The following is a 144179-nucleotide window of genomic DNA, read 5'->3' as shown; positions in this document are numbered from 1 at the left end:
GACTTCATATGTGTATCAGAACAACTTGGGATGAGTTCATTTCGGAGTGTTTTTCTGCCTCTAGATTTATAAAGGCCTTTCTCCTAAGTGCTACGTTTTACTCTCAACATCTTTTAAAAAAAAAAAGGGGCTGTGAGTTTATGAGTCAGCCTGGATTTCAAATGGCAAACCCCTGATACAAAATATTTCCCCCACAATAAAAATATATTAAGTGTTCTTTTCTTTCATTATCACTGCTCACTGAAAACCACATAGCTTTGACATGTCTCAGTCTGAACCTTAGTAACAATGTATGTTTAAATATAGGCAGAGCTTTACAATATATACAAGTGGTAGGAGAGTTTTCTCACCTTGTAAGACAGAGTGGAACCCTTCAACTTTTCTGTAAATGTAGGAAATGTAGTGAAAATCATGGTTTTCACTGAGCAGTGACAACAAAGGCAGGGCAATAAACAAACCAGTCTTAATACAATATGTGGGGATGAGGATGAATATTTTAAAGTCACATAAATGAGACATATTTTCCCACAGTTATCAGTAACTTCTTAATACACTTGAGTTTATTTGCTGCCAGTTTGTTTTTTTGGCAAATTTCTCACTTACTTGATATCTTCTGCCTCTAATCTGCTTCAACATTTTTGAACATTTTGTCTCTGTGTCCATGTAAAGAAGTGCACACAGTGTGCATAGAAAGGAGACTCAGCAATCTACGTCATCCAAGTGCATTTAGCTGAAGTGAACAAAAGGACAGGACTCCCCCAAAATACTCAAGAAACACGACACCACTGACAGAAACCAACACATTAGTGGAGAGACTTGGAGAAAAAAAAAAGAAGAAGAGGAAGAGAAGCCTAAGCCACTTATAACAGAAAAAAATATAAACACAAGAAAGAAAAGCAGAAACAGACAATACAGTCAACATGAAGGCAACACTCTGTTGTGTGAAAGGCAACTGTACAGTACAGATCTTTGTGGTGTTTACCCACTGACTCAAGTTCAACCAGGGAACATTTAATGTCACTAGCTGTTTTTGTTTTTAGTATTCGTATCATCTATTCCAGACTGAACCAGGCTCGCTCCCAAACAGATGATTCAGGTCCTGACTTGCACTTTAAGAAACATTTATCTAATGCTGGATGCTCCGGTTGTCACAGTAACTAGATCCGCCTCTCTCCTACCTGTCCCTGTGTATTTGCGGTTGCTAATATGTGTGTTCGGATGCATTTACTGGCTGCCGCCGTCCCCGTTATCCTCCCCCTCCTCCTGCAGCTCTACCAGAGGAGCGTGCCGATTGGCCTGCGAGCCCTCGCTGAAGAAAACCTTCTTGATCACACCTGACTTGGGCGCACGGATCGTGTGCTGCAGAGGAGAAAATGAACAACAGATCAACTTTAATAGAGACTCAGCAGAGTGTGTGCGTAACCTGTGATTTGAACTGGTTAAAAAAGGTGAGAACGTGTGTGTAAGGCAGAGCCAGCAGGAGTCGCTCACCTCCATCTTCATGGCGATCATGACCATCAGCGGGTCTCCTGCAGTCACTTTATCGCCGGCCTTCACCAGCACCTAAACACAACACACCGGACTGTTTATTTGTTTGCACAGAGGATATTCAGTCTGTGTTCATGTCAAAAACACCCATTGCCTGTGGTTCGCAGGAAAATTCAGCAATTTTGGCAGATTATAGGGAGTGAAATTATAAAATCCTATCTATTACTACAGAGTGTGACCCACTATGCATTTTACTTTGGATATCAAATGCATCTATTACTGATAAGTATAAAATGAAAATCTGCAAAATGCTTCTGTGCAAGAAAATGCGTTCTTCTGAAGTTCCATCCAAAACATATTGGCATAAAATCATACTTGAATATGCATTTTTGGATTATTTGACATGCATGTTACATTGCTAAAACAATGTATTTTGCAGAAAATGGGAGCCTTTTATGTCATATATTGGTCTAGACATCTCTGCTATTTTAGAGGGACCTAAGCAACACCTGTCTTTGAGCTATTTGTTATTTTTACTTTTATGTAAATCCTGAGTCTCGCCTTTTTGAGTGAATGAGTCTGTGAGCCGAGATGTTCTGTTTTGATTTGTTCTTGTTTTTTTTTTTTTCTTACACTGTTGTGAATGATATTTACAAAAAAAAACCCCAAAGAGCCATTATTACTTTACATTACTGTAATTCTCTGTTAAAAGTTTTAGATCAGTCGACTTTGAATTGTCTTCGGCTCGTTCAGAACATGGCAGTCTGTCTGCTCTAAATCACTTGTGCTTCAGCCTCACTACACCAGCTGCCAGTATGTTTTAGATAAACACTAATATACTCAGAGGTGTCCTTATAAATAAAAGTAACAGACAAGGTGGAGGCCTAAGATAGCATGTTCACAGAGTCAATTACTGTCCGTATCAGCAGGAGTGTATTATAATGCCACTTCCCAAATAAAATAAATAACAAAAAGATGTTAAAATCATCATTAGGTTTGTTTGTTAAGAAGCAATGATGAAGTAAAAGTATTGTTGTTACAGTTACCTGCGGTTTAATATTGAGCATTAAATCTAATTCTTGACCTCGGAAACAAACAACAAACAACAACAACAAAAAAAAAAACTTTTTCGGTAAGTACATGTGTGTTGCTTTCTTGCCAAGAGTTAGATGAGAAGATGCATACCACTCGTGTGGCTGTACACTAAATATGAAGTAAGTAAAGTTTATTTATATAGCACCTTTCACATTAAAAGAATCACAAAGTGCTTTACATAAAAAAGAACAAAAGTTCAAGACAGAGAGATAGGACGATAAAGAGCGATAGAATAAATAAAAAGCAATAAAGGTATTCAGACAGACTGACCGAAAGCATGTCTGAATAAAAATGTTTTCAGCTGCTTCATGAAGATGTCACAGGGGTTTATGGATTGGAAGGAAAGGGGGAGAGTATTCTATAGTTTGGTTGCCACAGCTTGAAAAGCACGGTCACCTCTGGTCTTGTAGCAGGTTGGAGGGACAGCCAATCATTTTTGTTCAGTAGACCTAAGAGCCCGACTGACCTTATAAGGGAGGAAGGAGGTCAGCAATATATTGGGGTGTTTGACCATGCAGGGCTCTAAAAGTGAGCACCGGTATTATAAAATGGATATGTAATTTGATTGGGAGCCAGGGGAGGGAGGATGAAATTGGTGTGATGTGTGACTTCTTGTTATTTGTATTTAAAAGCCGGGCAGCTGCGTTTAGACTGAAGCCGGAGTGAGGAAGCAGGAGGGCAGCAGAGAGCCTAGCAACTCTAAAGCTAATTAATACAATGCAACATGTTAATTAATTAATTAATTAGCCAGAGAGCAAGGCTAGCTGTTCCCTCGTTTCCGGTCTTTATACAGACATTAGAGTGCTATCACTTTTATTGTCCAACTCACATAAAAAAAAAAGCACATGAGCCTACAACCAGCATGTTAAACTGTTTCTTTAAATTCTTCTTGTAGTTGCACTGTCCACTGAGGAAGACCATGAGATGAAAGTGGGTTTTTCTATGTAGTGAAAGAATCATAATGTCTTTTGAGAGCGCCTGATCCAGAAAATAATGGACTTGAAGAACAAAACAACAAGTTTTTCTCCTATACCTCGTCCATTATTTTTATATTTCAGGACAGGTCGAGAATTTGGAGACCTTCATTCTCCACACTGTCTGTCCAAGGCCTTTTATTTTTCCCTCCAACAAAACTATAAAAGACTAAATATCTCACTATGTCAGAACATTTTAAATTCCTGCAAAAAAAAAAAAAAAAAAAAAAAAACGTTGACGTCTATTTTTTATTTTAACTGCTTTAGAGAATTTTTTGTAAACTTGTTTTTTATGCAAGATGGTTTTCTTTGAAGATAGTGATATGTACATGTACCTTGAATTTGAGTTATATGAAAAACTTATAAAGACTTATACAAAGATATATTTATTTTATTTACAATTCATTATTAATTACGATGGCTTAGGTGCCTCCACTAGATTGGCCTAAATAAAAAATAAACTGATTCCTTTGGCATGACAAAAATTCAATTCACTGCTGCTTTTTCAGTTCGTGGGCTGATACAACCAAACTCACCTTCTCTATAGTTCCAGTCATGGGGGCCACAGCTCCACCCTGGGCCCCGGAGCCGCTCACACCAGCCAGATACTTGGGCACTGGAACAGACACCTGGGAGCTTCCCTCCTGCAGCAAAGATGTAAAGATGTCAGAGACAGAGGTGACGGTTCACTGACGGCTGAGGGAGGAGGATTTGAACAAGCTTTAATGTCCCCTCATGTCAGATGTCAAACGCTTGTCCTCGGTCATTAGGCGTGAAAGATGACAGTGCAGTGACAGGTGAAGTGTACTTCTCTTTAAATCGAATGGGGAAAGCATTCATTTCCAGCCTTCACATATTCACATCCTCATTTGGAAAAATAAACCTGTAATAAATCACCTGACAGGTGGATAAAAAACAAATACACTTTTTGTACAGATTTAAAACTGCTGAGGTTCACAAAGACAGTGGTTAACGTCGATTTATGTACGCACTTGCATAAGCCCATCCAGTTAAAGCTTACAAATTTTAGGTTTAAGAAACATTCAATCCATTTTTCAAGCTAAAGTCTTAAATATTCTGTGGTTCCAGCTATAGAAATGTGTACATTTGCTGTTTTGTGATACTAAATTGCACATGTTTGGGTTTTGGACTGCTTGTCAAGCCAAACAAGCAATTTGAGGATGTTTCCAGGATACTGAGATGTCCTTATTTACACTATTTTCTGCATTTTATGGACCAAACACATCAGTTTCAGACCTATAAGAAATACTGCTTCTTCATTCAAGTTGAAAAAAGTACAATTACCAAATTTATATTATTAACAAATCATACATTTCTATTTCTTGACATTGTAAATAAACATAAATCCCTGTGCAACCAAGATGACAGATGATGATATCTGCTTCACCGACTTAAGCAATGTGTAAAATGCTATATTCACTCAGCTTGTGTTTCTGGTGTCAGTGGCAGTGTGAGCAACATACCGTGGAAAACAGGTGGACCGTGTTGTCCAGGATCACCAGTTTGGGGCGGGACTTCACTCCGTTGACAGAACAGTGCAGGAACAAAGCACCACCCTCAACCTCTACCTCTCCAGTCACATGGTACACCTCCTCGCCAACCTGAGAGAGGAAGCACAGGGTAACCTCCTGACACTATTACCTCATCTCTCCATATACGGCTTGAACGTTATGTAATCGGTGTATAATCAATACTGTTGTGTACATTTCTCTTTTCGTATTATTCATTGTATTGTTTTAATTAGAATTTACAGACGTTTAATTTGAATGTAAAAAATAAAAAAAATGTAAATAAAATAAATGTACACAGATTTAAAAAATAATTATTTCAAAATAAAAAACTAATCTCCTCATTTTTAAAAGAAATTTGTGCTTCAGATTAAAAAAACTATCATAAAAAAAAAAAAAAAAAAAAAAAAAAAAAACTTTTGTGGCATATTAGCTTATTAATGATGCAGTCGAAAAAGAAAAGTCACCTGCATGCTGTAGCTTCCATCTTTGTTGTACTTGATGACCACATCGACTTCTACAGACACGGACAAGAAATGTTTGCAAGAAAGGTTTTGGATTCACAGACAGTAAAGTAGAAACACCAAGTCTCCAGTTGAACACCATCGTCATCATCATCATCACACTGACACCGCAGCAGCCACCGCACTTATTTTTGGCCTCGCAGTGACATTTTTAATAGAAACATTGAATAATGAATGAGTTCATTAACAAACTGTCGCAGACCAGACCAACTTCAAACTTAATTATTCAAACAGATCCACAGTTATGAGCCGGCCCCAACTGTACTAATCTGCTTATTAAAACTAACACAATATATCAGTTCTTCAACTAATTTAACACAAATTAACTGTCATCCTTGTCATTACCCATTCCTCTTCTAAAATATTCAAATCATGAAAATGTTTGAGACATGAAAATAATCCAAGAAATCCATGTCCACCTGTGTGTGCATTACAGATCTTTATTGTATATTTTCTGCCCCATACTTAACTGTATGTACGCTGGTGAGCGCATGTCTGCATGCATGCATACACTGACTATGTTTGTGCATGTGTGTACATATGTATGTTAAGATAAAAGGGGTGTGTGCATGCATACATGTTGATATGTTTATACATGGCTCTTGTTTTTTTATTGTGCATCTATTGTGCATTGTACTGAAGTTTAAGGGAAGTTATTCATTGCAGTATAACACACTGCTTCTCATGCACATGAGATTGAAAAACCTGAACTTCAACATCCTGTTAGCCACAAGTAGTCATATTTATGGTCACCTGTCTAACTTGTCACTTATATTAGTGCTGAAATGATAAGTCTGTGAATTGAGTCGTACACCAAGACTTATCAACAACAATTTTAATAATTTGTTAACAATTTCAATCATTTATTATGTAACAATGTCAAATATTTTCCTGTTCCAATGTTTGAAATGTAAGGATTTGCTGCTTGTCTTTCTTGTTGTCACTGTAAACTGAAAATCTTTGTGTTTTGGACTTAATGTGGGGCAAAAGAAGACATCTGAAGTTGTCAAATTAGGCTCTAAAAACCTACAATGGTCATTTTCACTATTTTCTGACATTTATTAACTAAAACAAAATTAATCATAAAAATGTATTTGTTGCAGCCCTTCCTGAACTGTGATCTGAATTAAAAAGTAGAAATCAAACTCAAGTTTAACCACTGAGAATTAAAAAAAAAAAAAAAAAAAAAAAAAAAAAAAAAATGCTTCTCAGCCGTTACACCACTTCTGATCCTGTTGATCAAGTTTCTGATTCTCCACATTTTTTTTTTTTTTTATCTTTCCTTCCTCCCCATCTGTTCTCTACCTACCCTCTCTTCCTGTACACTCGGGGTCAGTAAAGGCAGACAGTATCACTGGTACTTACTTTTGTCTCCCAGCTGTAGTGTCATATTTCTGTTAAACTGAATGTTGTTCCTCCAGCCACTGCTAGAGCCAAATGGGGAGAAGGGGTCTGAAAATCACACACACACCATGTACATTTAGTATAGTATGATTTTTTTTCAGTTCAAAAAGCTGTAAATCATTTTTCCTGACATGGAAGATATTATCCCCCTCACCGGTAGAGGCTTGTGTGAACTCCTGTGTGTCTTTCTTCTCCTGCAGCACCAGACCCAGGGCCGCCTGGCAGATCGTAGCCCCAGAGGGAGCTCTCGGAGTAGGGAAGAGGTCAGCGTAGTGCTGGGGGATGAAGCTTGTGGTCACATTTCCAGCCTCGAATTCTGGGTGGCCGGAAAGACTCAGCAAAAAGTCTATGTTAGTGTTCAGTCCCACGATCTGAGGACGGATGCAGACAAGAGGAAGGATGCAGAGAAAATAAAAACAGAGATATAAATATCTTTTTAAATTGCATCATTTAAATGAAATACTACACGTAGGGACTTAGAGTTTAGTATAAATACATTTATCTAACAAATTCATTTGCATGACATGAAAAGCATCGTGTGTGTGTGTGTGTGTGTGTGTGTGTGTGTGTGTGTGTGTGTGTGTGTGTGTCTTACATTATATTGTCGTAAGCAGTATCGCAGTTTCTTTAAGGCAGCTGATCGGTCCTCTCCCCACACCACAAGCTTGGCAATCATTGGATCATAATGTGCCGACACCTCATCCCCTGAAAATAAACACACACACACCATGTCAGTTGTAAAGCTCTCAGTGTTTTTCGTTATGGTAATTAACTGTATTTGTCCCTTGCTCATCCTTCACTATCTACACTCCATTGGAGTAGTCATATTCATTTTCTACTTCCCAATTGGATAAAATTAGATTATTGGATGAAGGCCAGCCAGTACTGCACAAGCACTCATTGTTGCGATTTCTTCACTGCATTTCCCAGAGATCTCTTTTAACTTCTTCTTTCTTGATATTTGTCTTTTGTGTAATCATGTTTTGTGTGATCTAGACTCCCTACCTTCCCTGACTCCAGTCTCTATGCGTGTGTGTTGGTCTGGTGGAGGGGTGGAGAGATGCAGCAGAGGCCCCGCCCCTGGAAGAAAGTCGTTGTTTGGGTCCTCGGCGTAGATACGAGCCTCGAATGAGTGCCCCCCTAAGATGATGTCATCCTGGAGGAGAGGCAGGCGCTCCCCTGCTGCCACCTGGAGGAGATTTTCACAAAGCATCATTAAGCTTCAGTCAATAAAACTTCTACCTGTTGGTGAAAAAGTTTCTTGTTACTTTTTCTCCATCCCTCCCCTCTCACCCTGAGCTGCCACTCCACCAGGTCGGTTGCAGTGATCATCTCCGAGACGGGATGTTCCACCTGCAGCCTGGTGTTCATCTCCATAAAGTAGAAGTTATGATGGGCATCCATTATAAACTCAACCGTACCTACACAGGAAGACAAGCAATATGTCATATACGCTACTGTGTGTTCTGGGTCTGACAATGTGGTCAGATGTGTGCATGTGTTTGTGTGTCTTACCTGCCCCTACATAGTTGACAGCCTTGGCTGCTTTAACTGCTGCTTCTCCAAGTTTCCTGCGAACCTCAGGACTAATACCAGGCTGAAAAAAATACGTATAGAGGAGTGTCAAAATACAGTGTAAACACTCAACAGGTGACACAAACATTTTCAAGTGATCGCAGACCTAATGTCCAGTAGATTCTCCTTATATATAGAAGATTTTCCTCATTTAACACAAGTGCAGCAGTAAATCCTGCCAATACAGGTGAACTTTTCCAGCTCTTGTCACCATGGTGGTGAAGGATAGATGCCGATGTGTCTCCTCTTCCAAGTTAAAGAGACTAGTCGTATTAACTAAAAGCTAAATTAAGAGCTTTTATTGAATGTGCATCAGTGGGTTTGGAAAACATAGATTGATAACAAGAGTTGCCACATGTCCAATAACCTACAGGCTAATACAGTTCAGGTATATACCGTACTTCCTCTCTGCCAGCAAGGAGATTATTCCAGAAAAGTGGCTCAAGATATCCTGAGCTTAAACCTCAAATCAGATTTCCATTTTCTAGATGTGGAAAACCAAAATTTATGTTTGCAAGAGACACTGATTAAAATGTAAAACTTAGATGCCATAGGTACAATAATCAACTTTTAAAAGTCCTTATCAGTCAACTTTAATTCAACGACACATTTCTGTAACCACCATCATGCCCTCACCCCTGGTGCTTCCTCTATGATCTTCTGATGTCTCCTTTGGACACTGCAGTCTCTCTCAAACAGATAGACAGCATTACCGTGCATGTCTCCGAACACCTGAACCTCCACGTGTCTGCAGAAGACAGACAGAGAGAGGAATAAAAGGACACATTTTTTTTACATAGGGGAAAATAACAACATAGTAGAACTGGCTGGTTGGCAGTGAGTGAGGGAGTGAGTGTTACCTGGGGTCCTCTACGAACTTCTCAACCAGCATGACATCATCGTTGAAGGATTTTCTGGCTTCTCGTCTCGCCGACTCCAACTGCTCTAAGAAGTCTGAGTCTGAGCGTGCAATACGCATCCCCTAAACACACACACACACAGGGTTATTTTTTGTTTCCTGAAGTTTCCCCATCAAAGTTATTTTGGCTTTTCGCCATCCTCTCACCTTTCCTCCTCCTCCACGGACTGCTTTAATCATCACAGGGTATCCAATCCGAGCAGCCTCTGCTTGCAGCCTTTCATTTGATTGGTCCTCTCCATGGTAACCACCAATAATTGGCACCCCAGCAGCTGACATGATGTGTTTGGATGTGCTGAAAACGGACACAAAGCAATGCAAGTCAATTGGCAAATTCTGTTATTCATGTTTCTATTCAACTGTTTGAAATTATGCTGCTGTAATGACAAAGTCCTCAACAGATATTATAGATATTTTTTAATGTGTGTGTGTCACCTCTTAATGCCCATATCTCGAATGGCAGAGGAAGGTGGCCCAATGAAGATGATGCCTTCTTGTTTACACGCCTCTGCAAACTCTGTGTTTTCAGATAGAAAGCCATAGCCAGGGTGGACCGCCTACACATAAAAACACACAATTAAGATTTCAGGAAGATTAGATGTAATAAGGATAAAAAGCCCCACTGTGCAACATTAAGAATAGTTAATGCGATTAAAGAAACCTGAACATTATAATCTATATCTATTATGATGGTTTAAAGAACTCTCTCTTTAGCAGGATAACTCACATGTGATCCAGACTTCTTGGCCACTTCCAAAACCTTCTCCATAGAGAGGTAACTCTGCTGGGAGGGCGGAGGGCCGATGTGGTAGGCTTCATCTGCCTACAAAACAACCAAAGCAAAAGAAGACAGTGTCCCAATGCAAGCTTAAAAACAATCAATGGGCAGATTAAGAAAACATCATATTGTCTCATTGTATTCATAAAAGCTGCTGCAGAGAGTGGGAAAGAACACCGAGACCTAAAAACTGCTTTTATGTGAGAAAAATGTATCTCGCTTCTCACCATGGCCACATGCATGGAGTGTCTGTCTGCATCACTGTACACCGCCACAGAGCGGATGCCCATCTTCTTGGCTGTACGCATCACGCGACATGCAATCTCTCCTCGATTGGCAATCAACACTTTCTCTATCCTTCCCACCCCTGAAGAGGAAACAGCGGACACACAGTTTCAACAACTGACAGCTAAGGCTCTTTAAATGAAATCATGCTATAATTAAAAAAATATTTATACATATTGTTACTTCACTATTCAAAGCAATAGTAAATTCAGCCACAAAAAGTGCAGAAAGCTTTAAAAGGCCTGCAACTATCAATGCCCTATCATCCTCAGGAATAGTTGCTCACAGGGACATAGTTTATATCTCTTGCACTGCATTTTTAGTACACTTTACTCTATAATGAAAATATTTTTAATTTGCTATTTCACAACCAGCAGAGCTATTGGTGTCATGATTGCTTATAACAACATTGCAAGGAACATGTCCTTAACTCACCTCCTGAAACGAACCTCACGCCTCTTTTGGTCCATGATAATTTTCTGACAGAGGAGAGAAGAGAGGAAAGTACAGGAAAGTGAAGTGCAGAACATTTAGTAAATGAACGCTGCTCAAGAAATAGCAAGTACAGTCACTATAAATCTAAATAACTGAGCAGAATGATAGTTGCCAGTGTAGACAGTCGCACAGTTGTATGTTCAACTGTGTGCATGTTGTACCAGCCACACTAGCCATGCTAACTGCTACCTTTATTTAACCTTGCTCAGGTCTTATCTGTCTCTCCAGTAGTTCGCAGGATGAACCACATTTTATCAACACGCTGACGTTGAGTCCAGAAATAACGTGATTTTGTCAAGGTTAGCAGTCATGGCCATTAGTGGAAAATTTACAATCTTAGCTACAAAAGTGCCTTATCTGGTTAGCTCAGCCGTAAGATAACACTGGTCCGGTTGAAAAACTTTTACAGGAAGTTAAATATCTAATAATATAAGATGTCTTTACAAGGGACAGCCTGTTTCAGACAAGAACTGAGCAGACATGTCACTAGTTGATGTACTCACTGTGTAAATATTCTCAGACCCTGCAGAGTGGGGAAACTCAGGATAACTGCAGCCATAGCTACCAGCTGCTGGGCTAGCTGCTAGCTTAGCTAACTAATTGACTGACCAGCTGAACGTGGAAAAGGCGAAGTGCTAATTTACTAAACACGCTACTCGTCGGTTTGGCTCTATTTTAACTACAGCTAACCAATCAGCTTAAGTCGGAGATCTTAATTGGGGCTTTCAAATGTTACACACGCACGAATAAACACTGCTACACGCCTTTTAATGTCTGTATTACTAATTATGACCTTTCCAAGGACTCGTAGTGGCCACAGCCAATGAGAAAAGGGGATATGGAGGTGGGGAGGGAGCTGCAATGACGATAAAGGACCAGCAGAGGGAGACGTTTCACAGGTCACACGGGTGGTGGAGCTAATTATTTATTTATTTATCATTATTTTTTTCTTCGTCCACTCTGACAGGTGTTGAATTACAGTTCGTAATGAATGATTACACCTCCTAAAATATAAGATTTGAATTGACAGGATCATTTGTATTGATTAAGGGTTCAATAACCATTAATTCTGTTTTTATTAAATAACTGTTAAAATTACAATAAATTTGAATATTACAAAAAACAGCAATGAATAAAAGTCATCATTGAAAGCAGAACGGAAAAGAAATGAAATTCAGGTTCATACTTGTTACAAAGAGATTGTGAAATTAATGAAAGAAAGGTCAAATAAATACATTTAACAATACTTTTCGCATTTATAGTTTGGATATAAGATATCAGGCCTTTATATGTTATTATAAAAGTCAAGTCCAGGTTAAGGAGAAGAAGTTTTTAAATGTTTTTGTTACAGTAACTGAGTATAAAATATGGAGTAACCCTGCATCCAGTTTCACAGCAAATTCAGAGCCTGTCGTAGCCTTGGCTGCGGCGGTCTTTGATGAACAGGAGGGTTAGCACTGTGATCAGGATGAAACCCACCACTGTGGCCCCGATGACGATGGGAACAACTCGCTTGTTAAAGTCAGCCCAGCACTCCACCTCTGAAACATAAGAGAGAAGGAGGATGATTAAAGATCCGTCCAGTGGGGTGTGTCATTAAGCCTTCAAAAACCATGTCTACTTCTCAAAAATGGAGAACTCATAGTAAATCCAGAAAAAGCCCCATCTTATCTTTTCAATCCACTACAAAGGGTCACAAATCGGGCTTTTATTTATTTCATCTGGCACAGCTTCCTGCTTCTGGCCCAAATGTATGACAGTAATAAAGGCAATAAAAAAAAAGATAGCAAGCATTGATCGCGACCATCTTTTCTTAGCTTCCTGTTTTAGATGTTGAAATTCATCAGGGCTTTTGACAGTCTGACCCTTTGAACTGTGCTGAAGCCAAACAGGACACTAAACAGAGTGGTAACTATAGTTGCCAGTGAGTTTTTGAAATGGTTCTGAAAGCAAGAATATAAGAATATAATCTGGTCCAACTGTAGACAACAAGCTCCAAACACACAGAGGTTATGAATGTGTGTGTTTTTATGCATGAAAAAAAGGTAAAGATTGTGCTCATATTGATTTATTTGTAAACGTGTTTTTACTAGTTTGACTACCGGAGAGGAAGCACAAACAAAGGACCATTATACTCAGCTGAAGTTGCAGGGAAAAGAGAATCACATTAGTTTTGAGTGGATCAGTGGTTTGTCTAAATAAGGAAACTTAAAGCTCATTCAGCATTGATTTACTTGTACCTGAGCAGTCTAAATTTTGCACTTAGCTTCCCAAGACAAAACAATTTGTTGAAGAGAAAGAGCAACGTCTAAAACATAAGTTTGGGCTGCAGAAACATATTGTCCCTGCTTTTCTATCTCATGACCTCACAGCTTTCTCTTTTAACATCTCGGTTCAGTTGGTTCAGATCCAGTTGTGGAACCCAAATAATCAGTTCAGTCACCTTCTCCATACTGTCCGTTGGGCAGAGTGAAGGCTTGCATCTGCAGATGGACCAGCTTGATCCTCAGCTCGGACGACATCAGCAGCAGACTGTCAGATTTGCACTTGAAGCTCTGACCATTGGCTGTTGTAAACAATTTGTAATGGTCCAACAAGCCAGAGTAAGTCTTATCTGGGAGGAGCAGGATAAAAAACAGAGGCACTTTTTTTTACTAGGAAACCTTCATATACATAAGGTGAAATTTTCTTAAATCAATTCCCTGTTTTAAGTTGTTTCTGTTTGATCTTGAATGTTACTTTGAGTCTCTTCAATTTATAACAAACAGGAAGTCCATGTCAGCAGTTAATATATATCAAAATATCTAATCTAATATCTATTTAAATGTATGTATTTGTTCCTTTTTTAAATTATTTTTTGTATTTTTTTGTTGAAATATTATTTCCTTTTATTTAAAAACTGAACAATTGTCTGATTGCTTGTCAAATTTCCAGTTTAAATAAAATTAAACACAGGCAGTTGCAGTCTAAGAGTTTGCAGATTATTCCTCAGAATCAGAAATAGAAACAGCCATATATCATCTGTCCTCTCTCTTACTGGCACATCTTTGGCAAACAGGCAGAGGCGACACACGAGCACTCAGCTTGGTGACATAGGAAACATTATTTTCCTGGGGACAAAAATACAGAGATTGATTCAGAAATCCCAGAATTCTAAGCAGATACACATTTTTCCAAGTAAACAAACATAATTTCATAATTTGTTGTGAACATTTTGGTCTAGATGTGAACCTGGAAGTCTCACTAAAGCTCTACACAAATGAATTATATTCCAGTGATAAACAGTCCACACTAGTTTAAGTTAAATGAACATTGCATTTTTGGTTTCCATGAAGTTAACACACACATTTTGGCTGCAAATTTTTTTTGGGACATTTTGGAAATGAACTATTTGTGTGATGTTTGTGCTTGACTTGCACTTTATTCAGTCTTGTAATAGGTTGATGCATTGTGCTACATTCTGCCCTTGTACACATGTAATTTGTCATTTTACAGATATTAATAAAAATAAAAATAAACTGAATTATCTTTTTCATTTTTTTACAGGAATATATGAAGTTTGTTGTTGGGGTTGGAGCACCCGGAGAAAAGCCACGCAGACACAGAGAGAACATGCAAACTTCACACGTTGAGGAATATGTGAATTTTTGTGTCGTACCTTTTTGAAGGTGAACTCCAGGCTGGTAGTGTTGTCCGGCAGCGTGACAGACAGAAGAGCAGATTCTTTGCCACAGTAACCGCTGGTCCTGACCCTGGAGGGGTCCAGGTTGAAATACCAGGTCTTCTGAGGGCATACAGGGGAGAAGCATTACTTCATATCACTGTACAGAGTCACAAGTCATCGTCTCTCCTCATTTCTACTTTCATTTGTGCAAAACATGTGACTAAATTAGCATTCATCACTTATATTAGAGACATATGAGAGCATAAATCTACACACCCAGCTTTATTCTGGATTCTGAAAAAAGCTGACATCAGTTTTAGATTTTCACTGTTTGAACAATGAAACCAGCTTGTAACACCTCACAAAGAGATGCTGACACAAACACACACTTTCTGCAAAAAGGGCTGAAATACTAGAAACTTTAGTGATACACACTGAGGGAAATATGTACTACTCACAAATGAACAGCCCTGACAGATGCACACCAAACACAAACACACACAGACACATACACATACACACACACACACACACACACACACACACACAGTGCTGAGCCAGTCACAGCCTTTAACCTTCTTTTCAATGACGATGTACTCTGCTCCCATGGTGGCTTTGATGCAGGGTTTCCCAGCAAGGCTCTGCAGCATGTAGGTCCCTGTGCACAAAACACACACAGACATGCACACAAAGTGCACACATACATGCATTAACACACACGCTAGTAAAGTACCAATTGTGATGTGAGTTTGACTGACATCATTTCGCTGCAGCTCGCCACGATTCCACCACTCTTCATGCCATTATTTCAACATGTTTGCGATTCTTTCTGCAATAGATTGGCTACAGAAACTGGTGCTTTGTTTATATTTCTGTAATAAATCTAGTCTTGTGTTTGTGTGTGTACCTATTTTAGGAATGGCCTCAGAGGGCTGCAGGACCGGCCGGTAGATCTGAGTCTCAGAGTCATTTCTCTGGAGGTGGACGCCTGGAGGAGGAAGAAGAGACCTGCCATTTAACAAGGTGGCGTTTCAAAAATCAGTAAATCATTACCCTTGGCAATCTGGTGATTGATCCTGGCTCTAGACAGAGTTTATCTGTGAGTCTCAACAGAGTGGATTTGGTAAAAAAAAAAAAAAAAACTGCTGCTTGCTTAATGGCACACAAGTGGAATCAGGAATATTCGCAATTAGAGCAAAACATAGAGTGGATTTAAAAATAAAAAAAAAAGGGCCACAAGATTAGTTGATACCTTGTGATGTAAATTCCTATAAAAATTTACAATTTATTAGCCCCTGCAGGATTGATGCCATGAGATAGTTTTAACAGAATCTTCAACAACAACAAAAAAAATTGAAACCAATGGAAAAAAAAAAATCACATCCAACATGTTCCTGCTTATCAACAAGACACAGACGGAAACAGATTTCTGGATGTAGTTATAGAATAAAAATAAGTCATGCCCTTGGTCTAAAGTTTACAGTAATTACACTAAAGTATCATTATTACAATAATTTAAAAATGGTATACAATTCAAAAAACAAGTTGAAAGCTTCTGCTGCTGCAAAACATAAAGGTTTGTCGGATGTTTTCCACTTTTTTGACAGTTTCTTTCTTTTTAACAACCTGCATTTACAAGATATTTGGAAGTGAACTAGTGGATGTAGTGATGTGTGAAAACTGGCTGCGATGACTGTCCTGTCATGTGTATGCTTAAACCTCAAAGTGAGGAAGACGAGTGTGGGACCACAAGAGACCACACAAGCAACGATGACAGGAAACCAGACCTGTTTAATTTGTGACAGTTTCGCAGCAGTGACAGCACTGGTGCCATGAAGGTTGAAACAGCCTCATGAAGACCATCATTTCATTTCAAACTATTAAATAAATATAAATATAAATATAAATAAACCATTAGAAATGTCCCAATCACAGGTTCACTCCTTACATTATTCATCTCAATGCATGATAATTACAGAATGGGATACTTCATATTCATATTCATTCATCTGTGGCATAAAGGTCTTGGTTTACACACAGTTTTTATAGTATCATGAAGAGGAACAGCAGATGAATTTGAAGAGCACAGCAACACAGTTGTTTGAGTTACAGAGAGAGACAAAGAATGATCTATAGAGAGAGTTTATAGTCTATTATCTGAGGATGAAATGCTATTGAATATCATGAGTCTTACCTGGAACAACAGCAGCCAGGAAGAAAAGACACCGTGCACCTGTGTGCATCATAGTTAAAAGAATAGAGAAGAGTAGAGTAACGTGATGAGATCAGAAGCGCTGCATCTGTAGTTTGGTGATTCAATGTGAAAACTGCTGAACACCTACACACCGTGAAGACTCCTGCAGAGGAAGTGAAGTACCACAGGAGGCGGGTGAGAGCTCACACCTCTGATGGTAAATTCACGTCAGTTGAACAAAATGACCTTGCCTTGCTCAGCCGATCTACACTTAGAGAGAAATCTTGAAAATGACTTTGTCAGATGAATTTAGTTTCTCTGCAATTTTATGACTTTGATCTTGTTAAATGTGTTTCACTGTCAAATATATTTTCCTTTCATTTCTTCCTTGTCTCCTCTTCAATGTTCACATAAATCCTTGAATGTCTTCTTCTTCTTCTACAAACTGTGGGCACCTACTGTATTGACCCCCTGTTTGTGGTTTTTAAACACAATTCACAACACACACACAACACATTTAAACACAAACTTATTTAGTAATATGTCCCATGTAAATTTTGAAACAGGTAATAAGAATAACAATCCTAATCATAATCATAATATATAAAATCATAATAATAAGGCCTCAGGGCCCTTATCATTTAATTTGATACTGTGCCTTTAGTCATACACATTCCCACCAATGCACATTGTGTGTATGAGATGTGTTTGTGTATAGTGTATATGTGCACACACTGTATATGACTAAGTATAAATGAGACTGTGTGTGTGTAGGCTACTCAGCGTGCTACCAATTAGCACAATATGTGTTTGCGCATGTGGAACCACAAGAGGGCAGAATTACATTTTTATAAATCTGCTCTCATCTATAATTTCACACAATCACGATTCTTTTTCTTTTTCTTTTTCTTTTTTCTTTTTCTTTTTTTTTTTTTTTTAAATCTGCTGTCTCTACCAAACAGGCCACTGTAAGAATTGACTTCCTGTATCTATCATTGCAGATGTGCACATATGTGTACAGATGATGGAGGTAAAGCGATTGCTGAGCCAATGACCTGTCAGGCACACGTAAGGTTTTGGCATGCTGTCATCAGTCTGCAGGTATGAGGTGACCTTCGCGCACTCACGGAACTTGGAGACAAGACAAAGCAAACACAGTGTCTGTGTGATACAGCTACAGTATATGGAGTGTAACATCTGAGCACATTTCACTTCATTTCAAAGAGGAGCAGCTGGGAAGTCTGAGTGGTACAGGCTAAAGGTCGACAGGGACAAAGTACCAGTTAAAACACACAAAACACACACCCAGTACACACACAGACACACAGACACACACAGTGGCCTCCTAAACACTTACAGTTAGGGAATGTTTCCCTTCTATACATTCAGTGCCAATCTACTCTACTTTATGTGGTTAATTTGTGGGTATGTGTGTGTCCAGATTGAGGTAGGAGGGTGTTTGCTCTCCCGGCGTCACTAATGAAGGAAGTTAGTTCATCTCCTCATATGCTCTCTCTCTCTCTTTCTGATAATGACTGTTGTGTTGACTCAACAGGTAGGAGGGCAAACAAAGAAGCAAACATTTGCTCTCCTTTTACCGACTGAGCGCTTTGAGCATTAATGTGTGTGTGTGTGTGTGTGTGTGTGTGTGTGTGTGTGTGTGTGTGTGTGTGTGTGTGTGTGTGTGTGTGTGTGTGTGTGTGTGTGCCTGTGCCTGTGCCTGTGTGTGTGTGTGTGTGTGTGTGTGTGTGTGTGCGTCCTCTGTGCCCTCTTGTCCTCTGTGTATGTATCTGTGTGTCATCATCTTTCTCAGGATTCCCACCTACAGTTTCAGGAGAACTTCAGTCAGTCGTCCATCCCTGTGTGGAGAGGAGTCGAGTTTTTCTCCCTCACGCTCGGCAGGATCGGCAGCAGGCCTCCACCTTCAGAAACTGTAAGTACTGCATCACTAACTCTTTACATCAAACCTCATAGGTTACAAACATGCTTAATTCTAAGCCACGACTAAAGAATTTGACATTGATCCAGCTGACACTGTCTGAGTCAGGACGTCATTTTGAAATGAAATGCACTGATATTGTAATGATAAACGAATAAACTGCAGCGGAAAGTGTTCAGCTGGTGTGATATTCGCCTTTTCAATGCTTTGTAACAGAGCAGAGCCAAACATCCATCGAGATCACACAATGAGGAGTGGAGTAGGCCTATGTGTGCTGGGCCTGCTGTGCCTCCACAGCTCTGTCTTTGGGCAGGTAAGCAGAAAGTATCAGCCTTTAAACTGAGGTGAAAGCGGGGGAACTATCAGGCTGTTTAGGGTTTACAGCAGTGCTGGAAGAGAGATTCTTTACTTTTTCAGATACTTTACTAAAGCAAAAGAACTATTACCACAATAGAAAAATACTTTCTTACAAGTAAAAAGTAAAATACCAGAATTATGTTTAAAAAATGTAGTTTAAGTATCAAAAGTAAACTATTGCATGAAGCAATACGGCAACTTTAAGTGTATAATAGATTCAATATCATTTCAGTCACATTTAAGCATTGTAGCTTGCTGAAATGGGTCTAACTACTTTCCTACTTACATATAAGAATGTTTTACTTGTTTGACATGGTGCGAGTCAGCAGCTCTCCATTACATGTATCTGAGACTGAAATACAGTGTTTCCCTCTGAAATGTGGAAAATTAATGGAATACACAACTAAATATGATATACAGCATAAAATCAAGTAAAATAGATGTATTTCAAAATAATTTGTATTATTATTGGTATTTGAGTAAATATACTTAGTTTTTCTTTTTATATATATATATATATTGGATTACAAGCATTTGAATCATTAAGTAAATCCCGTTCTGGAAAACTGGCTTTATTTTATTTTCCTCTGAAATGTAGTGCAGTAGAAGTAGAAGCAGTAGAAGAGTAAACATAAAATGGAAATAACCAGTGAGAGTACAAGTACCATAAAACTGTACTTAAGTACAGCACTTAAGTAAATGTATTAATTGTATGTTAACAGTTTAACTAAAGAGTGGTTTTCAGTTGATTTGATTTTTTTAAAGGCCTGTAGAGGTAGGGCTATCACAATTTCACCAAAAAGCAGGTTTGGAGAGAAATAAAAAAAGTCAGACCTAATTTTGCATTGCAGATTTTTTTCCTGTCTTGTTAATCATCTCACAGCCCCTCCGGCTTATCTTGGAAATCCTACAGGGCATACAAATGCAGAGTCTGGGGACTTCTGTTGTAGTTTATTGTAGTCAGTCATCTTTCTTTCTTTACCGACTAACCTCTCTCTCTCCATGGTAATGCTTCTTCTTCTTCTTGTCCAGGAGGCAGTGGACGTCCAACCAGGCGTCCTTATCTTCTGCGATGACCCATCTGTAGAGAAAGCTGTCAGCAGCGCTCTGCACAAGTTCAATGAGAAGTTGAGCACTGGACACAAGCTGGCCCTCTATCAGATACTGACAGCCAGCAAGGTACAGTGACTGTCTGCATATTTACCTCATAAGTAATCTTCAAGACTCCTTATAAGGTTAAAGAAAAACATACTGAAACTTGATATTCCTATAGTATATATAAAAGTGTAGAGAGTGCCTGTGGGCAACAACATTTTCTTCTTTAAAATACTATAGTTTTACCGGTGATTGGTGTCACTTCTACAGTGTTGCATTATTGTTGCATTATTGTATTGTATTTCACAGTTGTGGTTTGCCATGACTTCATACACAGCTTAGTATCAAAACTGTAAAAGAAAAGAAAAAGAAGGAACACACAGAAACATTACACATAAAAACAGCACTTGCTGTAACTCTCAATGCTCTTTGTGAGGAAGTCTATCACTGCTCCCCTGAATGGGAGTGTTCGACAAAGTAGTTTTAAACAGTCACTACAAACCATGCAGAAATGAAGTCTTAGTGCACAATATTTCATTCCTGACTGCATTTTAAATTAACTTTAAATTTTAAATGAATTGTTGTGAGTGTAAATCCTTCACTTTTACAATATTAGTTACTTGTCAGATAAATGTACTGAAGACATGGATTGTGTTTAAAGTAAAAAGTAAATTTCCATCCTAAATGCAATAGCTATTAAGTTGTATAAAACTGATCGTAATGTATCAATAAAAATAACAGTTGTTTTTCTGTTAGCAAAACAATTGTTTATTGAATTGAAAAATTCTTTCAGCGTTAATGATTCAGATGTGAAGAGATCTGATGGTTGTTACCTCCTTTAAAAATCCACACGGCGTGTGTCAGAGCTGAAACTGGAAGGTGATGAAACAAGAGGAACCAAAGCTGTGGGATGACGAAAACATCCTCAGACACTTTGACCTCTGATGCACACTGTGTGTGTCTCTCTCCACAGTCAGAGAACGGCTCAGACTCGGTGTATTCACTGCAGTTCACCAGCAGGAGGAGTGACTGTCCTGCCGGGAGCAACAAACCCTGGAGAGACTGTGACTATCTGTCTACTAGACGCAAGGTAGTGATGATGGGATGAAATGCGGTTGCTGATATTCATATTTTCCATTCACATCTGTGGAGTAAATGCTAAGACTGTTAATATTTATGTATAAACAAAGCTGCAGATTCCTTTAGAGCATTTACAGTAGATTATTTTTCTTAAAGTTGGTGATAGTTCTGATGCTGTGTATAACACTAATCATAATCAAAGCGTCATCTATCCGGTTGTTCCTCCAGGAGCCGATTTCATGCAATGCCACAGTCTACTTGACAGAGGCGGAAACAGACACTAAGCAGGTGGATTGTGAGCTCGGTGAGTGACTGGATGAACAGAATGATCACATGATCTCATTAGATAAAAGTTCATTGGATTGTTGTTTCTAAGACTATGACACAAGCAAAGCCAGAATTAGCTGCCAGGGCAGTTAATTCATTTTTACTTAAAGATATAGTTTAACATTTTTTTCCTTCTCTGCAGAGACATAGTTGAGCAGGCTGATACTGCTCTCATGTTTGTGGGGTAAATATAAAGCTGGAGTCAGCAGATGGTTATCTTAGATTAGCATAAAGACTGAAGACAGGGGGGGAAGAAATGACAGTCTGGCATAACCTTCTGTAAAACCACTTTTCACAATTCAGCTTTTGTACAGATTACAGAGCCAGGCTAGCTGTTTCCCTCTGTTTCCACTCTATATGTTAAGCTAAGATAACTACTGGCTGAAGCTTCATATGATGAGTAGTATGTTTCTGCACATCACAGTTTCAGGACTTCAGGACCGCAGTCATTTCCAGGACCATGTTTCCTGGACAGCACATCTCTAGGACCCTGGTTTTCTGTGACACTACCACTGCAGCAGAAACCCAATTTGTTTTAAACGTGCGTCATACAACGCACCGTAACCAAATCGCTAAGTGGCACTATTGTGAAAAACTATAGTCTTAGAAATGCGGTCTTAGGACTGCGGTCCTGAAAGTCCTGAAACTACAGCTTCTGGTACTGCAGAAACATATTAATAGAAGAGACCTGAGAATGGGTCAAATCTTTTGATCTAACGCTACAATCATGTGATATTTTCATTTTTTTTTTAAAACCTTAATTACGTGCAGCCAAGTAGGGAAAAAAAAAAACATTCACACCAACCTCTGACTTTTAATTTCAAGTCAGAGATATCAGGAATTTCTGACACCAGTTACATCTCCCTCTTAGTAACATGAAATACGTAGTTTGCCAACAAACTTGATGTTGTCAGAATGGCTGCAAATACACCATCACACGTGAAGATGTGTTTTTCCTGTTCTTCCCATTCTGTCAACATTGTCTGAATGCGGTATATAACTCTTGGCAAGACAGTGAAATGATTACTATAAATATTACCAAAATACAGAAATACAGAAAATCTGAATACAAGATGAAGCCTCTTGCTCGCCTTGTTTCATGTTTTCTGCAAAGTGAAATAATCTGGGACACTAAAGGGACAAATGATTTTACTTGCCCGGAAACTTGAACCAAATTTAAAGTGGAGATTCTTTCTAAATGCGCTCAATAAGATTATTTAAAAAAAAAAAAACTTTTTCAACTTGGGACTCATTTAAGACATTTACCATGAAACCAGTGGCTCATTACAACTTATTATGTCTCTTGTCATGTGATGCACTCCACTGGGGGAATTGACCCATTTCAAGTCAGAAACTGAAATTTTCTCGCAGCAGCAGGAATCACTGCAGTATCGATGTAGTCCACCATGACTGTTTATCACAGGAGAGCATATGGCTCATTTAGAAAACAGTGAGTCATTGAGGAAAATGTACACTGGTGGGCGCAGGGGATATACAGGGGAGGCCGATTGTGTAATATATCAATACTATCTGCAGATAGGGAGAGCACAATATTAACTCATCGCACCATAAAAGGCAGTGGCCTAGTCTAGACTTTAGTCTGTTTGCCTAACCTTCCCACTGTGTTCTCTCTCCTGTTCCCAAAATGTTTTGCAAGTTTTAAAAGACTAAGCTTGCATAATTCCTTTCTGTATTAAAATGGTATTTACCTGTTACAGTTAGCGCTGTACGATTATGGCCAAAATAATAACCACGATTATTTTTGATCAATATTGAGAACCCAATTATCTATCACATTATTCATTGATTTCAGGGAAAAAAAAAAAAGTTTTTTATTGCACTTTGACATTTAATTTATCAGAGCCTCAATTGGGGGTGAAAGGAAACCCAGTAGAGTGCAGGCCCATGCTTCAGTGAACTCAGGTGTTTGGCAAACATGTATTTTAATATTGTTCAATATTAAACTCTGCCTTTGATGCAGTTTTATATTGCCCACAGTCATGAGGTAACCATGGTCGAGCCACGGTCAGCAGCTGTCTCCTCTTTTTCACAATCTTGCTTCCTCTCCAGATGATTACGTCGTTCCAGAGAAAGCTTCCTGTCTGGGCTGCCCTGAGAAGATTGATGAGACCTCAGAGGACCTTAGAGTTCCTCTTTCTGTCTCCATCTCCAAGTATAACTCCATCTCCGACTCTACTCACCTGTTCACCCTGCACACTATTGCCCACGCCACCAGACAGGTAGAGACTGTGTGATATGAAGGGAGATGATGAACTGGGAAAAGTCTTTCTTTTCTACCTGCTGTGTTTATGTATCCCTGCAGGTGGTCGCAGGTTTCAGGTTCAAGGTGAGATTTGATATGCAGAAAACCACCTGCGCCAAGGCTGAACACAAAGACCTCAACGAACTGTGTGTCCCTGATGATCAGGATACGGTAAATATGAAAACATAACACATATGACCACTGATGTTATGTGATCTTTTCTGGGCTTATTTAACTTGAGTGTGTGTGTGTGTGTGTGTGTGTGTGTATTTTTGTGTGCAGGAGTTTACAAACTGTAACTCTACAGTGGATGTAGCTCCATGGAGACTTGAGGCCCCGGAGGCCCAGTTAGAGTGTGAACCAGGTGAACTGCCTACGGTGAGGCCCACTTTGTTATTACTCTGTAGTTAACCTGACATGCTAACATTAGGGGCTCATTTTAGAGCAGGCAAAGAGTTTATTGCATTTAGCACAGTTTTTGTTAGGTCTTTGGTTTTGGAAAGGCTTAAAAAAAAAAAAAATAAAAAATAAAAAAAAAAAAGACACCACACCCCCTCCAAACGATTTAGACAGTGAGTATGGCTCTCACTAGTGCCATGTGCACACAGCGTGATGTGCACGCATGTTGGGAAATCACTGACAGACCTGCTGGGGTCTATGACTGCACAACAGCTGTTAAGTGAAGAGATTTAGTGAGAGCTGAAATTTACTTTACAGCTGCAAAGGTTGGGGTTTTTTTTTGGGGGGGGGGGGGGGGGGGGTTGTCCACTTCAGGGCAGGAGAAATCAACAGCAAACTGACAAAACCCACAGCCCGCGCATAGGCCAACTTTTTTTTGGTCTCCCCCTTCTGGCAGTGAGAGTAAGAATCGCCGCTTTTTTTTTTTTTTTTTTTTTTTTTTTAAAGAGTGTAATCCTTCCAATCTACACGTTCATCCACATCCTGTCTTCTTTTCTTCAGACGTTCAACAGGCGCCGTCCTCCCGGCTGGTCTCCACTCAGGAACATCCTGTATGAAGCCATACCTTCAAAGCCCCCCACTAAAGCCAAAGAAGAATCATCTGAGGAGGACTTGACAGCCGTCAAGCCGTCCGGCTCCCCTGATGTGGCCTCGGAAGCTGGGAATGACAACCCCTTCCACTGCCCATCTAAGCCCTGGAAACCTTTCAACCCAGTCCCTCCTGCTGTGCTTGGAGCTCCTACGAAGGCCAGCATAGAGACGGGCGCCACACAACCGCCAGCAGAAGTCGGCTTCAGTGATACAGACCTGCTGGCATAAAATTTTCCACATTTATGTTCAAAATAATTTTCACACTCTCCCAACAGATTTCGTGTTTGTTTTGTAGACTAGTCCTCTAGTTGCATTGCAGGGACTTCTTCTGGAAGAAACCTCTTCAGGGGTGTTAAGCCGATTTAAAACTACGGAGGCAAAGAAGAGGGTTGGGTTCATAAAACAACGAGTTTAGATTGGGCCCTGTAACTCCTCAGAAAGCACTGGAAAAATAAGGACTGAAATGATGACAGAGCTCTTTAGTGTTATCGTATAAATAACAAGGAGAAAAACAGGTGTTCCTTTGAGTAAATCAAAGTAATGAGTAATGATTAAATGCCCTTGGTGTGAAGTTATAACAGATGTGAGAAAGCAGAAAAAAATCTGCAAGAAAGTGAAATAAAACTTTGTTCTTTGTGCTGGTTTTTTGTGTGAGTATTAAAAGCCTTTAAATACTAGTCTTCCTGTAAACATAGCCTGTAATCACCTGCTTCTATATGGACAAGCAGTATTCAGGTCTATTTTGGAAGATACAGAGTTCACACTGTGTTTTTTCCTGACACAGCGTCCCATGACGTCCCTTTTAATCCACCTTTTAATCTTCCAAGATATTTAAGAGATTTTGATTCACAGTGGGAACCAACAAAACCAAGAATTTGAAATCCTTATGGTTGAACACGGCTTACAAAATTTCACAAAATGCTTACAGTCAATTACACATTACATTATTCAATAAAGCAAACTGAAACAGGGGGACAGTGCAAGAGCAAACACGGCCAGGTGAATGTTTAACAAATTTATTTGTACATCTTCACAGAACACTCAGATGACCAACCAGTCAGTCAGGGTACAAACCTTTACTCTGCGACCAGGGAGCCAAAACAAAACACAATATACACTTATAAATAAAAACGCAGGTTATTGTGAGAATGAACGTGTCCTAGAAATTGTTCCTACAGGGAGCAAACTTAAGGCATTAATTTATAAACATCTGCATGGCTGCCTAGCAGACTAAATAAAAACAAACAAACAAAAAAGAGGAAGAATATTCATCTTTACCCAATCTCATGCAGGTAGGCTGTGAAAAACAATACATTGGCCCGTTGTACATTCATTCATAGTATAAGTTAAGGTTCTGACATCATGGTATGCTATGGAAATATATGAGTGACACACTGTAATGTAGTTTACAGAACTGCATACAGAACAGAACATGAAACCGCACGCTGTTAAGTCAATGTTCCTGTTTTAAGTGAGAATTTGGGACATGAGATGCAAATAAAATGATCACAAATGATCAATAATCTGAAATTATTTACCATATTTGCTCTTTGATCCGAGGTTGATTTTTTTTCTGCAAGTAGAGTTTAAAACCCTCGACATTCATTCTGTTTAAAGCCCATTCAAAGGCTTTTCAAAAAACAAAGCGAAACAAAAAAAAAAAAAGGAACGGAGTGTAACTGAGGGTTTGACAGTGTTTTGATATATCAAGGTGGTGGACACAATAATGTGAACACCTGTCCATCAGGTGAACAAACAGGAACAGTAACATGAACATCTTAAAATAAAAGACTTGTCTGACAGTCACCAAAAACAAAAGACTACACTGTAAGCATCTCAAAAGGTAGTATGTACTACATGGATATTGCATTGAATTGCGTTATATTTCCTGGGTGTTTATGTTATTATGTCCACCGTTTGTCTTAGAATCACAGGTCAGGGGCAAACTCAAGATATGATGAATGAAAGTAGGGTTTCCCTCCTCTCTGTTACGTCACAAAAATGTATCAGTATTTCTCAGCACTGGTAAAATAGCAGGTACAATGATGACGTATCATTATGTGATACTCAATCTCCTGCAGATTGTTGATCTGACGGACAAAGCCGGCTTAGTAACGAAACCGGTTCAACTGGCCCTGTGACAAGCAGATCTGTGAACATGGGCCTGTGTTTTCATTGTTGAGCTTTTTGACAGTTAAGATAAAGAACGGGTGCCATCAAAGCCTTTTCGCTTAAGGGAGGAAAAAGTAGTGCAACATTTATTGCAGAATTCCTGCACCAAGTCAGCACCAAAGTTGGACACCAGGAGAACTTTTAAAAAAAGAAAGAAAAAAAAAAAAAAAACATGCTCTGGGAAGATGTGACAACTATCACTTCGGTGCCGGGCCTCATTCATATGATTCGGAGGCTGAAAATAGAAATCCAAGATGATTGAATCTTATTAAATACTTCATCACAGTTCTCACTGCACCTGATCTTAGAAACGTGGACTCGAGTACAACTTCAGTCCTTCATTAATTCAAGAAATAGTTGCTTCTTTACTCTGAAATTTAGCACTGTGGCATCAATAACATTCACTACCAGTATCAAACAAACAGCCTTTACACAAATGTTTCAACCTTCTCTGCTTACGAACAGCCCAATACGCACACACGCACGCACACACTCTCTCACTATCAGTACTAAATAGATACTGAACCCTTGCATCTCAACTCTAAACCAGCAAAGCAGTTCTGATTCATGACATTTCAAGTAAAACATTTACATCTGATGTATGAGAAAAGTGTCCCTTCTTTTATGTTTCAGAGTTCCTGAAGCTTTTTTCTGCAAAAAGCTTCAGCAGTTTTGTTTTTTTTTTCTCTGGCACAGACCAGCCAGTGGAAAAAAAAAAAGGCTTGCAAAACATTTAGAGACACCATCACTGCAACAGTTTAGTGTCATCACACACAGACGCATGGACTTTTACACGCACGCACACGCACACACGCACACACACATAGTATGGGTTTTCATTGGGGCCTGCCAATGAAGTTCTGCAACCTGTACAGAAAGACAATTAATGCATATGGACACACACACACACATCACACGACACATTACACTACATCATCACACACACACACACACACACACAATCAATTTGCAGGATATATGGCAAAGGATATTAAAGATAACAACACTACAGGTTTGTCACACATGAAGCCTACCATAGAAAAAGAGGTTAGACTGTAACTGTACATACATACTGCTTAATGTTGCTTCAAAATGTACATCATACATACTGGTTATGCTGCTCGAGAAACATGCATACTAGACTACCTTTCGTCTTACAGTCCTTTTGAAAAGGTATTGAGAACTTGATTGTTTTTTAAGTGTATACCCCAACCACTTTACTGCATGATGCAATTCCAGCATTAGCTTTCACAGGCCTCAGTGATGCCTGATTTGGCACGTTAAGAAAATGAAGGACTAATTAAATGAGAGAGGGGCTCTCTGCTGATAAACCTACCGTCTGTTTAGTGGCACTGCATCTGACTTTAGAGAGAGAACGTGACTTGATGCAAGAACGTAAAGAGATGAGTGCACATAAGGTCCATATTAGCAGTTAAATACATTGTAGCTTAATATTAATGCTGCAATAACACGACATCACACGTGCACCACATCAGAACAGACCACAACTTTGGCTTTTCATTACAATCAACAGTTGAACTGGCAAAGTGCAGACTTTCCTCTGACTCTCGCTTACGAGATTCGAGTTTCATATTGTCGGGTTACTAAGATAATAATTTAGTTGAACACACATCCAAATACATTGCGAAGGTGCCAGGGGCTTGTGAGGCTGCTCTGAGGCACCTTCTCCGGTTAAACAGTTAAACACTACATTCTCTCTTCAGTCAAGAGGTTTTCAGTACAAAAGAAACAATGCCATTCATGGTTCTGCGATCATCTGAGAAAATTCTAAAATTACTCATTTCCAGAAACCATCCAGCTATAGTCTGCTCTGAAGACAGTGAAACAAAAATGCTTTTTCCAAGCTGTAATGCTGCCTCTGTGTGGATTGTTCTGTTATATGCCAAAAATATGTTTTAAAAATCATTTCTGATTATTTTTACATCAAGGTCTTTCCTTTTTCCTCTTTTTTTAAAACATAAACAAAATATTATGGACTCATCTTAAATTCAGGGGCGTATACACAAATGAATCCAATGAGTGATTGTGACGATCAGCTAATCCCGCCCCACCCTGCCTCGATGTGCATTTGGATATCAGTTGGCAAAAGTTTGTTTACATTTCCAGAATGTAGCTAAGGCTTCATTTATTGAGGGAGGTGTGGGTGGGGACCAACAGTCCTGCGTCTGTACGTGCTAAATTGTGCCCACTCTTGAGCGATCCAATCAAATTTGGAGGATTTGTTCAAATCCATCTCATAACTAAATTTCGTCCACAGTTGTTTAACTGCAGACGTTCTAACTACCATTTCATTGTGACTTATAAATAATGAAAAATCTACATGCTCAGATGTTTCTGTTGGGAAAAATCTATTAAAGAAAAATTCAAACTTCTAACCTTTCTAACGAAAAGGTGCAGAGCATGGCTTTAACAGTCCCTGGCAACAGAAGGCATGGCTCAAATACTGCCAGGGTTAAAGGCTCAGAGAAAGTTGTTCTGGATAATAAAATATCCACCAAAAGTTAAAATTCATTTTGTCCATGAGTCAACATTTTAAACACATTCTAATGAGGGACATGCTAAACACCTAACATAATTAGAAATACAAATAATACACAATGAAGATCAAATCTAGCTTTTCCTAAAAACTGCCATGCTTGTCATGTTAATAGTGCTGTCATGGTTAGCTTACTACAACTTGCTTAGGCAGAGTTTGTAGGGCTTAGCAGTGTGCAGTGTTGTGGAGTGTTGTGCTGTGACGCCAAGGCATTTTATCAACAGGAAGACGTGACATTCCCCTGGGCCTCTGCTCGCTGACAGACAGACAGACAGACATCCAGAGGCTTAAAATAGGTCCCATTATTCATAAAATGTGAGACTGGCACTTTTACTCTTGCCATTTTGCTTCCCAAAAACAAATTCATCTTGAAAGTTCATAGTGGGGCTGTAAACTAGCCACAATGAAACTAATCGGGCTACTGATCCGGTCAAATGAGATGTTTAACTTACAAGTGACTAGCAAAAAGAGAATCAGCAGTCTTCATTTACGAATATGAGCAAAACTCTATAATCATGAAACCAGGGGAAAGCGGTTGCGCTCGTGGTACCCAGAGGAAGCTGCAAACAGGTCAACACAAAAAAAAACTCCAAATATATTTACACAAACAATGGTGTGTTTCTGGAGGGCTGAGTTAAGTGTTTTGCCTGTGTAGAAACTGAAAGAAACTAGATACATAAATAAATTTAAAAAGTCATAATAAATCTGTATATTATTCTGGTATTTCTAAGTGCTGTTTTTTTTTTGTTTTTTTTTTTTGATGGAGAGGCATCATCACCCTGAAGTTTATGCATGAGTCTAAAGCTGCACCACCAACAAATGTTCCCAAGAGTGGAGTGCTGTTTCATTGAGGCCATGGGAGACTGCAGAGCTGTGCAAAACAACACACACTCTCTTCTGCAGTGCAGTTTTTGAGCTTTGAAATTTGAAAGCTGACAACAAATCAGCTCAGAAGGGCAATTTCACCACAAAGATGGTGGAAGACTGTGCAGTGGTAGTCATCATAGAAGCCATTACTCCAGGACTCCTGCGCTATACAATGAATTTGAGTAACACTTCTATTATGCAAGGTAATTTAGACAGTTCCTTGTGCCCGTCATCCTCTCAGCAGTGATAAAATTGGAAAAAAAAAAGAAAAAAAAGAAAAAAGTTTCCCAAGCACCTCCTGTCTGGGCTGGAGCCACAATGCAGCACTACTACAGCAGAGGAGCAGCAAGGCGAACTCCCTTTGTGGCTACATTTACAGCTTGGCAGATACATCTTCTTTGTCCAATTTGTGTTTTTCCTCCAAGAGCAGCAGAGTAAGGGATAAAATTTCCTTGGTTACCCAGTTTATTCGTGTCAGGCAAAAAAAAAAAAAAAAAATCGAGGAAGCATAGAAGCCAGGTAGGGCACATCTTCACCGGGACATGAGGAAAACTCTCTTGTAGTCCCAGAAACAAGCAGAGGGTAGTGCGAGAGCATCTTCAAGACCACACAAAAAAAGGCAGATGATGAGGCAAAGAAAATGCAAACCTTGTTTAAATAAACACAAATAGTAAAAAAAAAAAAAAAAAAAAAAAAAATCAAGCTGAGAACTTCTGTCATCAGTGAGCTGTTTGTGGTGTCTGCTGTAACAGATCTGATATTCCTTGAAGGACTAATGCTGCGTCTGGCTGACAGACAATACTCCATGGTGGGACTGGTGGGTTTTTTTTTTTTTTTTGTTTCTGTGCAGGGGATCAGTTTAGTGCATGCTGTCTAATTGTGTGGAATATCCAGTCCATCTTAGTGGTCCATCCTCCATGGTGAGCATCGTTCATCTGTTTCATAAAGTAGTCCAACGCCTCCTGCACATGGCAGAACAAAATACAAGAGACTCATCAGTAGATGAAAATAATTTGGCTTCATAAAGTCAACTTGAGACTACATACCTGTTCACTTTTCTCCAGAGCCAGAGTCTTCCTGATGTAGGCAATGTCATCAAATGACTGCAGCTCAGGCATGCCAGAGCCCAGCATCATGGAGAACAGGTTGATGAAGAGGTTTGCATGCTGCCGGATGGCCAGATAGGCTTTATAACACATCTCCTGGAACCTGGAGGGACGTGGAAAAGACAATGTGAAAAAGACATAACAAATAGTATTTTTGTATTTGCTTATTGCAAATATATTATTTGCTATTGCTTACTTATATCTTTTTATGGCTCATTTTACTTCCAAATCACAAATGACTGTCGCTGGCAAACTGCAGATACATTTCCAAGTCCTACAGAGCTCTTACAGGCTCATGTGCGGGTTGCAAGTATCAGGTCTTTATTAGTAAAATGTGTTAAAATTAAAGCAAGAATACATTTTTTCATGTTGCAAATTGCAGCTTGCATGTTGCAAATTTATAAAACATGCTCAGGCCTGCTTACAAGACAGCAAGGATGCTGGCCGATCACCATGTGTCTTTTGTAACTATTAATGCAAAACCAGTCCACAGAGTTCTGAAAGAGGTTATCGTGTTTGAGTGTCATTTGGGCAAGTTGAGTGGAAATTTGCCCAACTGAGGGAGGTGAGGCAACAGGAATGCACTGAGCTGTTAAATAAATTCAAACCTCTGTTCCAAAATAATAACCAGTGTGTGTAGTCTCCAGTTTCACAATAATAGTGAGAATAATATCATCCTTTAAACCTGTGTAAAGAAAAGCACATCTATAGCAAATCTTTGCTGTGGCAGTCAGTATGTTACAACAGGACGAGAACAGACGAGTTTTGGGTGTTGACCAGCCATTAAGACTGACTGATAGTAAAGCAGATACAAAAAAGAAGGCGTAAGAAACAATGATAAGAGAATAGGAGATGTAAGGTGCTTCAGTACCTCTCAAACTCTTTGGTCTTTGTGCACTCCTGGGATCCCTTACTGATGACAATGAGGAAGTCTTGCGTCAGTACGAAGGGCACTCGCTCTCTTTTGTAGCCAAATTTCTTCTTCTTATGATCCAGGAAATGGCCAAAATCTATATGAAACAACTGAAGGGGAGAAGAACAAAGAGATAAGAAGGGAGTGAAAGTTCAGTCACTCTCTCTTTACAAGTAAATATCTTCTAAAGTCAAATCCATGAATTGATCATCCACAGGAAAACTCAAGGCACCGACACCAATCACTGACAACAGCAAGTTATTTTACTGATGAGTAAAGTTTTATTCAGTCTTATAATATTACCCTAAACTTTTTCATTATATCAAATATGCACTGCACAATCACAAATCCCCAATAACTTGAATGAAGGAAAAAATATTATTAATTTTAATATATTAAAATGTATTTATTTCTGCTACTTTCTTCTATACTTCAAACTACACGTGCCATTGTTAAATAACACACCATTGACATTTTTCCTATAAGCAATTAAGTATTTCATTTGGAGCTGTATCTTTAGATTTAACGAAACCAGAGACGGTATCAACTGATTGAAACGGAAATGGAGAAAAGGACAAGAAAAACAAGGAAATTATTAACATTCATGAAACAACAGAAAAGTGAAAACTTCCTTAATACCCAAGAACAGATTATAGAGGTAAAAAGGCAACATTTATATAGACACATAACATGCACAGTAGGTGCAAGGCTACTGGAAATCAGAATCAGTGAAATGAGTAATGCAAATTGTGTATGTGCAGCAGGGTGAAATAGCATGCTGTATGCGTGTGCATATACAAGTTACCTGTCCATCATCTTTGACCATGATGTTGCTGTTGTGCCTGTCTCCTATCCCAAGGATAAATGTAGCTACACAGTAGCCAGCACAGGACCTCGTAAACAGATCCACAGCCAAGTCATACCTGCACATGCACAAGTAAGCAGTGACGCCCTTAGTATTGGAGTTTAAAAAGAAATTATGAACAAGTAAATGTTTAAAAGCTGATTGTATAAAACAGACAGGACATACGAGATATATAAACTGATGGCAGACTGATTTAAATTTGCTGCAACTATTAATAATCCAAGAACAGAATTCCACTTTTACATATTTTTTTTTAGGGCCTGCAGACACTTTATTCTAATGGACTGTGTTTCGTTGTGTCATACTGTGCACTAATGATGCAGAGATGCTGTTAAAATAATATCAGGAGAGAAGAACTCACATCTCGCCCTTGTTCTTGTCCTTGAGCCACTGATGCAGAGTGTTTGAGTTGAACTGCAGGGCTCCCTTCAAGCCACCTTTACACTGAATCTGCATGATGGTGTGGGAGCTGCGAACCACCTCAATGAGACCCACACAGTCTCCTAATGACAGACAGCCATAGGGAAGCATCCTGTAGACACACACGAAACAGATTTTCTTAGCCTCGTGCACTGAGGTAAGAAAGAGTGAGTGAGAGAATAAAGAAACTCAAGCAGAAAGGTACAGAAAGAAAGAGAAATATAGATTGAGATAATAATACCGTAAATCCAGTCCCTGATTCTGCCAAATATTCTCCATGATTTTAATAATCTGCAACGTCAGCATATCCTGGCGCAAGTCTACAACACACACACACACACACACACACACAGAATGACGACAGTTACAGTTAATAACATCCTAGGATAATGACAGATTAGACACATACACAACATAAGGACGAGTGAGTATGATTATAGCAGACAACCATTACCACGCAGCTCTGCAGCCTCTAATCAGAGTTATTTACAGTGTGTGTCAATATTTAGGATTGGAGCCGGGAAATATGCTGCATCGCTTTCTAGTTTTATAGCACAAATCAGGAAGAGTGAACAGTTGCTGCTGTGCAAACACAGCTAACGCTTTCAGAGCCTCTCACAATGACATAAGGAGGTAGTAGTGAGAAAACACTTTCAGTATGTTTCACTGTAAAAATTGTAGTATTACTGCTTGTCTTTAAATGTATGAATGGTCACAAACCCAAAGTACATCTCTGATGAAACGCCCAGACCTGTCATGTCAGCCAGTTCTAGTCACCTTATGGTTCTTGACATTAGCATTAAACATGGTGATGTTTTGAGAGTCAAGTAAATAAGACCACATGCTTGAGACAGAAGCTTCCCATTTCCCCCAGTATTTAGGTTTATCACTAAAGGACAGCTTTGCGATTTTAAATAGGGTGAAATATTTATGATGAATGCTGTAACATCAATTTAGGCACATATTATTTTGAGGTTGTGGTTACAGGATGATTTCTAGCAGGTCTGTTAAGAGCACAGAAAAGATTTCAGGGAAGCTCAGGGGTGAGAAGAGGTTAAAAAGGAAGTTTAACAGGTGATGTGCGCATTCGTGTGTGTGTGTCTCAGAGTGTATGAGTATGTGTGTTACCATCTCCATTTTTGAAGATTATCTCATTGTTCTGAAAGAGGAGTTCGGACATGATGTCAGGATTCTCCCAGTTCAGCCACAGCGGCCTCTTTGCTGATGACATGATCCTGCATTCATCCAACCTGTGCACAAATGAATACAAGCAATAAAACAACGTCAATCTCTTTTTCACAATCCTACTGCAGCATATATAAATACCTCATTCCCTATTGTGTCTAACCTCAGGTTTCCCAGTTGGTGTGCGGGGTTGAGAGGAGATGTGAAGTTCTGAAGGGCATCCATGTAGTCAGGTCTCTTCATCTGGTCCACAAGAAACCGCATCTGGACCTCCACAAGAGACACACACACAACCACAGCAACACACACATGTGCATTTGCACATAAATGTGTATGCACACACCCAAATACACACACAACCACAAGAAATCTTCTAAAAATGACTGCGTTTGAATAAGTAACACAACACAGATTTAAGTAACACAACACAGATGCCACATTAAATCAATTTTTTTCAGACTGTTCTTATATAATAACTGTAGAATTATAAATAATTAGATTTTAATGTGTGGTGTGAGTCTTGGAGAATGGTGCTTTGATGATAAGGTAAATTAACTAGAGAAGCCACTGACGAAACCTGGCTGCACTGATAAAAGCACAGAAACTGGTCAACACAGTAGTGATATTCATTTTAAACATCATGAGTTGTGACTCAAACATAAATGAATAACATCCTGTTCTTTTATGTGGGAATGCATATCTTGTGCTGTCAATATTTGATACTGTAAGTGACAGCAACACAGATAAGTGAGGTCTGTGTGCCCACTGACATGTTGCATCATCAAACATGCAGGAGTCTGCAGCATCAGCCATTGTGCAGGCACGAACTATGAGTGATTGAAACCTTGTGATGTTGCTATCAATACCGCTGACGGTGTCTAGATTGTAATTTTGCAAACTTTCAATGGCGATAAAGTAGAAAAATGAGGGCACTTGTTTGAATGATCCAGATAAATGCCTGCACCCCACACGTTATATACGATACCATGGTTTTGAGATGTAAAAGACAGAGACTTCATATCAAATCATATGTTCCTGTGTGTGTATGTCCATGTGCATGTGTGTGATGCCGCCTTCCTTACCTTCTGCGTCTCATCCTTCTTCTCCTGTTTAAGGATGTCAGTGAGGTTTATGAGCTTCTCCATCGCCTCTACCTGCCTGCTCAGGTGTTTGAGGTACATACCACAAGCCCTGCAGTAAGCTTCTAACAGCAGCCCAAACCTCTGGCTCACTGTCTTATTGTGCATTTCTGACCTGTGAAGAAGACACCAAGAGAAGTGGAAGCAATATGACTTTTCAGCTTTCTGGAAAGACAGAGATGGGAAGATACATAGGCATGAAGAAAAAGCAGTGGGTGGTGACTCACTTGAGATGCCAGAAGAAGAAATGTCCTATCCTTTGATTGGTCAGGGCCTTTTTGAGGAGGAAGCGTGCCAGGGGATTGTCGAGATACTGCTCATATTTTAATACCTAGAACAGGAGGAGAGAGAGGATGGGAAGATTGTGAGGAAAGAGCAAGAGGAGATACAGAGATGAGGTTCAGATTAATCATTTCACACTCTGTGATATCTCCATACCATGGTGTCTCTGTACACACAACACCACCATGCATCACAGACGAGAAAGTCTTCAACACACAGGGAGAGGCCAAACAAAAGCTGCTTTCCAAGAGATAAATACTGGCTGCCAAGGACACCCTGGAGTAAGGTACTCCACAGCCCTCTTCACTCACAGTACTCATTCTCTGTCTTCCTGTTTACCCCATGTTTTTGTCAATAAGTTCCTTGAACTGAATAGTGCCAACTCTATGGTAGACCCACCTGTACAAGCTGAATCAGGTACTGGGACAGTTTGTCATCAGTCAGGTATTTGTCAAGGCAGCGTACAGCAAAGTGTCTGACCATGGGGTCTGGATAATTACAGTCCAACAGCTCCATGGCCTGCTCAGGACGGATAGATGGCCACTCTTTTAACAGACAATACATCTGGGAAACATACAAACCAAGACATGTGAATTAATACTCAGGTATGTAAGTTACAGAATTACAGTGGACACATTTTTATCAACAAATGACAAATATGCAAAAAAACAAAAATAACTAAATTAGATTCTATGCAGCCCTGTAGCAAGTTTTTGATTTCGCAAGCCACAGCTCAGAAGCTAGTTATTTTAGAACAGTGTGTGTGCCTACGGGTATTTTTTTACTAAAGTATAAAGTACACTCGAGTTTAAAAACAAAAAATATATGAAAATGATTTCCTAAGAAATTATCAGGAGCAGTCACACATGGAGTAGATGGAATACATCTTTATTGCAACAAGTTAGAAAACCTGTTTTCTATTTCCATTTCTCAAAATCCAACTGAAAGTACTTACATACGTAACATCTGAGGTGTGTAACTCTTTCTTTAAGTCTGTTCATTTTCATTTATTGGACACAGATTAATAATGTAAGAGTGTTTGTATGAAAAGCATGTAACAAATGGCATGGCATTACCTGTGCTACTTCATCTCTGGAGTTCCATTTGACAGCGAGAAGGATCTTGGGGAGGATCTCAGGGATGTTCATGCAGTAGTGCCTGGTAGAGAAAGACAAAGGGGATAACTACTGTGTGTTGCATCCCACGGTAAGTATTAATCAGTTGTTTTTACATACGTATAACCTGCATCCTGTGTCTAAATTTGGTTAAGTTAATGCTAGATATGCATTTTTTTTTTTTACACAACATATGTTTAGAATCAAAAATTAAATAAATAAAATGTCCGAGGTGTTAAACTACAGGAATATGCAATTAACATACAGTAAAATTACACACAGCTACATGTGACTCGAAATGTGACTTGAAATGTAGTACAGTGTCATATACTATGTGAGGGTGGTTACCTGTGTCTCCAGAGGAAGTCTTTCTCCTGCTCAGTGATTTCTGACAGAGGGTCTCTGTTACTCAGCTGCCTCAGCTGCTCAGTGTCGGTCTCTGTCAGGGCGTGATCTCTGGCCACACGATTGCTCTGAAACACAGCAGAAAGAAAATACTGTGAACACTACATTATTTAATTTGAACATTAAAAGTCTATGCCAACACCTGATATCTACAAACATCTACACTGGAGTAAAACACAATAAAAATGTTATATTATTAGCCTCTCTGATCAAAAGTCATTACATTACCAACCAGTACACCTTCTGACATTATGTGCTTTCATGTCACTCCTTGTCAGATTTTTTATTAGATTTTTTGGCTATATGTTTCATCTTGAATACAACACATTATTTAACCTTTTTTTTGTAGTATATGAGTGTGCAAAATGACAGTGAAGTTGAGCCTGTAACATTTTAAAGTTTACCAATTATACATAGAGATGTAAGGATTCTAATATATTTAAAATTGCACAGTGATGAAGAGGCAGCTCATTTAAACTATTCTTTAAACAGGGAATGAAACTTTTCTATTTGTTGTTACCAGTATTCACATCTTGTAAAGACATTTGATACAATTTAGATCCATCGTTGGTTAGCTGAATGTGGTCACTTCGTAGTCATTATGAGCAACAAATTCAGTTAGACTCATTACTGTTAGGGATGCTTATCAAACTCAAGTTACAGATAAAGGAATAACGATACACCACATTACGCTATCATCATAAATAAATTAACACTGTGTGATCCACCTGTCTTGCATCACACAGTATCTGATGGACCTGTAACAACATGACCCTTTAGTGTTGTCTATGTGCAAGTCACTCATCTCTAAATCCTGGCATTTAAAATATCCCAATTGTTGTATTACAATTTTATCTATTCAACCATTTCCACAATAGTTCTGTTCAAAAGTTTAACCACAGTTCCACATATGTGCACAAGCTACAAGATACACATGGTAAAAGTCTAGCAGTTTTTTCACGTGTTTCTGAAGTGTGAAATTAACTTGTGAATGTATTTGTCTGTATGTCTGTATTTACAACCAACTGACTTAAAATGAACGACTTTAATGACACATTTCATTTGTTTCTGGCTGCATCTTCAGCAAAACTATTTTTTCATGTTTGTAGTTAGTGAGAGAGAGAGAGAGAGGGGAAGAAATCACCATCACTGTGTTTTAATGCAGCCAAATTCACAATATAGTTGTTCTCCTTTACATATTTTTCTCTCTCTGTTGTCACAATTCAGAACAAGGAAGTTATCTGATCGCAGCTCATAAATACTACGTTGACCAGCAGTCACTGCCAAGCTGCTGGGCTTCAGATAAATTCACAACTTTACTATCAGGACATCATCAGATAAAATAATCCAAAATTCAAGTGAATGACAGGAGCAGTGCTGAGAGATCAGCTTCACTGATAATTGAAATGAGCGATGGCAGAGAAGGTGTAAAAGCAACAGAATGGTTGTTGTAATCAATACAGCCCAAAACCATCTGTTACTGCATCTGAATGAGCTGCAAATGTGTATTTATACTTGTAAAACACAACACTTGTCAGAAAAACAACTCTAAACTTTATTATAAATGTGGCTGCAGAATAACAGACGGGCTGCTTCTGAATCGCTTCCAGCTGACATTAAAACCGTGACAAAGCTGTGACAGAGCTGGAGCGCAGCCCTCAAATCCTGAAGCTGAAGTTCTCCCTACTGGCTATCACTTTGATAAGCTAAACGCACAAAATCTGTAGTAAAGTTTATCTGTTCCCTGCCCAATGATCCTCCTTAACAAAACCATGTCTGATTCTTGACTGTATAAATATGTTAATGTGGATTTTAATTAAACACTTTTCTGCTCAGGATTAAGCAGAATGATATTATCATTATATCACGTATTGCTCTGGGTACTCCTCACAGATGAGGCACACATCATGAATAACTTAACACGTCGTCTGACACTGTTCACATCCTCTCACATGGCGGAGTAACTCCAACCACATGTCACATTATCACATAGAAGTCATGGCTCTCGTGCCAAACATCATCTAGTAATCTGATAAGACAGAATCACCAACACTATAATGAATAACTGAGAACATACACTGCACTGCTGTGTCAAACCAAAAGTGTTAGGACCAACTCAGTTAACAAAGTATATAACAATAATGAGTTTTTATTGTTGATTGTAGAACTGAAAATCAACCACGTTTATCAAATCATTTATTGACCTAAATTACTTCATTTAAAATATCAGAAATAAACTGATAAGAGTCATAAAAGCCAGTTATGTATAATGCAACCATTCTTTCACTACTACTACTACTGCTCCTTGGTGGGCACTATATTAAAACAAGCTAATTGTATCAGCGAGAATATGAAGGTAAAGATGTATTTAATGTTAATGGTTTTAATGCTAAAACTAATGTATTTGCCTTATTGACATGACTTCACACTCACATGTCTGTCACCAATACAATGGTGTTTAATTAATTTGGTTATCCAAAAGTGCACACTCTCCCACTCCTGTATGTTACTCCAGGTTTGTTTGCATGGCCCAGGCCTCTTATGCTAAAGAAACCTCACACCTTCGAGCTCCCTGGTGAACTTTGAGATGATTTTTATTTACTAAAACAGTTGGGTGACAACACAGGTTTCTGGGGTCCAATTAAGCAATTGAGCTGTGTAGGTTTGGACTTATATAACTCAATTTTAAAAAAGTTTTAACTGATGAACTCTGATTAGGAGCAGATAAGCAGGTTATTACCTGTCCAGAGAGATTGTAGTTGAATCCCAGCTCCCTCGAGATGGTCCAGTTTGCATGATCCTCTACTGCATTCATATCTGGGTATTTGACTGGACTACTAAAGTGGTCAAACTCCAGCTCCAAACATGGCGTTTCCTGGAAAAAAAAAAGATTAAAAGAATATTATTACAATATGTAAATCACGGTATCTCACAAAACAGTCAAACTCTCAATGAAACATGGAAACCTGTTACTTTCTTATGCCCTATTTTAGGTGGGTAAGATGCTGAATTTTAATACCTTATTGGGGTTGGATCCAGTGACTCCTATGGGGTTGAGGAGGTCTTCAAGGCCATGAGGGACAGGCCAGAGGTTCAGAGCCATCTTGTTGGCCACTAGCGTGTGAGTGTAGTCAAACAAGTTGATATTACCCCAAGCTAATGGACAGTGCTCCTAAAGATAGGGAAGTAGGGAGAGAGAGGGTAAGACCACCACATTACTAATGTCACAAGCACAGATGGTGAATAATTTTGAATCAAAGAGGCATTTAACACCAATGAATTCTGGGAATCACAGAATTAAAGTATGAAGTTTCAGTAAGGTTTCCTTAAGCTAAGGACAAATTAGCACTAATGTGCATATCAATTATAACATGATAGAATGCTCTGACACAACAGCCATTGTTTTTAAATCAATGTAAAAGGTACTTCAGCCAAGTGAAAGCACGGACAAGACATCCACAGGTTTTAGTCTGCTCAGTCCAGCCAGACTCATTCTTTGCCTTTTACCTTGTTGAGACGCAACTTTTCTCATGGGTTAGTGGACTTATTAAAGCTGACCATGCGCTGCTCATTCTGTTGAGGCTATTATTGAGAGATGCTGGTTGCTTCCCATTCCAGCATAGGTTAAGCTTTGTTTTCATTGAGGCAGATGGAAGAATGCTGTTTGATGGATGCTGTTTATTTGCCTTCAATGTGCTGGTTTATAGTTTTTTTAATATCCTATAGACATGGCTTTAATCGGGTTTTGTAAGATATTAAAGCATTGTAAGAGGTTTTATTCATTTGTAATAGTTTAAGCAGCTTTTAACAAGTACTAATTCATTTTAATGGGGTTTGAAGGTGTTTAACAAAGTTTAAATAAGATGCCAACTTAATAATTACAATGGAATGAGGATGAGTGGGTAAACATTTCAGTGAATATCAGTGTTTGTTTTACGGTGCTGTAGATTCATGACAGCACAGTCTTCATTTACATGACAGAAAATAATTCAGTTAAACGTCACCTCTCAGTGAATGTTTGACTTACAATATGAAACAAGGTACAGTATAGCAAAGATATAACGTACGGAATAATGCTTATATCATTTATGAATATAATGGCCATTGCTTGTGAATATGCACTACAGTTTCATATTATGATATAGAGGTTTTCAAAGAATGTATTTTAACTGCACTCCTCCTACCTCTTACCTACTCCTACCATGTAAGCCTTCACAAAGGCTGGAGAAATGTTTAAGATAACATCTTGATCTTCAGAGTGAGTCTTCACTAAGGGGCAGCGATGGAACAAGGTGAGGTAGACTGAGTTACACACACAGACAGCCAGTCACAATGCAACTATTTATAGTAAGTGCTGGAACAAAAGGCTGCTGTAGAGAAGTGTTTATCTTTAATTCAGGCGGGGCATGAAAGAGCATCCGCTAACCCGACCTGAACCAAGTATGGCACAGCAGGGGACACGACTCACCCCAGGTGTCTGTTACAATATCCATGTCTGGCATTCATTGATACACTCACACACTCTCACACACACCTGTCTCTCTTCCAGCTTTTCCACCAGAGAGAGATGGAAGAAAAATCCATCAGTGTGGGTGAGATCAAACACACAAGAACATTGACACAGTCCAAGAGTTTTACACTACACGGTTTCTGAACATGGAGTAAAATGTACAGACAGTCATTCTTTTCATTGCAAGTCTGATGTGTATGTATCTTGAATATGTTAATATTATGCTACCGCTTGGTACACAACACAAGTGATTTCGGTACGATATCAAAAAAGAATTATCCTTTTAAAGTTTTATATACAGAATCTGTATAGATTTGTTAACTTATTTTGATTTTGCACTATCCAAGTATTCTGTTTTTCCTGTTGTCAAATACTTTGATATGGATCTGAGGGAGAACAATTAGCCCCTTTCACAACATGCCCTCAGTGCGGATTACACAAGCGAAACATACTCTCACATGAATGGAAAAGTCCCCTCTGCTGATCGTGTTTCTGGTGATGTTTTCTGCCATCACAAAGCCCATGGCTGATTAGTAATTAAACAGAGCCAAAGACGATACCACAGCTCCTGCCCGCTGTGGACACATATACTCAGACAGGCTGACACACAGAGTGGGTTAGGTTCCTTTGGCGACACCAGCACATGCAAAACACACATACACATTCACTCGAGGCACCTATACATATAAGTCCCTACAGGATGGGGTGGCATGCCATTCTTTTGACACATGAAGGTCATCTGCTATCTGCTATCTTTAGGGTGTAACAACTGTACCACTGCCTGCCTCTCAGTTATATAGCATATACAACTATATTGTATTTGTATGATTGGGTATTAGTTTTCCTTTGGCCAACATGAGTTCAGATTTGGTTTGTCGTGCCCTACTACAGATGCTTTTGTGTGTTTTAAATGACAAAATGACATTTTAATGACTCATAAACATGTCTGTTACATTACTGTTACTGTTTCATTTTCAATAAGATCCCTCAGTAGAACTGTGGGACAAAATATTTTACTTTTTCACAATTATTCCGTAACTGACCTAGGAAGACACTTCCTGTTATTGCATGTCCAGTTCAGTTGCACTGTGGAGTCCTTCCCTTCACTGCTTTCAAGCTTACCTCCTTGGCTCCCTTCCTGCCCTTGACAGAGCAAATGGAGAGGCAGAGTCTGGCAGCACGGGGGATGTCTGGGATGTACATATCATAGGTGAGCCACTCATTCCACCTACAGAGTAAGAATGAGGGACATACACAGATAAATAACAAGCCAAAAACAATTTCATGTGTAGACCTACAGCTTAAGCTTCTATCACCAAAAAAACCTGAAATGAGATTTATTCCCATCAGACTGCTTTCGTTGTTTCCTGACAGAAAACTGTGAGTTGATTTCATCATGTACTTTTAGCAGTAAAATTTATTCACACACTGGAAAAATTTTCATTCATATGATTACCACAATTGTTTTAATAAGAAGACTGTTCTAACAGGTTTATGTCTGAGCAGCACTTCTGTTAAGTGAGGATGAAGACTTTGGTTTAACAGTAATGCAATACGGCAGTTTAGTGTTTCTAGCCAGCACTAAACTGTTAACTTACCCTCCAATACTGCTTGTAGTAAATTAGCTGTGCAGATTGTCTAAAGGAGAATATCAGTGAAAGTGAATTAAACTAGTATTAATTTCCACTGTTGTGTACCATGATCGATGTACTGCATTTTATTTAATCCCAGTTTCACCTTTCACAGTATAACTTTATTACTCTCTCACGTTCTTTGTTTAAGCACTTTGTAACTATGTTAAGTAAAGTGCTCTACAGATAAGGTTATTATTATTATTATTATTATTATTATTAATAATAAGAGGACCTTCATTTAAGGGCTGCTGTAGTAAATTAAACGTTAATAGGTTGTTTTTTTTTCCACCTGAAGAATGGTGAATTACCTGGGGTTAGAGCAGGGTACCCTCTGTGTGTTGACATTGTCACACATCTGTTCACCTCCATGGTAAATGCCTGTCCTCACATATATCTACAAGCAGAGAGGAGAAGCAAAATTGACCAAAGAGAAAATCTAAAGAAAGAAACAGTAGTAGCAACAATGACGAAAAAAAAAAAAGACAGGTTATCATGAAAATTTATTCATCTTGAGTCTAGAAGATTGCTAACCTCTAACAAGCTGTCAAGCTAAATGGTCATTACACAACAGCACACCAGCATTAGCTACCAGGACTACTTTCTCTTGGTGAAGACTTGGACAATGATTGTTTGTTTCCACAGGATGTGAAGGAGTTAGAAGGTGCAGAACTATGCAGAACTGGAAAAGCAGTCATTTTATACAGCTAAATGACAAATCTTAATTTCATTTAATGTACAGAGATTCCTTTTTATTAATCAATCTGCAATAACAACCCAATAACACACTTACATTTTTTACTAGTGAAAGGTCATTCTTATACCAATTTTAGCTTACTCCTACCAGTTGGCAGTGTTTACTAAGGTGTTATGTAAAGTATTGGAGTCAATTAACTTGTTTGATTGGTTAACACAGACACAGGTATAGTCCCTGTAAGCACTGGACATCCCCACCTTGTCTATGTCCCGTATATTGACGTTAACATAGGTGGCACAGAGGATTCGTATTCGCAGAGTTCCGTTGATGGTCCACAGCGATTTGGCTGCTGCCTCGCCATTCATATAGGACGTTGCCGTGGAGATACGTCGAGAGTATGACGGCATGACAAAGTTATCTGTAGGCAACTGGGTGTACAGGCTGTCCTTAGCCATTAGCATCAGGTTAGGCATCCTGCCCAGCATGATGCAACTACGGATATACTAGAGCGAGAGACAGAGAGAGGGAATGACATAGAGGAGGACAGTTAGAACGAAAGTCCATGCGGAGCTGATAAAGTTACACCATGCGTAAGTCTAGCCAATGATGTCAACTGGTCATTTTCCAGCAGCTGACTATAGAGGAAACTGTGACACTGTTTGCATCTTCTACTTTGATGTGGCTCAGAGGGAATTTCTCCTGGTTCAGAGCATGAGCTCACGACATTGTGAAGGGGGAAATGGTTCTAGTGTTTTAATGATAGTCAGTGGATCTGACATATCTGGGCTGGTATCCTACATTTCACTTAACATTAATGGCCATGGAGCATACACTAATTTGATGGGTTTCCTCAATATTGTAAAGAATGTCCCAACTGTGCCTGATAATATTTGTCTTTGAGCCATTTAGCTAGGACAGAACATCTGGTCTGCACTTTCCCATTCTTCACTTAAAAACAGTCAACCAACCTAAGCTTCCTGTATATAATGTTTTTCAGACAGGATCAAATACACAGATCAGTCTTTGTTTGTTTCTGATAAATTACTGGAATCATAGAGAAAATATCTAATCCCACTGGAAGCTATAATTTAGATTTTTTTAAAAACGATTTAAGGGTTTTATTTTCACAAATCTAATGCTTTGATACTTGATCATTTGCTCATGTCTCTTACCTTATACTGACTGATGGGGTACTTTTCCAGTAGGTACTCATCACAGCCACAAACTTTGAGGATGTATTTACCCTGGTATTCCTGAACACACATCTTTAGCTGCTCCGGGGACAGCAACATGCTACGTGTCTTCTTACGAATGGCCTCTGCAATCACCTTTAGGACATAGATACAAAAGGATGGTCTATTACTGGCTTGTTTAGGTGAAGTGCACAAAATTTAAAGGTGCTTCTGTTTTTTTTCCTGCTCATAGCACATAGCTTTAAAGTGCCCCTATCATTTCCTCAGCTATAGACATACAAATAAAATGGTGCATACAGTATGGCTTTCATGTTGGATTAAATGTCTTTTCAATTCATTTCATGTTCACCCCACCTGCTCTGGTACACAGTCGTGGTTGATCTTCAGTGTGTACTTTTGTTTGTCATTGTTCGGAGAAACAATCACCCAAATCACAACAATAATCTGACCTATAAAAAAGAGACAGACAGAGAAAAACTGTTGGACAATTGATCAGTAATTCAAATTTTACTCGAGCAGCAACCGAGAAACAAAAACCCACCGTTAATTATTCTGAGGAGTGATGCTATTGTATTGAGAACTGTGCTTCATTTCTAAGTATTTTTTTTACTACAATAGCATCACACAAGCAGCATTTCAATCAATCTATTGATTATCATGCTTATCATTGTGGTTCCTATCCATTGTAAAGCCTGGCTAGTAGTGATTAAGTATTGATGGGAGGCTAAAATGTTCATTTCTTTCTCCCTCTGGTCCTCCTATTGTCTTTAGGTGCTTTCTTTGTGTACAATTTTCTCAAAAATAATCATAGGCTTGATAAGACAACCAAAAGAAAAATATTCTTATTTCTCCCTTTAAAAACATCCTGTGACATTAGTTCACTGAAAATAAACAGACTAAAGCTTCCGCCTACCTTTGTCCAGTTTGCTATAGATGTGCTTGGGAAGTTCCTGTGTGGATTCTACATTGGGTGGGTAAACATACAGCGCTCTACTGTGGGGCCCGCTGGCATCTCTCAGCTCCACAGAGTCTTTACAAACATTCAGGATGTTTCTCCTGAAGTCCTGAACCTCAGGGTCCTTCACAAGGTCAAACTCGCACACAGGCATACCAATGGCAAAACCTGACAGAACAAAGCAGATTCAGTGTTGTCTTTTAGTCAGATTTTGACGAGATTGGTTAATTTACAGATGAAGTAAAATTATGTTTTACTCCTGTATCTACTGGACTTAACTTAAACATACAGAACAATAATCCAAAACAAATGTAAGTAGTACATTGATTAGTACATTGATTCTGCCTATTATGTCAAGCTCAGAATTAGTCAGGTAGGCTTTTTCATTCCCAACTTAACTTGTAGATCAAACCACCAAACATTTTACTTAGTTTGCTTCCTTTTTGCATCTTTTGTCTTTTGCATTTAATAAAAAAGAGACTATTTAGATAAACCATCCTAATGAATTATCCAGCAAATTAAAGAGTAACCATTCACTAAAAACATTACAAACATTTTGCTACTCTGAATCAAAATAGTTCTTTTTAATTAAATAGGAAAACATCTTTTGAATTTGTCACATGATCCAAACTATATGTCAGTCCACATTTTTTTGAACTAACCAAAGTAATAAAACAAAAATGAACCATGGCTACAACAGAACCAATGCAGGAATATCTCACCAATCTCTCTGTTGAGGATCTTTTCCTCTCTGTTGCCAACTGGCTCAATGACCTTGAGGAAGGGCTGGAAGAGTCGGAGATCACACAGCCTCCGCGTCTCATCGTAGAACTCCTCCCGCTCTGCTTCCTGCAGGCAGGGAAAAAAAACACAGACGCTGTGTTCAATATTTCACTTTCTGTTTTTCATGAAGTGGTGAACGGGTGTTAAGAGCTGACAGTCATCCCGCAGGTGCAGAATGGATGTTTTGGGAAAGTGGAAGTACTTTCTAAAAGCTAAGATTTGTTCAGTTTTGTAGAGCCCTTCAACCACAACAAAGTCTCCCCTCAATATTCACAGAAGAGAAACACATTGGCTGTTTTGCAAGTACAGTATCTGAGAAGTTTTAGAGCTTATTTCTTTTTATTAGCAGCTAAGGGCGCCTTTGCAGTTGCTGTTGTTGTTCCAACAGACTTTCAATAATGGATTTCCATCATGTTTACTCTTTTAGATGGACACCTCTTCATACCAGGTATTCAAATTCAGATTCAAAATTCTTACCTGTGTAACACTGACAAAGATGTAGGATGTCTCCTCCTGTAGGAGGTGATGGAGGGGATATTTCCGGGCCTCTTTGAACAGCTCATGTTTGATGGTGATGAGCGTAGCCTCACGGAGACACTCCAGTGTCAGGATCATCCCATTTGGCAGCAGACAGTCCACCAGAATCCTGCAGACACACCCACCATCATTACACAATGTTGATGATAAACTTCATTCTCTACTTTTCATTTACCATGCTTTCTTTGGACATTTTACACTGTTAATACTTTCTTTATATTCAATAAGCAATATACATATAATAAATCAATTAATCAATAATAAATAACAATAAATACACTGGTATGTGAATGTAGGAGAGTTTTTTACTTGCAATAACATGAAATTTAAAAGCTTATAATTGTGTGCATGTGTACGCAATGAATAGCTAGATCCAGTGTGTCATACCTGGGAGGCATCAGGTGGATACCCCATAGCTCCCCTGAGGACGGCCTGGGAGGCATCTTCTTCTCTGTCTCCCAGCTCAGTCACACAGTCAAGCTGCAGAGCACAACCTGAAAGACAACAACACTTAAAAGCAAGTTCTGACCCTTATAGTGTAAAACACGGGCTGAAAGGCCGGTTCATTTATCATTTATTCATCATTTCATCATTTCATCATTCATCCTATATGACATTTGCGTGAAATTTTGTCATAATTAACACATGAATTCTTGAGTTAATGTGTTTTGTGGGGTCACATTGACCTTTGCCCACAAAAATCTAACCAGTTCATCCTTGAGTCCAAGTGAATGTTTGCGCCAAATTTGAAAACTTCCCTCTAGGCGTTCTTGAGAATCGGACAGATGGACGGACAACCCGAAAGCATAATGTCTCCGGCCACGGCTGTTGCCGGTGCAACACTTGCAGCCCATGTTTTTTTTGGTACAAATTTAACTAATTTCATTAGAAAACATTACTTTAGATCCATATCACAAAGACCTGCAATGTCTGTGCTAAAAAATGCAAAATGTCTGTGTTTGTAACCACAGTGAAATCAACAGTTTTACACCTCTATGTTGTTAAACAAACACTTTATACTGGAATGAAAGTAATTACTTTGTCTTACCACTCATGTCACTCACTGAACAATCAACTGAAGGTAGAAACAGTAAGTTTCTCAGTGGCCTTTTGAAAGACAATAAATTTTAACTCATCCCTCAAATCACATCTGCTCAGGCACGGTTTGCATACTGGCGTCTGTTCGTCTATTACTTGCCCCTGATGATCCGCCTCAAATGCAAAATATCTCCATGCACCTGTGTTGGTGGACCTGTTGCTGCACCTGAATTTGCTGCAGCCATCGCCTGTGTTGTTATCGTTTCCTGTGTCCTGTCTAGAACGCTTGTAGGGTTATTATACTGTCCTCGTCAGTCCCAGAAGCATCACATAACCAGTACCTTCAGTACCTTTGGTACTATAGAGATCAACCACCGGAAGAATTTTCAAAATTTTGGTATTGACTAGGGTCCGAAGTAGTACTTCTCTTGACATCCCTACTTTGTACAAATACAGAAATACAGAACAGGTCAAATGTGATATGCCTGCCTCATGGCAATCATGTTTTATGAAATATTAATCTTTCATTGTGTGGTTAATTTGATATTTATGTTAAGTAATGCACAATTTGCAAACAAAAAATTGAAATTACACGATCAGCTAATTATTGTAAGAAATAGATGGATACCACTATTTCAAGATGATGTTAGCCAGTAACCAGTAAAACACCGTATCTGTACTTTCTCAAGAAAAATCCGCCAAGGTAAGCCCTCTCTAGCTGTAGCTGTACTTTTACTAGTTAAGATTAGCTCATTCAACCCTCTGTCATCAAGCACTGGGAAATTAGGGGTCTTTGGGGACTTCAGTGACACAACTATTTCAGACAGACTTCTCAGGTCCAACACTCACAAAGACAAAACAACACAGTGAGTCAACTGCAGATTGTAACACAGTGATGAGAAACTATGTGATTGTGTGGGCTTTAAGGAAATTACAACATCATGCCTTAACTTAAGATTTAGACAGCTTATAGCCACAAACAATTCTCTGAAAACCAGTCAAAATGAGAAGAAAAGCAAGTATTGCATAACATTCGTCAAGCCAATAACCATCTTTCATTCCTGCAATGTAGTGGATGCATTTGTGGACGCTACTCTGTCTGGATTATCTAGAATATATTAGCTGAGCATCTTAAGTACAGGATATTTTGAGCCAAAAATAGCCAGGACCAACAATCTAAAAGACACACACAATCCTTCAAAACAACACTATACTAATATGTATCTTCTTGGTGTTTTCTCACTTGGACTAGGTCTGTCAAACAGCATAATGAGTATGAAGCAAACTACTGAAATGAAGCAATGGTTCAAAACATAACATCAGAGACTTAGTCGATCTGGTCATCACGACTAGAGATCTAGATGACTAATCACACACATCCCTTGGTTTTCAAATGCTTTAAAAACCCATCACTTATTACTTAATGATACTGGGGGGAACAAATCATTAGCAAAGAGCTAAAGGCTATTGTGGCCAAGCAGATAGAAGCCATTACTGTTCCTATTAATCAGCTTGATCACTTAAATATGTTAAGGTCATTGTATCTCTTAGCTATAATGCAGCCTTTCAGACCGGAATGGAACAACATTTAAGATCTGTCAATAAAATAAACATATAATAATATATATATACATATAATAAAACACATAATATCTTGTCTCACTTTACAATATCAATATCACTTTCATATCGTCCAGCTCCAACTAACAGGAATCTAAGCACACAACAACATCGCCCACTAGGTCCTAGATCGAACCTTTTTCAGGTTTCAGGTTTTTTTTTTCAGCAATTCAAATAGAACTGTCACTACGGTCATTGACAAACAGCTGGAAATATAACCCAGCCACTTTGAGCTCCCTAGATAGCATTAGGAATGGGAAAGTCATCTTCCTGTGCTAAAGCTAGAATAAAGTCTACATAAAAATGGCCACAAAAATATGAAGTGTAGAAGTTACTGACACAGCTATACAGGTTGTTGTAGATATGACAGCTCTTAAATCTGCATGTCTTTTATAAACCTAGCAGACACTCCAACATGAAATGGCAATTCAATCTGGCTATCAGGTGAGGGGCAGTTGGGGATCCCCCAGAGGGAGCCCCAATGAGCTGAAGGAAGCTGGCGAGGAAAAGGACAATGTCTGGCCAGCTCTGCTTACCCTGCTGCCAAAACAATCCTGACCAGGATAAACATCCAGTTGCTGAATGGATGGAGGACTAAAACTAATTGCAAGGAGTGCAGAAGAAGTAAGGACAGTAAACCCTCTGAAATTCTGTTATCAATACTCAAAACTGAAAAAACTAGTTTAAGTGTAGAGTTATAACTGAGAACCAAAATGCAGGGGACTGATAATTCGTGAGAAAGAGAACAGCAAACTTCATTTCCAAAAAAATGGTAGCATTGAATATGTACAAAAACAAACTAAAACAGAAAACCTTGAGTTAGAACAAAACACCCATTGAGTAGTTCTGCGATCTGTGACCCTGATCAGGATGCAGCTAAGCACTTTAGGACAAAAGAGGAAGCTTCCTCACAACACAGGATGTGGGGAGTGGGAAAACACTGGCCTAGAGACAAGCTTGCTTTGAATACTGAAACATAACTGCACAATTAGTTGTGTCTGCAAGCAATGGCAGGCTGGCAAGATCAAACACACGCTCAGTCTCTACATCACACTTTGTGGTTAACAGAAGGTTGATCAGTTGCACCACTTTACACAACAATGTGGTTTCAAGAAAAACACTTGTGATTCTTGGTTACTTTTCAATCTAACTTTCTCCATAAATTACAGTAGCTTTAATATTTCAATATGTCAGATACAAAAAACAAATTAATATTTGATATGAATGTCTTTGCTGGACAGTCAACAGAAAACGTGTGGATTCGGATGGAGAGAGGAATTTTTAAAGCATACCTAAGAGAGAAGTCCTCTTATTTTGAAGATGGGAATCTTCCGCCCTTCATCGTTCAGTCCATCTCCACTGTCACTGAAATATGTGTTGGGAGGAGATGAAATTAAAACACAAACATGACACACAGTCTGCATCTGTGGCAGTCCGAGTGATTCAAGCTGGCTAGCAGCAGGTTAGCTAACGTTGGGTGTTTGGTGATGACAGCACAGGGATGACAGCTACACAACACTGTAGGCTCTCGATATATTGATACATTTACATATCTATGTAAGAACGAAATTACCAAGATAATCAGTTAACCAGTCAAACCATGTCGGTTCTGCCTTACCACAAACATCTCTTTCGACTAATGTCCACCAGTTTGGGAATCGTTAACGTTAGCTAGCTCTCTTGTTCATTAGCTAACGGCTAATGCTGAGCCTGTCATCCCCTTGTTGGAAATTTTATTATCAACACCCAACACAAGCAATTTGTCTACTGAAGGGCGAGCTGAAATATTACAAATCTGACATACTGACCTACTCTTTAGAGTTTGCGTCAACGCAGCGATGTGTCTGAGGATGCTGGTCCGAGAGGCTCTCCCCGGCTAATGCCAGTTAGCTAGCCTTCCCACCCCTCCAGTTCCCAGCGGCCGGTTGGTGGCTCCCGGCGCCGGGCAAAGCAGGGTGTTATCTGTCGCCTGTCAGCCTCTGTGCCAGATATCTGTGACTGTAACCGTTATTCCACACCGACAACAAATCCTCGTGTTGTGGGTTGTGAGTTTTAGAGTTACAGAAAATAAAAGCAGCCCCCGCATGTCCGGTGTGAAGGGCTCGACCTGAGGATGTTGTGAGCGGCTGAGCTGCTGGTGGACTGGGCAAGTTGTCTTGCTGCGACAATGCAGCCACGCTGTCTGTCTGGGGCCCTCCTCCCTTCCTGTATAACACACACAAACACAGTCACAGAGAGTGAAACTGTTTGTGATATATCGGTCTGACATATTAGTGGTATGACATGTCGCCTCAGAGCTTAAACCACTGATATAGTTTAGATTAAACCACAATAGGATCACATCATATCATCACAGAGCACAAATGCTTAGATAGCTAGCAATAAACGTTTCACTGTTTGTGGGCTTAACTTGTTTTTGCAAAGTGGCCCATAATTTGATCAGATAAGAAGATAAGAAAAGACTGATCTTCAGGGAGGGAAATTCACACTTTACACAGCACAAAGGTAAGGACATAGATAAAGAGCTTTAAATAAAATAAAATAAAATAAAATAAAATAAATTATGATAAAGAAGTTATATTTGATGGATAGATTCACAGTTTTTCAAGTCCAACTTAAAACAATAGTCAAGTCCCCATATGTATATTGAGATAGCTTTTGCTTGCTGAAATCATCATTTTCCTGCTGGCCTTAAAAAGATCCCTTCCTAATGGACTGTCAGTGGCAACAATAGGTACAGTGGCCCGAGGGTCAAAACACACAGCATTTCAAAAAACACAACAACATTTCAGATTATGGAAAGGGTGGGACACCACTATTTGTTTGTGATTGAACAGAAGCCAAGTCAGTTCAGAGTTTATTCAGTGGATGTGTTAAGGTGAGTTGGTGCTACTGGATCAACTAGAAGGACACTCTAAACTCTACTTGTTGTTTCACTGTTGGTCGACAGATGACCCTCTGTGCATGTCTTAAAGTATCAAGAATTACATCATATGAATATGCTTTGTTAAAATATTCCCTTATGATTTCAATCTCCTCTTCCGTCTTTTCAAACTCCATTTAAAATTTGTGCAGGGACACTACTGAGAGTGGTACACAATAGAAGTAGGAAATTACAGTGAACTGTTACCAGGGACTTTGGTTCTGTCCAGTCAAAAACAAGAAGTGTTGTCCCACCTTTTACATAATCTGAAATGGTTTGTCATTTTGTGTCAAATTTCATCGTGTTTTGTGAAACATTGTTGTGTTTTCTCCATCAGGTCCACCATACACAGGGGACAAAAAAACAGTTCTACAGTTCTGATCCTGTGCAAAAATATATAAAAAAATGTATGTGAAGCTGACAGGACATTCAACGGTCTGAGTTAATCAAATCAAGTGGGTATCAGACAAAGTTTTTTTTTTGTCTTTTTAATAAAAAAATCCCTCTTTGTGTTTCCCTGTGTGTCCTAATAACTTCAGATACATTTTGGGATGTATTTTTGCATAAAATGAAGACTGTCAATTTTGTCACCCATGACTTACATTGGAAGCACTCAAGGGGTTAAGGGTTCTCTTACAGTAATGACCATTATGAACAGGTGGAATGATTTGAAAGGAAGAAAAACCCATGTCACTTTACATATGGACTGACTGTTGTCATAATTGTTATTTATTATTTGTCAACAACTTAAACTCCTCCTGTTGGCACCCATAAGTGGAGGCTTATGCCTATAAGCAGATAGGCTAATGAATGACAATATTGGAAAACACAGCTGTGATAGTGTAAAATATGAATTTATTGGAGGAATTATAATTGTTATCAAATACTTAAAAACAAACACTTTATCACAACTACTATTCATTATTATTATTATTATTATTATGATCATATGTCTATTTAGTCTTTACCCTGTCTCCACGGGCTAAATCTAGTAGCACTTCTATTTTAGCCTATTTTCCATAACATATCAACATTGTCATTTCAACGTCAGACCGGTTGTTTTCCCAGCAGATTTGAGACTCAGAAATAGCCAGTACGGGTGATCTGAGTGTACCACAGAGGTGTAACATATTTGTACAATGTGTCATGATTGCCACCCATGCAAATCAGCAGCGGTGGCATCGGAAATGGACTGTACCAAGACGGAGAGGGACGCTGGAGGAACCTCGGCTGGGGTTTTCTCCTTCAAAACAGAATTTCCCCCCGGTGACAACATCTTTATCGACATTTGACGGGACAACACACGTGCAACGCGTTTACCAGCTGTGAATCGGTGTCTTTCTGGTGCTGGCTGTCACTGTCCGCCTCTGGAAATCACCCCTGCGGTGAAAGCCACGGTGTGTGAGCGAGTGGTACGGACTTTCATCCTGCTTGGCCGCCTGGGTTTTCTGGAGAGAAGAAGTTGGCGAAGGGATGTGACTGCGATGATGCAGCTGAAGAACGGGGATGCCGCGTACTACCACAGTGCAGAATACTGCAGAAATTACACTTCGCCGCCTGTCAGCTACGGGGACAGCAGCCATTATCTTGCCCGGTTGCCAGGTAAGGAGAGGCTTGGCCATATATGATCTCCCCTCTGACCGCCAGCAGCCTTTATGCGCTAATGTGGAGGGATGGAGAAAATCCAACCGGTGACATTTGCAGATGGTACAGAGGAAGGTGGATGCTGAAACCGGTTGCTCCGGTGCTGCTGTCATCATTATAATGTCATGTAGACGGGTGCACCAGCCACCATTCCGCTCATCGTATAGAGCATGGATGCTGCGATGCAAAAAATCTGAGGTTGACGAGACTCTAATGGTCTCTTGCACTGTAGGAGCGCTCTATATCTCATGCTCCAGGGAGACGCCGGGTTTGAGCTGATGTCTGTCTGTAATTTGAAACAGCATATAGCCTCAATGCAATGTTCACTTTCCTCACTCGAGCATGGCAGTCAATCAAGTGGTCTCTAGTTAGAGCAAGTGAAGGAATAGACACTGAATCATTCACTCCAGTCTTTGCACTGCTTGATCTGCACAGCTGATGGTGACATGTAGCAGTTATACAATAAGTGTTTCTTCATTGCACCTGCACAACCGCTGCCAAAATTGGCTTTCCTGTTGGTTTTGGGGACTTGAGGCCAGCATGTGTCATGGTCATGAAGCTCGATCATTCAGATTTATATGAGACTGATCAATGCACCTGCCTGGTAATAGTCCCGTAATAAGATTTCAGCCTCTATCATTATCAAATGGCATAGTGGATAAAAGTGATTGTAATTATGTGGAAATTAAATGTATATGCTGCTGGAAAAGAACTTAATTAATGGATCAATCAACAGGAAAAAACTGATTGATGATGAATTTTCCTTATACATAAATGATCTAAGTCATTTATAAACACAAAATATTTGTTGAGTTTAGCTTCTCAAATGTGACTATTTGTGTGCCTTTCTGTCTATAGGCTATACCATTACCAGTTGAAATACCTCTGGGGTTTTTAACATTTGCCAAAAAAACAACAACACATTTTTCAAATCATTTTTTCTCAATGAAGAATTTTAAGATGATATTATAGACTCTGGTGGCTTATGATTGGCTTTAGTCTGTATTTCTGAATCAGTTATTATAAGAAATAATCACTAGATTAAATATAACAATAATTGCAGCCCTAAATATACACATGCTTGTTTCCCAGCAAGACATTTAGCTTTTCAGAGGCTAGATGTCTTGTTCTAGTTGTTTTCTATAAGGAGGCATGGATATTTACTAATCGATATAGAAATAGCAGCTTAATCCATCGGCTACTCACTTTACGTTAATTATTAAAGTTAAGCCTATGGTCAAGGGAAGCTCCATTATTATGAACTCTTCTCCAGCGCAGGAGTTGGGTGAATGAGATTTGAACCTTCAGAGCTACTGAGATATAAAAGTGGAGGCTAGGATTTACTGTAATGGTACAGGACATAAATTGCAAAGGACAGTAAGACGCAGTCGGTCTTCGCTTCTCTCTGCGCTCGTCCACTGCCCAGTGAAGCAGATGGAATACGATGGATACTTGCAGGAGGCATGTGCTTCTCATCGCTCTATAATTGATGTGACACAACAAAGTACGGCGAGAGAAACTCTAGAGAAAAAGAACACTTGGCCTATTTAGAGATTCTCAGTGGAGGCAATGAGATTATCAGGCTCCAGGACAGAAGTTTTTGTGTGGCTTAGTTTGAAACCAAGAACTTTTGAGTCAAGGTAACAAAAATCTGACAGTGATGAACTGATGAATAACTCCTGAGGTAGTTTCAAGACAGGCATTTATTTTCCCCAACTCATTCTTTTAAGACATTGAAAACAATGTTTCACTGAAATTATGACTCAGTCGAAAGATCATTCGGTGCCTTGTACATCAGAACAATGTTACATAAGCCTCTGTAATATTTGACTTGTAGAGTTGACTGTGACAGCTCCAAAACCTCAAATGCAAAACTTTTTTTTTTTTTGACTTTGCAGCAAGGTCCACAGCTGTGAATGAGTATATGTGCTGCATCTCTGTAGACTGTAGACTTCGTGGGCCTGGATCTGGGTCTGTGAGGAGAGGAGGAAACTGACCTTGGCCTATCTACATTCAGTGCAAGCTCACATTAAAATTATTGAAAGGTAACAGCCAATCTGGGAATGCAAAACAGGCAGTTCTGGTTTTCTGACGCCTCTGTCCCTGCATGTCAAAGAAAGAACTTAGGTCAAGGTTTGAAATTCTGAGTAAAGGTTGAGCACAAATCTTAGTGTGGACCAAGAACAATCTGCACGCTGATAGCTATAGACATTAATAGTTTTGTGGCTGCTTTTGTCCTGGACAATAGGGTCACGTTTGCTCTCTTACATTGTCACCTGTAGGCCAATATTAAGTCAGTTGTGAGCCATTACTGCAAGATTTCCTCCCCTGTTGGAAAAAGCAAATGTGTGAACAAATGTGATCAAAAGCGCATTTTAATTAAAACCAATTTCCCTCCAGAACCAATCAATCATTGCTCACAATGCATATCTTGAAATACAGCTATAGACAGTCCCATCTAGAGTCTAGTGTGTGCAAATAAATGTGTTTTTTTGTGGTTCATTCACTCTTTTATCTCTACAGTGCTTTCAGAGAAGCAGGAATTAATTGAACTGAAAATGCCAGCAAGCACAAGGAGTCATTGGCAAAAAGAAGCTGTTTGATTTTTTTTTTTTTTTTTTTTAATCTCTTTAGTTCAAAAACGGATTTACTGTAAGGGTTTCAGCATGTGACCTTGTTTTAAGAGTTTACTTTAATGATGGAGTCTCAGAAATGTGGAGTTTAAAGGAAGGATTGTAGGGAAAGAGGTTTTGGAGGTCTGTCAGTTGAGCCTAATGGAGGGAGAGATTAAGAATGAAGCTCGTGATGAGCTCAACATTCACAGCAAAGGTGTGACACTTGCAAATAGATGGAAATTTACCCTTAAAGAGGCACCGCTTTTTAAAAAAAATCAGTCATTGCTTTGCATAGTTTGGTTCCTCTACACAGTAATGACTACATTATACCATGGTGCAAGTGAACACATGAGGCAGTGTCACCCAGATGTTGAACGAGAACAGGTCAGGAAAGAAAAAAATATTACGTAGGGAGGCAGTTGACAGCAACAACCTCCGGCTTATTCGAACTGATACACAGTGAATGCACGTGTAGTTAAATAGTCTATTATATCTATTGTTTGGTAGCACAGTGTGGTGTTCTCTGAACTGCTTAATGGATCATGTCAAGAAAAAAGGGTTAGCTGTCCTGTAGCGAGGACTCCAAACTGCTGTGCAAGCCGTCTCAGTCAGGGCCAAAGGTTTCTCATGAGGCTGCTGCCAGTGAGATTGATGATGTGCAGCATGTGGAGCTTGATTGGTGGATTTGGTTCTGGATGGCGCTAATAGTCACTGTTGAGCAATGAGGTCTTTCATCATGTAACATTAGAAGCACAAACTTAGAGAAAAACGTCCTTTTATTTCAAATTTATTTATCTATTTTAAATTTAAATGTGTACAGTGTGTCCATTTATTTTAATTATGCATATTTATTTTTCTTGTTTTACATTACCTCTATCTTTGGTACTACAGCTGTCATGGCTGTGGTGTCTCCGCATTGCATTTCCCACAGATCACTTGTCAGTCCAAGCGTGTCCTGAAGTGTTTGCATCTTTTTGTTTGGATTTCCTGTTGACAAAGCTTAAGTATCTGTTAGAGTTGTTTTTTTTAAGTCCACTTAGCGCTGACTCAGTCCTTCTATTTAATACAAATAAATAAGTGCTGCTCCTTTCAAAGGATGCCAGAGAAAGTTTCCTTAAAAAGCTTTCATGAGCAGGATATGTTAAAAAAGCAGATAATATCTCTAAGCAGAGAAACTTATATTCATTAAAATGGAAATAGTAAAGTTATTACTTATACTATAAGTTATTACTTATACTTATACTATATAGGCAGCACACCCCACTCTGTTGACTCTGTGACAGTCTCATCTTGCAGTTGACAGGACTATAGTAAGGTCAGTGCCTTGTCCAGCATACCTTTCTCCTGAGGTCAGCCAGGCCAGGTGACAGACAGGCAGCCAGACAAACTGGACGGACAGACTGACAGCAAGCAGCAGTCGGAAACACAAACACCCCCGGGTGTTATTTTGGGTCCATGAATCACTCCCATTGGGCGTCCGATTGGATTCCAGATGAAAGCTTCCACCGCAGTGAGTTTTGACACAGCTGTTGGCCTATTACTGACCTGACAATATATGTGGTTACACACACACACAGACACACACACAGAAACAAAATGGCGCATTAAATTGCACAAATGAAGATACAGAAAATCAGCAGAGCTCATTTCCTAATGTGACACTCTTTCTTTCTGTTTTTCTTATGCATTCACCCATGCCTTCCATGTGCGCACACAAACACACACATGCTATTTCAGCCTATTGGAGCAGTCACACTTCAGGGCTGTGATCTCTTCTGATCAGAGGGGCTTGAGGATTTTATTGTCGCTGTCTCCGTCTGTGTGCGCACACATGCATGTGTATGCGATGTCCCGCATGCATGACTGCTGGCGCTGCAGGCTCAGCCTAATCTTTCTGATGCCCACCGGAGTGTGAAGCTCCTCTGTCCGAGAATGTGTTTCCATTCGCCCATCTCTTTACATTCGGCGGCCTTGGGGCTCCAAGAAGTAAATGCCTTCTCTCTTAGTGTCACTGCACATCGGCCATTGGATTTTTGTAGGTTTAGTGGAGAGTTCCTTCTCAGTGTCCATTTGATGATCACAATATTTTCTTTCCTTTGCCAAGGAAGTGACATTTTGTTTATCAGTAGTATCCTACTTCCTAAGATAAGACAAGATATTCCTTTATTAGTCCCACACTGGGGGAAATTGCAGTGTCACAGCAGCAGAGTGGACAGTACAAGAAAGAAAAGCTGCAAAATGCCAGTAAGAAATACTTAGAAAGATGAATAATGGATAATAATATAATATATACAGTAGGTATTTACAAAAATGTCCAAAATAGCAGCATATGTTTCCTACTAGTAGGAAACAGATTTACAGATTTCACTTAACTTTAGTGTAATGATAAGATGCAGCACTACTATTCTCCTGAAGTGCATTTTGATGCAGACCCATGTCATGATGTCTAAACCAATTTTCGTGGAAATCCGTCCAGTACTTTTTGAGACATTTGACTCAGAATCACAATTACCAGCCTCAAAGTGGGTGGAGCTAGACAAAAAGCCAGGGGACCACCAAAGTCATTAGGATTGATTTTAATTTTCTGTGGACAATTTCATGACCATCCAACTAATGAATGTTGAGATATTTCAGTCTCAACCAAAGTGGTGGAGCGACCAATCCACTTGTCATTGTCTCATTCTTAGTGTTTTCGATTACTGCATGCATGTTCTAATGGCCATTAGATGGCATCATTCAATATAAAGAGTTCATTCGTGTATTATTGCAGTCATGTCCGTCTGGATCAACATTGTCTTCCTTATTGAGGTTGCAGAATTCGTAATAATGTGTCTGTGCTTTATTGCGTCTGATGTTCACAGGTCCAGAGAACATGTTGAAGCCTCCTCTGAGTCTCTTCAGCCATCCCCAGCAGCCTTTCCAACACATGGACTCTCTGCACCAGCTGGGACCCCCGCCAATGGCGCCAACACAGCCTCTTGGCCCTCCACCCATCGCCCCTGCTCAGGCAATTGGACCCCCAACTATGTCTCCCACGCAGACTCTAGGGCCCCCTCCCATAACTGCTACTCACACGTTAAGACCTCCCCACATTACCCCACCACACAGCTTAGGCCCCCCTCCAATGGCCCCAGCTCAGCCCCTGGGGCCTCCACCAATGCCACACACCTTGGGGCCCCCACCTGTAGATCACACACAAGCAATAGTGCCTCCAAACATGGACCTCACACAACCACTGGGGCCTCCACCTCTTAACCCTGCACAAGCACTGGTGCCCCCACCTGTTGTGGCGCCCGGAGCCGGCCGATTCCCCCTCCCTCCCAGCCCCCTGTCATCCCCTCCTGCTCCTGGCCCAGACCATTCACAGCTTCCCCCACGGCCCCCAGGACCCGCCCTCATCCCAGCCCCGGTGTCCGGCCTCATCCCTGGTCATCTTCCGGGCCAGGCAGCCCCAGCCAGTGAGCAGCCCCAGGATGAGGGCTCTCCGCTGGGGACGGAGGAGCAGGAGGACTCTCTGGGGCTGGAGGAACTGTGTAAACCGCTGTACTGTAAACTCTGCAACGTTACCCTCAACTCCGCCCAGCAGGCACAGGCTCACTACCAGGTCAGATGAAATACACATTCACACATACAGCACATGAAGAATATTAAAATACTGCAAATTCATAAACACACAATTCTATCTGATCATCTGTCCGTGTAGGGGAAGAACCACAGTAAAAAGTTGAGAAATTTCTACGCTGGCAGTCAACAGCCACCAGCCATTAGGATCCCAGAAGTCCTGGATGTGGCTGGCCAGACAGCCCTCAGCTCAGGATCCAACGACAGTGACGCCGGCAGGCAGGTCAGGCTCAAACGTGGCAACTCAACATCAGCCTACCTAAATATTACAGCTTTGTTTAGAGGGTGGGTGTACTGCTGCTGAAGTGGCCAATCCGCTGATAGAGGTCGTCTCCCTCTGAGGAGGTGGTAGGGAACTGCAGCTTCATTTGAACAGTGGAAACTTGCATCATCCTCTCACCACTGAACGATACTGTGTCTTCTCAGTTTGCACATGATTGAATTTAGTCTTAAAAGAGTAAAATGATAGGAAACATGACCTGCAAGTGTCTTTCAAATATGGACTTTAGTGCTTGAAGTTGTGATTTTTTTACCCGAATCAATAACTTTCTTCAGTGTATATTTTCCACTTGAAAAGAAGAAGAAATTGTGCAAGGAATTTCCTGTCTTCCTCCCACCAACACTAAACATTTCTTTCTTCTCTTTCTTAGTGTTTACTCCCCAACGCCTCTCACCACAAACACTGCATTGCTTTGTCTTGTGTCTGCAGGCGCTGTATAAGGGGGCGACCCGGGTCATCTTGGCCACAGAGAACGACTATTGTAAGCTGTGTGACGCCTCCTTCAGTTCACCGGCAGTCGCACAGGCCCACTACCAGGGCAAGAACCACGCCAAGAAACTACGGCTCGCTGAGGCCCAACAGAACTCCAATAACATGTAGGTCATTCTGCTTTGTGCAGGCTTAGCATACAGTATCATGTAAAAGTGCGTTCAATGAGAAATACAGCATTTGTCACCAGATGTAAGTTGCTCAGGAAACCGACAGGTCTTGGACAGGTCAAAGTCGAGTTTCAACTCAACTCACAGCAGCTTTTGGTTTCGCTAATTAGCCAACTTACCATGCTGATATTAATCTACGATAATAATACTTGGGATTTATTCACCTTTTGGACCAAACTGAAGTGGTTTTCACTCAACAGGGAAGGCAGCAATGACGCAGCCCCAAGAAGAAACAGGAAAGACGGCAGCGAGTACAGACTGGTGAAAAACCGGCGCAGCCCGCAGCTACCTGCCTCCATGCCAGGTAAAATATTAAGAAATATATCCAAATTTAATTCAATGTATATTTTGGAGTTATATTTAATAAACACTCAAGGTTAGGTCCATTCAATGTCAGTCTTCCAACTGGCAAAACAGGTTCTGAAGTTATTTCAAGCATTTATTAAGCAAGTTAAACAGTTATTCAGGCAGGATATTGTGTGATATTAACAGTATGGCAGAGGAAACTGTGGTAGCAGGCAGATAACAGGCTGAACTACCTCCTCCTGTTGTCCATCTTAAAATTGTGAGAGACACTGAAATGGACCCACCTGCAAACCTCTGCTCAGTTTTGAGCTGTTGATGTTGTTAATGGCCAACCGTTAACGAATGGCCAAACTGTCACTATACAAATACAAATTGGCAACAGTAGGATTTCTATTCACAACAACACATTAACTCAATAGTGACTACATTTGTGCGGTTTCACGGTGAAGCTATGTTAACTAGCTATTTTTAGCAGCTGAATGAGCCTCGTTGAGCAATAGTAACCACTATAAATATTACATATATACACAAAGTTAGGCCAGAGAACCAACTGTTCAAGGAAACTGTTCTTGTAATCAATACTTGGTCTGATATATGTCCAATAAAGCATATCACTTATAATCACTGCTGACACTGGTTGTTTCTTTTGGATTGTCTTCAAAGAAAATTTTGTCCCTGCTGACACACTTCCTCCACCAGTCCACAGTAAAACTGTGCAGCATGGTGAGCAACTGCACAACTATTTGGCGTCTGGCTGCTCAGACTTTATTTTTCCATCAGAAAGGCAATATAATCCATAATTAATACGTAATATGATTAAAATCGGAGGCAGTTCGTCCATATACTGACGTCAGAATACGTCACAAAAGACTATCACATAAGGAACATCTGTGATGAAAACAAACTTATTCACGGGTGTCATGAAAAAGTCTGCATCGGTTTGCTGGCTTGTTACTCCACCAGTAGTTACGTTACTGTCAGCTGCCTTTGAGGGCAGCTTTTCTTTGCTGTATCAACATGTGACAGTGCAGAAAATCTAAGAGGATGTTGTAAGTATTGGACTTACTCCCATAAAGCACCATCATTTGACTTCATGTTTTATTCTTTTTGGAGCACTCGCTCATCATTCTCCTCTGATGCTGCAGGAGAACTCACACAGATCTGCACCACTGTATCACTGCGAGTAACATCGCTACACACATTTTCACAAGTGGCCTAAAGGTTAGCAGATAAGTTTGTGTGTAAGCAGATACAGACCAGGTAACGTCAGACTTTCTGCTGGCGTCAAACCATCTTTTGCTGGCTGTGTTTTATTCTGGCTCTCTCTTTGCACGGCCTAAAACACTGGCACCCCAGCTCAGTATAAAACAAGATAAATCATACAACAGAGCCAGTTCTCCTCCTCTCTCTCTCTCTCTCTCTCTCTCTCTCTCTCTCATCCACTGTCTTGTCGCACACACACACACACACACACACACACACACACACACACACACACAACGTTCTGCTGATTTAATCAGTTTTCTTGATGGACAAACCCCAGAATAGCTGCACTCTCTCCTGCGGTTGCCTTCTCGCTGTCGTTTTATCTCGCTCCCTATCTCCTTCTCGTTTTTCTGCCGTGTTAACACACACACACACACACACACACACACACACACACACACACACTAAAACAACTAATACTCTTTTTCCAATGATCCACCTGGCTGTAATCTCAGATGACTTTGTGCTTATTTGTCTGTGCACTGTATCAGACACATCAGTGATACGTCAGGTTACGGTGAAATGATGCTGGTATATATTCAAAATCAGTTGTGTAAGTATAGCTTTGGGTGTGTCCCCAGCCTGAGATTTATTGCGTTCATTGTTATTTAATTTGATATTTAATAATCAATCAGTTAAGCAATAAGAGTCTGCAGTCGTGCCAGCAGCTCTGTGAGGCTGGGGCACAGCAGAATATTGATAGCTGAGTAGTAAGGGTGCATATCATGTTGGTGCATATTCTCTGAACAGGCGAGGCCCCTGTTGGACTCCTGGCCAGCCGGAGTTTTTGCTGCATGTCATTCCCCTTCTCTCTGTCTCATTTCCTGTCACACTTCACTCTCCTATCGAATAATAAGGCATAAAAATGGCCAAAAAAAAAAACTTTAATATGTAAACTTAATGGTGGTGTTAGAGCAAAAATCAGGGCATCGCTCTTTGGGGACCATGAATGTCCTGACAAAATTTAATGGCAATCCATCCGATAGCTGGCCCAAGGTGGTGGATCAGAGGACTGACCGATAATGTTGAGCCATTCTGCTAATATGGCTAAAAAAGTCAAATATTTGCTGGTTCTAGTTTCTCAAATGTCAGGACTTCCTGCTTTTGCTTAATTTATATGATTGTCAATTGAATATATTTGGGTTTGGGACTGCTGGCAAGACGAAACAAGCATTTTAAACATGTAACTTTGGTTGTTGTGGTTATGTGGATTGTTTACAATTTTATGACAGTTTACTGACTAAAGGATTAAAAAAAAAAAAAAAAAGAGATAATTGTTAATAAAAACAATGATCTGTTGCAGCCATTCATCTCGTATAATCTTTGCCAACCTACATCTGAGGATCCTTCCACCTTGTCATAGATAAAACTGGTATGAATCAGCTTGAAATGTAACTTCTACTAACTTCTCTCCTGTCCGTCGTCTCTCGTCTCTTTCTCCCTTCCAGGGCCATACTACAACCCCAGACCGAGGCAGCGCATCCCCAGGGATTTGGCCATGTGCGTGACTCCCAGCGGACAGTTCTACTGCTCCATGTGCAACTGTGGAGCCGAGCAGGAGACGGACTTCAGGCAGCATCTGGAGAGCAAGCAGCACAAAGCTAAAGTGTCGGAGTTAAGATACCGCCACGAGATGGAGAACCTCGGCTACAGCTAAGGGACACGTGATGAGGGGGGGAGTAAGAGAATAGAGTGGGACAGAATAGTTGGAGAGCCAATATAAGACCAAAGTGCAGAAGGAAATACTGCCCTGTGTTTGAAGGGCATATTTAGTGAAGGGATTAGCCCAAATGGCCTCAAGATATTGTTGCAATTCATTTGATATATGGATCAAACACTTGACCTAATCCTCAACCATATGAAGCTATAACCGGATTTGAATCTATTTGATGTTGGTATTACTCTTATTTTGAAAATCTGTCCTTAGAAACAAACTAGGCTGCAACATGTGCACAGGAAACAGGAACCATGCATTTGAGAAAACGGTGGATTTTTGACATAAAACTTTCAAGATGTTTTTTTAGGCACTGAAAAGAAATCACATCTTTGACCCCCAACCTTTTCTTAGACTGCTCCTCCCGGGCTTTGAGTGGGTTGCATTCTGACATGATACAGGTAAATACAAATGAATTGCAAGTAAACCTTGAGCTTGTTCAGGCTACAGGGAGAGGACTAGTGGTGCACAGGGATCCAACGGGACAGGAGACGAGGCACAAGAGAAGATAAGGTGATGCAGAGAGAGAGTGCAAAATGTGGAAAATAGAGAGACAAACATAGAGGCAAACACTTAAGGTCAGAACAAGTCTCATCCTCGAGAAAACAACCATCAATGAGGACTTTTAGTTTGAGACTTGTTTTTCAATTCTTGTGTGTGAATCAGCCCGACAGGTATTTTTTTTACAGGCCCTGCAGCAGGGACCACTTGGTGACCACAGGGCACAAAAGAGCAAATTCAACATCTTTATAACCACATACAGGTAATAAAATCCAAAGTACTATTTGCTAATTGAAAAAAAAACAACAAAAAAAACAAACAAACAAAGCACAACAAACATCATCTGGCAGAAACAGTGTTACACGAATCTGTTAGCCTTAGCCAATCTCTTACCGGTCCTTTTGGTGTGTATCAGGCTAAAGGCTAAGCCCCGGCTAGCCTTGTTTGTGCCTTTAGTGGGAATAAGGCTAAAGAGTAAGCTTTGGCTAGCCATTTGGCAATATAGTAGAAACCAATCTACAGTACTGATTGGGTTTTTTCTATATCCTGTGTCATCTTTCCTCTTGTAATAAATCCACACAAATCTTATGTAAATATCTTCAAATTATTATACATTATAGATGTAAATAAGGTATAATACACATGAATACTGTTGATTCTTTGGTTAATGTTAGCCTAGCATATACTGTAAATACTCATAATCTATTTAATGATTATCAGGAATCTTGTACAAAGTGTGCACTGACTGAATGTCGACCTATCAGCCCTGTATGTCTCTGTGTGGATTTAACCGTAGGCCCTCCATACCACTCTGGGTGGTGCCTTTGTTCATTGGTAAAGTAACTCTGGTACCATCCGTCTGTATTTAAAAGCTGCTAGTCTCATCATTTTCTGACTGTGCAGGAGGAGCCATGCCAGGGGAGGCTGCTTCTGTAGCTGAACCCTCTTCACGAAGCTGAATCTATGTCTTGACAAACAGCCAAACTGGCACTGCGAGGAAGAAATGCTCAAACATGTTGGAAACTCACAGTGATGCGTGCAGCCGAAAGCATTTAACTCCAAACTCCTAATTAGTTTGCAAATTGCAAATGAAAGTGCGCAGAGCTTATGGATGTTTCTGGTTGTAAGACATATCATTTAATTGTCCCGATCGAGCTCGATCCTCAGAGGGGCCGTAACCAGGTTTTACTGCAGTGTGAAACGGCCGCAAAGGAGTGACATGGATTTTGTCTGGCTTTGCAGACAGATCTGTTTTTCTTGTCTTTTTTTTTTTTACCCTGGATGACCCAGGTCCAGCTGTTTTTCAGTGTTTAGCCCGTCCTGAAAAGATCAGTTATGTAATAATTTGAATCAAATTTGATTTTCTGTCTCTGTTTATTTGAGTTTCTGTTCCAGGTCAGTGGTGCTGAGCTGAACACAGTGTAGTCACGAGGCATCTGCAGTTACACAGTACAAACTTTAAATGAGAAAAAGTGTGTGCTGTGCATTTAACTCAATTGCATTCGAAGATTAACAATGATAGGGTCGGAAAACCCACATATTTATCTTTGTCTTTTCAGTAGTTATTTATAGATTGAAGATTCTTTAATGTTTTAAATATACAGAAAAATTATTTATGCCTCAAAAAAAATCATCTTATGTAGCGGTTAAAAGTATTTTACATCTCAATTTTCAGATGCCAACATGGTTCACCTATATATCTGCAAGAATAGAGTAGATCTGTCAGTCCTGTTTCACTTTAAATTTGCAGAGCAGCAGTGCACCCACACATGCACGCACTCACACACACACACACACACACACACACACACACACACACACACACGCACATACACACACACACACACACACACACACACACACTCCCACACGATTCAATCAGTCAAAGGTCTGATCAGGTCACATAATTAGTTGTGCTATAAAGTGAAAAGAAAGCAGCGTCCAGGCTTTCTCAGTGGTCGGTTTGTTTAGCTTTGGGGAGATGCAGCTGTTTACATCGTACATTTGTCTCTAAGCACAAACACACACACCTGATCACACACACGCGGACACTCAGGAGAATAGCACTGTGAGGACAAAGTACTGTGGTGTTCAGGGATTTGAATACAAGGGAGAGGGGCAGAGAGGAGGAGAGATAAACAAAACATAGAAAATAAAATGCTTGGCTGTTTTATTAGCCCACTGTGCTGTATGGTTTACTCAAAACAGAACAAAGAGGAGCTGATGAAAGCAGAGCTGTAACTGAAGCTGTGGGTGAGACACAGCTAGTCGAGCAGATCTCCCCGTTAAGACTGAGCTGCAGTTTGTTAAAAGCACTCCTCCACCTCCTAGAAATAACAGGCTTTGTCTTACATGAAAGCGCTGGTAGCGTAACCTTTTATTATGTTGACAGGCTCCTGGATTTATAACAAGAGTCACACTCCAGTGCTGCTACTGAACACCTTCAGCAAGTGCATGAAATAATAAACTGCAAAGGAAATGGAGGAAATGAGGAGATTGTAGGAAATGAATTGGCTCCCACAGACTTGGCCTGAAGAGCATTTCAGATACTGTAGACATCAGTCAGGAAACAGACAGCAGTCAGGTGTTTGGACCGCAGTGGTTCCTTAAGCGTTTTTGGCTTATGACCCCTTAAAATGCGACAATATTAACCCCTCATCACAGGATAAGGCCTTAGTGTGGACATGAGTTATGAGCAGTTGAACCAAAGAGTGATATTTTTTTGTCAGGTTCATTTGAAAAAGGCTAGATTACCATCTGGGCAAGCTGCGAAACTGCTACTGGGCCCCTGACGCTATATACCTACATAAGACATTTATGTTTTAGTTGATGTTGTGTTCACAAGGTGCGCGTCAAAAAGTGCAGTGCTGGTTGGTTTGTGGGTCTCTGGACAAATAATAAGGCTGACACGTCTGCTGATTGGACTGTGCCTAATGGGCACTTGGAGGTGACAGGCTACATACACAATTTACAAAGAAAGGGAGATGGGGGATCAATAGGGACCCAACAAAACATTTTTGCCCTGGGGCCCTCTGACAGGTTAATTTGGTCCTGTATTCGAAGATTGCAGAGGCCCCGAATCCCATACACAAATGTAATATAATGTATATGCTACATATAAAATAAAATAAAGATATGTAAAAAATTATATATAAAATGTATAAATTCAAATAACTTCATATATATTGACATATATGTCTAGCCAATACAAATATGTATCTTTATGTATGTATGCCACTATTGTAAACATATGTTGATATTATATATAGTGGGTTACAAAAGTCTGAGATAACTTTCCCAGAACTGGAGGATAGACATTGAAATGAATAAGAAAAACATATATAAGCATATAGAATTTTTATATGTATGTTTTTTTAGATAAACCTGCATATGTAAATTAAATACATATTGTTAACATATATACTCGCAACATGTTATACCATATTAAAATTATTCATTGGTATTTTAAAAAATATGTACATATAGATATTTTACTATGGGTATTTCATATATGAAATAAACTTATATCCTCATATATGCAGAGGATGTATATATGTGATAATAATATATCCTCTTATAGGTAACATATATGGCAACATCACTCTTGATATAGATATTACATATTACATTTCTGTATGGGAAGATTTGAAATTATCCAGTAATTAAAAGGGGAAGAGGGAAGTGTCAATCTGATGGTATTTTAAACAAGATTATTTCACTTGATTAAAGAAAATCTCAAACCCAGCAGGCTTTAATTGAAAAGAAATGAAAAAGCCTGACATAACATAGTAAACGCAATTTGTAGTTAATGGAGTGAAACATGTCGAACGTTACACGAGACTCCTGTTACACGAGACTATTTTTGGATGGATGTTGTTGCAGTGAAACACCATTCCTTCATGTAAGGATCTTCACTGGTTGCACAGATGTTTAAAACCAGTTGATCAAGAATCAAGAATCAAGAAACCACTGTGGTAAATAAAGGCATCTACATGAACATACGGCCAGTAACTGTTAACAGGTTTAATATTTTGGCAATCAGCACTTTTATTTGCTCTCAAATTGAAAACTGTGGACTGCATTAATCCTCACAAAAGAACTGTTTAGTTATTGTTTGGTAATATGTTGAAGTAGACCCGGGGTACTGCTTCTGTTTGTTTTGTTCTAACTGTGTTTACTTGTAATGGTTGGTAACTATAATATAATAATTATTGGTTTCACTGTCATTAATCAATGCTGGTATCTGAACGCTGACGTGTTCCGGCACCATGAGTTATAAGTTGAACTTCAGTGCTTCGTTGTACGTGACAAAACAAGTGTTACATATTGCACCGTATAAATTGTATCTGGTTCATTTTGTGCATGTGCTGCTTAATAACTGCTGAGATGTTCCTACTATTGAGAGAAAATATAACAGTGAGGATTCTGCTCAAGACTGTTTTTATGAGGTTGGAATGACTGGTTGGTTGGAATCGTCTGTCTACGCTCTGCTGAGTCTCCAAAAGGGTATTGGGAAGAATCGCTGATTTTGCACTGAACATAAAAAGAAAGAAACTGGTGTTTATAGAAAAAATGATGCTACCATATGTCGTGTAGTTCAAGTGAACACTTTGCTACTGTTGTCATTATTTGCCATGTTTACAGGGTGAGACGTTGAAGCTGTTCTGTGTGGTTTTATCCATGTGTTGCATTGTTGGACTAATCAGACCAGGGTAGATGGGCGACACTGTGAAGTCAAGCAGAAAAAAAATTGACACTGCAATGAAATTAGACACCGCTGATCTGGTTTTGACAAAACAAAGAGATGATGGAGGTTGTAAAATCATTGCAGTGGGCCTGTAAAGTTATTAATGGGCAGAATTTCAATGTCGACATATGGCTCTAGCTTCATACTTAGCGCACAGGTATGAGAGTTATATCAACGGCAGCTACATTGGTTTCTAATGTCACTCGTTCACAACATAAAGGATGGGTTAGGCTTGCCTTACATGAAGGCCCGTGTATCCTGGTCTGCAGACTGAGTCAGTCTTGTACACTGACAGAATTCAGGACCCCTACCCCCCCAACCCCAACCGCCACCGCCACCTCCACCTCCACCTCCACCTCCACCGCCATCTACTGTCAGGGGCCCCAAACCTCCTAGCAGGGCCCCTGCGGGACAGTATATATACTCCTGTACTCTCTGTGAAAACCTCAGCACACTTTCAGTGCCTCTGAACAACGTTGCCAATATACCACTGACTGACTGAATGGATGACTGATATATACTGATTTCTGAGGCTGTGTGAGTGTGTGTGTATGTGTGTGTGTGTTTTCTGACAGATGAATAAACATGCAGATGATATAAATAACCGACCTGAGCCCATGATTATTACAGTAAATGTGTGTCTCGTGTGTGCTCTGTTCCGCGGCTCGGCTCGCACCGCTCCGGGGGATATAACCGTTCTGTTAGCTGATGCTGTTATTGGCTCACAGGGAGAAGGCGCTCTCCGTAGCCTAGTTTCCTCTGCACTGATAACCAGGATTTATTCATTAGTCCTGTTATTACTTCTGCCAAGAAAGCTGTTCTTGTTCCCCTGGTACTTTCTTTGTCTGTCAGCAGGATATCTCACAAATCTTCTGAACAGATTGCCTGAAATGTGGTGCACTGGCCTTAGGTTTAAGTTAGTATTAGTTTTTAGTAATGGTCCACAAACTTGGATTTCTGCCACTGGATTTAAAAAAAAAAAAAGTATTTGTATCTGTGGAATCAGTGCTTGAATTGATACCAATATGCTGCGATATGGAGTAGTGGCATATTAGATGTCTGTTATTACTCATTGCTGCCACATTTTAATGAATGCGTGTGGCTATTATGGGTATATATTGTATTTATTGTAAGTATCGAGTGAATTAAATTTGTTTCCTACTCAAACCAACAATGTGAGGAGGCAAAAATAAAATCATAGATTTCTCCTCTCCCCTCCAAAATACGATTTTTGTATAAAATTCATGTCCCTAAATGCTGCAGGTGCATTACTGCTTATTTAAAATACTTCACCTTTTTTGAAATTCAAAATTCAAGCACAGAATGAAAAAAAGCAACCAAACAGACTCAATTACCTACTGGTTTTCTGTACTAAATGTTTAGCCGTGCAGTACCAGGTTCACAATTGTGCATCTGTCACTGCGGTTCACAAAGGCTCAGTAAGCATTTGCTTCAAACAGACAGTTGAAGTAGATGACTGACAGCTCAATCACTCACTCAGACACCAGCATGAACACTTCCCGTGGAGCAGATTGAACAAACACATCACTGGGCCGTCACCTCTCTTCGGTTCTGATTTGTTATCCACTCCAATCAGTATTGGAACAAATCTATGGCCAGAATTAGGCCACGCAGTTGCTTAACCATTCTGAATTTACAGTACATCTATTTGTCGAGGAAGAAAGGTGACCTTCACAGACAGTTTATGTAGCTGTTCATGAGAAGCAACTTCATCATTGAGACACGTGCTGGTCGGCCTTATGATTAGTCACAGTAAGAAAAGCACCAGTGTCACTAAAAACATTATTGATGGGCAGCATTCACAACACCAGGACCCTCAAAGTGAAGCATCCTAAACGTAGTCATTTTACATTTTGACATTTGGGGTTGGAATATACCTGAGCTGTAAAGGGGGAAACAAGGTTTCAAAATCATCTCAGATATAGATTTTAAAAAACAGTCTCAAGAAGAAAAAACATGGTGGAAAAGATAAAACAAACAACTGGGGATGAGGACGTCACAGTGGGTGTTAATATCATATCATATCACACAAATCATCTCAGATTTGTATTAACATCACTCTTCATATCAGCAATGTATTCATTGCCAAAAAGATTCAAAGGAATGATTTTATCAGAAACACCTTCTACTGTGAAACTCAAAATGTCTGCTGTGGAAAAAGGTCAGTTGATCCGACACCTGCCTGACTGGGTTTAACTGATTCACTGATACACAGTACATTCAGAGAGTATTCAGACCCCTTCCTTTTTTTTTGCACCCTTTATTTAGTTGTAAATTTAACTATAAATGGATAAAATATGTCATTTTTGTCCATTAATCTAAACTCAATGATTTCATCTCATTCATTAATTAGCCATACCACTTATCCTTTCAGGGTCCCGGGGGTGCTGGAGCCAATCCCAGCTGACAGGTTGCCAATCCGTCACAGGGCTGATGTATTGAGACAAACAACACATTCACGCTCACATTCACACCTAAGAACAATTTAGAGTCACCAATTAACCAAAACCTGCATGTCTTTGGATTGGGGGAAGAAGCCAGAATACCCAGAGGAAACCCACAGAGGCGCAGGGAGAACATGCAAACTCCACACAGAAAGGCCCCGGCCGCCCGGCAGGTTCAAACCCAGAACCTTCTAGCTGTGAAGATAATTAATATAAATCAAAAAGTGAAATCTCTCATTTTCAAAAGTATCCAGATTCCAGACCTTTGATTCAGTACTTTCTAGAAACCCCAGTTACAGCTTAAGTGAAATTGAATTGAATGGATTTGATCAGTTCCTGTCTGAACTGCCATCGTCAGGTCTCCCCACAGATTTTCTTTCACTTTTTCACAATGGCTCACTGAGTGTAGATTGTTGGGCAAAAAATGTGGAGAAAAAAAAAAAAGTGAAGAGGTCTGAATACTTTCTGAAGCCACTCTATCTATGTGTGCTCGCACAAGAGATCAATTAGAGTTTTTAGAGAGGTTTTATCAGAAAACACAATCACTGCTGCTGCTCTGTTCTCTGTGGATTTCACCGCAGGAGTTTTGCTTTTGACAAATAATCATTTTACATGTGGCCACAAGTACATCATATCTGAGAATGTCAAAGCCCAGCAGCAGCTTTCTGTCCTGTGTAGTTCAGTGTGGATTTAAGAAGCTCTTTAAAAGCGACAGGAGTGATGTCTTAAAGGTTAGGACGAAGTTGACAGATTGTTCTGTGTTGACAGTGATTTCACACCCTGGTACATTTGAGCCATATAATATTAATATTTTTGACAACCCCTTCTGAGATGTATGGTCAGCCTTACTTCAGTGGTTTTATGATAGCAGTGCTTAGGTGCATCCTATATGCAAATGTGACATATGTACATATATTGAATTTCCATATATTCAATATACATTTTTATTTCATATGTACATATATGTATGTAAAAATCATACATGAAGGCTGTTAGAAATTGAAACAATTTCATATATTGACATATATATCTAGCTATACAAATATATACATTTCTGTGTGTATGCTTATATTACATACTGTATGTTACATAAACATATAGCCTGTCAGTATATGTTTATATTATATACGTTAGGTTCCAAAAGTCTGAGACCACTTTCCCAGAATGTGTAGATAGACATGTTTAAAATTAATGAGAAATGAATAAAAACATATATAAACATATATGTTGTTTTAATAAACTTGCATAAATAAAATTAAATATATAATGTTAACACAACATATGCGTTCTGTATAAAAAGGGTGACATATATGGCAACATCACTGTTGATATATGGAGATAAATGTCATATATTACATTTCTCTCTGGGATTCATGCCTTTGCATTCGTACTTTCTGTGTCACGTTTTACCAAAAAAGCTTCGACTACCATAAACACATGTCCAGTTCTCCAGTTCCAGTCCTCCAGGCCCTGCTAGAGAGGACTGTGGGTCAGTAAGGCAAACAGTTGTTTAGACATTTATGGGGAAGTGATGACCCCTGTTTGGAAACTGGATTTTTCCTGGAAAAGATACAGGAACACACACACACACACACACACACACACATGAAGAGAGACAACAAGAGAGAGGGCCAGCATTTCTTGGCTTCATATGAGAGACAGCTGTAGCTTTCCGATCATGTCTCAGACAGCCTGGGGACGTGCAGCAGTGGTCTTTGTTCCACTGTTGTGACAGAACAGTGGAGGAAGGGAGGGGGGGTGTTTCAAAAACAGGAAGTCAATCAGTGAGTAGAGGCAAAATGCCCCATAAACTACCTGCGGGGTGTCCTTTGAACACAGTTGAAACATTTGTGCGGTTCAGAAGAATAAAGTGATTATGTATCTTTAAAATGTTAAGCAGTAAAGGTGTTGTACATCGAAAACCATCCTGTAGAGCAGTTGTTTGGATGCTGTAGGATATAATCCTTTGTGAAAATAAAACTGCGTAACAGGGAGTGGAAAGAATTTAAAAAGTGACTCCCTACATACCGGAGCTATAATGATCAGTCATTGAATTGATTAGACGATCAACAGAAAAGCAAAGTGCAGCAGTTTTGATACTCAGATTTTCAGTGTCATTTTTTTTAAGTAATACTGGGAAGATTTTACCAGTTTCAGTCTTTTAGCTTTTTTTCTTTGTCTTTTATGGCATTAAATGGAACATCTTCAGGTTGTGGACACCTTAGACAAAACAAAGCAACTTACAGTATGATTGGCATTTAATTGATCTATTAATCAAAGAAATTATTTGCAGACAGAATAATAATGAAAACAATCATCAGTTGCCGACCCTAATTCTTGATATAACCATAGACTGTATATAAAAAGGATATAAACAAATGGGAACCGCTAGTTACTTCAGAGCAATGGTATTTAGCACCATCTACTGGTCATAACAGACACATAGTGTCATTTTGTGAATGACTTGACATCAGTGATAGTAGGATGTTAAATATTTAGTTTTAAAATGTAAACTTCTAAAAGTGAAACTAACATGACATTTGTATGATTTTGGCTTTTTTGGTATAAACTGTGACTAAATAACATGTTGGCCCATCCGCAGCAAAACACCATAGAGGATCTAATGTTAAGAGTGTTTATTCCCAACTGTGTTGAGATCATAATTTTTTGAAAACATGCTCCACATTATCATGTTTTTTACATGTTTCATTAAATTAGCACTTATTTGTATTGCAAACTGCCCTCCGATGCTTGTGCACTTAACATAGCATAACATATGCAAAATGTGTTGACTCAGTTCCCTCCATGGCTGGAGGTCAAAGTGGCTGAAGGACTATGTCAGCTACCACTGGTAGACAGAACAGGGACTGTCCTCAAAGTGTCTGCCTGCACCAGCCTTGGGCAGTCTGGTGAGGCAGGCCCAGCAGAAACGCTGTCTACACTGAGAGCATGTCATCATGTTACATCCTCTGTTTTTCTGCAACATAAAACGCAACAACATATGTATTAGAAACAACATTGATCTAAAACAGTCAGAAAATCAAATGGCGCGCCAAGGCCCAACTCTGTCTCTTAAAAACTGTTTGTAAACACATATTTGTCGGTGCTCATGAGTTCATGTGTATGTGTGGAAATAAATGCTGATAGATGAATTGATAAATACCTCTATTCTGCAGAAGCAGTGAGGACAGTTCTTACTGTTGACTTCCATCCAGTGCTCGCTCAGACTGTCCTCCAGGTTGACCTTCAGCACCCTCTGGCCGTACCTGCTCTGCAGGACGAGCCGCCTCTGATTGCTGCCGCTGGTATAGTCGTCCCACAGAGCCTTCATCCCCTCTGAGGCACACACAGCAACACAGAGAACTGCTTCAGATACACACCGACACACTGCACCGCACACACATCTGCATCCACGCAAACTGAATATTCAATCCAGTGATGGGACTGTAATTAAAAGTTAACCAAAAACATCAGTTTTCTATTATTTGCCTGTTATCTACAGTATTATCAACCTGCCACGTCATCTGCTTCCACTAAGACAGAAGTTCCTCTCTGCTACCTAAGAAACTCAAGAATCTTGGTCTGTTTTTTTATAGATTTATTTGATGTATAATTGCTCTAAAACTTTGTAATTCTTAATTAAATAGTTGTAGGTCACCTGGGCTTGACGAAGCCTAATAAGACAGACATCTAATTTTACAGACTTACCCCTCATCATTACAGCTTTTGTTAGGTTTAACACATTGCTGTAGCACACAAGTACCAAGAAAAGGTTCAGATATGGAATCAGTGCAGCTCATTTTAAATATCATCTCATGTCAAATAAATGTTATCTTGATACCCATAAGAAGATATGTTTGTGGTTTTAAGAACCAAAAACCATCTCAGTGCAGTTTTACATTACCTCTCTCAGGCTTCTCTCTGGAGCTCTAGTAACAACAGGTCAGTGAGAGAGAGGAGGCTCTGAGCTTCTCTTCTGATTGGCTGACTGTTTTCTGAGTGATGGAATAAAAGATTTGCAGGTTTCAGCTAAACACTGAGAGAAACCAAATCCTGTAAGGTTGGATGGTGGGTCCAGGTGGGCGGGTCGAGTTTCTGAATACAGGCTGTTTGCATTTCTCTGTGGACTGAGCGCTTTGATATTTTCACAGTATTAAAATAGAAACCTAGACAGCTGCTTTATAATCAAAGAAGACATGGAAATCTCACTTTATACAATACCTTTTATGCATTTGCCAAGACTTTGCCAAGCGCACACACACACGCACACACACACACACACACACATACCTTGTGACTGTGGCAACTCTAAATGGCCTTGCTGTAGGTCTTTTTCCATCTGTTTTTGTTTCATGGCCTTCTTTGCCTGACAGTCATCTGTTCCATGGTAGGTCTTTCTGCAGGTGACACAGAAAGCAAAGCCGCACACAGAGCACAGCGCTGCAGTGCTGGACTTCTCCAGAATGACAGGTGAACCACATGAAAGCCGAGGACAGTACGCCACATCTGCTCGTAAGAGGAGGGGAGAAGAGAAGAGACAAGAACCCGATGGAAAATTAAATTAGGTTTTTATTTATCTTGAGTCATTCGGGTGTATAAAGGCGTTGAAGGCATCCTGAGTTTTACAAGAAATATAAGGGAAACACACCGGGCATGAGGTCCAGAGTCGACTGCAGCAGGAGACGATCATAGCGGCTGAACAGTTCCTCCCCCACCAGACTTTTCACCTTCAAAACAGAAAAACAGAAAATCAGACACGGCAGAGTGAGGCAAAGAAGTCAGATAATCTACATTAAAATCCGGGAGATTTCTTTTGCCAATAATTAGTAGGTTGTTTTGTTGAGTTAGACCAAATATGTCAATCGCTATGAGCTTATTGCAGATATGTTAACAAAGGCGTATACAGTATAGCTGCAACAAATTTAGTAATTCTTGCTCAACATCCCAAATCCTCGAAACACAAGAGGACAATCAGAATGAAGCTGTAGTTGGCAGGACAGACAGACAGACAGACAGACAGACAGACAGACAGACAGACAGACAGACAGACAGAGACAGAGAGGTGAAGACTGTACCTGTGCAGGCGTGGGGCTGGCCGTGCAGTCTGCCTGAGGACAGGTGACACCCCGGACGTTCCCCTCTGTTATCTGGAGCTTACAGAACTCAGTGAGACATGTCTGGCAGAAGATGTGGCCACACTCAAGCAACTGCACACACTCCGAACCGAGCCAGCCCACAAAGCACACACTACAGTCAAACACCGTAGCGGCAAACACTTTCTGTTTCTGGGCTGCATCATAGATCAAGAGCTGGGACAGCAGAGTTTGTGATGGAGTTAGGGAGGGGGTTTGCGCTTTATTTTCAAAGGACTCTCTGGGGTGGGCTTGCAGAGGAGCAGCTCCTTCTTGTCCACTCTGATCTACTTCATCTGGAGGCAATAATGAGGCTGAAACACCGCCTTCATTTGAGAAATCTTCCTGGACAATTTGATCAGACTCAGAAAATGGAGGAGGCTTGGATTTGCCTGCCTCTGAAGACAGATCCCTCTGGCCGTCAGCCTTTAACTCTGAGGGCTGGAAGGTCTGTTCAGCCTCCTTTGCATGTGAGCCTTGTGCGATTTGGTTAGATTCACTCGGAGGCCCTGAGTTTTGACGACTCTGGCTGACATTGCTGACTCCCTGAGAGTCTGTGCTGCTCTGGTCTGATATTGAGGGATTTTGGCCATCAGCAAGAATCACATTCGGGTGCTGAACTTCCATGGATTGTGCAGGTAGATCTGAAACATTACAACTTTGGTCATCTGACTTTGGAGTGTCTTGATTATTATTTGTTTGTGAGAGTGCAGCATTTTGTGAGTCTTGGCTACAGCGCAGAGTGCTGTGTTCATCAGAGTAGAGCTCCAGCAGAGTGTGGATGTCCAGGAACTGGAGGGTATCTTCTCTGAGAAACTGCACCCAGGAGAAGAGCACCACTGCGCCTCCGGTTGCCTGGTAGAGATCAGTGAGCTGAGCGCCCAGTGCAGAGAGCTGTAGGGGGACAGCTGGTAAGCTTTATAGATTCTCTGCAATCACTCACACACACTGGGAGAGTTGTAAATGTGACCAATAATGTTGTAAGTGACCCACATTGCTTCTACTGATTACCTGTGTGTGTGTCAGCCAGCTGCAGGTGAGGGTGAAGGAGGGAGGGGAGGAGGATGGGTAGTCCTCAGGAAGTTCAAAGGTCAGGAGCAGAGGTGGCAGGAATGATATTTCATATTGCCTCACCGTTTCACCTTAGAAAGAAAAACAACAAGACAATATGAACAAAGTACATTACTACACACATAAACACTAAACTATGTTCATCAAGACTGTCAGTTGTGGACTGACCATTTTTCTCTTTCTTTCTTTCTTTCTTTCTTTCTTTTTCTTAATCATGTTATATGCATGATTTTTTGCTGACCTTCTGCTGTCTATATTTATTTAATGTTTATTTGTATAGAGACAGAAGCATTTATAGCATAAGCTAGTTTGCAATACCTGTCCCTTTAAAATGCATCACACTCAATAATACATACAAAATAACATTAAACACAAACAATTTACAATGATACAAAAATGCCATAAAAACAAGCACATATGATACTAAAACATGATGAAAGCATGTCTATTTGTTGGAAAAACTGACAACTAAGAGATTCTTTTTCTTCAATAACAGTTATATTATATTACATTTTTTTTCTTTTATTTCTGTTTCATATTTAGCTATTCATTTTCAAATGAGGGAAATTGTTGGTTATTGATGTTAAACATTTCTTTTAGTGATCAAACTACTTTTTACCTTCCATTATAATGAGATAAGATTACTTCAGTCTATGGGCTTGGGAAGCAGTAGTTTCCCATGCAAAGCAATTTAGACAGCCATGATTTGAACAGCACCAAAATATCTTACCAATCCCGGCAATGTTATGGCTCATCGACAAGCTGTTATCTTCCACACCCTTCAGTTAATATTAATTTCAATATGCTCTTTTCTGTAATTGGCTTACTAACCCTCTGTCAGAGCCACAGTGAAGTCCGCAGGAAGCTCAACTGACACTCGGATTTCTCCGGCAGGGTTCGACTCATTCCGGACGAACTCCTCCAAACCAAAGATACTATGGAGGGCGAGTAGCTCGTCTTCCTGGTCTTCCAAGTCGGTTTTCATACCTGCCGTCCCAGTCACAGTAACTTCCACTTTCTTCTCGCACTGTTTGTGAGGCTACGTGTTTGACTGTGTCCTGCTGGAGTCGAAGTTCGTCTTTTAAAGTCGTCGTACTGAGATTGCAGTTGTTTCAACCGGCGGCTTTGCCTCTTTAAAAGATGAAGTAGTGCAAAGTTAAAAGTGCTCGTTAAATCCTCCCAGGCGCCGGTCTATGGTTGCCCGTCCCACTGATGACTAATGTGTGTATGATGCAAGACACAATATACAGCAGTCACATCAATCTCTGTTGTTGATGTCAGGCCAAACATTAGTCAGCTTTTCTTTACACAAAGAACCAATATATTATTATGTTGTCGTGCAGAGCTGGATGATACATGCAAACAAAAACTAGAGGATGCAATTTCTAAAATAATTAAACTTTTACACAGGTGATACTGGGGGAAAAAAAACCTTGTGAAGGCCCAAACAACAACAGATCCCTTTCCTGGACTGAAAGGTGTGTTAAGGACAATCAGTTAGAGGGTCAATCAGTACTGGATTAAGGCAAGGCAAATTTATTTGTGTAGCACATTGTCATACAGAGGTCATTCAATGTGCTTAACAGAAATAAAAGCATAAAAATAGTAAGTAAAAAGCACAAAAGCACAAGCAGATTCCTCTGAAAATGCTTCATTTACTCTCCCAATAAGACTCTCTGCTTTTATCCATCTTGGATATAGAAAAGATACATGTCTGTAGACTTCAATGACATGGATGCAGACTGTTCAAATAGTTTTTACATTAATTATTTTTATTCAGCCTATACCACACTTACTACATATTTAACCAAACACTGTCATTCTCCTACTATAGAGAGCAGCCATCTTTGAGCACCTTTGCAGACAGGGTCATTACTGTCAACCAGGATGACAATGCAGCTCTAGGAGAGTCTAAACTTATCTGGGCTCTTCTCCAGATCAATGAGTTCCTCCTGATGGTGGCACCGCAAGATAAGGAGCCAAAGCTGCAGGGCTTATGTGGAGACTTGTATACCTCAGGCTAGAGGTGCCTCATTACCTGCAGGTTCTGGTTTTGAAAGGCCTTGAGTTCCAGCCTGAACCAATGGCTTGCACCAGCCTGGACCCATTAGCATCGGCCTACTGGAGTTTATGGAAGAGGTTTGTGATGCCTGTCCCAACCATGTAGGCCACAATTCAAAGTATGACTGCAAGAACATGGATAGTGTGGAATCTAGTGCAGCAGTGTAATATTGTGGTGGTTATTAATGTATTTTCACTCTCCATTGACTGAATAACAGGAAGCTGTGAACTACTATACAATATGAAGCAGCAGGTGAAGCTGGCTCATTTTCTATATTATAGAAAAGAAGATCAACAACAGTTATAGCATTACAAATGGTGATATAACAGCCAAACTCTGGTACTGATTCCTACTGGATTCATTTTGTAAATATGTAAATTAATGCAACCATTCAATGTTGTCAGTGTTTCTGTGACAATAACACAGGCAGACATTATTACAATACTATTACAGATTGAAAGCCTACAAAGGGAAATGATTATGGCACAAAATATCACCAATCAGCCAAATATATAAAGTTAAGACTCAGAATCAGGGAAAGACATGATGTAACAGAAGTGCATTGCAATATTAGGAGGATAAAGTTAAATTTTAGTGTTCATCAGTTGTAGCTGTAGTTTTCCTTCAGGTTGACTTGGCTCTCCAAGACCTTCTCTGCCATTTTCAGGGGCCTGGAGAGGCTTTGGGATTTCAAGTTGACACTCAAGGGCCTGGGGACTGTTTTGGATTTCAACATGACAGTCATGGGCCTGGGGCCTCTTTGGGAATTAAACGCAACTCTCTTCTGGATGCCATCAGCAGATGCTGGATTGAGAGAGACAGATAGACAAAGTATTTACATACTCTAATCATCCAAAATCTAAAACCAAATTTCCAAGATATTGTACATGATTAATATTTCTCAAAATCATGAGTCTATCCTGTAGATATTACAGATTCAAAACACTATGACAAAGTTACACAAAGTTATTTTATTAAAAGCTTATTTTGTGATATTTCTGGTCTCAGCTTCGGCGCTGCTGAGGTAGGATTTGGGGGTTGGGTTTGCTGGGTTGTAACTGTGGGAAGGAGAGGTCCTGATTCCCACCTGACATCCGGATACACTCTTCCTTGTGTCGTTCATCCCATGCTTTCAGTTTACAGGACCTGGAGCAGTAGAAGACCTTGTGGCAGCGGCTACAAGCTGTCAGCTTCACGGACACAGAGCGACCACACTGATAGCAGAATTTAAACAATGGTTTCCTAGGAGAAAACATAGAGTTGGAAACAGGCTCCTGAAAGGTTTGTGTTGCTTTATTTTCCCTCTCAACTCTCACGCTAAAATTTGATTTGAGTCAGTAGTAAGCATGACAGGGGATTGATAAAGAAAAGGGACAGGGTGCCTCATATGAATGTGTGTTTGTACCTGTGTTTTTCTGTTATGTGTGGTAGACTTTCACAGCTGAGGAGGGGCCTGTTTGAGGAGATGGCACCTGCCCCCTTGTGCACAAACCTCTCTGCACTACTGGTACCTGTTAGTACACATGCACACACACATGCACCCACTATGATTTACAACCATACTCACAAACACAAAACAACTGTCTTTTTTTTTTTTTTTTTGGCACAAATGCAATGTACTGACCATTTAGTGTGAGATGTTGTTCTCCGTCTAAATTCTCGGTCTCCCACTGGCCAGCAGTCCGTCTCAGCAGATCTCTCATCATGCTCAGCAACTGGCGCCGTGCTTTGAACGTTTCCCTCTCCCGCATGCTCAGAGCGTGGAAGGGAGTGTTGGCAATACGCAAGTCCTAGATGGTAACATACAGACGGCTATTCAGATGAAATGATGTGGCAAAGAAATAAACAAAAAACTACTTAAAGCTTTTTCTAACTATAGCCTCAAAAGTACCACAAAGTTAAAGTTACAACTAGGATTTATTGCAGGGCTTTTGTAGTGTAATGTACTAAGACTGTACAGGTGTACATTATAATAATATAGTGGTAATCCAGTGTATGGTACATTATGTGTGTATCTGTGCTCAGCCATGCAAACTTTTTCATTCCCTGCAAAGACTAAATAAAGTTTATTGAATTCAACTAGATGTATAGAGAGTTCTCACAAAAGGTGCCTTACCTGATTAAAGGAGTGGTGTGCATAGTCGACTGCAGTTCCCACAACATCACCCACCATAATTGGCATCAAGATGTCAGCACCAGCTTTGGCTAACACATCCAACTACATCACAGATACAAATATGCATGACTGAACGACTCAAAGTAGCGACTGATTTTTTCACTGTTAATTTATTAGGAGGATATACTGTATGTTGGAAATTTAGAAATGCCTTATAATGTCACTGCAATTTCTCTCTTGTCTTTAGGATGTTTAACACTCATATATGGCTATTTGTTTGTGTGTGTGTTTGTTTGGGTACCAGCTTAGCTCTGTTGCCACCTAAGTGGTAGTTGATGTTTGCGAGAGCGCAGAGAGCGCTGCCCACCCCACGGCCAAGGGGGATGTTGGGATCTGCACCACCTTTCAACAGCTCCTCCACTGCCTAAGCAGGAAAAAGAAACAGGGACCAGGCAAAAAAGAAGTTTTGTGCACGTGTGCAGTATGTGTATGTGTGACTCTGTGTGTGACTCTGTGTGTGTGTGTGTGTGTGTGTGTGTGTGTGTGTGTGTGTGTGGTCTACCAGGTCATTGCCACTTGCTATAGCCAGGGAGAGAGGTGAGTGTCCACTCCAGAGGAGGTCTGTGCTGGCTCTGTGGGAGAGCAGAAGGGCCACCACCTTACTGGCATTCTGTCAGAAAACAAACACATACGTCCATTAAATAGAACAAAATATTACTGTGAGAAAAGCTCATGATTTTTGTGATTTTCTGCCTCGCACTAAACATCCCACAGCTGTTAGCTTTTTGAAGAGGAAACTGTTTCTCCAAAAAGATTTTAAATATTAAATATCTACGTAGCCAAATTATTGCCTTTCATTTTTTCCAGACACATTAAAAGTCATGTTATTCAAAGTAAAATCACATAATACACTCTGCATGTATTTTTTCCTTGTAACATGTGTCCCTTGTCATTCTATGGGATTGGGTGAATTCAAAATAATCATGTATCATGTGTGCAACATGCTACAGATTTCAACATGAGCATGTGCATGCACAGTATGTACTGACCCGGTAGTCACTGTCTCTCTGGCAGGCCACATGCAGGGCCGTCCTGCCTCCTTCTTTGAGATGTGACCACTCATCTGTGCTCAGTGGCTTCTGAGCCTTCATGAAAATCTGTAAAAGACCAAGAGAGAAACTCTTTTCTCTTTTCAGTTTAACTATTGCCAAAACCATTACTACCAAGGACACAAATTAAGCTTCATGTGCAAGAACATACGCACCCTATCCGGTTCATAGATCTTGTCCTGGTCTTGTGCCTGTGCATCTGGGTCGTTGATAGTGTACAGCAGCAGTTCTGTGATTCTGGGGCCTGGTGAACCTGGCAGTGCTGCAGCTACATGCAGGGGATAAAGGCCTCTCCTCTACAATGATGAATTTCATGGTTTTTGGAAAAGATGGACAGAAGGTGTGCGGGAGGGAGGAGTGCAATATACATGTTCTCATTTTGTTTTGTGTGTGTTTGTTTCAAGATATGAGATATATTAATTTTAAGATATCACTCATTTGGTTTCTCCGTGGTTCAACAAACTTGTAACCCCCCACCCCCATTAATAAATTTCTCCTTTAGAGGAAGTAAAACACTAATTCCTACCTCAGGTGGAAGGGGAATGTCAGTACGAGCTCCACACAGCAGCAGTCTCCTGACAGCCTCAGTGTCAGCTGCCATAACTGCTAAAAAGATGACAGGCATGGGAACCTTGGATACGTTGGGGTCAGCTCCCCGTTCTAATAACAGCTTCATGGTTTTCAAACGAAGACGGTGTCTGGTCAGACAGGCACACAACAAATAAAAGTTATTCAGAGAGACACATATGGAAACGAGGCAAGTATCATCAGAACAAAACAAACAGTGGGGTGAAAAGAGAGAGAAAGAGAACTGACTCAATTTTCATAGCAGCCATTTTGCGTACAGTCTCCTGTGTGTCAGAGCGCTGAGGAATCCCTGTGCGACTCAGAGCTTCTGCCGAGAGCTGCATCACTTCCTCTGTGACCTGGATGTTATAGCTGCTGACAGAGCGGGCAGAATCAAAGGTCTGATTCTGGGTCAGGTCTTTGTCTTTGCCCTGCTGCAGACAGACAGATGAGTGGACATCAGTGTGTTCAAACAAGTACCAACCTATCAAACCAATTATAGGAAGGGAACTCTTTATACCTGAACTATTGTTGCTGCCTTAGCTCGGCATTCCTTCCACTGCACGCTGCCCAGTGCAATGTGTCCATCCAACACCTGAATGGAGCGCTCCACACTTCCTCTCTCCTCTTTATCCTCTTCATGAACATGCCTCACTTTCTCCTCTACACCTTCCTCGACCTCCTCACTCAATTCCACATCCTTCTTTCTCAACTCAATGACTGTTTCCTTGCCTTTTACTTCACTTTCCCTTGTTTGATCATGTTCTTCCACAGTCTTTCTCTCCTCACCGTTGCTCTCCCCCTCATAATCCCTATGGCTGCTTTCTGCTTTCTCTCGAACCTCTCCCTCTCTTTGTTTCTCCTTCCTGTCCTCTTCTCTCTCCTCCACAAGTTGGTGTTCGGTGTCCGTAGGGGTCTCAGGTTCATTTAGGCCAGGCTCAGTAATGAGCTCACTATCATTGGACGCTTTACTGCTGATATGTGAGATGTGCTGTGTTAATTCTTCTGCTGTCCTGAAAAAATACAACAGATAGGGAACATAAATTAATACATCAGTTTGTTTTAGAGACACACCTCATAACTGTTGTAAGGAGTCACACAGCTCTGAATATAACATTTTCATGACCATTATCACTTTGCTTTATCTTAATTATTAACAGTGGGAGATATCAGCTGTGCATAACAGGATATACATTATATACAGTTTCTGCTGAATGATATGTGAAAGCAGTGGTATTAGCTGTATCCTTACTGGTCACAGAGTTGGCTCTGGCTGGTCTGCATAGTGGTCTGGGGTCTGTCATGAAGCCCAAGTGTGTCTCTAGTGAAGCCCAGTTGGCTGATCTGGGGACTGCTCCCACATGCAGATGGAGACCTCAAAACCTGATGACACATTGCGGTAGAGGCTGTTTCATTTCAATCGTCTGTGCAAAACATAGTTTCATACATATGAACTCTGGGTCATGAGAAAACACTAAGAAACAAGACTAAGAGTCTACAGCCATTCTTAGGCCCAGTGGTGCTTTAGGTTAAAAGCTAACATCAGTGTTAACATCAAGCTAACATGCTCACATTGACAATGCTAACATGCCATTCTTAAGCAGGCATAATGTTTACTGTGTTCACCATCTTAGTTTAGAGTGTTAGCATGTTAGCAGCTGTTGATTAGCACTCAACACAAAGCAAAGTTGAGGCTGATGGGAATGTCATTAGTTTTGCAGGTATTTGGCCAAACCAATTTATGACGCAAGTTCAAATCTTGACCAGATGATGGCGCTAGAAATTCACTGACGTAACCACAAGTGTCTGTGCAATGTTTGGTCCCACTCTATGTAGTAGATGTTGAGATATTTGGTGAGAAAAAGATATGGAGAAAAAGTCAGATGATCACCAAAGTCTAATGGATTCATATTCTGGTCATCATGGATGTCTATACAAATGTCCATGGCAGTTTTCAACATGTCTTTAAAAAACAAAAATTTCATATTCGCTCTGATTGTGCTGTTGATTTTAGTTCTCTTTAGTAACTATTTTCCTTGTAACCTTGTTGCTATCATGGTTGTTTGATTCATTTCATGTGAAGCACTTTGTTGCTTTTTTAAAAAAAAAAGTTTTTACTTACTTATCATAAATGTCTGCACTAAATTTCTGGACAATCCTTCTAGTAATTATTGAGATATTTCAGTGTGGATCAGAGGACTAACCAACAGACCAACACCGCCATCCATCGAGCATGACTAAAAACTACATTAAGTTCAGTCTTACTTGAGATTTGGGAGACGGTTCAGCCAAAGTGGTGTGCAGAGAATGAAAAGGGTAGTAGACAACATGGCACACAGCCAGGGCAGACATGCCTTCACAGTTCAACTTGTCAATGTCAGCACCCAGATTCAACAGCAGCTGGATCACGTCATTGTGGCAGTTTACCTGACAGGTACAAGAAAAAGACAACAAACATAAAGCAGTCAGAGAGACAAACATGACACTAAAACCAAAGAACAATAAAAAAGCCTTTGAATGTTTTATTCATTTTACTTTAATTGTTGACTCTAATTGTTAATGGATAACAATCAAAGAGCAAATGAGTGAAAAAACTGAATCAACAAACAAAGAGCCAAAAAAAAAACCCAACAACTAATAATGTGTTACTGTGGCAGCAATCAGTGCAGTGTGTCCCTGTGAATCTGCTACATCAGGGTGGACCAAACCAGTCCGGAGGATCTGAGAAACAGCCTGCAGTTCCCCTAGGGAGGCGTGCTGTATCATCCGCTCTGAGCTGACTTCCAAAGGCCCTTTGGGACCAAAACGTTCCCTGTTCAGAGCGAGAACGGCAGCCACGTCCCAGCCCACATTTTCAGCATGTCGTCTGAGAGACACACACAACAGATCAGTCACTTGCAGTACTGTTTGCAGTCATACCTGTGCAGGATGCACACATCTTTTTTTTTTTAATTTTTCACAGTACAATATGTTTTGCTACCAATGCTCAAACAACATTTTTTTGATGTACTGTATGTCTGACCTGTGTTTGTGTATGTGAGCCTGCATGCGGGCCTGTAAGGGCAGAGTGGAGAGTGGGTCTCGTTCATAGCCTTGGTACGGATTAATGTCCGGCTCCCACAGCTCGCCATAAAACAGTTGATCCAACTCTCTTCTTCGGCCAGGGGGAAGTGGCAAGTGGTCGCCATCTGTTGAGTAACTCTCCATGCCGGGGGGAAGGATAAAATTCTCATCTGACTGCAGCAGCTCTCTGTCTGTATGCACCTGAAGAGGATGGGGGACTAATTTATCTGCTTTGAGTGAAGTCACAAAGCTCATATAATTAATCATTATAGCAGTATTTTACCTCAGAGTGTGTCCTGGCTTCTGTGTGTAAACTACTAGAGAGAATGGGAGGCTGGTGAGGAGAATAAAGAAGAGCAAAGAGGTCAGTTGAAGCAAATGTGTACATATTAAATTACATAATTTATCAATTTTGATTGCTTAAGCACTACATATGTATAGATGTAAAAGAAATTATATATCCACTTCTTCTTTGTAAGACATTATTTTGCTTACATTGTCCAGTAGCGGGGGGCTGACTATTATAATGGTTTGATGACAAAATGTAAGTGTGAAAAAATACTTCCAAATACAACGACATAGTGTCTCAAAGTCGTTTTGGTTCTGGACCTACGGTCAGGAGAGATGTTTTACATCTTTTTGGCTGGGTCATTGTTTTAACTTTAATGTGTAAGCAAATATGAATACAGATGCTTTAGCCAAATGGCCTGTGAATGACACAGTGGTCAGCATATACCTGAGTCGAATCTGTGGTGGCATCTGGGTCCATGTAGGCAGCATATTCTGGAAAGTTCTTCAGGCTAAAGCCCTCTTCTACAGTGGTGCAGAGCTTTAGCAGGCATTCCCTGAGCCATAGACCCACATCCTGACGGCCATCTGGATAACTAACCACACCTGGACCAAACCTCTGGTCAGCATAGTACAAGCCCTGAGAGGAGGGGAGAGGTTCATTGTTATTTATAAACTAAAAACAAAACCTACCCAAATATCTGTCATCATCCATCCATCCATCCAGTTTGCCTGAAAGGTGGTTCCATCAGGGAACAGTTGCTGTCCATATCCTTCCTTTCTGTTGAGGTAGAACTTGCCAATGAACTTGTGGCCTGTGGGCCAGCAGTACAGTCCGTCCCCATGCCTGTAGTCTTTGTAGAAAGAGCCCTCATAGAACTACACAAAGGAGCAGACAGGGAAATCAAACAGTAGTTTGCTTTATTTACGGGTAACTCCAGGAGACAGTGAAAAAATGTCATTATGTTTTATATAAATGCTTTCTGCCATTCACACAGGACATACAATACCATGATGACCTTTCTATTATTGCCTATTTTTGCAAAAATATACAGTAAATTCCTAAAACTGAACACAGCTAGCTTGCTGAAGAAAACTGGCAAAAATGGTCTGACATATTTTTAGCCTGAATCTTTATCATGTTCAGTGGAGGAAAGTATGTGAGTACATCACCTCAACTACTGTACAGTACAATGTTGAGGTACTTTACTTGCATATTTCCATTTAATGCTATTTTATACTTATACTCCACTAGATTTCAGATTTATTTATTTGTTTACATTTATTTGACAGTTTTAGTAACTAGTTACTTTGCAGATTCAGATTATTTATAGAAAATATAAACAGCAAAAAATGTTGAATGCATGACCTTTACCAGTATTTCTACACTGTTGTATTGTATTATGATCTTCCATCACTGCCAACAGGCAAATATATATTAACCTGAACTGGGCAATTCTGTACGATGAGTGCTTTTACTTTCAGCAAAGTATATGTTGATGTTTATACTACTTTTACTAATGTACAATTATGAAAGCTTGACTTTTACACGTAACACTATTTCTTCAGTGTGGTGTTGCTCCTTCGTCCAGCACTGATCATGTTATTTTCACATTAGTTACCTCTCCGTTTCTCCAGGTGTACCTTCCTTTGCCGTGTTTGAAACCGTTCACAAAGTCTCCCTCATATCTGGATCCGTCGGACCACTCCTGAACACCGAGCCCCTCTCGTCTGTCTTCACCGCTTTGAGCTCCTCTGTGGCCGGTGCTTTTCCTCCCTGCCCCTGGATCCGCACGCCCTCCTCCTCCTCTCCCCTGCGGGGCTGCCGCTACACCTTTACCGGTCGTCGACAGCATTTTAACCGGTACGTATCCTCTCTTAAAGTAACTCACCTGAATCCATTAGAGTACAACAGCAGTTAGTTTACAGTAAGCTTTAACGGAGGTTTCTAGTTAGAGGCGGGAGAAAACTTTAACTATCAGAATCAGATTTGAGTTTTGACTCTGCTGTAACGTTAAGCGACGATTGTCATGACAACAGTAGAAACCTGTGCGGGTGGAGAGTTCTCACGCATGCGCAGGCGAAAAGCAAAGTATATGAAAAGTTTTTTTAAAAAACACGTGACTTTAGTCCCAATCATACTTAGTTTTAATCATTTCAGGCACTCATTTGCAGCAGTTTACAACAGTTTATTGTAAATGTCAGTATTAGTGCAATAAGCTACTTCAAGTTATAGTTTTTTGATACATGAATGATTTACTGTAGTATGTTTTTTTTTTTTTATCAATTTGAGTGAGTTATTATCTAAGATAAATAATAAACAAATAGAGTGTTTATTATTTATTTATTTATTTAATCCTTAATGTAAACCAGGAAGTCTCATTTAGGTTGTGATATCTTTTTCAACAGAGATGTGTACAAGAATAAACATGCACACTCTTCTTCATGGACCTGACATGATTTTATACTTCAGTGTAATTTTCTGACAAATCTGTGAATAATTCAAATATGTAGACAGAACTAGAGTAGAGTAAACCTAGGGTTTTTGGGGCCCCTGGACAATTGCCCTCTTTGCCAAGTTGATGTTGAGAAACGGGATTTACAGATTAGTGCACCTTTAATGGCAAGTTGCTGTCTTGCTGACTTGTTAGAAAACTGGTAAGAAATTAGGAATTTTTCAGTAGCCTTTAACAAACAGATCCACATTTGTAAAAGTATGTTTACTCTACAGAGTAAAGGTAGAGTGAGATGATTAAATATAAACAGGAGAGGAGAGTGAAAGTAGGTCACTGTTAGACAGCAGGGTCACCTTGTTGAAGGTAAGTGTCCCTCTATAGGATCAGTGAAGCAGGACCACCCTGTCTGTGTGTGTATTCATACAGTATGTTACCTGACACTTACCCTGTAACTGACATTGCTGCGTCTGGTTTCAGCCAATGCTGTGGGAGTTAGGTAGTGGTAGATGACAGTTAGTTCAGTTAGACATTTCACCATTAATATTTCCTCCCTCAGATAATATTTGTTCCGGCGTCCAAAAAAAAAGCCCAAGAATAATCTGAAACTGTCAATATGCATTAGTTTGGCTGTAAACAGTGAATTCAATTAAATGTTGTTCTGTAGGATAACTGTATCTTTTAATAGTAGAAATAATCATTAATGTAGAGTTGATGGAAGGTCTGCAATGATCCTTATGATCACAGCTCCTATACTGTAGTTTTGATCAATCATGTGAAGGAAATTCTACTGTGCTCTCACAGCATAGTGGCAAACATGTTTAATGGTGTTGAAGACAGAATAAAAAACAATCATGGAGGAGAAATAAAATAAAATGTGTATTCAAATTGCTTTGTTAATAAAATTATTGTTTTATTACTAAAAGTGGAAACAAAAATGAATTTAATGTGATTCTGATTTAAAGCTCGCTGTAAAAGAGCCGCCCTGTTCTCTCGTTTAATCACATCTGATGAGCTGATATGCTCTCCTTCCCACAAACACGATACTCTCACATGTATCGTGTTTGTGTGTCTGAAGAATCACAGGAAATCAGGTCATGATCTATGTCCTGCCCTCTGGCTCTGCCATAAATGCAAACAAAACATAAATTAAGTTTTATTTTGCTAATTTAACTGCCATTAAATTCTGACTTTGTCAAACTATAAACACATTAACGCCTTCTATAATTGTTTTTGACAAGTCTCTGCTTCAAGCCTGGGGCACCACTACCATTAACAGGTGATAGTTTATGATTAAATTACACTTTAAGTTTACCTGACTTGTTCTTCTAACACTGTGAAACGCCTTCCTTAGCACATCGAGGCTGGGAGATGAGACACCTGAGATGAAGTGGAGATGCTGTCTATGTGGGACAGAGTTTGATGCCATACTCAACTATTTTATTTAACTTTAAGTTAAATAAAGCCCTTAATTTATTCCTCATCTTTCTTTTGTTGCTAGAGTTACATCATAAACTGGACTAAAACATCCCTCCATTTATTTTCTATAAATCCAGCCTACTGTGTAACATTTGTTGCATTCACTTACAGTACAAAGCCTCAACACTTAAAGATTCAACACCCGTCTCATGTTTACCCTTTTGAAAACACTCAGGAAATATGTACACTTTCCTGTATTGTGTACAGTCTTAACTATGTGATTAACATTCTCAATGCCATGTAACTAAAGTATCATACCTGCAGAAGTAGGGTAGATTTAATCTATTATATTACAAAATCTCATAATATCCTGGTTTCACCTATTGTCTCTTGAGCAGATACAAGAGCAGCTGGATGCTGGTGCTCCTGCTGATTGTCTATTGGACATGTTAATAAAAGGGCTTGGTTGAGGTTTTTCTGGTGATGAATATTAAGTTACAACTGTAGTGCTTTTATATGATTCTTTTAACCACTCCACCTATCCAGATACACACACATTTGTTTCATCCAACAACATATCTGAGCCCCTTGGTGTATAGTTGAATCAGGTCAAAGCAATAACAGGAATCAGGTTTTACCTCAGCCACTTTTCAGCCCATTCAAGTGCTAAACTAATTCCCTTACATTGTTTTGTTTACTTTGTTCTCACAACAGTATAGAAACAAGTCAGGCTACAGAAATTATTCTGTAACCATCTAACACAGAGTTGATATATTTAACTCCCTCCCAGTCTACAAAGACATCAACATTAACTGTAACTCTTACAAATTTTGAACCACTTCATCCATTTATTAGTCAGTTGTTCAATACAGGAAAAACGTAAATATTCTATGTTAAAAACACTCTTCAAAATTACATTAAGTGTTTTTAAACAGCAGTGACTGAAAAAGTCAAAATGGTAGAGCAGGGACTCAGTGCTTACATACAGTATATACATTAGCTTTGTGCTAATTCCCTCCATCCAGTTTGTCTCTGAGTTTCTCAGGTCTTTTAACATGAAACATCACAAGTATTTTCTTAAGGACAAAGGCAAACAAAGATGAGCAGATTTTTACTTAAAAAGCTCTTAGTAGGATGAGGTCAATTCACTTTTAATATGATCTATATTATTTAATGTCAACATAAAGCTGTGTATAAACACCATAAGCAGACCACAGTCTTGTGGCAAAAGCTTTTCAACATGGAAATCTGCTTAGAAGAGAATTTTTCCTCATACCTACCGTAAATGTGCATTAGATTTGAAAAGAGTATTAAAACGTAAAGATGAGTATAAGGTAAATTCCCTTCAGTCTTCCATTCAGGAAGTTGAGTTGAGTGCACTGTGCTGTGTGATATGAAATGTAGGGAGACGGGAAGGGGGTGGGGGTGGGGGGGGGTGGGGGGTGGAGTCAGGCATTGCTCCTCCTCTCAGGCATTGCTCCTCTCCTCTATTGTGAAAGTCTCCATGGGGCCGTTGCTTAGGGCCTTGATGTCATCCAGGAGACTCGTGGGGGTCAAAATGTGGGAAGACCCTAGAATCAAAGTATAAACAGTTAGATCCCAAATTAGAGCATAAAACCCTGACACGTTTCTGACTGGCTCCAGCAGTGGGTGTTAAAAAGCTGGACATAAAAACAGGGAGTGGCTGTTAGTTTACATTTCAGTGGGTGTTTCAGGGCAAAAGATCAAAGCCATCTTCAGTTTATTTAAATGACCACAACTCAGTGAGTCATCATCTCATTTCTATTGCCAACCAGGTTTAATAAGAATTACAGAAATATTCTTTCCATTTTGACTGAGTACAAACTTACCATGAGATATAAAATGAAGTCAAAATGCTGAAAGATGCCTAGAGAAAAAGGTGATATAACCTATAACCTTGTATTAATGCTCACCTATGATGACCTCGCAGGATTTGACTGCCTGGGTGACCTCGTAGGCTGAGCGCATCTCAGAGAAGCTGATTCCTCCTATAACAAAGATGATGAGGCGTGAGCCACCCCGGCGTTCATCCTGTGTGCTGGCTTTGTGCTTCTGGCGGGCGCTGTGGAGCAGAGCAGATTGACGGATAGAGGATTTACTGAGACAAATTTAAAAGAAAATCTGGTGGCTACATGTTCAAATTACAGAAAGAATCAGAAAAATCAACATCTCGGCAAGAAAGACAGGGAATGAGTGATGGATAAATATTCAGAACTATCTCTAGATCCCCAAAGACTGACCCAGACGCTTTCAACAATCCCACATAACACCACAATACAAAGCTGGTGCTGGATGCAGTAGCACTAATGATCACTGGAGGGCGCTGATTCATCACCCTTTCACTGTCTGCGTTTGTCTCTAAATTCAAATTCAGTGTAAAACATGTCCCTAGGATTGTTTTGTCAACCAGTTTCTTCAGATGAAAATGAAAAGAGCTACCTATTACTTTTGAGCAACCTGTGCTATAAAGAAAGGTTAAAGCAGTGTTTAAATTGGAAAATATCGTGTACTATGCAAAACTTTGAAACCAGGAAAAAGTGTTGGCTTTCACATAATCTGAAAGGTTTGATTTTAAGTTTGTAATTGGGATCAACCTTAGAAAAAAGGCTGATCAGATCACAACTCTGGTAGAATTACATCCAGAAGCTTACTGACCCAGTTTACTGTGGCCATTCACAGAAACCCACCTGACAGCCCCGGAGCCATTCCAGGCAGCGGGACACTCAGACTGGTGGGGCCACTCTTTGGTGTCCAGTTTGTTCTCCACGGCATCCTGAATAAAAAAATAAAAACACATATTTAATTTATCTGTTGTTTGTAATAGTTAAGTCCCTCATAGATTTGAGCATTGATTTTGTTGGTACATTTTATGACATATCCTACTTACATTCATATGCACATAAAGCTAGAACTTCTAATTTATATAATAATATTAAAAATATTTAGTATTAAAGTATTATATTAAAGTATTTATAAAGGCTACACTGACAGTGAGAGTTGACCTTTCATTTTAATGACATAAAACATCATCTATGAAACTACTTCAAGCAGACCCACATCATTTACACTGAACAGAGCCGATTGGCAAAGAAAAAAAACATGATTTTGGTGCCATTCTTCACTGTAGGTACAAGGTGAAGTGAGTTATACTTGAACTATAGCGAAAGCACATAACTACACCACAATTTCTGCTGTTAACTACAGGATGCGTCAGGGGGTGTCACAACACAGCTTAAGATAGAGAAACAATCTGCTGTCAAGCACTTCCCAGTCTCCAAGACTTTTAGTTCTCAAGTGATAAGGCTCAATGTTCTTGGTATTTAGAATTGTTCGCTAAATACAGATTTTCTTTAAAAGGAGCAGGTTGGTTTCAACTGATTTCAAGCAGATTTTATGCTCCCTTGCTTCCTTTCCTCTTGCTTCCTGTTGCAAGAGGAAACTGCTCACCACAGTTTACAGAAAACCAGGTGCTCAGGTGGTGAAGACGTCTATGAAATGGCTTTTCAGATATTAACTAGAAAGTGAAAATGAGAAGACACAAAACAATGTACGTTACAGATCAACCAGAGTTCCCACTGTTCCCACCATCTGGATGATTTTTAATCTAACCTAACGTGTTTTAAACATAAAAATCAGTGCATACAAATGGCATTAGCAAAAAAAAAAAAAAAAAAAAAAAAAAAAAATCATACCAAAGAGCCCTAGCAACAGTTGAGCCACAGACTTAAGATTTTGCTTGTCTCTCCTCTTGTGTGTTCATTAGGCTTCATTTGTTAACAACAGTCTGTACAGTTCTGTAGAATTACAGAACTGAGATTCAGTAAATTAGTGAGTATCTCTGCCTCTCAGTTCCCCATTCATTTCTGAGAACTCGACTCAACAGCAGAGCTCAAAATAATATAGACATATTATTCCTTCCATATCTAATGGCTTACACCTAATATAACTTACCGGATTCAAAACAAATGGCCACAAGCAAACTTAATCACAAGATAGAATGAAAAGGTAAATGAGATAATTGCATGTTCAATATGACTTTTTTCACAGTACAAACTTAAACAAGAAAGCAGGTGACTGTGACATCCTACCTCTGTTTTAAACTATAACATAATCTCACCTTATTATAAAAGCCTCCTATATGGGACCCATTTAACATACAATAAAAGCATTTGAGGATCAGTACAAAGGGAAGCTGCTGAAAGAGAAGGGTCATCCCAAGGGATCACCACACAACTGCCTTGTGTACTGTGCCTTGTAGATGCTAAGATGTTGTCTTTTATATATGGATAAAGCAGAACAACAAAACAACACAAACACACAGCATATGCAACACTGCCAATCAGATGACCTGAATCTGATAACCTCCTTTTGTGGTGCTTTCATAGTTCTGTTCATTATTTTTCTCACGAATTCCATTCAAAGGGTAGCACAGTGACCTAGATCGAGCTGCATGTATAATTTTAGACATAACTTACATTGTGTCTGACTTTTCTTTTCCTTTCCTATCATACATCCTATCTAGACACATTTTAAATCACTGAGTTATGTCACTTAATTCATTAAGGTATTCACAGTCACCAAACTTCCTGTTAACCAAAGCAAAAAAACAAAAGTGAAGATGTAAAGAGTTTTCACAGAACTGTATCTAAATTGGATAAAATAAAGGCATAAATGTGTGTGATCAAGCATGAATGATAACTGCGGATTGAATCAGTAATAGGAATATATACAAAATGAAAAATATAAATAAAAATAACAACAAATACATTATACAGTACATTAATCTTCCCTCACTGACCTCCATCACATCTTTTATGACAGGAGTCCATCTGGAAAGGCTGTACGTCTGGTCCTGGGAACGATCCCGTCTGGTAGGTTTGCGAGAGAAGAAACTCGGCTAGAGAAAAAGTACATGGAACAACAAGCAGGACTCAGTTGGGACTGATGACAGAACAAGATGAGAACATGATGACACACAGGATAAAGAATTCGTCCACAATCAAAAGCATTAAAAATCAATCAATCCTCTTCTCCACATACCGATGTGATGATAGGCACGCCCAGTTCTTTCCAGTTCAGGATAAACTCTCGTTCATCCTCGATCTTTACATGTTGGATGAGTTTGTTCAAGTTCTCGTCTGTTGTTCCTGTTTACACACAACAAACAAACGAACCAGTGTGAAAATATATAATAGTTTATTAGTGCTGTATCCTCTTAGATAACTTACTGGCTGTGAGGATCTTGGTCAACATGGGAAATTCTAGGTTTTAGGTCCATTTTACAGCTGTTTTTGACAGAAATTCTCTATTACTCTAAACTGGAAAATAACAGGAGTCACCAGACGAGATGTCTTTAGGAAAAGAAACCCCTATAATGTATAACCTGGCCGACTGACTGAGTTTCATTGCCTTGGTGTTCTGGGTCTCTCTGATAGTCTGCCCTCTGAGTGGTCCCTGGGAATGTATTTTCTACAGAGCAAGAGGCTACATGACAGACTGCTAATGCACAGACAGTGATAGGTAGAGAAAGGCGTACCGCTGAGGCTGAAGATGTAGAGCAGCACAGCTCTGATCTTGTCGTAGGTGCTGTATGGGTGGAGCAGCACAGGCAGCAGGGTCCTCATGGGATCTTTCACCTTCACCCCATCCACGTCTGCCCCCACTGCAAGGTCCTAAAGAGTAGAAAAAACATTGTTTATCTTTTGAAACTGACCAGTAAAACCATCAAACTTCTGAGTCTCTCATTTGAGGATGGTCAGAGGTCAGATTGGAAAACAATGTCTATCTCAAGGACACTTCATGAGGACAAATGCTTGCAGTCATGAGGTTTTCTACCTGTTAAATGTCGCCATCACTCACTAAACAACCACCCATCCACTGACTTGCTCAAGCAAGAATGAGTGATATAAATGTTTGGCACCTGTTCCACCAAAAACAGTAGACGGACCTGTTCAGCTTTGCAGAGTTTCTCCACGTTGTTTGAGAATTGTTGCATGCAGTCCTCGGCCAACTGCAGATGAACGGTTTTCTAGAAATGAAACGCAGAGAAAAGCGAAGTATACTGAAGCATGTTAAAAAAGTAAAATGTATTAAAAAAAAACAAGTAATCTCTATGTATCGTTACTGGAAATCAAAATATTTTTCTTCAATGATAGACAAAGATACTTATCATAGAAGCCAGAAATTATGACTATCCATTCAGTTTTGCTGCTAGAAATATGCTTAAGGTGAGCACACGTGATAACAGGCTTTTGAAGCACCACACCACAATGTAATGATCACTTAGTTCTATAATTACTAGTAGGAAGCAAATAATACCAGAGTAACATTTGCATTTAAACCTATGGCATGTCAGATTCCAAATGTTGCACCCAGAAACTCCCCATTCAACCCTGGAAGTTGACTCAAGTTGAACAGATAACTTTAAGGTAAGAGCTAATGGTTGCAAAAGTCGTAGAGATACCACTCCAAAAACAATGTAACACTATTGATACTTCATACCTCTGTCAGCTGTTTACGGAATGAAGGCATCTTCTTCATCATTTGAGCCAAATTACTCATTGTGATCTAGAAAGAAAATGAAATAAAATCTTAACTCAAGGAATTCATTTTAAGTATATACATACATACAAAGTTAAAGAGATCAAGGCAGCACAGCACCGTACCTTCCCATCTGGCTGTTTCTTGCTAGCAGATATTTCCTTTACCATCTTGGGAATTTGTCTATTATTAAAAAAAAAAAAAAAAAAGGGACAGGGGGTCATGGTTTGGGTGAGGAAGACAGGAATAGGACACATCGATCCTTCAGATTTTGCACACTTACTCCGAGACCTCAGCAATGTGCTTGTGCCTCAGCTTCACCCAAAGCATGTCGTCCTCATTCAGCAGGGCCTGCTTCTCTGAGCCATCTTTAGACTTGTACCTGGCCACAAAAATAACCAGATAATTGGTTTTAACTAGAGATGTATAAATTTGAAAAATAGCTTATCTGCCAAATGAGTATATTACATCTAAGTGTGAATATGGAGAAATAGAGTTAGAAAAGCTTATATTACTTGTAGGTGTCCTCCTGGATATCAATGAGGTCATAGGCCATGGCCTGGTAGGTCAGCTCGTGCAGGATCGGGCTGACGGGGTCAAATCCTCTTTCCACTATCAGCAGCTGGGCCTGGGTCTTACCCTGGTGATAGGAGGAAATATACAAATGAAAACATTAAATATAACAATCCATTTTTATTTAAAAGAAAAATTGTATTTATAGTTTTCACAGTTATTTTATGAAGTGAAGTTTACTATTTCAGTGCACTGATAATAAAGTTTATTGTTAAACTGTAAAATATCCTGCTATAATTACATATCTTTTTGACAAGTGTGTATATATATATATATATATATATATATATATATATGCCGATATATTGAAATCGGAATTTTTTTAATCCCTAATATCGGTATCGGCCCCAAAAATCCAACATCGGTCGGGTTCTACAACCAACAACTTCAAACTTTTCCTTTTCAAATTTCTAGTGAAGGGCAACAACACTTTAATCTGCTTAAGGTGAAGAAGGGAGTATTTTTTTACCTGATACCCTCTGATAAGCTGTCATTGGCAGAAGACACTGTATTTCGAGGTTTCCATTTACTCCCTGGTCTAAGACCTTGTTTATTCCATCAACATTCCTTGTTCAACAGGTGTCTCACCTTTTTCTTGCCACTGTCATCCAGCTCATAGTGTTCAGCCAGCTTGCTGTCCACCAGCTCTGCCAGGGTCTTGGCGTTCTCCATGTTGTTGTCCCTAGTTATGATATAAATTGCTTTCCATGAGTCATCACAGTCAAATTATGTTTATTAATTACATATGTAGGTTGCGCTGATTTATTGACTGAAATCGTACCTACTCTTCAACCAGTTGAATGGTAACAGGGGAAAAAAAACACTAAAACTACATGTCATCTCTAGGGTAACTAAACCAGCCACAGTGCACTTTAAACAATATAATTTCTCCCCCTTGTCTGTGATAGCTGACTCTTTTCCACCTCTGGCTGAGCAGGACAGGTATGAACACATTTGATTCCTTATGTGGTCAGACAATTCATCACACTAACTAGTTCTTTTCTAGTATAACCCAGCTCTAAACAGTTGAGTAACACATTATATGGTCTCAGCTCAAGCTTTTCTCGTAAAAGGTCTCTCTGTGCTCGAGGGTTGAGGTGTGTTGTAAGATGAGAAACTAAATCTTCTCTGGCTTACTTCTTGTATCTGACCCCTGGGTACTCATCCAACGTGGCACAGAGCGTGACGAGCTGGTCTGCGAGTGTCTCCAGTGTCTTCTTTTTGTCCTGACTCTTTGGACTGTAGATACTCTTGAAAGCCTTCGGATTATCACACGTGAACACCTGAAAAGGATTCAACACACCAATGTATAAAAAAACGAGTGTTTAAGTGAACATGTAAATCAAATAACAAAGAACCAAATGGATATTTTTAGTCTCTAATAATGTTCTGACTCCAGAACTAAATACTAACATAAATAAATAAAGAGCTCTAATTTCCTTTATAAGAGAATCTTCAAAATACAGAGAACAGCTAGGTACTAAGGTAATTCTAAATTTGTAACATCATTACATCACTGCAACACCCATTAAAGATTCACTGAGAATATTGCAAATCTGTTTCTCCCAGCAGCAACACGCCCTAAAGCAAACTAACACAATGGAACTTTCCCTCAGTTACCAAGTGACCACAGAATCTGCATTAAAAGAGGAAATGGAGCATTACAAAAGAACCTAAAAGAGCACACACACTGCAGCCACTCACTTGTGCCTCTTGCGGCATGAAGGACATGTTGATTTCCTTACAGACTCGTATGTACTTTGCACAGTGCAGCTTCATATTGTTGAACAGGTCGTCGGGACAGTCTGTGGGACCGAAATGTGTTTAGTTTGCATATAAACTGCCAAACAAATAAAAAAAAACATTTTGATCATGTTAGTTGAAAGGTTTTTTTGTCAGTTAACTATGGTTTATATGAGTGGTTAGTTTTTTGTTACTTACAGTCAGTGAAATAAACATATGCTGCTTTATACTTGGGTTTGTGCTTGAAATCCGCAATGAAGGCTTCCACACACTATAAAATGAAATGTAATTTTTAGAAATTACAAAAGAAAACGGTTTGACAGAAAAACTTTGAAATGAAACTGAAAAAAAAACCTCCATCAGAATGAAAAGTGCAATATGACCATCACAGGGTTATAATGGCAAACCTTAGCGGTTGGCGTCATGAAGTAGATGGCCTTCATTTCCAGGACAGGCTCCCTGCTTTTGAAGAGGTCCTCCACAACTAAAGATTTAAAACAAGATATTTGTTTTAACAGAGCAGCTACAGACATTACCAAAAGGTCTTCAGTTATTCAGTCTATCACCAGTACAACGTAAAAATAGGTGTTTCACTGTTATGGCAACATGACCTACTTGTTATTTTCTCTGACATCAGATCGGACATTTTGCAGCATGATGAGAGGAGCTTGGTGGTAAAAGGATCCAGAATCAATACCTGTGAAGAGGAAGCAGTAGCAGTCAGTCAAATCATGTATCACACTGTAATATGCTGCTGGGCTATGGAGCCGCACATTAAAAAAAGCAACACTGCCGAATTGATAGATTACAGTTCTGTTTTGAGTCACAGTAATGTGGTGGTTGTCCATTCACTCTGTATTGACGGTTGTCTTACCTTCCATATTTCAGATTTTCTGCAGTCTGTAATAATTGTGTCTTGTATTCCTGTAAGAGACAAAAAACATGACTCATGAAAAACAAAGCTATTTATACTTACTAGTCAGTTTCAGGTAACCCCTCGTGTGGCATATTTTGCTTCAAAGATTGTAGTAGCTAGATGTAATCTTGCCTAATAGCCCAACAGCTGAGTGTAATGTTCTGTTTTCCCTTAGGTAAACCTCAAGCCCAGTTCTTAACCCCAACTAGTCATCTCTGTGGCACCTTAACCATAACTTTACTAATCGCTGGATTAACCTCCATTACCCTATTATACATGGTATTTTTATTATTTCCCCTGACACCCAGAAGTTAGCTAGTTGATTGACAGAAAATTCATTGTCATTGAGTCTGATAATTCATTAATCGTTTCAAAGTTTTCTATTATATTAAATTCAATTTGTTTGTATTTGTAACTGTTGCTTCTTATTTGTGACATTTTAGAGGTGATTTTAAGATTTTACTGATCACTTCTAGAGCACTATGGCATGGCTCCTGGTTAAATTGCTGAATTGAAGCAGCTCTACGAGTAGCAGCCCAGCCTCAGACCCTCAGATAGGGTTCTTCTGGCTGTTCTGAAGTCCTGATGCAAAACTAGACGTAACCTGACTTTTGCTGTCAGGGCCCTGCCTAAGGATCTGAGGCTTGCGGAATCAGCAACATCTTTTACAAAAAAATTATTTTATTAGACTTCGCTTTCTTTTATGTCATCGTTTGTGTGTTCTTATATGTGTCCTATTTGTTACTTTCATTGTTGTTCTTATTTATTTTTATTTTGTGGCATTTTATCCACTTTTTTTGTTTTCTTCTAATTTGCTGGACCCTATTTAAAGAGTGGTGTGGTTCTGTTTTAATCTTGCTTTTCTCTGTAAAGCACCACATAAATAAACTTAATATCATCATCATTATTATTATTATATACACTAAACAATCAATTATCAATTATTAAAGAAAGTAACTGTCAGACAGGTTGCAGCCTTAAATTTCTTCTATAATTGAATAAACGACTTGACAGACAAAAAAATTGATGCAATTTGATCAAACATACCTTCACAACAAATTAATTCAATTCAATATAAACGCACGTAAATGAGGTCTTAAAGTAGATTTTGACAAACACTCATTCTACATGACAAGTGCATAGTGATAGTTTATATTCGACTTTCTTTCCTCGCCCGGTTGATAATCTATCCTTGCCTTGCCCCAGCCAGGCAATAAGGACAACGGCACGGGAAACACAAACATTATTCGGGAGGAAACAGACATTAATAGGTGTTGTGTTAACTGCAGCCTGCAGATGCGAGGCGGGGCTCCTGGCGATAGAAAGAGACCTCACTCCGACTAAAAATGGACTACAAGTGTCAAGGCCGGTAAAGTTATGATACAACAACAGCTCCGAGCGTCAACCCAAGTGTATTCTGTTGTTTACACCCCGTCGATTCTTCCCGTCAAACCACACTTGTAAACTTCCGTTGTCAAAAAAATAACAACTACAGAATGAAATGTAACGTTCCAAGATGCAAAGTCACTGTGGAAGAAACAGTTGATAAAAACAGCACGTAGTTACTTGTTAAGCCTTCAACTTATGAAAAAGAAGTCGTACGGTGTTTCACATGTACAAAAAAACACTCTCTCACTGAGTTGAACTTACTTTTCCAAACTATCCTTTTCAGGCCGTGCTGAATGTCTGCCATCTTTTTTCTTTTCTTCCGTGCTTCTTCCTGTCCCGCGTCCTCGGACTCTGACGTCAACGCGTCAACAAGTGTGCGTCAGAGCGCTGTTGTATTTTTTTTTTTTTTTTTTTTTTTTTTTTTTTTTTTTTTTTTTGCAAAAGATTTATTAACAACAACATCAATCAATCAATCAATCAATCAATTGATCAATCTATCTATCTATCTATCTATCTATCTATCTATCTATCTATCTATCTATCTATCTATCTATCTATCTATAAATTAATACGGCCATTTTCGCCAGTGATGGCCCGTGGTAAGTTAAACTTATGAGACAAGTCAAAGATTTTACTTTTTAAGTCAAACAAGTAAGAAATTATGGCATGTATACTAATATGAGGAGAAAAAAACTACAAATTTCTGAGATAATTAAGTAAATCAAAAGTGTGAAATAAGATTTTGACTTACATAAAAAATAATGTAATACTTATTCATAGTCTTGAGATATTAAGTCACTTATAGGTTTTGACTTTCTATCTCATATCCAATCTTAGAACTTTTAGTATTTATAATTTTCTTCTGGATGATTTATGTGATTTATACTTTACATTTGACTGATTCTTTTATGTAGGCTATTATATGATATATTCTTGTAAAATGTTGTTTTATGTATTTTTCCAGGCCCCTAGTGGAGTATCACACAATGTTATCCAGCTCTGTTCTGATTGGTCCAGTGAGTAGATTAACTGCAGATAACAACCACCTACTTGATGAATGACTTTTGCCTTCAGTTTTTCTTTTTGTTCTTTTATTTATTTTTTTTATTTTTAAGTTTTTTTGATGTGTGCTCCCTACAGCCTGTTTGTCTTTAGTGGTTGGTAACATCTGGAATAAAAGGGCTTCTAAAATTAAGAAAACTAATTACGAATTTAGAAAATGTGTTCATTATGTTCAATGTGAGTGTTCTGAGGCCTCTAGGTAGGGGAAATCCAGTCCCTTTGCCAAACCCCTGTATTTTTTTGGCACCTTGACTACATCCTTGAATATAGAATATCATGCCTATAGCTACAAAGGTGTTTCCTTCTCGTGCTATTCAACCTGCACCTGCCCCAAGTTATATCTCTCTGCTTCAGCAGGATTGGACATTTGCTCCCAGTGGGAGGGGCCAGATGCAGGTATTTCAAGTAACACAGATACCACATATGTTTTAGAAAAGGTAAAACAGTTAAGAGTGAAGCATTTAAAAAAAAAAATCTAACAGAGGCTGCACACTGTGAGAAACAGTGAGAGGAGTGTTTCCAGGTACAGACGTGAAGAATGGGCACAATGAAGTGGCTGGTGATTTTTGTCTTGCTGGGCATATGCTCACAGGTACAGTAACGAAATTAAATTTATTATAATAGACAGTTTATTTCAAATTCTGGTTGTGAAAAGGGAAGAGCACAATGCAATGGAAAAATAACATTCAAAGTGTTTAACTAGGCAGTAGTAACTTGGATTTTATATAATTACATAAACTATTGTTAATAATATTTTCTCATCTATATTTACAGGCTGCAACTGAATCAGGTACTGTATATTATCTTTTAATATATATTCCACGGTAGATGTTTTATCACTGTCATCTATGAGAATGAACAGGCACAAACCCTTGATTATGTCATGTCTTAGGGTGATAAGTGCTATAATGATCTCCTTTTCTTTCATCTCTGTCATCAGCTATCCAAGTATCCGTGTTCTCAGCATCATCCAAGACAATGATTCTCAGATGGACCAGGTACTCTGGAGCCAGCTCATACAAGATCTCCGTTGCCCCCAAAAGCTCACCAAGCAACCCCATCGCTTTTGCCCAGTTTGGTCCGAACACAGTGATGGGCTCTGTCAACTCTCTGTCCCCAAACATCAATTATGTCTTCACAGTCGAAGCTCTGGACAACTCCCAAGGAACACTGAGCACTGCCGATGTTGAGTCATCTACAGGTGAGGTCTAAACCTGCACCCAGTGACAGAATATTCTTCTTAGTGCTTCATTGATCATTAATTTTCCATTTCAAAACAAACTATTTTTAGTATATATTTTGGCGTTTTTGTGTGTTTCACTTTGTTTTAAAATACTTTATAAATGTATACAGTAGCTACAGTTGGGTAAGAAAGATAATAGTGGTCTTCAGTTATGATAAAAACTATTTTAATATGATACATTTTGTAGTTACATTTGGTGTAACTACATGAGAGGAAATAAAGCTATGAAATAAAATGTTCCCCATTATTTAACTCCTAAAATCAGTCAACATGGGAGATCATGTGGAGGCCATCCCTTGCGTCCCACTACCAAAAATCTTACAATAAGTGTCCCCTTGTTGGATACCATTACTAATCTGAACTGACTATTTTTAGCCCCTGAGACCATGGAGCCCATCCAGACAGTGAAACCGAAGGACAGCAGGACCTTGATGGCGGAGTTCACCTTGATGTCCGAGGCGACTCACTACATCATACGCATCCAGAACTCCAATGGCTTCTACAGAGAAGACACAGTTTCTTCCTCCCCCACTGAGATTCAGTCCCTCACACCGTACACTGAGTACACGCTCAGCATCATGGCTGTGAACAGCGGAGGCCGCAGCCAGCCGTCTCTTCCTGTGACTGCAATGACAGGTACTGGTGTTTCTCATATTATCTTTATTTGTGTGTGAGGTTATCACAGAGTAAACGGGAACAATAACACCGGAGGGTTGGATTGTGCGTAGAAATGAGTCACATATTCACTAAGAGACACAGAGCACTTTTGTCATCACTCCTCATGCCCTGCAGAAGTCACTTGATCTGCCTCATTGTCCCACAGCAGAGCCATTATATACAACACTGTGAGAGAATGTATACATGCATCATCTTCAGTAAAATGCACTCAGTGTGTAAACCCAGGTTTGTCTTACCCAAGGAATGCATCAGCATCCCCCTGGGCCTATACCTGACCCTTCTATGTCAAACACACAAAGAGCTGACCTCATCGCGAGTACATAGTTGTCACCTCTCACCTCCCCTTCTACCTCGGGGGGAAAATCTGATCCTCATGAGCTAAAAAAAACATGCAACGAGCAGTATGGATCTTTGGATTTCATCTTATAGGACAAACACCACTTAATATCTCAAACTCGTCTCCTTTGTCCCTCAGTGGTGGAATGAGTACTTAATCTCTCTCTTTCACTCTGTCTAAAAAATAAATGAAAAAAAGATAAGTCGAGATAAGACTTAAATAATGTGAAATTCATGTTACAGCAGAGCAAGAAACAGAAGAGAAGTACAAAGAAGTAGGAAACAGATAAAGAACAATTATCTCTATGGTTTGACATTTGCTATACACATACAGTATGTAATGTGTTTGCTAAGTGAATAATTGTATACTTAATATGTTAGATTCAATTTTACTATATTAAACTGTATAGTCTCTTAAAGTTGGTGTCAAAAGTGCAAAAAAATTGCAAAGTCTGTTGTAGTATCTGTGATTTTACTGAGTTTTTCTCCAGTACTTTTTGTGGCACAAACACTTTTAGCTCTGAATGCTCTACCACTATCTACTAAAGTGACATTGTGTCTGTTTGTTTGTGTCCAAGAAAGACAAATAATCTTGGATGGAACTTGTAGGGATATAAACTACAGCCCAGTGGAGTTATTTGTCATCTACACACCATTGCAACAGGACTAGCGCAGTCTTTATCCATCAGAGCATCTCACATGTAAAACATGTCAAACTTTCCTCTCTTCCACAGTGTTGCCTCCTCCTCAGCTCTCCACCTCCTCTCCCACCAACGACAGCATCGTTGTATCATGGCCCCCCATTGCTCACGCTGTCCAGTACACCCTGTCCATATACAAGTTTGGTTCAAACACCAACATGAAGCACAACACCTCCAACACCAATCTGACCATCTCTGGCCTGGATGCTGGCTCACTCTACATGATCAAGGGATTGGCCTGGGACCCTGAGGGCCGACAGGGAGAGGGCAGTTTGCACGTCAACCAGACAACACGTAAGGACGCACTTGTTGTCACAGCGTGTGTTTTCAAAGTGCCACATAGTAATTAGCAACAGCCACTAACACCTATTATTAGTCGATAATCCTGTTATAATAACGAGAGATAATATACATGAAGAGATATAAAAACAAATAATTAGGCTCATAGTTCTGCTGCCATGTAACATAAAGCTCTCACCTGTGTGATATTTTGGATTGATACGTATCAGGTGACCTATAAAAACTGTTTGGCTGTGGTTGTACCCATTGAAAGCAGCTAAACTGTGTCATCCAGTAGGTGTTTATCAGGAGGCATCCCATCACCAACTAAAAGTAAAAAGAGATACGTTCTCTGAATAGAATTAATTTATACGTTGCCCCATTTTAGCGAAGAAAGTAGCATATTAGCTTTGATGCCCAGACTGTAAGAGTTTAAAGCCTTTACTCATTACTAATGGAGTAATACCACAACGGAAAAATACTTCATTGCGAGGAAAAGTTCAAAGTTTAACTTTTTGTGTCAAATTAGAAAATGTACAACTTTGGCGCCTCCCAGTGATAATATCGAAACAGACACATCGGTGCATTAAGCATTACTTGGCTGATAGCAACACATAGATTGGATGAAGACACACACCATTAGAGGAAAGATGGAGCAATTATATATAAATTCTACACATAGAGGCTTGGGAATAAAGCAATAAAATGCAACTAAGAATGAATAAATTAAGTAATTGGTGTTTTACATGTAAATAGAGTTTAAATGTTGTTATAGTGTGTCTGTGTGTTGGGTAGGATACATCATATTTATCAACTAATTGTCTACATTTTAATCTTAATCTAAAAAAGTAACTTGTAATACAGCCATTTGATAAATTCCCTCAGAAATGCAGTGGAGAAAAACTTATTAACACTTAAAGTAAACATCAAATTGGTATTCAAATAGTACACTTTAGTAACACAGTGTCTAGATTCACAGTACTATCAGATATATATTTGTATGTACATATATTTTTGACTGTTTCAATGGTGTTTGTGTGTGTTCCTATGTGTACTTAATGTGTGTTTGCATCACTGGCTGTGTCTTGATGATTTTTTCTTTCAACAGGACCTCCAACACCGTCTTCTGTCAACGTCTCTGTGGTGATGAGTAACGATGTGGCCGGACTCTCTGTGTCCTGGGAACTCGAAGTGGAGGTCTTTGGATCCATAGAGTATTTTGTGATGAGTGACCAGAACCTCACCTGCAACTCCACGTCCAGCTCCTGCACCCTGTCTCCAGTGGCGTGTGGAGAGGTACACGTTATCCAGGTCACCGCCTCAAACCAGGCCGGACCCAGCTTCCCATCCAGCCCCAAGGTCTTCATCACCTGTTAGTAGTAGAGCTAATATTGTCTGTTTTATTTTTTTTACCTGTTATTGGTTTATTTTGACTTTCATACAACACAGATATAAGTTGGATCAAATATTGGGAGATTTAATTTATAGATTTTATAGGCTTAGGTTAGGTTTTAGAAGTTTCTTACAGCAATATGATCATATACATTGACTTGTCAGGTATTTAATTCACTGTATTAATCAGGAACATTCACATCTAGTTATTCTATCTATTAGTTACCAGACATTTTTTTTTATATCACACTCAATATTACTAAATAAAATTCCACCAAACAACCAAAGATTTTATCCATATGTCTCACGCCTGCTACTGCAATTCAAATTTAGCATTTAATTGTAAAAGTAATAGCTATACAACAAGTTGTAGGCAAAAATATGTAATGTGTAATATGCCACTGTCAGTCCCCACAGAGTTAGAGCTGCCCTGTGAAGTTACTTTTTACCACTAGTTTTGCTATGGAGCTGTGTTTTGACTTTTTTCAAACTGGTTTAATTAAGCACAAGTGCAGCTCAAGAATTTGTCAAGAATTAAATCCCTGTCACATAAGCAGACAAATGGATTTAAACTGCACAGACAGATAAGATGTGGGCTGCACACAGTGTATATTTGAGATTTACTTATGAGACAGCCATTAGTTTATTTTACCACCATATTCTCCTAAAACATAAAAGAGCGAAGAGGTCAAACGGGCTACATTGCTTCATCAGATACAATTACCTACTACTACTTTCTGGTACGTTTTTCATCAGTTTTTTTTTATCATATGCTACAAGAGTTATTATCACACTTTATCACATGATAAAGTGTGAATTTTCATGAAAATTTAAATCATTAGTTTCTGATTACTGGGGAGAAATTATTGAGAAAACATGTTCCTCAAAACATGTTGTATCTTAAAGAGACAAAAACACACTACAATACCACATCTGCGATAGTTATGGATCCAAAATGACACGGCATTAGGCAACTTTCTAAGCACTGTCTCAATGTGATTGTGACTAAACTCCCTGTGGCCCTGTGCTGTCAGTCCCCTGCCCTCCAGAGTCTCTGGATCTTGTGGAGTCGACAGAAGGAAACTGCACGCTGACGTGGGACACGGTGCCTCACGCTGACAGCTACGTGGCCTTCATCAAGAGAAGCGATGGTGGCGAAGAGACCTGTAACACCACCAGCAACAACTGCACCTACCACTGCCAGTGCGGCTACACATACCTGATGTCTGTGCTCGCGTTCAACCAGGCCGGAGCCAGTCCTCCAGGAAAGACTCTCAACTATACCACCTGTAAGTGGCAGCAGAGATTACATGTTAATCATCATTACATGTCTATGTGTGCTTACCTGTGCATCACCTGTGTCTTTTCAGTGCCCTGTTGTCCCGAGGGTGTATCCGTCTCCCTGGTGAGCGCTGACACTCTGGAGATCATGTGGACAGCTTCGCGGGGGGCAGAGCTCTACCAGACTCGGGCTGCGGACAGTTCAGAGGTCATCCTGTGTAACGACACGGCCCCGGTGTGCGCCCTCTCTGACCTCAGCTGTGACAGTGCCTACAGCGTGGTGGTGACGCCCTGCAATGAAATCAGTGGATGCAACCGTGCATGCAAAGCTCACACCAAAGACACAGGTTGAAAACTCCTGTTCATATATACATAATATATATATCCCGTTTCACTTTGCACTTTGGTTCTGTTTATCTGTCTTGTTTATTTGCACTGTGGCCAAGTTTGTATCCTAGATTTCACATAAAAATGATTTAAAAACACAATTAAAATCTTTATCCTATTAGGAACTTCACATTAACTTCAATATGGTGTAGCCTACAATACACATACTTGACAATATTAATTAGCTTACCCACTTTTGCTTCATGTTTCATCTTGATTAAAGCTAAACATATTTACTTTGGTAGAAGAATTAATTAATAAAAGCTTTCTCAGTGAGTTTATAATGACTTTGATATTAAAAAAAAACATGTATAATAAAAGCTTGTATATTTTGTTTAAATGACTATATGTATTGCCTCTTTAAATGACCAGAAATTGATAGTTTTGAATAACTGTAATTGCTTTGGATGATTATTTATCTAATGGAAATGCACTAAACATTTAGGACCCTCAAAAGGTATGGACATGCTCAGTGAACTCAGCCAGCTTTTAATTAATTATTGCTCTCCTTCATCCCCATCAGCTCCCTGCATGCCAATGAATCTGATGCTGAACCCGAAGAACTCGTCCTGCGTCAGTGTGAGCTGGGCAGCGAACAACAGGGCAGCTACTTACACTGCGAGCGCGATGGGAGATGACGGCAAACACACCTGCACCACCACTGGAAACAGCTGCGACATCGCTGACCTTCCCTGTGGCTCCACCTATGAAGTCAGTGTCACAGCGAGCAGCGCCGCTGGCCAGAGTTTACCCAGCTACTCTGACTCTCTGGAGACAGGTGAGTCACCCAAGGTTTGGACTGAGGAAAAACCAATATAAAAGTGTACCAATGATTAGAACAATAAAAATAATAATTTTTTTAACAGACATTTCAAACAAAATGTATTTTAACCTCCTCTCATTGCATGCAAAGTTTTTTGCCATTATCTAAGACACTTCAGACCAACTTTACATTCCTCTGGGCCTCCTCCCTTGTAAAGTCATGCAACATGGCCACTGCAATTCTGACTTGTATTTTCCCACTAACTTCATCCATTCTAGGGACCATAAATAGATTTGCAGCTTTAATTTAGACTCAGTTTAAACTTAATTTAAAAAAAAAATTTGTTGGTGGGGTTCAAATAAAATGTTATTATTGGATTAATTCAGATACACATATATCATCCTCTTTTTCAGAACCCTGTTGCCCGGTGAATCTAACAGTGGCTCAGGTGACTCAGGCAATGACCAACGTCTCGTGGTCTCATGCCAAAGGGGCGCATTCGTTCATCACTTCTCTGACATCGCCGCGTGGTCACGCACGCTGCCACACCCAGGACTCCCACTGCCTCATGGGATGCATCACCTGTGGGACAAACTACACCGTCACCATGGAGGCGTTCAGCCACAGCGGGCGCAGGGCCAACTGCACTTATCAGGGCTTCTCGTCCAGTGAGTGAGGATGTATTTGCACCCACAAAAATAGGTTTTTTGAGTAGTTAACTTCCACATAGAATAAAACAATGCAGCGCGTCACTTGATTACTGTCTCTGTCTCTCTGTCTCGTAGGTGCCTGCTGTCCCTCAGGTGTCAGGCTCTACAGGATGGCCGGTAACTCTCTGCGGGTGTACTGGCGCAGCGCTGGCAGCAGTCACGGCTACATCACAGAGATGATGAGCAGCAGCAGCAACAACTTCACCTGCACTGCATCTCCCGGGGAAAACAGCTGTGATGTTAGCAACATCCAGTGTGGGGACATCTATCACGTGGTGGTGGCTCCGCTCACACCAGAGGGCAGCAAAGTCCAGTTCTGCCCTCAGAGGCTGTACTCAGGTATGACAGTAATGTCTGGTGATGAAGAACATTTTGACAGCAGATATTCCTTGATTTTTTATGATACAAATGTGCAGTATTAACACACAGTTGGTAGTAAAGAGAAATAATGCAGCTGAAACATTGTGAACATGGATGACAACATTTTGACCAAGTTTGACTTGTTGTTGTTGTTCTTCTTCTTCTTGTAGTCACGTGCTCAGACAGCAACATTGGCACAGGTGAGTATGTTACCATGTTGAATTTGAACCTGTATGTAGATTTATTATTGTATTATAAATGAACAATCTCCCATACTACTCGATGATTTTTCTAATATCACTTCAATCTGTTCAGTCATTTACAGAGGGAAGAGAAGCGTGGACTAGCATATGGTGAGTACATATATTGCACCTGAAGAGCAATGGATGGAAACTGATGCAGTAGAGAGAACATTTTGTGAAAAACAAACAATAAACTCAAAATATATTTGTGACAATCAGGAAAGCTCAAAGATGAACTTTCATAATAACACAAATATTAAGAACAAAATTTTAAAAAAGCAACACATGCACAACATTAAACATATATAAAGACATTTAGTGAATTAAAAAAAGGCACATTTGTTTGTCATAATGAAACCATCTTTTTTCATGGTTTTCAATAACTGCGGGGTAAGTGTAGTCATTTTACAACAACATCCTGTAGCTGTAGATTGACGTCCCCCTCTGTTGACTACAATGAAACACCACGTACAATTTACACCTACAAAGGGAAAAATCCAGCAAACTTGATGTAAGTATCTGTATCTGTTGTCTTCACAGCCTCTTCTCCACAGAGTCAACAAGCACTTCCAGCCCCCCCACCCCCACCCCCTGGTCATCCCTGGTCAAGTAGATGAAGCCAACCTGATAAATAAAGAGAACAACAACTGTTTACCAAGAATAAACATGCCTGTCTGTCGGCCATGATATAAAGTGATGATGAAATAAACGTTTGAGATATTGTAAACCTGCCTTTAAATGATGTTCATGCAAAGTATCATGGCCAAGAAAAAACATTATTGTGCCCCAACAGACATGATCAAGTACTTAAATGTGAGAAAGGCAAGGACAAGTGAATAACAGGAGTTCATTTTGTTTGCAGTAAATTATGGTATGGAAATGGTGAAAGTGATAAAAGCTGAAAACCTAAATTTACATGCTTTAGCGATAAAGTTGTAACAGTCTAATTTTGAGTAATTGCAAATTGCTAGTGGGTTAAAAAAACTACAAATAAATTCTGTAATTGATTGATTGATTCTCTAATTGGCAAAAAATCTATCAGAAAAACGGTAACAGCCTGCCCCAACAGACATTTTACATTATTCATGAAAACTTCATTTTAAGAAGCATTCATTTGAGAAATGACCAAATTAAAATACATTTCATAGCTCCAGCCCTAAGTAGGAAGCCTCCTGATTATAAGTGGCAGACACTGATCTGTGCCTCCAGCTTCTTCAGTGTGCTGCTGCTTGTTCTCAGGATGAATGAAACATTTTGGAATATGTGTCACTGCGATTATGTAAACCTGATGCATATTTCTGCTAATAAAGAATTCCCAGCATTATTTGTGGTTTGTCTTGTTGTTTGTTGTTAACATAGGCATACAGGCATAGGCACTGATAGTTTAAGTCACAGTCATTTTATTCTTCATCATAGATCAGTATTTTATTTTATTTTTTCAATTTTTTTGTTAATATTTTTTTTAAACAAAGGGGTTTACAAAGGAAAAAGTCTGCTCAGACATCAGACACCACAATGGGATGGCATGTCCCACTATCGCCTGACATAAGCCTGCTCATGGTTATGTGAGGAAACAACCAATCAAAGATTTAAATTTATGACCTGAAACGATCCACAATAAAATCAACAAAACTGTCACAACAAAACCAAATAAACTATTGGGATATTAACAACATCCAAAATCTCCAAACCTGTGCTTAAACCTTATAGTAATACTCACTGAGGTAATCCATATGATATAATGCACACACTGCAAAAGTATGAAGCAAAGGTATTAAATAGTAGTGGGGTGTCAATAATGCACATTGATAGGGGGGGGATACCTCACAGTTTTCAGTGTTGCTGAAGAGATGGATTCACAGTGTGCATCTTTTAGAGAGCATATATAGGTTAAATGTCAGAGGTCTAAGAATGAAGCCTTGAGGGAAGACATGTTTAATGTTCATATAATCAAAGAAACCAGATGAGAAAGTTATTACAACTGTACATTACTGTTATTTTTGATGTATTGAAAATGCTAGATAGATGTTGTTTCCAGCCTAACCCCTCTTGCCATTTCTTATTGAGGACCACTGCTGTCAAGAAATGTCTTGAAAATTGTAAAACTCTATCTCATGTTTGGTGTTCAGAGCCAAATGTGTTTTAAAGATTTTAACTAATGACAATATCTGTCCATATCCACACACTAATATTTGGATATTACCAGGCATCAATATGCACCTCCCACTAGTGACAAAGAAAATTGTGAGTTTTGTGTTCAGACTGCAGTTTATCACCAGAGCTCATGACAATATTGAAACACTCAGCACTTGACTTTATATTAAGCTAATTGCACTCCTGACAATTAAAACGTGTCAAGTTGTTTCACCTTTCTTATTTAAAGGACCAGTGTATAGGATTAAGTGGCATCTAGCGGGGAGGTTGCAGATTACAACTGAATACCCCTCTCCTCATCCTTCCCTGTCCAAGCATGTAGGAGAACCCATGGTGGCCTTGAGGTAACGTCAAAATGTAAGAGGCCATCTCCAGAGCCAGTGATTGGTTTGTCCAGTCTGGGCAACAGTGCAAACATGGTGTAGCAAAATGGCGGGCTCCATAGAAGCGGACCCACTCCCTGTGTAGACATGAAGGGCTCATTCTAAGCCAAGGAAAACACAAGGATTCTTAGGTTTAGGTGATTATACACTAATGAAAACATAATTATGATTATTATATTCCATTTTTGTCTAAATCCTACACACTGGTCCTTTAAAACCCACCCAGCCACCACCTTCACAGGGAACCAATCCCAGACACATCTGCCACCCTGCCCCTTTTTCACAACAGGTTTCAGTTGGCTTAAGTCCCCAGAAACACAAAAGGCATGGTTCTGGTATTATCCTGAGTGCACTGCAAACAGTTTAGGTTATCAATAATGATACTGCGGCGCCTCTCCGTGGGGAATTGTTGCCATTCACACTAATACATGGAGCATGACTCAGCCAAAGAGAAGGCATCTTGGAAACCTCTCCACCCAAATCTGGAGGTCTTGTAGCAGCTTACCTGACATACCACCACCGAGTGAGATTGTTTATATAACATTTCTTGCCATAATTGCAGACATATTACTGTCTGGAATAAACATGTATGTACACATGAATGCCATTCCCTTTATTGGATTTTTTTTTTTTTATTGTGTGAAGTCTCTGCTTTCCTGGGAAAAAAGATTTTACACGATGATAGGAAATGGTTTTGGACAACAACAACAAACAAAAAAAAGATACAAAGATACAATTCAAACCACACTCATTGACAGATGAACTTTTTTTGAATGTTTTTTAACCTGCTTTTGAAAAGTTCCCGTCTCCTGAGGGTTTATTGAAGTTATCTGACCTGATCTCATGCCAATATGTTGAAAGATATTTTGTCACAGTATAATGAGTAATCTGAGCAGATGCCTTCACATTCAAGTGTTTTTTTTTCTTTTTCTTTTTTTTGGTGGTGTGAAAATGTCAGTATCTCTTATGAAAGTTACTTTAGAGAAAACTGTATTTTTCAATTTCATTTCAAACATTATGATCTCAATGGAAAACTGTTTAAGGCAAGGCTCAGATGCTTAAGGGGGTGATCCCATTGCAGATAATTTATTTAATTTCCCCGCACGGTGTCAGGAGTAAAATGTGGTAGCACGACCCCCCACTCTCACGACCAGACTTTTCAGACTTTTGTTTTGTCTTTCAGTCTCTTTAAATCTCTAAATTAATTCCCTGAATAAAGAAAATGTTCAGAAAGGCTCTTCAGTCTATCAGCATCAAAACAGACTGACAGACAATCATGGGTACATGTGCCAGATTTTCCATTCACGTTAGCAGTTGATTACTAAACAGCAAATATGTTCCTGTGCCCTGTCTTACAGTGTTAAGATATCCAATAATAAGTCTTCAGTCTGCACTTACACAGATCATTTCTTCTAAAGTTCCACCAGATTTTCATTGAAATCTGTTCTGGTTTTTGACACATCCTGCTGACTAAACAAACATAACCACTTTTAATGGAGGTACTGTATCTACACTTAAATCTCACTTTGTTGCACAAAGCATCACCCAATTTCTCATTCAGTCCACTCAGTTGTCTGGAAACTCCAGTGTTACTGTGTTTACAGTGGAAGTGACACTCCCCATCCCATTTGTGCCACAAAGCATTAAAGCATGCAGTGTTACATCATAATGTGAAAACGTTTTAGACAATAAGAGTAAAGTAAATATGCTTTCAAAAATAATGCCATTTTTATTTCTCAGTTAACTTAAACAATGTTTGGCGTAACCAAGTTTTGCACGAGTCATTGTCATGCTGCAGAATACATTTGCGATCATTTGCGTGATGGATAAAAATCAAAACATCTAACATGCCTAAAACTTTTTCACAGCACTGTAAATGAAAGAAAACCTAGTGGTACACATTGTAAAGGCCACTGACATACCAAATATACCAGCTTTTAAAGACAACATGTCCACACACATCAACAACTCTTCAGAAAGATGACTGACCCACTGGCTTCAATTGCAAAGGCCCCGCTTCGCACCGACATGTACTCAGTTACTCAGTTGCAAAAGCAAATTTAACCCACTTGAAGAATGAAGACCTACAGTGCTTACTTTGAATGTGCTGTTCATCTAGACTCAGTGGCAACTTCACTGCATCATAAAGTCCATCTTTTTCATCCTCAGGATCACTTTCAGGTTCTCTCAATGCATTGTATGTGTGATTGAGCACATGGCCTCTCCACTTCTTTGTGTGTTTCCATGTATTTTTTTTTAAAACACTTTAGATGAGTCAGCAGCAAAACAAAAAACAAAAAAAAAACAACCTTATCTTATATGTCATGTAATTTTAGGAACAGTTGCAAACAGCTCTAAATGACTTGAGAGATTTCTGGGAAGTTGCATCACAAGTGGTTCAATACCTGTGACCTATAACAGTGTCTACTTCAGGACAATATTACAGCTGCATAAAATACAATGAAATATCAAGGTGTTCACATCACTTGTCCTTATTCAATATGTTTCAAAATTGCTATTGTTTAAGTGGGGGAGCTTAAGTTTCCTGCCAGGATTACGGCCCGTATCCCCTTTCATGTTGACTTCCTTTTTTTCTAATACACGATGAGGAACTAGGAGGTGATACCCTTTTATTCTCCTGTGATAAAAGATCCCTTTCAGCCCAGCATGTAGCCTACATAAAGCCAGCTTAGGGATTTGTCTATCTAGGAGGAAATTCATTCATTTTACCAAACACCTTCAAACCTTCGAAGGCTAACAGTTTAAATAAGACCCAACATAGTAACAGTTATAGCCCTGATGTGTTTTGTAAGTACAGCCCATTAAAATGAAGTCCCAAGTCCCAATTCCCAAGATTGCATTCTTAACTTTGGTTTCAGTGGCACTTGTCTCTTTTGCTTGGGCGGCCCCTCCCAAGCCTTTATCTCTTTGGCTCAGGTCAGTCACTGCGTTCTCATGTATTGTTACAGGGATGAAAAAAAACAGTTAACACAGAAACATGTCCATGTGTGCAGTCGCAGCATGCCTTCAGAGTTCTGATATTTACAGCAACTCAGATGGGGAGGAGGTTGGAAAGAGACAGAAATAAAATGTGGACCACCGACTAGAGAGAAATCAACAAGCTTAAATAGATAGAAAGAAAACAAATGGATGATATATGTAATGCATAGACAGTTTTTTATGCAACTCCCTCTTGTGGTAGTTGTTGTGTTAGTAGGTCAGTAAAGTCACTTACATGAACACTGTGGCCTCTAGATACAAAAGTAATGACATATTCCGGCGATAAGATCAAAGTTGGTCAGACACCTGTGATCAGTTTCAATAGAATTACTTATGTTTAAAGTGGATCATCTCGTACCTTTTCCCTTGAGTCCTTTGTCATTGTCACCAGTGTTACATTTATTGACCTGTAAAGCTCAACAAAGTGCAGTTCACAGCTTAGTGATAGAATTTAAATCTGGAAAAAATCTGTCACATGTTGAACATTTTGAACAAGTTTTTCCATTTCCTCTGTGAGGGTCTAAAGTTTGATGGTTATTGTGTTTATATTCTATTTCAATACATTCAACACCAGAAATGATTGACCTAACATGACCTTATTGTTGATATATGAACCAAAATGTTACAGCAATATTTACAGATAAAAATTAAAGTTTAGAACAGCAGACCGCAACTGTATAAATGTGTTTTCCATTATAAATTCTAAATATTTTTGTTGTGTTGTATGAAGATAATACATAAACTTTTGTTAAGTGTTGAGTTCATTAGAAATAGAAGTTAAAAACAAAAGTCCACTTTCCAAAACTTTGAGCAAAAAGCAAACTCCATCTGCTGATGAAAGTTGAAAACTCTGGAAATAGGCAGTAAGTGAACTAGGAGTTAAGATTTTTTTGTTGAGTCAACTTTGATGATTGGGAAAATTGTCTTTACTTCCTCCTAATTTAGGATGATACAGACTCTAATGCCGAACTGTATGTGAAAAAATAATAAGAGGAACTGCAAAATCAATCATTTTTTGCCTTTAAAAATGTTTTTCTTTTCTTCTGACCTTATTAAACACAATGTGTGAAACTATCAAAGTGAGATGAGACAGAAAAATGACAATTAAGCATTAATATTACACCAAATAAGATGATATTTCATATTTATATGGTTATATGGGTTGCGCATGGACATAAGCAAACATATACACAGTTTTATGGACAAACTGAAAACTACAGTAACAGAAATTGAAATTGAGATTACTGACACACATACATATACAAGTGTGCACTGTATGTGTCCTTTGGATTTGGGGAGCGTATAATAAAAGAATATAGGCTACAGTCATATACCATGTTTAAATCTCTGAGAGCCCAAATGGAGTTAATGCATAATTTTCTGTAATGGATGTCTGAATCGCATCAGTTCATCAGCAATTCTGATAAAATTGGATTCATGAAGTATTAAGCTTATAAACAATCTCAGAGTAAATTTATTCTAAATTCTTTTTTGAAATGTTGTGTAATGTGTCTGAGACCAAAGTATGTACAACAAACAGGCAGACTGACCAGTTATGAGACAAAACTGCTTTGATGGAGATGGAGACAGATGCATGACAGCCAGTGTGTGTGAGAGAGAGGGGGAGGGGTGGGCAGAGAGAGAGAGAGAGAGAGAGAAAGAGACCTCATTGTCATGTCACTACAGGTAAATTCACCAAACTCTCCTCCATCCATCCATCCATCCATCCTTTCATCCCGCCCTCCATCCCTCCCTCCTGTTGTGTTCTCAGGGCAGCTCTGACTGCCCAGGGCTGTTGGTGGGACAGCCTGTCCCCATTTGGGGAATACTGATTGGTTCCCACACACGCTGGGCTAAAGCTCAAAAGAATCCAGAACACCTTTGGTATTTGACTCCCTTGTATACTAAACTAAATGTAACCCCGCATGCAGTCAATGTCAAAGATGGGATTGTTGGAAGCCATAAGTTTTTCTTTAGCATTGGTATCTCTAACTCAGGTAAAGATCATTTTTATGTTAACACATGTGAAACTGATTGGATGTGATGCAGTATGAAAATATTTGCTGATTACGTTATTTTTGTTATTTACAGATACCTAAAAGTGCAGAGGGTAAGTAAACCAAGAAATCTAGTTGAAGTAATATTTTAGGCCTCATGTGGGTCTGCATAGGCTGGATTTATTTTGAATAAATAATTATTATGTTATCAATATGTACAAATCAGAACGGATCACTGAACCTAAAGAAATCACACTAAGTGGAATTTACTGTGTAATTAAGATATTCTTAAATAGATTTTTCTTCCAGTTGTAATGTTAACTGTTCAGTTACTTTCAATGACAAAGTTTCTTCCCTCAAACCAAAGCGCCATGTCTCCATCTCTCACAGGGTGCAAACTCCTGTCAGCCACCCCCTCAGGCTCCTCGTCGATTCTGGTGAAATGGGAAAAACACGATAAGGCAACAAGCTATTTTTTGGACCTTCGGGTGAAAAACAATACAAATTTTGCACCGGTTGTGGTGACCCTGCCATCGACCGCGAGAGAGAAGAATGTCCAGGGTCTGAGACCGGGGACCGAGTATACTGTGACTCTCAAAGTCTTCCAGTTCTACTTTGTGGTGTGTATGGATACAGCTGTGGCGACTACAGGTAAAGAAGACAGTTAACACAATATTGACATGAAGTTATTGTGACATCTCTCAAAACGTGGTAGTGGTTTGGATTGTCGTTATTTTGGTTCAGCAGCATCATCATGCCATTCGCCTTCAGGGGTCAAAGTGCAACAGACATTTGTATATGAACATTAATATTCAAAAGAAATGCTCCCAAAACAGTTATTTGATCAGCCACGTATTCATGATGTTACCTTATGAAATTATAGTCCATTCAGACTGCGCCTTTACGCGCAACACGCGCCATTACGCATTGACGCAGCGCAGCTATGTAGCATCCTAAACGATGCTTTCTCCCCTGCTCTTTCCTCTCAGTCCCCGACACAGCGCAGATAAAAGTTGGCCGGGCACTGTCCAGTTCTTCAGTCCTTGTAGAATGGACTACGGTACCCTCGGCGGACTACTACCACCTGATGGTGCGCTCTCAGGCCACCGGACAAACGTTTAATTTCACCTACACCAATACCAGCGTTATAGTAGGGAACCTGCAGCCCGCTACCAACTACGACTGCTACGTCTACACAGTGAACCAGGCCGGCGTGGGAAGAGGAAGCAAAGTGAGGACCATGACGACCTGTGAGTGAACACTTTCAGTCAGGATGGGGGGGGTGTACAACTGCTTTATGCAAATGATCTTTCTTGAGTCAATTTATTGCTGAAAAGGCTACATGTAGTCAAGTAACTAAATCAAGACGAAGAAAGTTTGTACTTTTTATGTTGTATCGTCAATGACTATACTTAAATTACATGTATCCATATGACAACAAATTCCCATTGAAATGATGTTGTCATTGGGGTATAAAACACTTTACACTTTGTGACTCTGTTTCTTACTCTAGGAAAGTTACACCGTTCACATTTATTAAAGGGCCAGTTCACACAAACCATCCAAAATCTTTTGCCTCTATAGGGGTATCCGAGGTTTGGATTTACTTGTCCTCGTTTTGACATATCTGGCTCTCTGATATCAGAATTTTCTATCATCACAATATAGATAGATATGGATGTGTGTGGAATTATGTTAGTGGTGCTCAAAACTGATAAAATGATATTTTATATACATAAACTCATCCAATGTGTTAAACATTTACAATTTTCCTGGTCACTCTCGATAACATAGACCTCGCTGTGTGGACAATTTTAATTGGAACTACCTTCTTCAGGGGAAATAATTCCTTAAAATACTTTACTGCAGTGAGGCGTGTGGATTATCAGTAATGGGGACATTGCCTCTTGCAGACGTATTATTATACATTAAAGCTTTCTCAAATCCCCCAGCACATAAAACCAAAACTGTCATCCCATTTCTAGACACTTTCAGGGGGATGCATTTTATGATTTGGTTGAATTTATCCTTTAACAAACTGCTTGACTGAGATGCTTTTTTCAGTGTTTCATTACAGTAATTACATTATTATCATTGTTATATTGTATGATATTTCCTTCTTAACTAAGTGCTTATGTCTGCTTTCAGTGGTACAGCCTCCGGTGAACATTACAGCTGTACAGACTGGCCGGAGCACAGCAAGGGTGATGTGGCAGCCAGTGGAGGACGTCCTCATGTACAGAGTTGTTATCCAGAACCTTGACGAACCCACCAGCAGTCCATCAGTGTATAACGTCACAGACATCGTGCTGGATGTTCACGGCATCCTCCCGTGTTCCACCTATCTGATATCAGTGTCCTCATTCAACAAGTTCCTTTTCCCGAGCGAGCCCACAGACTACACATACTCCACCAACAGTGAGTCGGCAGAGCCAAACCAATATCAGTAACTTTGTGATTAGGATCTAGGTCAGCTATTCTCTCTGAGGCGTTCCTTTCAGACATGCAGAATATGATCCTCAGGGGGAAAAGGGTTCAGATACCCTGACAACCTACTTGTTGTTGAGGCTGTCACGTAAACATAAACCTGAGAAAAAACAGAAATCAAAGGTGCTTTCGGGTCCTTTTACAGTATATTAATTGTGAGATATTTGACCTGGATCTGTTCTCACTTTATCACAGCATTTATATTGTCCATTAGCCCCAATCAGAGATAATGTGATACTTCTAAACAGAGCAATGTCAAGTGGGTGAGTTGAAAAACAACATCCAATCACCACCCAACAAGTGAATACGTACAAAGTTAGTCTGAGGAATTTTCCATCGCTGCCACAAAAGTATAGTCTGTAATTGTCCCCTCTATTTTGCCTAAAAAATGGTAAATGTATCCCATGTGGCTCCCGTCTAGAATCCTTTTGATCAAGAGTATAAATCGCCTGTCCTCTACATCCTGCCTTTGTAACTGTCATGTACACTGAGCTGAAAAAAATGATACTCTTAATGCACTGTGTTACTTGCAGAGCTGACATCAGTTTCATCAGTATCGGTGGACTACACCTGCACCAATAACTCTGCCAAGGTGCGTTGGACGGCTGTGTTTGGGGCCGACTCCTACAAGGCCACGGCGATGAGCGAAAATGGCACACAGCTGACGTGCACCAGCCAGAGCACCAGCTGTGCGATCACCGGACTGAGCTGTGGTCAGAAATATGTGGTCCACGTGACGCCCATATCAGAGAACTGCAAGAACATCATGAACAAGACCTCGGCCACTTTTCAGACGGGTGAGACAAAATTATCACAAAAAGCCAAAAAAAACAAAAAAAAACAAAAACAGGATCACTTCATTTATCAGGAGACGTATCAGATATAAACATGTATACACACACACACACACACACACACACACACACACACACACACATAAAAGAAGAAACACAAACACACTGTGTGTCCATTTTGACCAAGCTTGTTCAATAGAGACAATGTGACCCTCTCATGACCAGCCAACTCAGCCATTGATGTACAGTAGGCCTTTCTTCATAAAGAACTGGATGCTTTTTCCTTCAGTGACTCAGCAGGATCTGTTTAGCTGACTCGCTTTAAGTCTTCCTGGAATCAATTCAGGACCTGGATTTTTTTCACAGGTACAATATTGAAATGTTTGTGCCAGCCGACTGCTGCAGTGGTATATCTAAATCACCATCACAACTATTTAACCGCCACGTCTTTAAAGGGACTGCATGAGAACCAACAGGAACAAGCAGAAAAGACATGGAGACAGGAAGAGCTGTAGCCCTCTGGGTGATGTTGCTTCACTTAGTTGGGAAGCTTGTGACAGACTCATTAATAAGAGGAATAAAAATAATCCTACAATTTCCATATTGTAACGCAATAGCATCTATCATTAGAGCATTATCGCCTGATGAACGCACACATCTTTCAAACTCCCCTCCACCCTCACAGCTTGTAACAAAAGCTTACTGCTATAAATTTGTGTCTCCAAGCCCAAACTGAGAAAACCTTTGAATGACAACACTACAGCATCATCAGAGTTATTTTCTTAGACTTTTGAAAGCCCCTCCAGAGCCACAGAAGATATTGTAGAACGGTTTTCATAGGCAGAGTTCATATGTAAAATCAGCAATGACACTTTAAATCTGAAGTTGGTACACTACAAGCCTGAACTCTAGATAAAGCTTCAGCCTCTTTTGTACGAAAGCAGATTGTTCTCCTCAGCAGGAGGTGGAAAAATTCGTAACTATTTCTTGGCTTACCTCATAAGGACTGATCACAATTGAATAGACATGTGAAATATATTCACCTAGATGCTTGATTTTGTCTGATTCTGAATCAGGCTTTTCATGTATTCCTCCTATTCAATAATCTGGTTTCTTACATACATCTTTAGATTTTGTAAAAGTGATTATCTGGCTACTTATCCCTAACTGAAATACCAGTATTCCTGAGGTGACTGTAAAACAGAGTCTATGATAATTACAGACAGATTCACCCTTCTCCAAGTTTTTAAGTAAGCAGAGATACAAGTTATCATACCAAACAAAAGTGTGAAAACATGGTCTAAGCTCTTTAAAAGAATGCATGAACACAATAGATTACACTGGAGAAACAAACTCCAACCCAGCTCTGAATTCAGTTGTGATTTTGCAGAAGAGAAAGTCACCTGACTAATCCAGCCCCACCCCCCAATGCGAGTCAACTACAACTGAATGTAACTGGTCTATTAAAACTGTGGATGACACTTCTACTGCGCCACCCTGCCATCTATTTTGTGCAGGCAGTTAATCCTTTCATCTCACATATCACTCTATTCTGTTGGAGAGCCTGGTCGAGATTTTCTGTCCAACCACACCCCTGGGGCCACATTGTGCACTGTTAAGCTGCTGCGACTTGGATGATGCTGAATATGATTTTATGACAAGTAATTGTTGCATGTCAACAACCATTTAATATTTGAGACTCAATCTGGTGATATAAAACCTTTTTTATAAAAGCCTAAAGGCGCAAGAAAAGGGAAACGGCATCATTTTTAGACATTTTAACACTATCTTCTGAAGACTTTTTACAGTATTTGGACATTAGAATCACACAAAGCTGATTGTTAAATGCAGGTTTAAACTAAAATTTAATTCATAATAATAATAAACATTAGGGATTTTAACATAACGATGGCTTTTTGTTAGCATTAAAATGCACAAGGTCGTATGGTCACAATCTATCAAGCTTAAATTCTTATTTTAATATATCACACCTTATTTGTTTTTACCTCAGGATAGGAATTACTGAGGTCATATCAGTCAGAAGTCATTTGGGAATAGCTGTTTACAACTTCTTTCCCCCCCTGCTTTTGTTTGTCGTCTAAGTTCACACGTTTATTTGTGTGCATCACTAGGTGTCTCCTTTGAAAACTGGGTCTCCCATTGAGCTTTACTGTCTATATCATATTGTGTTGGGTTCAGGCCGCTCAGAATAAGCCTGTGTTTGTGTTAAACCTGAAACCTCATACAGTGAAAAGCAACAGTGGAGCGTAATCTTCAGTATCTGGGCGTTTTAACCTGAAAGAGGATTTGAGACGCTCACTTTGATGTTGATATTTAACCCCATGTACTTTTTTTCTGTTATCTCTTTTGTCCCTTCTATCTATCTATCTATCTATCTATCTATCTATCTATCTATCTATCTATCTATCTATCTATATGTATAAATATCTATTTCCTTTAAGTCCCCTGTCCTCCCAAGAACCTGGAGCTGGTGCGAGATTGTTCTAGTGATGTCATCACTTTTTCCTGGGAGCACACAAACAACACAGACTACTACCTGGCCAAAGCAGTAGACTCCAAGGTAATGACTGTACTCTTTTTTCTTAATGAGTACTAAATATATTATGACATTTAAATTGTATATTCCAGATTAACTCTATAACAGGTACAGTCAGTGTAAAGATATTATTTGACATTCTTGTAAATAATATTTGCTGAGAGTCAGATGGGAAAATTGACACAATTATTGTGACTGTATGTTAAATATGAAGTTACAACCAGCAGCTAGTTAGCGTAGCATAGCATAAGGACTGGAAATGGAGGTAAGCAGCTAGCCTGGCTCTGTCCAAAGGTTAACAACTTTACATAGTGTATATCTTGTTATTTAGTCTGTACAAAAAGAGTAAAAATGACAAATTGTGGCTTTACAGAAGGTTATGGACTTGAGTGTTTCCTGGTTGGGAGCCGTGCCTGTCTGAAGTTTCTGCTAACCACCTTACTGCAGCTTGTTTTCTACGCTATCAGAAGGATAAAATACATGAAATATAAAGTGTTAATTAGTGAGAATTTAAGGGGCTGGCTGGTGCAGATTTTGTTACCTTTAGACTGAGACTAGCTGCTTCCCCTCGTTTCCAGTCTTTGTGCTAAACTAAACTATCCAGCTGCTAGCTGTAGGTTCACATTCACTGTACAGACATGAGAGAACAGGAGTTAACGACTACAGTCTGTACTTGGAGTAAATACTGTGTGATTTCTCTGTACCCAGGGAGTGGTCCGGGAGTGTCTGACTCAGGACAACACTTGTTTCTTCACACACTCAGTGTGTGGACGACACTATTACTTCACAGTCGTTTCATTCTCAGGGGAGTGCAAGAGTGCGGTCAGCTCTACTGTTGACATTCGCACAGGTATGACCACATATATCTACAGTTCATCTCTCTATATCAAAAGCTCTATATCAAGAGCTGATCTGAGCTCTGGGGCAGTTGTCCATGCTGATGTGAGCGCCCTCTGATGGATACTTTTGTAAACCTAATCAGGCTGCTTTTTATCTGGACCTGTATGTATCAGATAAAAAGGTGACAAGTCCTCACGTTTACGACTATTCACAAACAAAAAAAATAAGCACTCATAATAAACTTAAGAACAATAATAATAATAATAACAATAATAAGCTATTTATTACATTTTATATGATATAAAAATGCCCTTCAATTTAAGATAGCTTGAGAAGACTCTCAGCACACACCCTCTGTAACAGGTATTGGAGTGATTGTACAAAATATGAATAATGACTTATCAGGATGAATACTCTGAGTACGCACAATATGCAATAAAGGTTACTCCTACACTTTGCTCTAAGTAGGGGTAAGTTGCTTGATAAATGTATCTTATTTTTAACTTTGAGCGTTACTCCTAAGTCAGCTTTGTAGAGCAAGTGTTATTCTTCAACATTTGATAGATATAGACCCAGATTTCACAACGCTGTAGATGATTGACAATATAATGAATGCAAACCATATTTAGCAGTATCACTACACCTCTTTTTGTAAATAAAAATATTAAATAGCATAATCTTTGTATTTATTTGCCTCTCTCCAGCTCCCTGTATTCCCCAGAATCTGCAAACATCGGCCGACTGCAAGTCAGATTCTCTGCTCAGCAAGTGGGACCTGGCAGAGGGGGCTCTGCGCTACACTGTGGAGGCCTTCGGCAACAAGGGAAACAATTCCCGCTTCAACTGCAGCTCAATGTCCAACAGCTGCTCTATAGAGGGCATCCACTGCGGAGAGTATCTGACTGTCTACATCACAGCTTTTGACGATGAATGCGCCAGTCCGAGGTCACTGGGGCCTGTGGCTGAAACAGGTGAGGCAAAACTGGTAGTGTCTGTTTATTAGATACCAGCAGTGGTGGGAAGAGAATCCAGAGCCTGGGAAACCATCTGTGCACCCAGTGTTTGTCAGTCTTCTTTTGAGGCTGAAACTGTGAGTCGATTAACTGATTAGTCCTCTGACAGAGGCTCTTTTCATAATTGATCAGTTGTTCAAGTTGTTTTTGAAGCAAACTGTTCAGAGCTTCTCCAATGTGAAAGTTTGCTGCTTTTCACAGTTTTATATCATTATAAATTTCATATCTATCTATCAAAACAAGCATGATTGTAACTAAGTTGATTGTGAGTGTCATTGTTAACCTCCGAATACACCGGCAACATCAACTCTTGCTCCCCTCTCACAAGGAAAGGGTTTCATGGTGGAATGTATTGTGATTGTGATTCGTCCCCTCTCTTTCAGTCCCATGCACTCCTACCAACGTATCAGCAGTGAAGGAATGTGGAGCAGACGCCATCACCGCCACCTGGCAGCTGACCGGAGGTGCAATTTTCTACATCGCCATGGCAAAGGATAGCGACGGTGTCATTCACAAGTGTAACGCCATTGATCTGACTTGTAAGATCCAGGGCTTGAAGTGCAGCACCAACTACACAGTGTACGTCATTGCCTCCAACATCATGTGCAACAGCTCTGAGAGCGAGGCGGTCACCATAGAGACAGGTACTGAGAGGATACTTGTTTTCTTTCTTCTGGGTTATTTTACTGTAAAGATGCTTAGGTGACTTCTCAGACTGACAAACAACAGAAAGAGGGATGTGCTTCTTTCATCTGAAAGAGGTCCTGAGTCAATGTTAAGGACTAAGATGTCAATATCTTTATCTGAAAGCCCTGAACAAACTTGTATCAATGATCTGTAATACAGCATATTGAAAGAGTTGACCACATTTCTGGAAAGCAAATTTTTTTAAATCTATAAATGTCAGACAGATTTATTGCTGGACATCCTCTGAGTTATTTGAAATTGCCAGACTGAATACAGAGAGCTCAGGGCCGTTTTTATTTATTTTTTTTAGATATCTTCCTTTTAAAATCTGAATCTTAAGCTCCTGATTTTCATTATTAAATACTGTAATCAGCATTTAATTTTAATTTCAATACCCCAAGTTTAATAATGTTTTGTTTCATTCTGCTGCTTAACTGCCCCTTTGTCTCATTTCAGCTGCTTGCCCTCCGGATAACATTACTGCCTCCCTAGACTGTGCAGCCAATGAGGCTCTGATTTCATGGCATGGTCAGCCCCAAATGAACTCCTACACCGCCACCATCGTGGATGAAGACCAAGGACTTCTCAGCTGCAGCGCCACTACAACCAGCTGTAGGGTACAAAACCTGAAATGTGGCATGCTCTACACCGTCACTGTCTGCCACCATGATGGCATCTGCCCCAGCATGCCCTCTAAGGCCATCTACTTGGAGTCTGGTAGGAACACGTCCTGCTCATAATTCGTCTACACTATAACTTACTTTCATGTCACTGTATCTCTCATCTTCTCAGTTAGCTATTGAAAAACATTACAGGATATAAACAGGATGAACCGTTTAGCATATGGCCTGAAACCCCAAACTAAGCGTGTGTTGGTTAGTATGTTGCAGTGAATAGGGAATATATCCCTATTACTGAATGAAATGAAATTATGAGCAGTTTAGGGTCAATGCCAGGAACAGGTTCAGCTCAACTAAATCACAATAAAAGTATTATACAGTATTTTCTCCTGTTCTCCCACTGGGATCTACATGTAAAAAAAATTAATTTTCAGTTTACTTGTAAGATGCCAGCACATTCAGCTGCTCTCAAATCCTTGGGAAGGCTGTTCCAGGCTGTCCTAGAGACGTGGAGACTAAAAACTAAAAGCTTTGAAACAACTAAGACAATTTAGATTTTTTTTAGATCATTTCAGTTTGATCTCCTGAGAATTTAAAAATCTGCATTTGAAACATTCTTATATTCATTCTTTTTTTTAAGCACAGTGTCTAGAAGATCAACCTGCACGAGTAGTCTGAGACCAACATAAGATCTGAATATAGAATTACATGGAAGAAGTTTTTTCGGGCATTTTCACGTTGCCATAATAACCAACTAATTTCTTAGGTGCCAGACTTAACCCACCTTTCTTCTCTCTGTCCAGTTCCTTGTGGGCCGGCCAACGTGCAGGCTGACGTGGACTGTGCGTCAGGTGGACTGACCATTGGCTGGAACGCATCCAGAAACGCAGAAGGCTACATCACCATGATCTCATATAGCAACATGCAAAAGTTTTATAACACCACACAGCCTACACTGAGCATCAACACACTGGAGTGTGGACTGGAGTACACAGTGAAGGTGACGTCCATCAATAAGACCTGTGTCAGTTTTCCCTCGGTCATACCTGTCAGCGAAGGTAAGAGAAGTTCAGTTTGTAAAGAGTTTACTATATATTTGTTTATATTTTGGCTTAAAGTGATTTAGGACATTTTGAATCAGGTCACGAAAGCGAAAATATGTCTACTGAGATGCAAGACTGTAATTGAAATATTAAACAAAATGTACTGAGCTGATCTGAGGTTTTCCCACTCCCAGCACCATGTGTACCTACTAATGTGATGGCGAAGAAAAACTGTGGCCAGAGTTTTATGGAAGTGACATGGCAAGCAAGCCGTGGCGCAAAAAACTACACCGCAGTTGCTATGGGTAAAGATGACAGTCGCTTGGAATGTGTGTCCAACAAGACGTCTTGCAGCCTGGAGGGCGTGATATGTGGCCAAGTTTACAATGTCAGCGTGGTTGCTGTGGGCGAGACCTGCACCAGCGCAGGGAGCCTTGCAGTGGAAGGGCCGACAGGTAAAGATCAGCAGAAATCAGTGTTTTGTAACTGTGAGATATGTATATTTATAGCTGATACCAACTGTTGTGTCCTTCCTCCTCAGCACCCTGCCCTCCCTCTCAGTTCAGCGTCACAATGAACTGTAGCAGTAACTCTGCAATGTTGACCTGGAACAGCAGCCCCAATGCAGTGTCCTACACTGGCAAGGCAGTGTGCAAAGACGGACATAATGTGACCTGTGACGCAGGAGCAGGGCTTAGTTGCCAACTGGAGGGTCTGCACTGTGGCAAGGAGTACAGCTTCACTGTGTCATCCTCTGATGGCGACTGTCAGAGTCCTGACAGCAAGCCAGTCATCCGTACAACTGGTGAGAGGGAGTCGCATCTCTGCTTTCTCTCTATTTACTCTTACTCCCTTCCTAAACCATTTCTTTTTAATCCTTTTCTACATCTCCCTTTTACTTTTGTCTTTAACTTTTCCTCTTCCTTATCCTGTTTCCACCCTCTCCTTTTGCCTCTTTCTGGATCTTTAAAATTTCCTCCTCCTCAGAAACCCAACATTCAAAAACCATTAGTTGACAAAATGCAATAAGATTATAAGCTTCGTGACAGCTGAGCAAAGTCCACCTGCTGATGAGGAAGATCATGTGATGCACTTGATGGAATCCAGAACAGCTACTAAATGGACTTTGTGTTTTGTCTATTGTTTGTCAACTACTGTTTTCAAGGTCAAGATTATTAATACTTACATTCATTCATTCATAAAGAGACAAGATAAGACACTTTTTGCAGCTCCTAAAATTGACTTTCCTGAAAGCCTGACAGTATTTCATATCTATATATGAACATAGAGTAGTGTATTTATTTTCTACATATTAGCCTATCTCAAGTGTAAGTACATAGCTATTTTATGACTGAATAGATTTGATTTCACTGCTGTGTATCTATGAGTGTGTGGCCAGAAAACAAAATCAATTAATGCAATTTGAAGTAATTCAACAATTACTACAGTTCTTTTCATACATTTGTAATCCAACTACCACTGAGTCTAACTCTTTACCTCCTGTGTCAGCCCCATGTGCTGTTCAGAATGTGCTCAACACCCTGAACTGTAGCACCAACATGCTAACCATCAGCTGGACCCCTGAATCTGTGCCAGTAAACTACAGCGCCACCGCCACGGCCCGAGATGGAACTGCGCTTCGCTACGTCACAGAGGAGTCTAGCTGTATGCTGACGAATTTAATGTGTGGAGAGCAGTACACTGTGACAGTCAAAGCCATGAGCAGCACATGTGAAGGACACAGCAGCGTCCCGGAGATTGTTAATTCTGGTGAGTTTGTCGGTTGAACCCCACAGAGCAAGGAAAAATTTAAATATGAGACATAATATCTGTGAATAGTAAATTGATTCTCTGCTTTTTCCTTCCTCCTCTCTCTCCCAGTTCCCTGTGTTCCTATGAACGTCCAAGGCATGGTGGAGTGTGCCACTAACACGCTGCAGGCGTCCTGGGATGTAGCTGCCGGCGCAGTGTCCTACATCTCCACATTGAAGGGAGCAGGAGGTTTCTCTACTTCGTGTCCTACATCTAGCCAAAGTTGCCTCTTCTCTGACCTCCAGTGTGCTCAGACTTATATGCTGAGTGTGGTGTCTCTCAACGACAAGTGCAACAGCTCCAAGAGCGCCATAATCTCAGCGAGAACCGGTGAGATGGTGATATCCTGTCATTTTTCTCATTATCAACATGACAAGACCAAAACTAGAAATGAATTGATATTTTTAACAAGTATTTATAACTGATATATTTTATACTCCTGTGCTTTAGTGCGCCATTGTTTTCCAAAAAATTATTAAAAACACATTTAATGAGCTACAGCATTACACTGGGTAACATTTTCATTCATGTTTATTTGGTGTCAATCCATATCCAACATTTACTGAAAACTGTGCCCAGCTGTTTTGGGATATTACTCAGACTTTTAATAAATAAATAAATATATAAATAAAACTACAAATTTGCGACCTGTTCTCAAAGATTAGCATCGTCAGTAGGAACCAATACGATTGGAGCTGAGTGCTGAAGAGAGTGTAGGGAAGTCGGAAAGTATAGTGAGACAAACCACCATTTGTTGGTTTTGCTCTTTTCATAGGATTTTTTCACAGCATTCAAAATACAGAATAACAGCAAAAAAGTTGACTAGTCAACATTTCTCCATAATTTGAGTTACTTTAACAGATGTTTTCTTATTGCATATACATTTGCCTTTTTATTTGATAATTTGTCTTGTAGAGTATTTTATTATCACATCAATTATTTTAATCCATTCTGTGAACAACAACTAAATCAAGCCTAAATCAAGACTTCTCCTTGATGATATTTCTGGAGACATTGAGAGCAAAACATTTTAAAGCTTTGATGAAGTCGCTATATTTTTTAATGACTAATATGTTAAATGAGAACATTGTTAGCATTCAGCTCAAACACAGCTGAGTCTAAGTTCAGCTGAATAATCTTTTTTATCGAGTCATAAAATAATCACAGTCATGATGCTCATCTTCTCCGTCCCTCTCCAGCACCCTGCACTCCTACAAATGTGACCGCTGCCTTGCACTGCCTCACTGGTGTGGTGACAGTGACCTGGTGGGCCAGCGCTGGAGCAGATTATTACACGGTCCTGGCTGAGGCCAACGGAGGACACGTTGACTCCTGTAACTCCACCGGCATGTCCTGTGAACTGATGCGGCTGCAGTGTGGGGAGACCTACACTGTGACTGTACTGGCAGGGGACGGGAAGTGCAACAGCTCCATACTCGCCAAAACGAATGTAACCACAGGTAAAGAGAGACCTTATAGAAGTGGAGAGCTCCTCCGTTTAGTGCTTCAAAGGCAATATCAAAATTTATCCTACAAGACAAATTAGTAATGTGTGATAATCGTGTGTCCAGCTCCCTGCGCTCCAGTGATCCAGGATCACTCTCTGGACTGTGTTTCTAACCACGCCTGGGTCACATGGGCTGAGGATGAGGATGCCATGAGTGTTACCGTCAATGCGACCTCCAGTCTGGGACACTCAACGTCCTGCAGCTCATCCACCAACAGCAGCTGTGCCCTGAATGAACTGAAGTGTGGACAAGACTACACCGTCCAGGCTGTCGCACAAGGAGTCCACTGTTCGAGCAAACCCAGCGCTGCTTTTCAGATTGTCACAGGTAAATTATAATTAAGACACGTCATCTTTTAAAGGTTTAGGTTTAAGATTGGATTATAATAAATTGTAGGTTAAAGTTAGCTGTTCGGGAACTGACTGTACTCCTCTCTCACCCAGCTCCTTGTACCCCTGCAAACGTGGAATACACATACTCTTGTGAGACTGGCTTGGCCTTTCTTAGCTGGGACGAGACTTTGGGCAGGAAGAGTTTCTACGCCCACGCCCACGCCCACTCTGGAGACCACATGGCCTCCTGCAGCACCAACCAGACCGACTGCTCCCTGCCCCCACTGCTCTGCGGTGACGTATATGACGTGAAAGTGATAGCTGTGGCTGACCACTGCAACAGCAGCATGGCTGGGGTAACACAGATACAGACAGGTGAGAGAGGGATGGGACATCTGCAGGGTGTGTGTGTGTGTGTGTGTGTGTGTTTGTGTGGGAAAGGGTGAAGAGTAACTTTTCCCACCATTTCAGGCCTCCTTTGATTTCCATGCATGATGTTTCCCCTTTTGCTTTTCCATCAGCCCCCTGTGCTCCCATGAACGTGAGTGCCTCCTTGGTGTGTCACAACAACACAGCGGCAGTGAGCTGGCAAAACAGTCCCGGTGCAATTTCCTACAAAGTGAAGGCGCTCAGCAGAGATGGCGATATCAAAGAGTGTACCACAAATGACACAAGTTGTGACCTACCTAACATGCACTGCGCCCAGACCTATGTGATCACCATCACCCCATTCTCTAGTCAATGCAAGGGTTCCGACAGCTACCAGTACACCTATGTTGCAGGTGAGGATAATGCACTTTAACATTTGCCCTCAGTTAAATAGTATTGTATTTAAAAGTGTAGATTTTAATATCATTTTATAAGGGTAAAAAAAATGAGGGTCTGATCCATTTTATGTTCACACTGACTTGAGTGAACTGCCAGATAACTGATTCACTGGACAGTTTTGGTGACTGTATTTACCCCCGCATCACACTTTCCTTTTAATTAGGAAATTTACAAAACACTCCAGTTTTACTCCTTTTCACTTTATGATGTATCAGGTAGTAATTCTGTGGTTGATCTGCTTTTGTTTCACACCTACAAGCAAGTGCACGAGTCAGCCTGACCAAGACCAATTGAAAAGGTGGTTTAGGCTGCACTAGAGTTGAATTGTTAGCTTTCACAACAGCCTAAAATAACCATACCAAACAAGCATACACACCAGAGTCCTACATCCAAATACCAAGAAAACCCTTGTATGTGTGCTCATCACAACTGGATGTTGATGTAGTGCCTCTAGCTGCCACTTCAGACTCTTGACTGTTGGATTTCAGTAGCTAACTTCACTTCAACAACTGTCATATTAAATATTGAGTGGTCATTTCAAATATGAATTTTTATTTAAAATATCAGTAACTTGTATGTCACATGCTTACTCAACTCTGCTATCTCCCCGTTTTCCCTCTCTCTCACAGGCCCCTGCCCTCCCACCGATGTTCATGTGTCCCTGCAGTGTGTCAGTAACGTGGGCCATGTCACCTGGAACCCTGCCCCGCAAGCAGATCTGTATGTTGCCACAGGCTTGGATAATCACGTACACACCTGCTCCTCCAATGGAACAAGCTGCTACCTGACAGACCTCCACTGCGGCGAGACGTCCGTCCTCACGGTGGTCACCATCGAGAGGGGCTGCAGGAGCGAACCCAGCCAGTCTTTCACTTTCGATACAGGTCAGAGAATAACATCTTAATTTGTTTGAATAGTTTGACACTGTGGGAAATATTAGCTTTCTTGCCAAGCGTTTCGTGCCAAGATCGATCTCGTGTCTGTGGATTAAGTAGATAATTTATTTTAAAACGGCGTTCAGTATCAGAAATGATCTCCGTTCATACTAACGCACCTGAAAACGCTATACACTGGACATGCGTATACCGGTGTAAACAGGAAGTAGATTGTCTACTGCTGCAGCTCGCTAGTTGCAAAAAATATTGCAAACGAGGAACTGCAAAAGGCAGTTGTAGCATTAAAATGCGGAATTTAAAAGAATAACAGCTGTTGGCAAAGACAACCAGGCCAGCAACGCTTGTAACTTGCAATATATGTTGCATCCACCATAGTTAGTTGTGAGCGATAAGACCCAGTCAGGAGGTGGTTAGCCTAGCGTAGCATAAAGACTGGAACCAGGGGGAAACAGCTAGCCTGGCTCTGTCCAAAGTTTAAAAAATCCGCATAGCAACACCTCTAAAGCTTACTGATTAACAAGTTATATCTTGTGTGTTTGAGCTATACACAAACAGGAATAGAAAACAGCTAGTTTTATAAGGTTTCATTAGGAGTTGTGCCCTGTTATTGTTTCTTGATTAACAACTTAATCCATTTACCCTCTGCCCAGTTTTTGTTTGCTAGGAAATAATTGCATCAAACTTCCCTTTAGTAGCTAGTTGTTGTTTATACATTACAGTTTTGTATAAAAATATATGTAATTTAGTAATTAGTGAGCTTTAAATGTGCTTGCATGTGTATTTTTGACTTATGGACAGAATAGCCGTTTCCTCCTGCTGTCAGGGTTTATGCTGAGTTAAGCTAATTCAAACTCCAGCTACTTACTGCAGACATCAATGTATTTCCCCAAATACCAGTCAATTCCTATAATGTTGTACATACTGTTTTTCAAGACAGTGTAAAATTATAAGAGCCCTCATAATTCTCCTTTTAGGTTTTCCATATCATTCACTAGTTGTTTTATCTTGATTGTCAATCAAAACCTAATTGTTTATTTGGGTAACTGAAAAATTTGTATTTACTTGTATTAATTGTGACACTAACTGGAACATTATCACTGAGTTGATATAATTTATTACTTTCATTATTCTTATTTTACATATTCAGAAATATTGAATATAATTATTAGAATGTTTGAAGTGTTCATATGAAATTATATGGACTATTATCATATTGGTTGTAATTTGCAATTGTTTCGTTTACAATATTTTCAAAATGTCTATCTCTTTGTCCCTCTCTTGTTCTCAGCCATCTGCCCTCCCACCAATGTGACTGGAGTGACAGATTGCGGGAACAATGACATCACAGTAAGCTGGGACCCCAGTCCTGAAAGTGGTGTTAACTACTTCCTCCACTCCCAAGAATATGGAGGTGCCAGTGCAAACTACTCCACAACCCAGACTTCCCATGTCATCACCGGGCTGCAGTGTGGCGAGTTGTATACGTTCACAGTCGCTACCAGGGACTCTGAGTGCACCAGCGTCCTCAGCAAGCCGATACAAACTCAAACAGGTTAATATCTGGAGCGTGGATATATCCATGCGGTTTTCTCATCTTCGAAACCCTACGAGTTAATCCGACAGTGTAGAATGAACTTAATTCTCACATTTACCAGCAATCAGTGGGTGGATGATTTCTGGTGCAGCAGGCTACTAATTATTTTCTCATTTCATTGATTAAGTGTTTGCTTTATAAAACATCAGAAAATGAGTGAAATAGAGGTAAACCAACTGGTAATAAATGAGTTTTATAATAGGATCTACATACAGGATTTTTCTTTTTCGTATTATAGCACATGAAACATTATCTCACAAATATTGTTCTCCCCTCAATAGTGATTAGTAATGCACATGTGTTATTACATATTTTCCTATGAAATAACAAGAAATATATTTCTTCTTTGTAGCTACATTGACTAGGTTTTACAGAAGCTGACTATAAATGCAATGATTGATGTATTTTACTCTTTTTTCCATTAAATCCTCTTCTCTGCCAGTCCGGTGCCCACCGGAACCAACCTGAATTGCCACTGCTGATAGTGGCACCAATTTGGGGAATGGCTGATCCTGGCCCGCGAGTGCCCACGCGTCATCTCCTACACAGCTAACAGTGACTGGTTACTCTCGGTCGGACAGGCCACAATAAGTTTCCTGTTCTTTTAGTCCAACACAACAACCTTGCTCAGTGAAGCTGGGACTGTGGACAATCAGTACTGCCTGCGGTGGTGATCGCCTCTAGTGCGACGTGCAACAGGCAAGTGCGGGGGCACTCTGGACTTTAACTCAGGTAAATTAGATAAACTGCTTCTCCTTGCAACTGTCTCATTGGACTTTCAATGTGTCTTTTTGTTTTGAACCTCAACACCAATGAATGAATGACCTGAATGTTTTCCCCCTGCCCACCAGCCGTCTGTCTGCCCTGACAGGGTGGAAGTCGGAGCTGGACTGCATGTCACTCCTTCGCAGTGCAGTGGAGGGGAGCATCGGCGATGTCGCTCTTACACCTGGATCGCCATTGGCAAGTGATGACACAACGTGTGACTTGTGACTCTAACAAACTCTAAACTGCAGCCATCAACAACCTAAAATGTGGCCTCACCTACAGCGTCGTCGTCACTACATCGTCAGTCGATGTGGAACCATCAAAGGGCTCCGACTACAGAGTGCAGTCAGGTAACACAAGTGACAGGGTACAGAGGTATTACAGGCAGTGTTGAAGAATAATTTCAACCTGTTTCACTACAATTCAACTTTTGTAAAAGAAAAAAGAAAACAATCGAAACAAAACTGTAAATTTTTTCTGATTCCACTGCAGCAGAAATGCAATAGTTTTTGTCTTTCAAGATTCATGATTCTTTAAAGATTAATTTCTTTAACGGAATAGTTTGATATTTTTTGGAGACACATTCACTTTCTTTTGAGATGAGAAGATAAAATACCAACTTTCTTTGCCTGACGTAAATATGAAGCTGCAGCCAGCGGACAAATTAGTTTAGCGCTTAAGACTGGAAATGGGGAAACAGGTAGCCTGGCTCTGTCCAAAGGTAACAACCTCTAAAGTTCACCATTAACAATCTATATCTTGCTTGTTATTCTATTACAACACCTGCATTTTCCTAAATAATATTAGATTTTATAATTTAAATTAGAAACAGGTTAAAAATAATCCTTGTGACATAGTTTTTTCCTTTAATTAGGTTTCTATTACTCAAAATGACTTGACCTGACACTGCAAATGGCGGATAACTTTGTTTTTAAACTAGACCCTTAATCTATGTAAAAATTACATCTCCTCATTCTTATCACTCCATTATTTTTAAAAAATATTATGCTTTATCTGTCCTCTAAATCACCAGCCCCACTGTAAACCAGACAACGTGTTGGTGAATCCAACAGGCAGCGCTAACATGGCGCAGTGACCTGGGAAACCTCAGGCCCAGACCAGACGCAGGTGGTGTCAGCAGTGGACAGAAGAGGAAGGATCCACACCTGCAACTCGCAGCAGCTCCAACTGCACCTTCGACCAGCTATCTGTGGGGAGAGCTACGATATCAGTGTGGTCGCCCACACAAATACATGCAGCAGTGAACCAGCTCTTGCTCAAAGAGCTCAACAGCACGTAAATAATTTACATCTGCAAATGCAATTCTGAAATGTAAACTTTAAATTTATATGTCAACACTAGAGCAGGAATAACACATTGCAACAGAAAGAAAATGACCATATGCAAACAGCTGGTTAATTCCATGCATACCAGTGTGAACTTGGTATGGAATTTAATTGAATTTATTTTATGACAAACTGAAAAAACATCATTATGAAGTGTGAATACAGTTAATAAACATGAACATGAAGAATAGTTCATCTCTACATTTTGGAAACGATCAAGTCCAAAGCTCTGTGATTACAGGATTAAAATTGATGATTAAAAAGATGGGAGTAATTATCTGTGGTTTCTGCACAAGCCTGTTGCAAATTAGTGTGATTACAAGCAATACCTACAAAGCAGAAAACCCTCAGTGACTTCAAGTAGACGTCCTGCATTTAAAGTAATGAAATAAAAAAAAAAAAGTATTTTACTAACATATTTATTTCCATTATTACTGATGTATTAGTGTGTATGCAGTATTTTCATGATGTTGTGATGAGGATGGATGAGGAGTATTATATATTATTAGTAACACCTGTGCCACTGCCGCACATTAACTTCTTTATCTCCTCCACAGCTCCATGTGTTCCCACCCCACCTCACAGCACGAGTGGACTGCAATACGTTATCACTGTGGTCACATGGGACTCCGCACGTTGGTGCCACATCTTACAGACCGTCTATGCTCGGGGCAGTCTCGGCCACTATGCGTGAATGTACAAGCACAGACACTAACTGTGACTTCCGTAACCTGGCATGCGGGCAGGACTACAACATTACGGTGTTGGCTCGTCAACGACTCCTGTGTCAGTTTGGTCCAGCGAGTCCATCACTCGCATAACAGGTAGTGAAACAACAAACTAGAACAGCTAAATAACACAGGATAGCTGCAAGATGCCTTTAAAAATTTAAAAAAAAAGCATTGATGTCAGTTTCATCAAAGAAAAGATAGAAAAAGGTATTAACATGTATTACATTTTATTTACAATGGTTTTAAATATTTTTTTGCCTCGCTGTAAGCAGGCAGGCATTATTTATAAATGCTAAATGATTTGTTATGTTTTAACTGGTTAATCCAACAATGCTTTTATCCATCTAATTTCTGCTGTTAATCCAAGTCCAGGTTGTGTTTAATGATTAGTTAATCAATGTTAAATAGAGCTTCAGGCAGGATTTTATTGGTGTGAACAGAAGTGTTTGACTGACATCTCCCTCACCCCCTGTTAGCTTTCTGTACCTGACAAAATACACTTTTATTATTTTGTTATTACATGGAGTCCTGTGACCATTTAAAATCCAAGCAGAATCAACAAAATCAATCGAACTCTGGAAAAAAACACTTACAAATTAGATTTTATTTACGTAGTGCACACCCACATGATCCTCCATCATATATATTTACTTTTCCCTCTCTGTCTAGGTCCTTGTCCCCACAGTGGTCTGAAGACAACACACTGGACATGCCAGAGCCAACAGCAGCCTGTGGTGTCCTGGACGCCGGCAGCGGCATCCAAGTATTAACATGCCTTCGGCCGATGCGTTTGACATTGCACACCAGCAGGCCTGCTCCACCCAATGGCTCCTCCTGTAACGTCACCGTCTCTGCGCTGTGGGGAGAGCTACAGGGTGAGCGTCAGTGGACAGGGACAGAACTGGCCCCAGTCCGCCCAGGACTGGCACAGAATCGTCACAGGTAACTTATATGGAATAGTTAGTAAGAATAAGAGTTTGCTAATATCTAAAATGTTGCTGGAAGAATGATGAGCTCAAATATCCTTTCATATCAGCACCAACCCTGTCATGTCCCAAATGTGGTCATCTGAATACTCATACTCACTAACTCTTTAAAATTACTAAAATACTTTTAGCTAACTATTCTAGATATTTAATCCATTTATACTGTGCTTAACTTTCAGCTTCATAATCTAATATTTTTACAATATATTTAACTGTTTCCATAAATTACTTTAGCAGGTTTCAATTTTTACATGTTATCTTTAGCTTATATTTCACTCTATTATATAAATTTAGCAAACTATAATGTTGTATCTTACAGCCTTTCACGTTATCTTGCTTTTACAAATTTAGATTATAATCTATCATTACTTTTTTTGTTTGACCTAATTATTTGAACCTTTTTCTAGATTAAATTAGAGATAATTATGTCAATCTGCTAGCTTTAGCGAGCTAACTATCTGAAGATTTATCCATTACTTTTAGCCTACTTTCCCCACTGTTATTGATTTAGTTTTACCAAACATTTTAGCTTGTTTAACAATTATTTTTAGCTGATAATTTTACTGTTTATAATTTACTAACTATTTGAGGTATTAGTTCATTTCTTTTAGAGTACTATTTCTCTGTTATCCATTATTTTATATCCTTTTTTCAGATGTTACTTTTAGCAAATTATTTCACCTGTTTTGTGAAAATTAACTTAAGAGTAATTATTATTTCTGTTTTACTCTATTTCTGAATTATTTAAAGTACTTCAGCTAACTATTAAACAGCTTCAGATATCAACCTAGTAAATTGTTACAGCAAATGCAGTCTGATAAATTGACAGCAAAAATAAACATTCGCAACAAATCTACAGAATAATTTTAGCATCTATCTAATTGAAAGAAACCCAAAATGTTTTATATATGTCTTTTATGCATGTAAATGACGCTTACTGACCATTCGTCTTCACGTCCTCACAGCTACCTGCCCTCCAGCCAAACCTCACAGTCAATCTCCTCCATGCAAATCAAACAATATCTCGGTGACGTGGCAGCCTCGCAGGGCTCGTGTCCTACAATAGCTGTTGGGCTAAGAAATGCGGAGGGCCACCAGTGTCCTGCAACACAGCAGACCAGCTGCCAGATATTCTGGTCTGCTCTGTGGACAGCAGTACCAGGTCCTATTGTTGTTGGTGTTGATGAAAACTGTATTGGACCCAAGAGTAACATTAAAATGAATTCGCACAGGTAGGTTTTAAACCCAAATGGAATGTAGACAAGCAAATAAACACACCACCACTTAATCTGCTGTTTCAGTAATTTTATTTAACGCTCCAGGTCATCCAAGTGGAGCGAGTAGTAATTTCAGTGTCTTCTCAGGGACTCAACGGCCTGTGGAATAATACCTGTCAGCATAAGTGATAGGATTTTTTATCTAACCACTCTCTTTACTCTCTCTACAAAGCTCCCCTGCGTGCCAAACAGAACATACAGAAACAACGCTCGACTGTGTGTCTGGTGTCCTCAATGTTACCTGGCAGTCGACAGGTTACTTTGTACAGTTCCGCGCCTCCGTGCGGAGCAGCAAAGTCACGTCAGCACCTGCAACGACAAGACAGCATTACTTGCGTAGTGGACTAACGTGGAGTGATTCTGCCTACAGTGTTACAGTGGGTGGCTGAAGATATGAGCTGCAAATCAGTTTTTCCCAGAGCCCCACAAAAACAGGTCCTTGCCAGTAAAGGTAAAAGCTCGCAGGTGATGGGTTTTATCATTACCATCTGATTAGAAACAACTAGGTATAAAGGGCAAATCTGTCTTTTTCTCTGTGTTTTTAAAAATGCTGTTGCGGTGTGAAAACCTTAAATAAGTGTTGATTTTTGTGGCAGTTAGACATTTGATTTACTTCTGTTTCCTTATCCTTTTCCTCTTCCCCTTCCACTCAGCTCCTGTCCTCTGTCGTCCTTGCCCTTCTACTGTGAACTGTGCACTGGAGTTGTATCTGTTACCTGGAAACAACAGCGTGGCAGGAGTCTTGTACACGGTGGGTTCAGCGGTTGACAAAACAAGGTCACGGCGACACAACTGCATCCGCACAAAACAGCGGTTGTAATCTTAGCACCCTGCGAGAAGTGCGGGACAGAGTACAATTTGTCA

General features: G+C 39.7%; 9 protein-coding genes across 9 annotated transcripts; 3 read left to right on the top strand and 6 right to left on the bottom strand.

The window, feature by feature from the left end:
* Window positions 1-591: 591 nt before the first annotated feature.
* mccc1 (methylcrotonoyl-CoA carboxylase 1) lies at window positions 592-11832 on the bottom strand. The gene is made up of 19 exons (XM_022738601.1): window positions 11570-11832; window positions 11007-11050; window positions 10514-10653; window positions 10236-10331; window positions 9944-10065; window positions 9656-9803; window positions 9450-9571; window positions 9226-9337; window positions 8530-8611; window positions 8308-8435; window positions 8020-8203; window positions 7610-7719; window positions 7169-7385; window positions 6976-7062; window positions 5554-5603; window positions 5042-5179; window positions 4094-4201; window positions 1492-1563; window positions 592-1359 (listed from the first exon to the last, which is right to left on the bottom strand). The coding sequence occupies exons 1-19, from the start codon at window positions 11623-11625 to the stop codon at window positions 1225-1227; spliced, it is 2151 nt and encodes a 716-aa protein (XP_022594322.1). The 5' UTR covers window positions 11626-11832; the 3' UTR covers window positions 592-1224.
* A 442-nt stretch (window positions 11833-12274) lies between these two features.
* Window positions 12275-17041, bottom strand: lamp3 (lysosomal associated membrane protein 3). The gene is made up of 7 exons (XM_022768376.1): window positions 16925-17041; window positions 15638-15718; window positions 15306-15388; window positions 14725-14850; window positions 14104-14176; window positions 13510-13680; window positions 12275-12607 (listed from the first exon to the last, which is right to left on the bottom strand). The coding sequence occupies exons 1-7, from the start codon at window positions 16974-16976 to the stop codon at window positions 12468-12470; spliced, it is 726 nt and encodes a 241-aa protein (XP_022624097.1). The 5' UTR covers window positions 16977-17041; the 3' UTR covers window positions 12275-12467.
* Window positions 17042-18745: 1704 nt separating this feature from the next.
* LOC111223969 (kininogen-1-like) lies at window positions 18746-25672 on the top strand. The gene is made up of 9 exons (XM_022748334.1): window positions 18746-18857; window positions 19080-19176; window positions 20253-20399; window positions 21289-21405; window positions 21624-21699; window positions 23793-23962; window positions 24046-24156; window positions 24268-24363; window positions 24946-25672. The coding sequence occupies exons 2-9, from the start codon at window positions 19111-19113 to the stop codon at window positions 25261-25263; spliced, it is 1101 nt and encodes a 366-aa protein (XP_022604055.1). The 5' UTR covers window positions 18746-18857; window positions 19080-19110; the 3' UTR covers window positions 25264-25672.
* Window positions 25673-31463: 5791 nt separating this feature from the next.
* pik3ca (phosphatidylinositol-4,5-bisphosphate 3-kinase catalytic subunit alpha) lies at window positions 31464-53151 on the bottom strand. The gene is made up of 26 exons (XM_022737963.1): window positions 52834-53151; window positions 52318-52390; window positions 48755-48861; window positions 48308-48476; window positions 47770-47896; window positions 47006-47215; window positions 46447-46541; window positions 46072-46227; window positions 45157-45402; window positions 44514-44599; window positions 43694-43799; window positions 41081-41233; window positions 40802-40936; window positions 38005-38129; window positions 37618-37699; window positions 36941-37105; window positions 36487-36590; window positions 36203-36374; window positions 35284-35390; window positions 35064-35185; window positions 34177-34255; window positions 33877-34047; window positions 33456-33573; window positions 32609-32760; window positions 31678-31840; window positions 31464-31593 (listed from the first exon to the last, which is right to left on the bottom strand). The coding sequence occupies exons 3-26, from the start codon at window positions 48808-48810 to the stop codon at window positions 31486-31488; spliced, it is 3207 nt and encodes a 1068-aa protein (XP_022593684.1). The 5' UTR covers window positions 48811-48861; window positions 52318-52390; window positions 52834-53151; the 3' UTR covers window positions 31464-31485.
* Window positions 53152-55432: 2281 nt separating this feature from the next.
* Window positions 55433-65996, top strand: zmat3 (zinc finger matrin-type 3). Its single transcript, XM_022768253.1, is given in 6 exon segments — window positions 55433-55550; window positions 61069-61811; window positions 61911-62051; window positions 62538-62739; window positions 62988-63071; window positions 65788-65996. Coding segments are annotated over 6 exon segments (1497 nt in total).
* A 9863-nt stretch (window positions 65997-75859) lies between these two features.
* On the bottom strand, window positions 75860-81085 carry LOC111216534 (E3 ubiquitin-protein ligase RNF14-like). Its single transcript, XM_022738065.1, has 7 exons — window positions 80801-81085; window positions 79910-80040; window positions 78842-79792; window positions 78415-78493; window positions 78057-78272; window positions 76930-77102; window positions 75860-76743 (listed from the first exon to the last, which is right to left on the bottom strand). Exons 1-7 carry the CDS (start codon window positions 80952-80954, stop codon window positions 76609-76611), a joined length of 1839 nt encoding a protein of 612 aa, XP_022593786.1. The 5' UTR covers window positions 80955-81085; the 3' UTR covers window positions 75860-76608.
* Window positions 81086-82632: 1547 nt separating this feature from the next.
* ankmy1 (ankyrin repeat and MYND domain containing 1) lies at window positions 82633-91030 on the bottom strand. The gene is made up of 20 exons (XM_022768134.1): window positions 90797-91030; window positions 89907-90053; window positions 89623-89814; window positions 89170-89220; window positions 88846-89087; window positions 88473-88689; window positions 88089-88250; window positions 87076-87206; window positions 86344-86572; window positions 86073-86257; window positions 85783-85954; window positions 85408-85552; window positions 85197-85270; window positions 84710-84817; window positions 84449-84571; window positions 84148-84249; window positions 83656-83821; window positions 83437-83542; window positions 83119-83273; window positions 82633-82835 (listed from the first exon to the last, which is right to left on the bottom strand). The coding sequence occupies exons 1-20, from the start codon at window positions 91028-91030 to the stop codon at window positions 82633-82635; spliced, it is 3144 nt and encodes a 1047-aa protein (XP_022623855.1).
* Window positions 91031-93880: 2850 nt separating this feature from the next.
* On the bottom strand, window positions 93881-104569 carry stxbp3 (syntaxin binding protein 3). The gene is made up of 19 exons (XM_022750509.1): window positions 104490-104569; window positions 102798-102847; window positions 102539-102620; window positions 102331-102407; window positions 102122-102194; window positions 101885-101985; window positions 101318-101463; window positions 100769-100862; window positions 100123-100247; window positions 99891-99989; window positions 99733-99790; window positions 99569-99634; window positions 99015-99095; window positions 98604-98739; window positions 98108-98214; window positions 97866-97964; window positions 95755-95840; window positions 94981-95129; window positions 93881-94617 (listed from the first exon to the last, which is right to left on the bottom strand). Exons 1-19 carry the CDS (start codon window positions 104530-104532, stop codon window positions 94514-94516), a joined length of 1776 nt encoding a protein of 591 aa, XP_022606230.1. The 5' UTR covers window positions 104533-104569; the 3' UTR covers window positions 93881-94513.
* Window positions 104570-105828: 1259 nt separating this feature from the next.
* Window positions 105829-113767, top strand: fndc7 (fibronectin type III domain containing 7). The gene is made up of 12 exons (XM_022767806.1): window positions 105829-105882; window positions 106215-106491; window positions 106909-107169; window positions 108282-108542; window positions 109636-109899; window positions 110954-111208; window positions 111290-111547; window positions 112111-112365; window positions 112764-113018; window positions 113136-113399; window positions 113591-113620; window positions 113736-113767. Exons 1-12 carry the CDS (start codon window positions 105829-105831, stop codon window positions 113765-113767), a joined length of 2466 nt encoding a protein of 821 aa, XP_022623527.1.
* Window positions 113768-144179: the final 30412 nt, after the last annotated feature.

Source organism: Seriola dumerili, unplaced genomic scaffold (assembly GCF_002260705.1).
Source record: "Seriola dumerili isolate Sdu_G_001 unplaced genomic scaffold, Sdu_1.0 BDQW01000002.1, whole genome shotgun sequence".
Taxonomy (NCBI): domain Eukaryota; kingdom Metazoa; phylum Chordata; class Actinopteri; order Carangiformes; family Carangidae; genus Seriola; species Seriola dumerili.
Note: the sequence above shows the minus strand (reverse complement) of the source record. Positions and strands in the feature narration are given on the sequence as shown.

Coding starts and splice junctions, on each gene's coding strand:
- mccc1 (XM_022738601.1), bottom strand. CDS start 11,625: ATGGCTGCAGTTATCCTGAGTTTCCCCACTCTGCAGGGTCTGAGAATA. Junction 10,654..11,006: donor CGTGAGGTTCGTTTCAGGAG/GTGAGTTAAGGA, acceptor TTTCCTCTTCAG/GGGTGGGAAGGATAGAGAAA. Junction 8,204..8,307: donor TGGTGGAGTGGCAGCTCAGG/GTGAGAGGGGAG, acceptor AATCTCCTCCAG/GTGGCAGCAGGGGAGCGCCT.
- lamp3 (XM_022768376.1), bottom strand. CDS start 16,976: ATGATGCACACAGGTGCACGGTGTCTTTTCTTCCTGGCTGCTGTTGTT. Junction 15,389..15,637: donor TGAGGCCATTCCTAAAATAG/GTACACACACAA, acceptor TTTTGTGCACAG/GGACCTACATGCTGCAGAGC. Junction 14,851..15,305: donor ACATCGTCATTGAAAAGAAG/GTTAAAGGCTGT, acceptor GTATGCCCTCAG/AAGACCTGGTATTTCAACCT.
- LOC111223969 (XM_022748334.1), top strand. CDS start 19,111: ATGAGGAGTGGAGTAGGCCTATGTGTGCTGGGCCTGCTGTGCCTCCAC. Junction 21,406..21,623: donor ATCTGTCTACTAGACGCAAG/GTAGTGATGATG, acceptor TTGTTCCTCCAG/GAGCCGATTTCATGCAATGC. Junction 24,157..24,267: donor TCCCTGATGATCAGGATACG/GTAAATATGAAA, acceptor TTTTGTGTGCAG/GAGTTTACAAACTGTAACTC.
- pik3ca (XM_022737963.1), bottom strand. CDS start 48,810: ATGCCTCCCAGGCCGTCCTCAGGGGAGCTATGGGGTATCCACCTGATG. Junction 35,391..36,202: donor AGAAGGATGAGACGCAGAAG/GTAAGGAAGGCG, acceptor TCTCTTGTGGAG/GTCCAGATGCGGTTTCTTGT. Junction 31,841..32,608: donor AAGACCAAAGAGTTTGAGAG/GTACTGAAGCAC, acceptor ACGTCCCTCCAG/GTTCCAGGAGATGTGTTATA.
- LOC111216534 (XM_022738065.1), bottom strand. CDS start 80,954: ATGAAAACCGACTTGGAAGACCAGGAAGACGAGCTACTCGCCCTCCAT. Junction 79,793..79,909: donor GCTGGCTGACACACACACAG/GTAATCAGTAGA, acceptor GTCCCCCTACAG/CTCTCTGCACTGGGCGCTCA. Junction 78,273..78,414: donor GACTCTGGACCTCATGCCCG/GTGTGTTTCCCT, acceptor TCTTACGAGCAG/ATGTGGCGTACTGTCCTCGG.
- ankmy1 (XM_022768134.1), bottom strand. CDS start 91,030: ATGCTGTCGACGACCGGTAAAGGTGTAGCGGCAGCCCCGCAGGGGAGA. Junction 89,815..89,906: donor CTGATGGAACCACCTTTCAG/GCAAACTGGATG, acceptor CCCTCCTCTCAG/GGCTTGTACTATGCTGACCA. Junction 85,553..85,782: donor ACATTCCCCTTCCACCTGAG/GTAGGAATTAGT, acceptor TCATCATTGTAG/AGGAGAGGCCTTTATCCCCT.
- stxbp3 (XM_022750509.1), bottom strand. CDS start 104,532: ATGGCAGACATTCAGCACGGCCTGAAAAGGATAGTTTGGAAAA. Junction 100,863..101,317: donor CCAGGGGTCAGATACAAGAA/GTAAGCCAGAGA, acceptor TATCATAACTAG/GGACAACAACATGGAGAACG. Junction 98,215..98,603: donor CTACATCTTCAGCCTCAGCG/GTACGCCTTTCT, acceptor GTGTGTAAACAG/GAACAACAGACGAGAACTTG.
- fndc7 (XM_022767806.1), top strand. CDS start 105,829: ATGGGCACAATGAAGTGGCTGGTGATTTTTGTCTTGCTGGGCATATGC. Junction 106,492..106,908: donor CGATGTTGAGTCATCTACAG/GTGAGGTCTAAA, acceptor GACTATTTTTAG/CCCCTGAGACCATGGAGCCC. Junction 107,170..108,281: donor TCCTGTGACTGCAATGACAG/GTACTGGTGTTT, acceptor TCTCTTCCACAG/TGTTGCCTCCTCCTCAGCTC.